This window comes from Dasypus novemcinctus, chromosome 24, assembly GCF_030445035.2.
Source record: "Dasypus novemcinctus isolate mDasNov1 chromosome 24, mDasNov1.1.hap2, whole genome shotgun sequence".
Taxonomy (NCBI): domain Eukaryota; kingdom Metazoa; phylum Chordata; class Mammalia; order Cingulata; family Dasypodidae; genus Dasypus; species Dasypus novemcinctus.
This window is the reverse complement of record NC_080696.1, coordinates 25,395,760-25,539,938: the sequence shown is the minus strand read 5'-3', so window position 1 is coordinate 25,539,938 and position 144,179 is coordinate 25,395,760. Positions and strand designations below refer to the sequence as shown.

General features: G+C 39.6%; 2 long non-coding RNA genes and 1 pseudogene across 2 annotated transcripts; all 3 read left to right on the top strand.

The window, feature by feature from the left end:
- Nucleotides 1-17,214: 17,214 nt before the first annotated feature.
- On the top strand, nt 17,215-17,885 carry LOC101418742 (mitotic spindle assembly checkpoint protein MAD2A pseudogene; annotated as a pseudogene).
- Nucleotides 17,886-22,343: 4,458 nt separating this feature from the next.
- Nucleotides 22,344-27,007, top strand: LOC131275843 (uncharacterized). Its single transcript, XR_009183307.2, has 4 exons — nt 22,344-22,449; nt 22,617-22,807; nt 26,170-26,372; nt 26,881-27,007. It is a non-coding gene; the product is annotated as an uncharacterized lncRNA (long non-coding RNA).
- A 9,400-nt stretch (nt 27,008-36,407) lies between these two features.
- Nucleotides 36,408-109,655, top strand: LOC131275752 (uncharacterized). The gene is made up of 3 exons (XR_009183168.1): nt 36,408-36,720; nt 67,826-67,957; nt 104,606-109,655. It is a non-coding gene; the product is annotated as an uncharacterized lncRNA (long non-coding RNA).
- The last annotated feature ends 34,524 nt before the right edge of the window (nt 109,656-144,179 follow it).

Below are 144,179 nucleotides of genomic sequence, written 5' to 3'. Positions count from 1 at the left end.
TCCTAAGGAAACGGGGATGGTGATGGCTACTCCACCTCTATTTGAGAGGTTTAGATCCTATGGTGCAGATGGATAGGACTATCTTGCTTGCAGTTGCAGGCTCTCTGTTCCTTTGGGTGGTTGTTGCCCATCATCATCTCCTTGTTAGTTGTCCTGGGTGATTCTAATGAACTAGAGAGTAGGTGTTGCAATTCTGTTGAGATTCAGGGCCAAGCTGGCACATGGACAACCCAAAGATTTAAGTCTCTTGGACATATACCCATCAACTCTAGCACTAACTATAGGTTCAAATAGAAGGGGAAAGGAGCCACATGTAGGAAAACCAAAACTGAGTCCAGCTCTGTCACGCTGGGGAGCACAAGTTCCCAAATAGGGTCCACTGGCAGGTCACCAAACTCCTGAGCTGTCTGCCTTACCAGTGGTGTCTGAATGCCTCCACTATCTGAGGAAATATCTAATTTGGCAGTCAGTGAGATCCTGCTGAGACATGCCCAAGCATAACCTCTGGAATGATCCCTGACTCACTTTGAAATCTCTTAGTCATATAAACTCATTTGTCTTTACCCTTTCCCCTTTTGGTCAATGTCTTTTTTCCAGTTGCATTGCTACTTGGTGCCTGGTAGTAATCCCTCCATGCCTGGGAGGGCTCATCTCTGGGAGTCATTTCCCACACTGGGGGAAAAGTGTTTATATGCTGAGTTCAGCTTAGACAGAGGCCACATTTGAGAAGCAAGGAGGCTCTCAGGAGGTAATTTTTAGATACCCTATAATACTAGGCTAAGTTTCAATTTCAAAATTAAAGGTTCATAAGTCCATCCATTAATAAGAAGTGCCCGTCAATATTCCAACCTCCTTCACTAGTCACTGCCCCTGTATTCGGGGGGTTCTTGCTATTGCATTAGAGAATATGGCAGAGCTACCCAGGATGGGAATTTGATATTCTTTCAGTTATTGGGTGAATCTCCACCCACCCTGACAATGCCCCATGAGCACTTGAACACATTTATATGCCTTTTATGAAGGTTTGCCCCAGGGGAACCTCCTCCATACATCTCCTTCACTGACTCCCCACACCAGTGATCCTCCCCTGCCACAGAGCTAACCTTTCTGTGATCCAAAACTTCTTAAAAAATGTAGCTAAGAAAATAAGCAAATACAATTACTAAGAAAATGAAATGATAGTTTTAAAAATAACAAAATATGAAAAGTTACAGAAAATGTGGAATAATAAAAAATAAAATATTAAATTAGAAAAAAAAATTTTGTGAACTTAGTGTGATTTGGGGGGGGGTGTTTTATTCCCCACTGCTTTCTTTTTTTAATATCTATTTTTTATTTATTTTTAAAACATACTTAGATTACATAAAATGTTACATAAAAAATATAAGGGATTCCTCTATGCCCCACTCCCCACACCTCCCATGCTTCCCCACAATAACAACTTCTTGCATTAGTGTGGTACATTCATTGCAATTGATGAACACATTTTGGAACATTGCCACTAAGCATGGATTATAGTTTACATTGTAGTTTGCACTCCATCCCATTAAATTCTGTACTTTATGGCCATATATATATTGGCCCATATCTGTCATTGCAATATCACTCAGGACAATTCCAAGTCCAGAAAATGCCCCCATATTAAACTGCTTTTTTCCTCTCCCTGACTTCATCATCTCCACGTGGCCATTGTCTCCACATCAATGATTTAGTTTCTTCCATTGTAAAATAATATTTTTGACATTGTGTCTTTCATCACTATAAGTTCTGTTATCTTGTATGTACAGTAACATTTTCTTCTGTTTATTACCTAGTGTCTTTTTTTTTTTTTAATTGTCTTCAAAGAAGGTTTAGGTTACAGAAAAGTCACGTACAGAATATAGGGGATTCTGATATATCCAACAGCCTTCACCTTTCCCCCTTTCCCCTATTAATAACATTTTAAAATGTATGGTACGTTTGTTCCAATATACACATAAATATGGAAACATTGCTACTAATCATGGTCAATGATTTACATTGTGGTTTACATTTTGGATAATTTCCTTTGTAAATTTTTATGAAACATGTTTTTATGAAACATGACCTGTATCCATCATTGCAAGATCTTGTAGAACACTTCCATCACCCCCAAAATGCCCAATGCTCCCTCCCCCTCCCCTTGGCAACTGGGCAGCAACCAAGCTTCACTCCTTGAAGAACAAGATTAATATTTACTTGTGACAACTTTGAAGGCTTGACATACAAGCCTGTCCTCCCCTATTAGGCACTATCTATGCTTTCGAGAGACTCTTGACCCTCAATTTGAGAACATAGCAGGACACCCCAGAATGGGAGCCCAACACCTGCCCATTTATTATGTGGACCTCCAACCAATGATAAAACACACTATGACAAGATGAACACACACACTCCTCAGAAGCCTGCCCCAGGTGTGCCCTGTCCTGAATGCCCTGAAACACAATCTAAACCAGTAATGTCCCCCTGTCATACTCCCAGAAAACATTCCCAACATTGTAGTTTCAACCACATACTGCAAATTCTCAGTGTTCACCTGGTCCCATCCCCACATCCATGTACAGTCCAACCCACCCTCACAAACGAGCACTGCCCAACCTGGTCGCATCACTGCACCACTGTCATGCCCATCCACTGCACAACTATACACTTCCACCTTATGATAGATTTTGCCCATATTGGTATTGGCTCACAATCTTCTTTCTCCTGTCTCCTGTAAACCTTCCTTCCAGACTCTAGTTCTGAGTCTTTTCAATTTGCTTAATTCTTATCAGTGAGGTAATGTAATATTTGTCCTATAGTGCCAGGCTTGCTTCACTCAACATAAGGTCTTCAAGATTCATCCATGCTATCCCATGTATTAATACTGCATTCTTTCTTACAACTGAGTAATACTCCATTGTGTGTATATACAATTTGTTTATCCACTCATCTGTTTTTGACCATTTGGGTTCTTTCCAACTTTGGGCAATAATAAATAATACCGCTATGAACATTGGTGTGCATATATCTGTTCTTGTTCCTGCTTTCAATTCTTCTTATATATACCCAGGAGTGGAATTGCTGGATCATACGGGGGTTCTACAGTTAGCTTCCTGAGGAACCAACAAACTGTCCTCCAAAATGGCTGCATCATTCTGCCTTCCCACCAGCAGTGGATAAAAGTTCCCATTCCTCCAAGTGTCCTCTCCAAGATATTTAGTCCTCTGTTTTTTTAATAGCAGCCAGTCTAATGGTTGTAAGATGTTATCTCATTGTGGTTTTGATTTTCATTTCTCTAGTTGCTAGTGATGTTGAGCATCTTTTCATGTGCTTTTTAGACATTTGTGTTTCTTCTTTGGAGAAGTGTCTATTCAAATCTCTTGCCCATTATTTAAATAGGTTGTCTTTTTATTTTCAAGGGGTAGGATTTCTTTATATATGCTGGATATTATGCCCATCGGATATGTGGTTACCAAATATTTTCTCTCATTGAGTAGGCTATCTTTTCACTTTCTTGACAACTCCTTTGGGGTGCAAAAGTTTTTAATTTTGAGAAGTTCCCATTTATCCATTTTTTCTTTCACTGCTCATGCTTTGGGTATAAAGTTCATTAAACCATTTCCTAATACAAGATCCTGTAGATGCTTCTGTACACTATCTTCTAAGATATTTATGGCCTTGGCTCTTATATTTAGATCTTTCATCCTTCTTGAGTTAATTTTTGTATAAGTTGTGAGATGGTGTTCTTCTCTCATCCTTTTGGACATGGATATCCAGTTCTCCAGTCACCATTTTTTGAAGAAGCCATTCTCACCCATTCGAATGGTCTTGTGATATTGTTGAATGTCTGTTGACTGTATGTGTAAGGATCTACATCAGAACTCTAAATTCAGTTCCATTGGTCAGTATACCTATCCTTGAGCCAGTATCATGCAGTTTTGACCACTGTGGCTTTGTAGTATGTTTTAAAGACAGGTAGTGTGATTGCTCCAATTTATTTTCTCTTTTTCAGTATGCCTTTGGCTATTCAGGGCCCCTTGCCCTTCCAAATAAATTTCATGGTTAGCTTTTCCAATTCAGTAAAAAATGCTCTGGTAATTTTTACTGGGATTGCATTAAATCTGTAAATCAGTTTGGGTTGGATAAACATGTTAATAATCTTTAGTCTTCCTATCCATGAACAGGAAATATTCTTTCATTTATTTAGGTTTTCTAATTTCCTTTAACAATGTTGTGCAGTTTTCCCTTCTTCTGTCATTTACATCTTTAGTTAAGTTTATTCCAGTTATTTTATTGTTTTAGTTGTTATTGTAAATGGGATTTTTTCTTGATTTCCTCCTGAGATTGTTCATTATTGGTGTATAGAAATGCTACTGATATTTGCACTTTTTTTTCACATTTATCTTATACCCTGCCACTTTATGAAACTCATTTATATACTCTAGAAGCTTAGATTCTCAGGGCTTTAGAGGTATAGCAACATGTTATCTGCAAATAGTGAAATTTTTACTGTAGGGGTCCCCAAAGTAATGTGCGGGGCTCAAGCCACATTGTTAGGGAGGATCGATGTGCACAGAGAGGTGAGGGTGTGGTCAGCTGTTTCTGTACCTGCAATTAAGCAGAAAGGAGCTGATGCCCTGATAAGAAGAAACTCTAAGAAAACCCTCTTTGAAGAACTTCATGCCTGATAGCCCTTGCTCTGAGAACAATGACCTAGCTAACTGCTTTAAATAAAGCTTGTGGTACCAGCTCAGGGCCTTGGCTTTGCCCTCATCTAGCCCCTGGCCCACCTGGCCCCCTCTAAACTTGTCTTTGTCTCTATGTGTCTTTCTTTGGCTCCAACACCTTCCCTCAGATTCTCAGTTCACAGGCACAGGTTGTGGCAAGTGGTTCCCGACAGGGACCTGAGTATGGAGGAACATCATGAGAAGACAAAAAGGAGTCTCCCTGTGAAGAGTGGTAAGTACAGGGAGGAAGCACTGGGTGTAAAAAATGGGGAATCACAATTCATTGCAGCATAGTTTGTATGTCCAAATGTTGAAAGCTTTGTTAGCTGACAGAAGTTCAAAAGTAACTACCTCACAACTGGAAACATTTTTTAGATTTTTTTTGCAACAGACTTGCCCTTGGTTTCCCAATGAAGGCACCATAAATGAAGAGACATGGCAGAAGGTTAGCCAATGCCTTTGGGACCGTTACACTGCTGAAGGGCCACAGGGTGTACCAGTGTGCACCTTTACTTTGTGGGGCTTAATAAGGGATTCTCTGGATCCTCTGAGAGAGTTGGAATTCAAACCTATGTTTGAAGCTTTAGCATCCACAGTTAATAAAGGGTTAAAGGGGTCTTCTCCGGCGCTGCCAAGGACTCCAAGGAAGAGGGGGAAGAGATTACCGTGCCCTTGGGTTCTGGATTAGGGAAACTACAACACCAGATGTCTCAATTATCTGTGCATGATCAGAACTTGTTAGTTACAGCTCTCCCTTCTGTCCCTGCAGGGCCTGCGCATATAAAGCAGAGGTTCCTTTGGTATCTCCACTGCAGCAAGGGGTGGTGAGTCTTGCTGGGGAAGATGTCACAGGGTTCCAATTGTTCCCAGTGATAGAGGGCCCAGACCCTAAAAATCCCGGTCAGATCTTGCTCTCTAATGACCCCATTCCTTTTAAATTGCTGAAAGATTTAAAAATGACTTGTAGTATTTATGGTCCTACTTCACCTTTCACCCTATCCCTTTTGGAACCCAGCGTACTGACCCCCTTTGCCCAAAGGACTGCACAGTTCTTGCTAAAGCCTGTCTTTCTGGGGGGCATTATTTAATATGGAAAAGTAATTTGTTTGAGGATTCTAGTGCACTGGCTGATCACAATTGAGCACATGGTGTGCCTGTCTCCATGGAAATGCTTACTGGCACAGGTCAATAAGACCCTCTCCAACAGCTATTGCTGTTTGGGCTTCAGGCCTACCAACAAATCAGTCTCTGTACTTTACACACCGAGAGAAAATTGCCCTCACAGGTAGAAAAATCCTTAGAATTATCCAAAATCTTGCAGGGACCAGAAGAGACTTATGCTGACTTTGTGGCCCATCTTTTTAAGGTGGTAGGGTGAGTGATTGATCCTGAAGCTGGGGGCATCGTGGTGAAACAGTTCACATTTGAAAATGTTAATGCAGCTTGCAAAAATGCTATCAGACCTTATCAAAATCTGCCATCATCACAGACTATGTCCAGCTTTGTGCAGATATTGGTCCTTCTGCAGTTTTAACAGCTGCTCTTAAAATCACCACTGAAAATTCTCACCTGGCTTATTTTCAGTGCCAACAACCAGGACATTTTCATTGCAACTGCCCTTCTGTGGTTTTTCATCCTTCTCCCCTTTTGCTGTTGGGTCCATGAGTGCAAGCACCTAGCACTTGCCCTCGCTGACAGTGAGGCAAGCTTTGGGCAAATGAATGCCGGTCTAAGACCACTGCATTGGAACAACCTGTACAGTCCCTGGGAAATGACTTGTGGGGCCGACCCTGGCCCCACCAAATAGTAGGGGCTCTAACTACTCCTCCTATTCTGTCCTGAAGTGGCACAGCCTTGGCTTGGAAATAGCCCTGCCCAGTTCACTGCCTCCAATTCCCGACAGCAATGTATCAACAACATGGAACTCATTCCCACCACCTGATGGGTATAAAACCCTGAAATGGGATCCCAGATTGTTCCCACTGGCACCTGGTGTCCTACACCCCCAACTTCCTATGGGCTAATTCTTGGTATCCCTCATTTGGCTGTGAAGGGAATAATTGTTCTTCATTAATCACCCCTACTTATACTGAAGAAATTCGCTTAGTAGTAACTGTTACTTCTATTGTTGTGTTGGAGCCTCATAATGCTTTTTCTCACCTCACTTTGCTTCCTGCTGCCTCAACTCATCATCCCTCTGATCATTCACCAGCTGCTTATTGGATTCTGTTAATTCAGGCGGAATGGGCATTACTAACACTGCACCTAAATGGCAAGGCTTTTTGAGTAACTCATAGACACAAGGGCTGATATACCTGTCATTGCACAGCAACATTGGCCTGCAATGGAAACAGCATCAGGTACCTTACAAGGGGTGGGTGCCATGCAGCACCATTTCCATAGTGCCCAACTCATTCAATGGGAGGATGAAGGACATAATGGTTTCAGCCTTTTGTCCTGCAAGCATGACCAATTAATTTATGGGGATGAAACAGTCTTTGTAATATTGGCCTTTTCTTGTTAGCCCATCTGCTGTTACACAAATAATGTTAGAACAGGGTTATGATGCCAAAAAGGGCCTGGGAAAACTATAACAAGGTTTTTTGGAACCTATGCAAACTCAGACTCATCCTCCTCAAAAGAGGGTAGGGTACCCACATTTTTAGCTGGGGTTACTGATACTTCTACCCAGACAGCTGCAGCACCCGTAGTTTGGCTATCCAAAGAACCTGTATGGGTGATCAGTGACCCTTACACAGGAGAAGTTAGTTGATGCAAAATGCTAGTGAATGAACAGAGAGCTGCTGGCTATCTCTGAAAATTTTAGTCCATGAAATACTTCCATTTTTATTATTAAAAAGAAATCAGGAAATTGGCAGTTGTTATAAGATCTGCATGCAGTAAATAAAACCATGCAAATTATGAGTCCATTACAACCTGGACTCCCACCTCCAACCACTATCCCTTTACAATATCACCTTTCGGTACTAGACCTAAAGGATGCCTTTGCACTATTCTCTTGCACCCTGCAGACCACCCCCATTTTGCCTTTTCCTTGTCAAGCCCTAATTTTCAACAACCTTTATGCTGGTTCTGTTGGACTGTACTGCCTCAAGGCATGGCCAACAGTCCTGCTCTCTGCCATGCTTATGTAGTAAGGCGATAACCCCCATGTGAGAAAAATACCCTTCTGCCTATATTATTCACTATATGGATGATATCCTATTGGCTTGTGCAACAGAAGAACAGTTGCTTTCACATTTCACAGATACCCAACAGCTTCTTATGCAGTGGGGACTGCAAATTGCTCCAGAAAAAGTTCAAAAAGATTTTCCTTTCACTTACTTAGGCCATCTAGTAGAAAAGAAGTGAGTAGTGCCACAAAGGCCAACTATTCGTGTGTCACATTTAGCTACTTTAAATGATTTCCAAAAATTGTTAGGGGGCATTAATTAGTTGTGACCCTCTTTGGGACTAACCACAAGTGATTTAACTCCTTTAGTTGACATTCTCTGAGGAGACTCTGATTCCACATCCCTACAGCTGAGTCTGCTCTACATCTCATGCAGCAAAAAATAGCAGACACCCATCTAACACGACTTGATACTACCTTGCCTGTTGAATTACTGATTTGTGCCACTACTTTTCCCCTACAGGTGTTTTGTGGCAATCAATAGGCATCCTGGAGTGGATTCACCTGTCTCATAGTCTACAAAAAAGTGTGCTTTCCTATACAAAAGAGATTGCCACCCTTGCTGCTAGGGGCCATGCTTGTGCAATTCAATTACTTGGCATGGAACCCCAATGGATTGTTCTTTCATACTCAAAAACCCAGCTGGATTAATCAGTAATGTTCTTGGCAGTGCACACTTGTGCACCACTGGCCCCCATTGCCACTCTGTACTAAAAGCACTAATTTAAAATTTAAGGACTTTCATCCTTGGGTCTCATGTGCTTATGTCCCAGCCTGTGCTCATAACATCTCAAGAGGCTTGGGTACTTAATATACCTGGACCCACTGTGTGAAACCCTGGCATCCAAATTTTCATTACATGTCTGCAGGAGGTTTTGTTGCTAATGTCATCACTTCTCCAAAGTTTGTTTTGCAGGATAAGCAGTGGCAGTTGGTTACTGCGACCCATCATACCAATTTCACAGGCACTAGGACTGCAGAACATGGTTGCCAGTTTTGACATGGATTGAAGGCCTGTGTACCCAGCCCATATGAAGTTTTAGCAGACCATGTAAATAGTTCCTTCTGGGGTTCTTACTATATGGTAGAATGCCCCCTCTGTAGCCTCACAACTGCATTACCACTGCTAACTGGGTTGATGATCTATTCATCGTCTGACAATCTAGCTTTGTCATGCCCCCCATGACCCTAGATGTGCCCTGGTATGATGACCCTGGGGAAAGAACATTGCAGCTCATGTAGCACACACTAGAGTCATGACATTGTGGAGCCCTTGGCCTGATCATTGCTGGCATTGTTGTGCTTATTACCATTATAGCCTCCTCTGTAGCTGCAGGTGTGGCCTTAGGAAATAGCATTCAGAAAGCTCATTTTGTAAATGATTTGGCTAAAAACACTTCACTAGCATTAGAAAATTAGGAACATATTGACCAAAACTTGGAAGCAAAATGAAATGCATTGGAAGAAACAGCCCTTTCTTTAGGAGATCAATTGAAGACATTGCAGTGCCATGTATGGTACAATGCCATCTGCAGTACACGTTTGTTTGTGTGACCTCTGTCCAATTCAATGAAACTTCCTGAACTGGATAGCAGTGAAACTGCACCTACAAGGGGTATGGAATCATGAATAAATTAGTATGGATCTAAAACACTTGCACGATGAGATCTTAGCTCTCTAAACTGCTCATCTGGCAGTTAGGGACCCCAAACAATTGGCCAAGAACCTCCTACATACTTTATGCAGTTTCAATCCTTGGAACCTGTTGCAGCATAGCTTTTGCTATTTAGTAGGCCTTATTGTCTGTGTTGTGTTGTGGTGCATGTTTTTTCTATTTTGCAGCCAAATGCTCTGAGGGCTTCAATATCTGCAAACTGAAACCACACACCTTAAACTCACACAAAAGGCTCAGCATGGCCTCTGATCACTCCCATGGCGCCTCATGCACAATAGTTTGTAGCTGACTGGTATGGTCAATGACCGATAAGAGTTTCAGAGGAAACCAGCCTAACACAGGCACAGCTGATGTCCAAACAAAAAAGAAAAGGGAATCCTGTAAGGGTCCCTGAAGTAATGTGCAGGGCTTGAGCCATGTTGCTAAGGAGGATCGATGTGCACAAAGAGGTGAGGGTGTGGTCAGCTGCGTCTGTACCTACAAATAAGCAGAAAGGAGCTAATGTCCTGATAAGAAGAAACTCTAAGAAAACTCTCTTCAAAGAACTTCATACCTGATAGCGCCTGCTCTGAGAACAATGACCTAGTTAACTGCTTTAAATAAAGATTGTGGTGCCAGCTCAGGGCCTTGTTTTTGCCATCAGCTAGCTCTGGCCCACCTGGCCCCCCTCTAATCTTGTCTTTGTCTCTATGTATCTTTCTTTAGCTCCCATTGCCTCCTCTCAGTTTCTCTGTTCACCTGTGCAGGTTGTGGCAGAAGTTAGTATGTACTCTAACAGCAACCAATATTTGAGTCATTTTATGATATTTTGATAGTTTATCACCTAGTGAGTTGATTGCCTATCCTAAATAGGAATTAGATATTTCTAACCCTAAAGCTACTTTTTTCTAATAGAATCTTTTTTCAAATTATCTTTTTGAAACTTAATAGATCACATAAAATGTGACATTAAAAACATAGGATGTTCCTGTATACCCCACTTTCCCCACCCCATCATTTTTTAATTATATTTTTTGAAGATACATAGACCACAAAAAATGTTACATTAAAAAATGTGAGGTTCCCATATACCCCACACATTCCCCCACCTCACTCCTCCCACATCAACCACCTCTTTCATCATTGGGACACATTCATTGCATTTGGTAAATACATTTTGGAGCACGGCTGCACCACATAGATAATAGTTTACATTATAGTTTACACTCTCCCCAGTCCATTTGGTGGGTTATGGCAGGATATGTAATGTCCAGCATCTGTCCCTGCAATACCATTTAGGACAACTCCAAGTCCTGAAAATGCCCTCACATCACATCTCTTCTTCCCTTTCCCTGCCCTCAGCAACTACTGTGGCCACTTTCTCCACACCAATGCTACAATTTCTTCTGTTACTAGTCACAATAGTTCTGTAGTAGAATATCAGTAAATCTATTCTAATCCATCTAATAGAATCTTTAATATTTCAATGCACTTTTTTTTACTGCAGTACATAGCTTTCCCAGTGTGGGAACCCAGAATCTTTAATGTCATAATGCATTTTTTTAGTGTAGTACATAGCTTTCCCAGTGTGGCTACCCAGGACCCAGGCTCCCCAGACTATTTAATAAAAAATAATAGATAAAAAAAAAGAAAACAATGGGAGAGCATACTGAAGAAATTTTAAACATACACAGAAGGTAAAAGATGTGATGGTGATGAATAGCACAATTCAAGAAGTCAAAATTCTCTGGAAGCACATAACAGTATATTTGAACAGGCAAAGGAAAGAATCAGTGATGTGGAAGACAGTATGTATATCTGAGATCAAACAGTAGATCAGATAGGTAAAAAGACAGGAAAAAAAACCAAGCAGGGACTTAGAGAAATGAATAGGAACACAAAATGCAGAAACATATGCATTATAGGCATACCAGAAGAAGAAGAGAAGGGAAAGGCAACAGAAGGGGTTTTGTAGGAAATAGTGGCTGAAAACTTCCAAATTGTATTGAGGGAGATTGGTGTATATGTCCAGTAAGTGAATTGAACCCCAAACAATATAAATCCCAGCAGCCTGCTCCAAGACATATATTTGTCAAATTATCCAATACTTACGACAAAGAGAAAATACTGAAAGCAGTAAGAGAAAAGAGAACCATCACATACAAGGGAAGGCTAATAAGTTGAACAGTTGATTTCTCATCTGAAATCACTGAGACAAGAAGGCAGTGTTTTGACATAGTCAAGGTACTATAAGAGAAAATTTCCAGCCAAGAAATCTCTATCCAGCTAATCTGGAATTCAAAAATGATGGAGAGTTCAGATTATTCACAGATAAACAGACATTATGAGAGTATGCCAATAAGAAACCTGCCCATCAAGAAATACTAAAAGGAGTTCTGCAGGTTGAGAGGAAAAATAGAGGGAGTTGGAGGAGAGTGTAAGAACAACTAAAAAGACAAAAAAAGAAAAGAAAAAATAGAACATATGACATATACCCAAAGGCAATATGGCTAGTGCAAGTAATTCCTTGAGAGTAATGCCATTGAATGTTAATGGATTAAACTCACAAGTCAAGAGACATATTGGCAGAATGGATAAGGAAATATGACCCATCTATATACTGCCTATAAGAAACCACATTAAGTTCATGGATTCTAGAAGATTGAAAAAGAATGGTTGGAAAACAGTCATACAAGCAAACAATAATCAAGAAAGGACAGAAGTAGCTATACTAATATTGGAAAAAATAGACATTCAATGCAAAACTATTGTGAGAGACAAAGACAGACACTATATATTAGTGATGATATATGATGGGATATAGGGATAATATCAGGTTGGGTTGTGCAGAACTTGACAGGGGCTAGGGTTGGGAGGATGGTTCACATGGTCCATGGAACTGGGTGGAGGGTTATGGGGAGCAGGTGAACACAGGAGTTTGGCAGGTAGATGATTGAACTATAATGTCAAGAAAACACTTTTGACAATATAAGGAAGGGTTACTAGATTAGGGTGTTGGATGGGGGGAATTTGGCACAGGCATCCCTGGGCAGGCTTCTTGGGAGAGAGTGTGTGCTCATCTTGTCATATAGTATGTTATATCAGTTGGTAGAGACCCATACAATGAGCAGGAAAGAGTTGTACTCCCATTATGGGGAGTACACAGCAGGGAGTGTGTCTCTTGATAGCATGGGTGGCTCCTAAAGGGGGATGACAGACCAGTGTGTCAAGTCCTCAGCTTTACTACAAGTATCTGTGAATCTTGTCCTTCAAGTAGTGAAGCTTGGTTATCATTGTGGGCACCACAGGGAAAGGGAGAGAGGGATAGAATAGATGGAGGAGGTGGTAAATCAATTTTAGATACAGGCCATATTAAATTTCACCAAAAATTTATAAATGTGTATGGTCTAAAATGTAAACCATAATGTGAACTACTGATCATGGTTAGTATCTATGTTTCAATATTTGTACATCAGTTGTAACAAATTAACATCCACAGGTAAAAAGATCATTGCTGGGGAATTGGAAAAGGGGGAGGATATTGGGTATATGATAGTCCCCTATATTCTGTAGGTGACTTTATAGTGACCTAAAACTTTGAAAACATAATGAAAAAAAAAAAGGTAAGACACTGAGGAAGACATGGAAGAGATTGCCACTGTAAATACAGGACAACACCTATTAGAGTGATGACAGGCAAAATGAAAAAAATATATTTATTTATTATTCATAATATTTTACATTTCTAACACCACAAATTTTTTCCTTTGTTTTTTCTAAATTATTATGTATTTTATTTTATTTCTAATGTTTAAACCTATCATTAATATTTCATTATTCTATTAACTGAATTTTGCTATATATTAGGCTTCATTTTTAAAAATTAATTTATTGAAGTATATCACTCATACATAAATATACATAAACAATAAGTGTGTAATAATAGTTGTGAACTTACAAAACAAACATATATAACATCATACAGGACTCTCATAACTCACCTACCACTAATAACTTGCATTGTTGCTAAAACTTTTTAACTAATAATTAAAGAGCATTGTCAAAATATTACTACTAAACAAAGTATTTCCCCCCAACTACCCCTGTTATTATTATCTTTATATCATTTATACGTGAACCTACATAAGCAAGTGTATAATAAAAGTTGTGAACTTACATAGCAAACATGCATAATATCATGCAGGGGTCCCATACTTCAGCCCTCCACCAACACCTTGCATTGTTGTAAGACGTTTCTTACAAATTATGAAAGAATATTGTCAACATCTTACTACGAATCACAGTACTTATCATATATTTGGTTTGTTTTTCTATAACCCACCCTATTATTATCTTTTAAATATATTTTTTTTATGACAGAAGTTGAAAACTTATAAAACAATCATGCACATGTGCAGAATTCCCAAACAACACCCTTCCATCAACACAACTGTGGTGGAACATTTACTACAGAAAAGATAAAATCATCTGATTGTTACCATGTCCAAAGTGTACATTTGGCTCACATTTTCTATACTGCCTCATTGTCAACCCAGTACATCTTTCACATAGAGGAAAGAATATTATATTATTACTACTAACCACAGTCCATAGGTCACTCCAGCTGTATTTTTCCCATGCTTCTCCACATTCCCAACACCCCGCAGTAGTGATGTACATTTGCTCTAGCTAACAAAGGACACACTTGCATCTGTACCATCAACCACAATTCTCATCCACCTCTTGGTTTACTCTGCTATTCTGTTCCTAGATTATTCTCCAACATTCTGTCAATTGGCATTTACATGCCTAGACTATCATTTTCAGTCACATCCCCATTTATAAAATAACTGTTACTCACTGTGTTGCCATCCACTCTATACATTTCCATACTTTTACAGTAAAGCAAATTAAAACTTCTACGTACATTAAACATCAGTAGTCCATCTCAGTTCTCTTATCTCTTTTAAGAATCCACCACCTACCACCAAGTCTTGAAGATATTTTCCTAAAATTTCTTCTAGAAGTTTTATGATGCTATCTTTAGGTTTTTGACACATTTTGAGTTAATTTTTGGATAAGGTGTGAGACAGAGTCCTCTTTCCTTCTTTTGGCTATGGATATCCAATTCTTTCAGCACCAATTGTTGAATAGACTGCTCTACCCAAGTTGTGTGGGTTTGATAGGCTAGTCAAAAATCACTTGACCATATATGTGAGGGTCTGTTTCTGAAGCATAAATTTGATTCCATTGGTCTATGTGTCTGTATTTATGCCAGTACCATTCTGTTTTTACCACTATAGGTATGTAATATGATTTAAAGCCTGGAGATAAGCATTTGCTTTTCCTTTTTATGATGTTTCTAGCTATTCAGGGCCCTTAACTCTTTCAAATAAATTTGATTGTTGTGTTTTCATTTTTTTTAATGTTGGTGGAATTTTTCCTTTTATACTCTCTTACAACCATCTCTCTCCTCTCTTTTCCTTTCAACCTGCAGAATACCCTTTAACATTTTTTGAAAGGTAGGACTCTTCCTGACAAATTACATCAATTTTTGTTTATCTGTCAATATATTGAACATTCCCTCATTTTTGAATGAAATTTTAATTTGGCAGATTTTTCTTTCTTTCAGAACCTCAACTATGTCATATCTCAGCATTCTTGCCTTCATGCTTTCAGATGAGAAATCAGCACTTAATATTATTGAACTTCCATTGTATGTGATCGATCTCTTTTTTCTTTCTGCTTTATGTATTCTCTCTCTGTCTTCAGTATTGGACAATTTGATAAGTATATGATTGGGAGTAGCCCTGTTAGGATTTATACTTAGTGGGGGATGGTGCTCTCCCTTCAGTATGTTCCTCCTGTGTCTTCTTTTCTTTTCATTAAATGTATATTTTTTATTTATCTTAAAGGATACTTTGATTACATAAAATGCTACATAAAAATATACAAGGGATTCCCATATGCCCCACTTCAAACACCTCCCACTTTTCCCAAAATTAACAACTTCTTTCATTAGTGTGGTACAACCATTGCAATAGATTAACACATTTTGGAGCATTGCCACTAAGCATGGGTTATAGTTTACATTGAAGTTTGCACTCTCTCCCACTCAATTCTGTAGGTTATGGCAGGATATATAATGACCTGTATCTGTCATTGCAATGTAATTCAGGTCAATTCCAAGTCCTGAAAATGCCTCCATATTTCACCTCTTTTTCCCTCTTCCTGCCTTCAGCACCTCCAGTGCCAACTGTCACATCAATAACGTTATTTCATCCATTGCTAGAATCACAATAAATCTATAGTAGAATACTGGTAAGTCCACTCTAGTCCATATTTTATTCTCCACTCCTGAGAATTCCTTGATGCTGATGCCCACTCTACCTCTTATTGGGAGGGTGCTTTGATCCCATATGGCTGATGGATGTGATTCTTTTGCTTGCAATTGTAGACTGATTCCTTGGTGTGGTGGTTTTCCATCCTTACACCCTTTTTAGTCGTTTTGGGTGAGACCAATGAACTAGGGAGTATGTGTTGCAACTCTGCTGAGGCTCTGAGACCAGGACATGGATTGCCCAAGGATTCAAGTGTCTTGAATGTGCACCTACCAGCTCCAGCACCAGCTATAGGTTCAAATAAAAGGCACAGAAGGGGCATGTGTAGAGAAGTCACAGATGAGACAACTGTCACACTTATGATCACAAACTCCAAAGTAAGGCCCACTGGCAGACATCAAATTCTGTACCTATTTACTATGACCATAGGACCTGGGTGTCTCTGGAGCCCTCAGGAGCCCCACTATTTGGGGTAGTATCTAATTTAGTTGTCTATGAGATACTGCTGAGATGGCCATAAGCATTATTCATTGATGAACTCCCAACTCACTTTGAAATCTCTTAGCCATATAAACTCATTTCTCTTTACATTTTCTCCCTTTTATTCAAGGTCCTTTCCAGTTGCCTCATCATCCTGTACTTGGTAGTAATCAATTGGTGCCAGGGAGGCTTGTCCCAAGGAGTCATGTCCCACTCTGTAGGGAAGGTAATGCATTTATATGCTGAATTTGGCTTAGATAGAGGCCCCATTTGAGCAACGTGGAGGCTCTCAGAAGCAACTCTTAGGCACCCTTCAACAGCAGAGTAAGTTGCAAATTCAAGAGCAAAACAATAATAAGCACAGTCATCAATATCAAAGCCCATCATTGGACCAACTATCTTCACTGGTCATTGTCCCTACACTTGGGGGATTGCTGCTGCTCCACTGGGAGTGTGGCAGAGCTCCCCAGGGTGGGAGCTCAGCACTCCCTCAGTTGTCATGTGAACCTCTACACACTGTGTCAATACCCAACAAACATATGAACATACCTACATACTATATATGCATGCTCAGACAAACCCCCTCCCATGTTTCCCCCATTACTGGCACCCAACACCAATGATCCTTCCTTGTCCAAGTTGTAACCCTTCTGTGATACAAAACTTCTTCAAAAATGAAGCCAAGAATATTGCTAAAGTTGATTAATAGGAAAATGAAATAATAATGGTAGGTTTAAATAAGAAATAAAATAGGTAATAATTTAGAATAGTTAAAACTAAAATAGGTTACTTTTGAAACGAGTGGCGGGGAACTGCAGAGAAGGCGCTGCTGGTGCTGTTTACAGGGTGAAAGCGCATCTTTGGGCCTGGCCATGGCGCGGCAGCTCTCCCGGGAGCAGGGCATTACCCTGAGTGGGAGCGCCGAAATTGTGGCCGAGTTCTTCTCTTTTGGCATCAATAGCATTTTATATCAGCGTGGCATATATCCATTTGAAACCTTTACACGAGTACAGAAATATGGACTCACCTTGCTTATAACTACTGATCCTGAGCTCATAAAATACCTCAATAATGTGGTGGAACAACTAAAAGATTGGTTATACAAGTGTTCTGTTCAGAAACTGGTGGTAGTCATCTCAAATATTGAAAGTGGTGAAGTCCTGGAAAGATGGCAGTTTGATATTGAGTGTGACAAGACTGCAAAAGATGACAGTGCACACAGAGAAAAGTCACAGAAAGCTATCCAAGATGAAATTCGTTCAGTAATCAGACAGATAACAATGACAGTAACATTTCTGCCACTATTGGAAGTTTCTTGTTCATTTGATCTGCTGATTTATACAGACAAAGATTTGGTTGTACCTGAAAAATGGGAAGAGTCAGGACCACAGTTCATTACCAATTCTGAGGAAGTCCGTCTTCGTTCATTTACTACCACAATTCACAAAGTAAATAGCATGGTGGCCTACAAAATTCCTGTTAATGACTGAGGGATGAGATGAGGAGAATGTACTTATAATTCTAAAATGTGGTTTTCCTAAAATCAACTCTAGTTGATAGGTTTTATTTCTTTGTTTATTTTTAGATAGGGAAAGCCAACATTATACTTTACTGAACCGTGCATAATTGTTCCAGTTTTTAGTACCTGCTTGACTTTCCCTGGGATTGATATCATGAATTAGAGGAGAGTAAGGTATTCGTTGTTACTGTGTTTTGCTAAATAGATTAGCACGAAAGCATATTGCACATTGTTCAAAAGGGAACCTGTGGATTTTATCAGCATTCCTCTGAAGGTGGTAACTATAGATGAGAAAACTTTTGCTATAAAGTCGAATGACTTCCTAAATCATACATTTTGGTCAAGTAGCTTAAGTCAGAATATAGATAAGGAGATATATAAATATAAAATGCAGCAAAAGAAGTCTGAATATTCAGGATCTTTGTTTAGACCCTGAAAGTAACTAGTATAACACCAGTAATGAAACATTGCGTTATTAGGTCCTTTTGCCATTTATTTAGTTGTATAGTTCCCATGTTGAAAAAACTTTGACTAATTTATATATGAAGCCATGGATATTTCTACTGTTTAGTTTTCTATGATATAGAACACTTCTTAAAAATGTCTTTTTGTGTTTTATAAAATCAAGCTTTAAATGATGATGAAATAAAGTTAAATTTGTATGTTTAAAAAAAACTAAAATAAAGTAAAAATAATAAAGTTGGGGTATTAAAAAATAAAAATATATTTTTAAAAAACATATTTGATAGTTTGTCTTCCACCACTGTAATATCTGTTGTCCTGTATGTACAGTGACATTTTCTTCCATTTCTTCCCCAGTGCCTTATCTTTTTCCATTTTACCTTCAGAGTAGTTTTAGGTCACAGTTAATTCACATACAGAATTAGGGAACTCCAGTATACCAACATCCTCCCCCTTTTTATCCTCCCTATTAATAGCCTTTTTACATCTGGGTGGTACATTTGTTACAGCTAATGTACAAATATTGAAATATATCTACTAACCATGGTCAATGGTTTACATTATGGTTTACATTTTAGGACATACATTTTTATAAATTTTTTATGAAATTTAAAATGGCCTGTATCCATCATTGCAAGATCATGGAGAACAGTTCCTTTGTTCCCTCAATACCCTCTCTTCTATCTACTCTATTCCTCTTTCACCCTCCCCACAGGGCCCATGGCGACCACCAGGCTTCACTCATCAAAGGACAAGATTCATAGATACTTGAAACAATGCTGAGGGCTTCATATAATAATCTGTTCTCTCCTATTAGGAACCACCCATGCTCTTAAAACTTCCCCTCTGCTTGAGAATATCTTGTGCCTCCCAAGTATGAGTCCAACTCCTTCCCACTCATTATGTGGGTCTCCCACCACTGATACAACACACAATGCAAAATGATCATTTGCACATTTTCTAGAAGACTGCCCCAGGTATACTTTGTCCCAAATGTCTCCCCTTCCAACACCATAAACTATTAACTCTTCCTTGTCATATTGCCAAAGAGTTTTCTGATAATTTTAGTTTAATCCATGTACCCACCAATCCCTAAGGCTCATGTGCTCCTATATCAAATCTTCCCCTAGTTCTTTGGCCTGTCCAACACATCCTTCCCACCCTATCCCCCTGTCAAGTTTGCCTCACTCAACCCAATAGTATACCTACACGCCTATCATATCCCTTCACTGCACAACAGCTCACTTCCACCTTATAGATTTTGCCCATACGGGCACTTGCTGTGACCTAGTGTCTTTTTAATATCCTATATGCCTCCCTTTAATTCATTAACTTGATTCTAGATATTTGTTTGGACATCCTTGATTAGTTGTTCCATGTTCTACACATCCTGATATTTTTTAGTTTGTTTGTCAGACTGCACCATGTCTTCTTTTTAGTATGCATTGTATATTTTTGTTGGTGTCTAGGTATCTGTTTATCTTGTGGGCTTATTAGATTACTTAGCTTCTCTTTCTTCTCTACGGTTACTTTATGATACTTGGTACCTTTTATAGTATATCCGTGTAATAGTCTTTGTTCCCTTTAAGAAAAATATTTGGATCAATGTAAAGGAATGAGATTGATAAGAGTAGAAGTAGAATAATAGTAATAATAATAATATATAAAAGGAAGAATGAGAACCATACAATTGCTAGGAAACTAAGTAATTTGAGTAAAAATTCACAATAATACAAAGGAATAAGAATAAAAAAGGTTAAATAAAAAAACAAGAAGCAAAAGAGAGAAAATAGAATGAATTAAAAGGAAGAACAAGTGAGTAGAACAAAATAAAATGAGAGAGAAAGGAGAGAAAAAATGAATGAAATAAAAGGTTAGGCAGACAAGAAGAGAATAAAAGGGGAAAAGAGAGAGAGAGATAAAGAAAAAGTGAATACCAATGAGAAGTGATGGAACAAAAGAAAAACAACAGAAGTCAGAAGATTTGAAAATGAAGGAAAGGAGAAATAATGTAGGTTGAAAGAATAATTAAAAGAAATCAAGAAACAAAGAAAGGGAAAAGAACAAACAAGAAACACATCAGAAATAATGGAACAACTCAGGAAAACCATACTTCCTATTTAGGACCCCAGGGACCTTCTCAGGTGGCTTGTGCTCATCAGTTAATCACCCTGCAGCCTGCCCTCTGCAGGTGATGCATCCAGTTCTAGTTAAGGAAATAAATGAAAAACAAAAAAAAAGAAAAGAAAAAATATCCAAAAATCTGTAAAAGAAAACAGAGTGTCAGTCAATAAGTACCCTGCCATAAGGTACTGGCTTGTGTGCCTTATCTCTTTCTGTATTCCTTTTCTTAGGAGATACTGGGATGTGAAACAGTGACCTTCTACATGCAATGCAGGAATTTACCCACTGTGCTAGAGTAGCTCTATGGACTAAATAGTCTTTTGAAAGCTTACCTGGCTCTTCTTCCTCCCTTTTTGTAAGATGACTTGGACTTCTAATATTTTTCAAGGTCTGGGCAAGTTAGGTGCATGGAAACCACTCTTCACCCTTTGCCAGACCCTTTTTCCACCTAAAGAGTGATCCCTTCTACTCAGCTGGCTGGTGCAAACCAGTGTTTCCACACAAGCTATTTGTCTTGAGGGTCTTAATTGCCTGCTGTTTCCAGCCACAGGGGTGAGCAAGTCATGGTTTTCCCTTTGGTTCTTTGCCTCTTTGCCATGCTTTTCCTGGAAAATGCCCTGCAGTCTCCTGCTCTGTAGATTCCAAAACAGCTCACTGGGGTAGGATTTTGACCATTCTGTTTTGTTTTGTTTTGCAAAAAAGCTGTGTACCTAAGCCAATGTTATTTTCCCAGAAAACTGTTATAAAATTGAAAGGGATTTTTCAACCTTCTTTTAATCAAATTTTATGAGGAAAATATTCACATACTTAAAGATTTTTTAAAAATTCCTAGAAACTTAATGTTTTCTGCATAACATTAGAGAAAGGTGTATTGATAATCATGACGTAAAATATTTTGAAGATGTTATATGTCTCAGAAACAACCTGTCTGCTTCGTAATTAAGAAGTGGATGCTTTGGCTCCTATTATTTGATTTATTCCACCTCTGCTGAAGATGTAGTTCTGTGGTTAAATAGAGTGGCCCTTGGATGCTACTAAGAGTGGTACATAACAGTAGATTATCATAAATTACATTAACACTACTGCTGTATGAAACATTCCCAAATAATGTTGCTTTTGATCTAACTAAGGCTTTCCTTAGTCCCTCCTTAAGAAAGACTAGCCTTCCTGCATTCACCTTTAGATGGGAAGTCCAACAATGGGTTATATGCATAGCTCAATCATCTGTCCTGGCCTCATGGTGAAGGATCTGGCTGGTTGGAGAAAACCTGTGGCTTTAACCCTATATCATCATACTAATGATATTATTTTAAGCAGTAATTCTCTTTTAGAGTTAAAGGAAGCATCAGAGACAATGATATCATAAGAGTCTGGGATAGGCAAAAAATTGGGACAAGCTGCAAGGTCCCTGCTGTTCTGTCAATTTCTCAAGTACTATTAAAGTGTAATATTTTCCCACACCACAAACTCCAAAACAATTAATGGTTATTCTGGGGTTGTTCAGCTACTGGAGACCCTTCATCCCTCATTTAGTTCAGATATTAAAACCATTGTATGTGTTAATCAGGAAGGGTCATGCATGGGAATGGTAAGACCCCCAGCAGAAGTAAAGATGGCAATGTCACAGGCTCAGACAGTAAGAGGGTTGGACCCTGACTTATCCTGTAAATTGGATGTGGCCAGTAGCCCTGCCAATTACACCACCTCAGTTCCTGGTTTCTGCTGTGCTTCACCTTGACTCTCCCCTTGTCTCTCTTTTATTGCATCATCATCTTGCTTTGTGACTCACTTGTGCAGGGCACTGGCTCACCACCCAGGTATTCACATGGCCACTCATGTGGGCACTCATGTAGGCACTGGGTCACCATGTGGTGAGCCATGCAGGCATGCTTTCTCTTCTTATTTTTCAACAGGAGCCCCCAGGGATCAAACTCAGGCCCTCCCATACGGTAGGTGGAAGCTCTATCACTTGAGCGACATCTGCTTCCCCATAAAACATTTCTTTTCTTTCTGCCTGACTTTTCTAGTTTTTGAAACTCTTATTAAATATTTTTATTTTTACAGCACTGTAATTATTTGCATAGGTTTAATCAGTATCTGTACTCCTAATTAACAGGACATAATTGAAGACATTGGTTATATTACCAAGGCTTTGACTGGAATGTCATGTTTGAAAATGATGCTCAATTACTCACATATGACCAGAGAATTTTAAAACATTAAATTTGACATTTTGGAGCCAATGCTTTCAAAACTCTTGTGGAAAATCTGGTCTGGTACCTTCCTCTTGGGTACCCAACCTTATAGGTCAGTAAAGAAGGTAATTTCTGGCAAATATTTTTTTATTTTCTCTGACTATAAGAAAGAGAAATTCACCCAAATGTATTGGCAAACTGTGGGTGAACTCTGGTGTTGAATTTTTGTCTTGCCTTCCTAGCCTCAGGAGGCTTTTCAAAGTCCAATAAAAGATTCCTTATGAAAACTTCTAGGAGACCAGACTTAAAAATGCCTATATGGTAAAACACCATTCTTGTTGTACAAATGTATACACTTAGGCCAAATCTAATGAAAACAGCCTTATTTTATGAACAAGAATATCTTTTTATGGTCATCTTTTATCAAAAGGAGGGAGACTATATATAAGAACTTTGGATTTTGATAGAAAACTATAGCACACTCATGCATTATTAGATTCTGCTCCTGTTTATTGTATGAGCTATTTTATATCCCATTTGTAAACTGCAGATAACTGCATGCTTTTGTTACCTACCTGTAAATTGGACTGGGTCCTGTGATCTTACATATCTTGTTCTACCCGAGATTCCTGTCAAAAAGCTCACAGGATCTTCTGTATATCAAGTCTCCAATGGACAAAAGAGGCATAATAGTCCCAATCCTTTGACCTACCTTACTACAGATTCCCACTCTTTCATGTGCACCATCATCTTCCCTAAGAACATATGACTTGGAGTGAACAGCTATAAATATGCCTAAAGTTATGAAACAGCTTTAACAACATTGTCAATGTACTTTGGGCTCCTCAGGCTTAAGGCTACAGCCTAGTACCAGTGGCCTTGCTATGCAGACAGACTCCAGATACCTTGGCTCTGCATGAACAATGTTGCATTTATGTCATTATTTCTGACAACACATGCAAATAACCTAAATATTTTGAAGAACCAAGTTAAGGTATTTTATAATATAAGTCAGGCTCAAACATTTCAATGGCCAGACCTTCCTAAACAAGGTTCTTGTTTTAATGGAATATGAAGACAACTAGTTTGATTTGAACTTATGCTTTTAGTTGTGATTATTATTCTATATCTGTTTATTTCTTGTTGTATAAACTGTTTAATAATTTTGTTCAATTTCCTTGCCATACTCAAGACAGATGACTTATCTGAAGATAGCTAATAAAAATGAAAACAAGATGGAAGTGGGACTCTCTCTAGTGGACCAAGACTAAAAATAAAAAATAAAAATAATGGCTCCCTCTGACTTGGAGGGAGGATCATATCCATAAACTACTCAGCTGTGTAACCACTCATAGGGTATTAAGAGTAATGTAACTGCCAGACAATGAATCTCACTGCAGCTGAGAAAGGAAAGAAATGGGAAACATGAAAAGGAAAAATGGAACAAAACAACTGACTAAACTTATTCAACCACCTGACAAATCATTGGTAGTGATCAGAATGTTTTGATCAAATTTCATTGATATTCTAAATTGCATGATCTTTTTTCTTTTAACAATAATACCACCATTTTCTTTTCCTCATTTTTTTTTTTAAAGATTTATTTATTTATTTAATTTCCCCCCTCCCTTGGTTGTCTGTTCTTGGTGTCTATTTGCTGCCTCTTGTTTCTTTGTCCGCTTCTGTTGTCATCAGCGGCACGGAAAATGTGGGCGGCGCCATTCCTGGACAGGCTGCTCTTTCTTTTCACGCTGGGCGGCTTTCCTCACGGGCGCACACCTTGCGCGTGGGGCTCCCCCACGCGGGGGACACTCTTGCATGGCACGGCACTCCTTGCACGCATCAGCACTGCGCATGGCCAGCTCCACACGGGTCAAGGAGGCCCGGGGTTTGAACCGCAGACTTCCCATATGGTGGACGGATGCCCTAACCACTGGGCCAAAGTCCGTTTCCCTCTTTTCCTCATTTTAACAATAAAATATCCAATGTCCTACAATGACAATCATCCTTACTCTTAGTATCATTTTGGAACTCTTTATGAAATTATTAAACCTACTTTCATCTCCTCAAGGCAATATGTATGTCACAAGTAAATGCTCAAAAAAAGACATTAGCTTCAGGGATCACTCTCAGTAATCCTTCAGAATCTGATTCACTATTTTGTGTATGATGGTCATATCCCAGTGCTTGCTCAGAGATATCATGAAGAAAAATATGTCATGATGGCAGAGATAGAATTTGCCCTCTTCCCTATTTTGATTGCATCTACCAGCACTGCCATCTGTGGTCTCACACGTTCCTTTTTCATAAGCATTATATCCTAAACAACATTGTTTCTGAAATATCTAGTCATTTTTTTCTGGGGGATTTCTTTAATATCTTTCTTCATAATGTATTATTTTATTAACAATACAACATTAACAATAAGCAGTAATATCAATAACATTTTACAATTATTACATATTGTTATTAACTGAGTATTACTAATAAATTTGTATAAGCTGGAATGGAATTAAGGATTTTATATTTATTATCTCCTTTAATTTTCTCACATTTCTTATCTAAGACCACCAAGTGTGGAGTAAATGTGACACTTGAACACAGATATGCTGATATCAGAGTTGTCTTTTAATGACTGCAAAGTAATGCCTTCTTATTAATTTGAAATATTTTTATGTCACTTAGATAAATTCTCATGCTTATGTATTCCAAATTAGTTATGTGTTGAAGACATGTGAACCAATCATTATGATATATTCCTGAAATTAGAATTGTTTGATAAAATCTTGCTTTTCAAAATGTGTTGGTAAGTATAACTACAGAAGGTCAAAGGAAAAATCAAATTAGGACTAAATTATTGATCATATCAACAGTGATTATAATCATTTTAATAGATTTTTATCAAATTTAAATGTTAAATAGTGCTATAAAATTCTGAATTAAAATATTTGATAACAAGAGAAATGTGATTATGTTATTTCATATTGTTAATGATCTTTCATGTATCTTATTCCTGGATTTTATATTTTGCCCTTTTTAAACATTTCTCTTGATGCCAAAACACAGTCTAAATGTAAGGAAAACCTAGCTTTCATTAATTTAATTATATATTTTAATATGCTTATTAATATTAGTTATAGTGTTTTATTAAATCAACACTAGGTATATCTGGACAATATCATTGTGGTCATCATGAAAACATAAACTCAATCCTCAAAATTAAAATTCCCCAGTCTTTTCTATTTTCCTGTGCATATAAAGATTCCTAAATTCTCAAATTTATAAGTATGGAGCTCATTATTTATCTATATTTGTCTGATGTCATTTAAATATATTTATGACACACATTCATGTCAAATTAAGTATATGTGTCATTATATTTCTGTAAAGACGTACCTTTGCAGTTTTTTTAAAAAGTATTCTGCAGCTACTATCATATAGACTTGTTGATTTTTTATTTATTTATTTTTTCAGGACTTTTGGTGCTGATCAGCTCCTTATCTCCTGAAGCCTCTTTGTCCTGCCCCGGGGCTGCCATCCCAGGGGCACAGCCAGCCCACAGACCTGGCTACAGGAGTGAGGCCACCCTGATTAAGTTCCTGTAGCCCCCATTCCAGGCCTGCCCTGAGGGTTATGTCACAAGTGCATGAACTGGGCAGTTGCAGGCCCCCAGCGGGGTAAGGTCCAGGGTGCATGGGGGCAGGGGTGCAGGCCACTTCTTTGAGTGCCAAAAACCTGTTCTCCCCAACTGCAGGTTATGTCACATGGGTGCACTAGGCCCCACTACCTGCCATGGGGGAGGCACCCAAGCCCCTCTTGGTCAGGATTTTGAAGCACATGGGTAAGAGGAATTAAACCACCTCTATCTGTCCCATCCCTGCAAAATAAAATCCCAGAAAATAAGAAAAATGGGGAGTCAATGGGATTAGTTCCAGCAGAGCCCAGAAAAGCTGAGAATCCCCTTTGTGGGATTGGAGGAGAGGCTCAGCCATGGGTGCTGAAGTCACATGGGCCAGGCCAAAGGTGGAATAGGGGTGAAGCCCCAAACCTAGAGCCATGATCCAGCCTCAGCTGCAGCCATGGTGGGATAAGGACAAATGGCAGGGTTCCAGCCCTACTCCTCACTTCAGGAACTTCCCCAGTCTGTGGGGGAGCCTAACCCTTACTCTCTCACTTGTGCCACAGCCTACTTCTCTCTGCACCTCCCACCCTGGAACCCAATGTGGGGCACAAAGGGAAGAAAAATCACTTCAAGTGAAATTAAAGGTGTTGCCACAGTGTAGAGCCCTGAGTGGTTTAGAAGGCCTTCCAAGTCCTCGGTGAGTAAGGACACTTTTGGGTATTCTAGCAGGGTTATGATGGGAAATGGGGACAGTTCAAGAAAATCTCTCCCATATATCTGTCTCCTCAAACAACTCCTCAAGGCAGGAGGAGCTGAGGCCAGCAAGTTTTGTATTTTAGAACATTTACAGATTATAGAAAAATATTGCTCATGGTTCCCAGAAGTAGGAAGTTTATAACTAGAAGACTGGGAAAGAGTAGGAAAAGAGTTAGAAAAATTACATGTATAAGCTGTTCCACTCCCTGTTACTATTTGGTCCAATTGGACAATTATTAAATTTGTTTTGAACCTTTGCAAACAGAAGATGAAGAAGAGAAAAATGAAAATAGAGAAAGTGAGGAAGTTCCTCCAACTGAGTTTTTTTGATGATACTAAATCTAAAGTTATTTTGCCATCAGCTCCTTCATTAACTGACTTTAAAAAGTCACCTTCCCCCCCAAGTGACACCTCCTCCCCCTCCTATGCCCAGAGACATTCAGCCAAAGTTGTCAGCTTTACAACAAGGCATTTTACAGGTTAGAAAGGAGGATGACTTGGAGGAAATTCAAATGGCTTTTCTGGTCACCATATGAGAGAGAGTAGCTCCAGGAGTGCATCCTCAAACTCTGAATGGAGTTTATGAGTTCACTCATGAACCCTTCTCATTTAAAATTTTCAAAGAGTTAAAAGTAGCAGTGCAACAATATGGTCCAAATTCTCCTTTTACCTATGGTACCATGCAGGGACTTGCTGAAGGCTCTAGGCTGATCCCCGCTGACTGGTCTGCATTAGCATGCATCAGCCTAGGGTCTGGAGAGGTTTCATAATTCAAAATCTGGTGGACAGATCATGCAGAGACTCAGGCTGCTCATAAAAGGGTGCATAATATCCCCATTTCCTCAGATCAGTTATTGAGGGTGGGGAATTGGGTGCGAGCAGGTCAGCAGTTAACAATGAGTGATCAAGCCATCACACAGATCTGTTACTGTTGCTTAAGGGCCTGGGAAAAAATTGAGGCTAAAGGCCAGCCTTTGGTGTCATTTAAAAAAATATTACAAGGACCTAAATTACCTTACTCGGACTTTATTACTCAGTTACAAGAGGCTATCAAAAAACAGGTCAATAATTTAGAAGCTGCTGATACCATTGAATTTGACTGTATATATTAAATTGTGCCAGGATGTATGGATGGAGGGCCACTGTGCTACTATGATGACTCAGGCTATGGCAGAAATGAAAATCAATAAGAGGTTCTCTGGAATATTTCTGCTCGGAAACCATTTGAACTGTGCCCCCCCTGTGGTAAAGGAAATCACTGGGTTAGCCAATGTTGGTCTAATTATCTTAAGAATGGTACTCCCTTGTCAGGAAACTTCCAGCAGAGCCCACTCCAAGCCCTCTTCTAAAAGGGAGCTTTCCCAGTTCAGCAGAGCAATCCTGGCACTCCCCAATACTCTGCAGTGCCCTTGACTTATCCTCTGACACAGCAGGAAGCACAGCCATAGATATCCCTATGGCAGAACCTGTTATCTTGCTTCCAGGGGATTCCCCCATCTGTGTAAAAATGGGAATAAGGGGACTTTTACCAATTGGCATGGTCGGACTTTTCCTCAGGAGGAGCAGTCTCAACTCCCGGGGAGTTAGTGTGCATAGAGGAGTAATTGATTGTGACTATCAAGGAGAGATTCAAGTTATCACATCTACCTCAGTTCCATGGAAAGCTCATACTGGAGATCACATAGCACAATTGTTGTTGCCCCCTTATGTTCCTGTAGGAGCTAATAAGAAAGTCTGAGGGAAAAATGGTTTTGGAAATGCAGGAAAAGCAGTATTCTTAACTGAAAAAATTTTAGAATCTTATCTCTTTTGTGAAGTAACCATTCAGAACAAATGATTTAAAGGACTTTTTGATACTGGAACAGATATTTCTATTAGTTCTAACCATTGGCCCTCTGCTTGGCCATTACAAGATGCATCTATTTCTCTTGTGGGACTTGGTACTCCCAGAGGTTTAAAACAGAGTGGGCAAATTTTCATTGTCTGGGACCTGATGGGTAGCATGACACCCTTGAACTGTATGTTGCAGACTTACCTATTAAACTCTGGGGACATGATCTTTTAGAACAATGGCTGGCTGAAATTTCTATTCCCCAGGTTAGCCAATATAGTAAACAAAGTCAACAATTAATGAGGAAACAAGGGCATGTTCTAGGGTTAGGATTGGGTAAGCACCACCAGGGAATTGTTAAACCAATAGCTCCCACAGCTCATGGTAATCATGAAGAATTAGGATATCCACCTTTTCCATAATGGCCACTGCTCAGTCTAGCCTCCTTGAACCACCCAAACCCATTCCTCTTAAATGGACTACAACCTCTCTAGTTTAGGTTGAACAGTGGCCATTAACCCAAGAAAAATTGGAGGCACTCCATAAATTAGTTAATGAACAGTTAGATAAGGGGCATATTGAAGAATCTTTTAGTCCTTGGAACTCTCTTGTGCTTCCTATTAAGAAAAAATCAGGCAAATGGATGCTTTTAACAGACCTCTGAGCAGTAAATGCAGACATTCAACCTATGGGTGCACTGCAGGCAGGTTTGCCCACATGAGTTATGATCCCTCATAGCTGACCACCTGTTATTGGTTTAAAGGATTGTTTCTTTACAATACCTTTGGTCCCCAAGACTGTGAGATATTTGCATTCTCAGTGCCTTCTTTCAATAACAAAGAACCTATGAAACAGTTTCAGTGGAAATATCTTCCTCAAGGAATGCTTAATAGACCGGCCAGATGTCAAAATTTTGCTAAAGACTTAAATCCAGTCAGACTGGCTTTTCCTTCTTGTTATATTATGCATTACATGGATGATATATGGTGTGCTGCTCTCTCTCCCCAGACTCTAGTTTTAGCATATCAGGCCCTAGAAAAGAGCTTAACTGCAGCAGGGTTAAAACTTGCCCCTGAGAAAATTCAAAATGTTACTCCCATTTCTAATCTTGGGACTATTGTTAATAAAATTACAATTAAGCCTCAGAAGGTTCAGATTTGTAGGGATTCTATTAAAACTTCCAGTGACCTGTAGAAATTATTAGGAGATATAAATTGGCTGAGGCCTAAAGTGGGCATTTCCACATATGGACTGTCTAATCTTTTTTCCCTACTATGAGGAAATCTTCAATTAAACTGCCCCTGGATTCTAATGAGAGAAGCAGAACAGGAATTAAAACTAATAGAGGAGGTGGTGGACTTGGCCCAGTGGTTAGGGCATCCATCTACCACATGGGAGGTCCGCGGTTCAAACCCCAGGCCTCCTTGGCCCATGTGGCCCATGCACAGTGCTGATGTGTGCAAGGAGTGCCATGCCACACAGGGGTGTTCCCACACAGGGGAGCCCCACATGCAAGGAGTGTGTCCCATAAAGAGAGCCACCCAGAGCAAAAGAAAGTGCAGCCTACCCAGGAATGGTGCCACCCACATGGAGAGCTGACACAACAAGATGACGCAACAAAAAAAAACACAGATTCCCATGCCACTGACACCAGAAACAGACAAAGAAGATGCAGCAAACAGACACAGAGAACAGACAATCGGGATGGGGGGGGGGGGGGAGGGGAGATAAATAAATAAATAAATCTTAAAAAAAAAGAATAGAGAAAAAAATTCGAAGTGCCCAAGTTGAGCACATTAATTCCGAACAGCCACTGCCAATTGATTATCTTGCCTTCCTTACACTCCCCCATGGGACTCCTTTGCAACAAGATCATATTGTAGGATGGATATTTTTACCTAACAGTATTGCTAAAAATTTATCTCCTTATGTGGACTTTATGGCCCAGATTATACTTAAATGTCATGAATGCACTCATGCCCTTCACGGACAGGACCCTTCTCATGTCATTCTTCCACTTTTGTGCAAGGAAATTGAGGCTTGCCTATAAAATCACTTACAATGGCAAATAGCCTTTCATGATTATATTGGACAGATAGATAACCATTACCCTAAAAATCATATATTACAATTCATTAAAACACTCAATGGATTTTACCTAGCACAACTAAGTTTCAACCAAATGCCCCCATAATCTTTACTGATGGATCTAGAAATGGCACAGTTGGGTATACTGGATATAAAACTAAGAAAATTCCTACTCCTGGATTTTCAGCTCAGCATGCCGAATTAATAGCAGTACTTACTGCTTTGCAAGACATACCAGAGTCCATAAACATCCTTTCAGACTTGGTGTATGTTGTCCAGGTTACTCAATTGATTGAAACAGCCTTATCAAACCTAATGTAAATCAGTTTCTTTACAAGCTTTTTTATAAACTTCAACAGATAATTAGAAATAGAAAAAGTCCATTTTTTATCACTCACATTCGATCCCATTCAAATTTACCTGGACCATTAGTACAAGGCAATAATGCCACTGATAAATTAGTCACTCCTGTTTTATAAGAAGCTATTCATTTTCATATTCATGTTAATTTTCATAATCTAACTCATATAAATGCAGCTGGCCTCAAAGCTCATTTTCCTTTAACATGGACACAAGTTAGGGACATTGTTCAGACTTGTCTATCCTGTCAAATTCTTAAAAACCCAGAACAACTAGAACCTGGAGTAAATCTCTGTGGTTTAACTGCTAACTCACTGTGGCAAATGGATGTAACTCATATTGATGGATGTAGGATGACCAAACACCTGAAAGTAACTTGTTTCTCTCCCTGTTGCTAGGATACAAAGAAAAGAATTTTATGTAAATCAGGAGGTAATGAGATGCAACCCTCTCTTTGGGTCAAGTTGCGCTTTTGGTGGTCAGAATATCCTTTTGAAGCAATGAAGTATGAAAACCAGCTTCGACCATTTGGCTGGACCTGAGCAGAAGCAGCCCCTTGCTGTCCTCACTTCAGCTTGCTTAATTAACCTAGTAAAATTCCCACACAGGGGTGGAGTTATTCACCCCTTTCTTGATCATGCAATGTATTTGCAAGTGTGATTTCCTGAACATACTAATCATACAATTATATAACCAGCTATGTGTGTTCATCCACATGCATAAAAACTAATGTGTAATCAAAGCAAATGGTAAGTAGAAGCTTGGGTATTTAAGCAAGAGTGAAACTGCAGCACAGGAAGTCAGGTCTGAGTCACTTTGGACTGGCCTTGGCTCCTTACCTCTGCAGATGTAATAAAAGTTAGTTTGCCTAACTCTCATGTTAAACTTTTCTTCATGCCATCTCTGGTTATCCATAAAGGCCTTGCTTCAAGGACTAACAATATCTCCTCCTTTGGAAAATTATGTTATGTTCATGTTTCTGTAGATACTTGTTCAGGATTCATTTAGGCTACAGCTCAGATGGGAGAAACTGCTCAACACGTGAGACAGCATTCGTTAGCTTGCTTTGCTGTAATTGGACTTCCCCATTCTCTAAAAAGATAATGCTCCTGCTTTACCAGTGTTTCCCTTAAAAGATTTCTAGATACTTGGAGTATTTCACATATTATAGGACTTCCATACAACCCCCAAGGGCAAGCTATTTTGGAATGAGCAAATCAAACCCTTAAACTCATGTTACAAAAACAAAAAGGGGGAAACAAGGAAACACTTCAAGTGCAGTTACATAAAGCACAATTCACTCTTACTTTTCTTAACTGTGGAACCACCCTGGAAGGGACAGCAGCTGAAAGGCATTTCCAAAATAATTCGAAAACTCAAACCCAAACTCTGAAAAACCTTTAATTTGGTGGAATGATCCACTGACTAATGAATGGTCAACAGGGAAGCTGTTAACCTGGAGATGAGGGTATGATTGTGTTTCCCCAGGAGACAGAGAATGTCCTGTGTGGGTACCAGCTCACTGAATAAAACCATATCATGAATGCCAAAAGACGATGAAAGTTCCTGGGGAACCCAGAACCTTCAGTCATGCAGATGGAGAGATTGATGCTGGAAACTACATGAGTCCCACTCCAAAGACCAGAGCAGCTTCACCCCCACATGGAGGCAAATTAAACATCTGAGTCAAGAAGCCAAACAACAGTTGGAAAAGGAGAAATTGCCAGTTACTGCTCCTAATTTGCTGGTAGCTATGCTCGCCATAGTAAGAGCAACCTCCTTAGATGCACACAATAAACCCTCTGGGGTATGAAGCAGCAAAAAATTGCCAAATGTGTCATCACTGCTTTGCAAAAACAAAAAGCAGGAATTGTTGTGGGAAAATGGGAAGGAACATGGTTTGAATTTGTAATGCTTCCATAACACAGACAAAAAGGGTGGGCTTGGGAGCATCAGAACTTGACTAGATGCAATACCATCTGGTCAGCAAGAAAAAATGTTTGTGTCAGGAGGCATCTGAACTTTGTATGACCTGTCCCTTATTATAGTAAATAACAAACAGCTGCTTGTTAGTTCCTAAATAAATACAATGTGGAAACCAGGGTTGAGGTTCTCAGTTTCAGAAACCGTGAGTCTCCTGGTCCAATCTTTATTTCCTCTCTTGTGTCTTTCTGTCTTTTTATTTCTTCAGGTCTGCGTCACCTTCCCTTCATGTAAACCTATTGCTGAGCTGGTCTCAGCACCACCCACAGCCCTGGCCAGGCACAAGCAGCCTCCGTGCCTGTGAGGTGCATGGAGCTCCCCGGGGGGCAAGACTCGTCATCGTGCACCTTTCCCACTGCCCATAGTACAGGAGAAGGTGTGTGGGAGCCCTCCCCACGCCACAGAACCCCACTGCGCGGCCCTCCCCTCCTGCTGCTCTTGCTTCCAGGCCTGGGAATAAAGCCGGAGGCAGCGCTGCAGCCTGGGGTGGCTTGCAGGAGGGGTGGCATGTGGGTGAGGGCTCACCCCTCTGCCACCCCTGGGAGCAAATGAGGATCTAGATTTGATTTTTAAAAAAACATTTGTAGTTTATTCCATCTTATCAAAACCTCAACTTAAAACGTTTATATTGTCAAAATTGTAAACAATTTTTCTTAATTTTAATTACCTGTCTACCACTGTAGTTTCTCCATGCATATAAAAATGAAATTACATCTTTTTGGAAATAGAATTTATAGATTTTTAAAAATCTACATTACTGAGTTTGAAAAGGTAAAGTTCATGGAATAAAGTATCAATGCTAGTTTATTTCTACATTTACCTTTTCTTTTCCCTACTCCAGGCCTGAATCAACTGATTCTCCAAAGAATCCCATATCATTTTTCTGGGTAAAATTACTTAGAAGCCAAGATTTAGGCTTTAAGAGTATCGTTGAATTAGAATGCTAATCCTTTTAGGCCCTTTCAGGATTTATTTTATATAGGCATATCCAATCAAAACCAGCATCATAGCTTCAAAATGTACAAAGCATAAATTAAGTCAAAACCAAAAGGAGACATAAGAAATACACAATAATAACAAAAAACCTTAAACCTACTTTTATTCATAGCTTTTGGAACACACAAATAAAAACTAAATGAGTACATGGAATATGTGAAAGGGATACATAATATATTTTATCTAATTGACATAAATATAACACTACACCTAATATTATAACTCACTTTTTCAAAATCACACGGAAGATTTATGAAAAGCATACATTTACTGTAGGTTAAACAAATCACTTATAAATTTCAAAATATTGAAAAATCCAAAGTGTATATAAACTACAATGGAATGAAGCTAGATATCTATAGCATGTTTATAGTCATAGAGCCCTAGTTTCCTGAGTATTCCCTATCAATGTTGGACAGAATTCTCTATAGAATAGTAAAATAGGAAGCTAATTCCCTGAATGGAAACTAAGAGAACATTCTTTATCATGGACATGGAACAAAATCCACAACAAAATGTGAATGGAACCCAGAGAAATATTAAATGGATAATATTTCATGAAAAGGAGAACCAATTCATGTATACGATGTCATTTAACTTTTGTAAAAGCATTCAATGTAGTTCACTACATTAACAGAAATAAAACAGAAAAACCTGTTATCTCAATAGATGTGGAAAAGCACTTTACAAAATTCAGCCCAGTTAATGAAAACCATTTTAAAATCTAGAAATAGACCATCCTTAATCTCACAAAAACAAGAATACCTAACTTGTTTCCAACATTATAAGCAATGTTGGGATTTTGAAAACTTTCCATCTGATATTCCATTTGGAATGACAGCTACCATCATTGCTATTTAATTTGTACTGTTGTGACTCAATTTGTACAAGAAATTAACACAAGTAATAAATGGCATATAAAAACGAAGACATAAAATTGTCATTATTTCCAAATAACATAACTATATCTAGAAGTTTCAAAGTAATCTATAATCTTTGGATTTAATAACTCATTACAAATTGTCTGGAAGGTCATTAACAAAGCATTTGTATCTCCATATTCTGGAAACAAATGAAAGATAACACCAATGAAACTATGAAATAACAGTCATAAAATGTGTGGAAAACCCTTACATTGGCAACTACAAAGCATTATTGAAAGAAGTTAAAGAAACCTTAATAAATGGTGGGACATATCATATAGACATAACTGCTAAAATTCCATTAACTCCAAAGTTTTCCATATATTAAATTAAATATAATTCCTCTTAAGATTGTACCATTTATTAATGTGAGTAATTCGCAAACAAATTCTAAGTTCATAAGCAATGGGCCAAGAAGACTGAAAGTCAACTTAAATTAGAAGAACCAAGCGGGAGGACTTAAGTCAGCAAGTATGAAGAACTTTCATGGGATCTATTTATTAGAGAGTATGTTAGTGGCACAAGGGTAAATGAAATAATTAGCATAACAGATTAAGGAGTTTGAAAGCATACCCACATTTAGGCAACCATGACTTACAAAAAAAAGCAGACAGTGTGGTACAGTGGGTCAAATGATGGCTTTTTAAATAAATGGTAATTTGTGAAGTGGTTGCCCATAATGAAAAAAAATTCAGGATTCCATCTCACACAATAAACCAACATCAATTCCAAATAGATTGAAGGTATTAAAGTTATAGGTAAAAATAGAGGAATTATTTTAAAATACAGATTTTAGAAAAAAGATATAAAATGTAATTTGTGATTTAGAATGGTAAGAATTTTGTAAACAAGCCAAATTAAACTGATTTTTAAAAAGTAGTAAATGGGCTTTCCTCTTCTCCATCCCCTCCTCACCTCTCGCCCTCCTTCCACAGTGGACGGGCCTGCGCCTGCTGCGCGAACAGCTCCTGTCCCAGCGCCCTGCCCAGCTCCCTCTCCTCCTTTCGCTCTCCTCCGGGCTTTTTCTCGGGTTCCGACTCTGCGCCCCCGGCCACGGCCTCCCCTGCCCCTTCGCGGTAGTCCTGGGCACTCCCCGCTCGCCCCCGCGCAGCTCCGCTCTGCTCGGCTGCCCACGCCCGCCACGTGCAGCGGAGTTGGGCGGAATCTCTGTGACGTCACGACACACCCTACCCTGAGTAGGAGCTGAGGGGGGAGAGAGAGAAAGGGGGAGGGAGGCAGGGAGGGGGAAACCGAGCTGGAACGCTGGAGAGGAGCAGAAAGACACCGCCGTCAGCGCTGGGTTTCGGGTCCCCCGGGTCCCCGCGCGCTCTCGGCACTCGCCGTCCCCGGAGCCCCGCGCTCCCCTCGGCCCGGCTTTCGTGCACTGGCGGTGCAGCCCGCGCCTCGGCTGGCTGGAAACCTTCCCGGGAAGGCGCGGGACGCGAGACGACCACTCTCGGCAGGCGGTAGGCGAGGCCGTCCCCCCTGCAGGGATGTGGGTTTATGCGGGGCTGGAAATTTGCTCCACTTGGAGAATCTTTGCCGTAGGTCATTTGGGGCTCGCAGGGCTGCGGTTTCCCCGAGGTAACGCCGTTGGTAAACAGACCTTGCAAAGCCTTTTCCCTTGGTCCACACAGACTCTAACAATCTTTGGTGTGTTGAAGTCGAGCGGGAAGTAAAACTACGGATGGCATTTAAAACTAGGCGTCTTCCCTTAAATCTGGTGTCAGCGAGGCAGGGACAAATCTTCAGGCGGAGGATTAGCAGTCTCAAAGTAAAGGGCTGGTACAGTTTCCTAACTGAAAGGTTAGCCCCTTCCCATTGGTGCCCCCTGGAAATAAACAAACACTCCCATTTTAACTGGCAGTTTGTGACCTCAGGCCCAAGCAATTACCTGGGAGCCAGGCCTCCATGCCAAGCATGCACAGTGATTTTGGATTATAAATCCTTTAAATTGATCACTGGTCAACTCCGATCTTGCACTTCAGGAGATACATTTTAAATGAATGCAGGGGAGATAGCTATTTTCCAAACAGCTAAGAAAAAAATCGCGATTCTAAACCTGGGAAATATGCCACTCTTTATTCCAATTTAATCACTTTAGTTTCTGAAAGGATTTTGAAATCAAACTGTCATGGGGTAGTGTAACTTTCACTCTCTTTTGTGTGAGCATTATAGTTTACTAAAAAGCTAACTAAATGGGGAAAATGTCTACAATTGTGGATTGAAATAACAGAATTCATAAATTCTAAAATAGTTTAATGAAAAAATAATCTGCTTTAGGGAGATTTCTCTGCACTATTCCTAGGTCATTAATAAGAATTGAAAGTGTTTTTTATCACAAGAACTTTCCGTTTGGAGGAAATCCATCTAAAATCCAAAACCAATAATATCAAGGAAGGAAAGCACTTACACAAAAATAGACTGAGTTTTGTTGATATAACCTAAAGTAAGCACACAAAATTTCAATAATCAAACTTTCCCTAAAAATTAAATAACTACTTTGTTTTGGACTGTTTTTGGACTTTGTTGTGTAGTTCACAAAACTGCACAAACTATTCAGGTGCTTTATTCCTTAAATTAAGTATATTTGTCTTCAAATGTTCCTATAGCATCAGTATTAATTGGTTTTTAAAAAGGCTTAAACATGGTAATAATCAAAACTGCAGTAAGTACTATTTTACTTTCCTTACATTATTACGCACTGTAAATTTATTTAATGGTTAATCTAACCAGGTCATTTACAGCATGTATTCTTGTGCTGCTTATTTTTAAACTTTCCATTAAATGATGTTGCTCTGAGTAACAAAGTAAATGGAAAAGGGAGAAATATGAAAGGATTTGGAATTCTCAGAACTATGTATTTTTCCTGCAGTGTTATTCTTAAGGCAATTGTCAGAAATTATTTTTAAGCAAGTTGTTTTATTTCTTAGTATTTGCCTACCCACCCTGGCCAGTGTATTTCAGTGTGCTCCATTTGCTGTGCAGTGCTTTTTTAGCATGCTCACAACATAAAACTCAAGTTGGTCAAAACAAGCGTGCCTGGCACCTACATTCCAAACTCAGGACTTGAGCTTTTGAGGTACGGAGCAACTTCCCATCAGGTAAAGTTGTGCATCTCAATTTAAGAGATCAGTTAGCCCTTGAAGGCAGCCCAGAAGTCTGACAACCAAATTTGCCTTGCAAGATTCGTCTTGATAGGGCAAGTTTAAGCATCAGCAGGCAGGATTTGGAGGCCTTCTTTTAAAAATTATCCAACTCATTATTCCAACTCAGTTCATCTGCTAGGCCTGGTCATTATATGAGCATGATATGTAGGTCTCAGGGCTTATTTTGATGGCAAAATAAATTCCCAAATCACAAGGACACGTAGGTGTGAGCTAAGGAAGACTCCTTGTCCTTCTTTTCAATCCTTAGAGCCCAGCCCTCTGAGTTCTTGAAGATTTGCTTTGTATTGCTCTGTTTGGTCTTCAGCACTGAAGCATTGGGGTGTGGGGAGAGTGTGTCATAATTGACTCACTTTACACCCAGCGACCCCATCTTTTTCTTTCGAATATTTCATTCTTTTAAAAAATAAACACAATTTGCAGTTAAAAAATTAGTAAATGTGACTATATCAAAATTAAATATTCCTTTTCTTTATAAGACATCAGTAAGGTAGAAAGTGGTAATCCAGAATATGGAAGAGTGTATAAAATCTCCTACCAAAAAATGAGAACATGATAGGTGACCAAAATAAAAATTATCCAAAAGCTTGAACATATAATTCACAAAAGAGGATGTACTTGAGGCTAATAAACATACAAAAGTATGCTCTACATATCCAAGCACCAGAGAAATGCAAACAAGTCCATTATGAAACACTGTCACCACTTACAAAACTGGCTTGTGTTTACATGACCTATAACATCAATTGTTGGCTAAGATGTAAAGCCACAACAAATAAATACCTTGCGGAGCAAAGTGTTTGGATACATTTTGCAAGCATCTTGGAAATGTGGGGGCAGTTCCAACAAAGACTGAACATATTCTCAGTTTATAACCCAGCAATTCCTCCAAACCAACAGTTTATATTCCACAAATTTAGATATGCATTACCAAAAGATACATACTCATTTATATTTGCACAATTTAAAACAAAAAAAGTACCCAAGCATCATGAAACTTATTATTGACAAATGCATTTTGGAATGTTCACACACGTTATTTCATACAAAAAGCAGCATAAACTCAATATAGTTATGATAAACAAAAGAGATAAATAACACCAATATGATATTCTGTGATAGGAGAGACAAAAAGAAGTAACACAGGTAATTTCTTTATATGAATTACAAAAATGTGAAAATAATATGTTCTGATGGATGTCAGAAAAATGGTTATCATTAGATATAGTATTGACTAGAGTGGGGCATGAGGGAACCTCTGGGGTTCTAGTACAGTTCTTGATCTGGGTGCCAGTACACAAGTGTTCTTGATTTGCAAAATTCATGAAGCCTATCTTAATGAGAACATATTTTAGAATTTTAATAAGCTCAATACAAGTGGCATGAAGAACTTTACTACTATGTCAGTAATTTCCAACAGAGAAGCCCAGTTAAAATGGTGAGAGGATTAACCATGAACTATTTGATCTCTTCCCTGCCAATTTAGCAGGAAAATTGTTGACAGCATCTGGGAAGGCCTTCCAAAACACAGAAATGGGATGGGTGGGTGGAGGTGAGCAAAACAGCACAAACAAGATCTTCACCCTCTTTCCTCCATCCCAGCTTTTCCTTTACTCCTCTCCACTCTCTCACAGGACAGGATGCTGGGAAATGGCTTTTAAAAAACTTACCTTGGAATCAAAGACATTAATTTATACTTGGTCAGTTTGGGGGCACTTATGAAAAGAAACAGCTTATGAGGAGAAGGTGTCATAATAATGGAACTTAAGTCAGTCCCCAAATAGTTTCAGTGTAAAATTTTTCAGGAAGTCTCTCACATTATCATTTCAGTGGAAGCTAGTCTCATCACCTGAGTCAACCAAATGTGCTGAATGTCATCTTTTCCTTGCAGAATGTGCATTAAAATGCAGAACTTTCCTGGTTGGATACCAGATACAGCTTTTTCAGCATCATAGAAAAGAATAAACAAAGTTTCCCAGCTAAAATATGGCAGAGCCAGGACATAAAAATGATTCTTAATTGTGGAGATTTGATAACAAATGAATTATTTCTTAATATAACCATTTCATGATGTAATCATTTGCCAGTTCATCCTCAGCAGAGGTCTCCTGAAGTGAGTGTGTGGATGCAGGCTCTGAATTGGTATTGTCTAAGTTTTGGCAGTATAGCCTGGCCTTATATTAGAAGTCTATGTTAATAGTTTGGATTGTTTTCCTATTCATCAGAAAATATACTTATCTAATTCAATATCCATGCCTTCTCTACAGTTGTGGGGACTGGAGAAGTCTGCACAAAATAAAAAACAAAACAAAACATATGTTTATTAGAGAAGTTGTGAACTTACAAAAAAATCATACACATGTGTGGAATTCCCATATAACACCCCTCCACCAAGGCACTACACTGTTGCAGGACATTTGTTGCAGATTACGAGATAATATCATCAGACTATTGCCACTAACAATGGTCTATAACATGCATTTCGTATTTTTTAAATACACCCCTATTATTATCACAGTACTTCTTTGCATTGATGTGAGAATATTACAGTATTGCTGTTTACTATACTCCATAGGTTACATTCCCATGCTTCTCCATGTTCTTACCACCTTTCAACTGTGATGTATATTGTTCTGCTTCATAGAAGGACATTCTTGCATTTGTACTCTTAACCACAATTCTCATCAAGTTCTGGGTTCACTATGTTATTTATTCCCTAGATTATTCTATTTTTTTTAGATTTATTTTTTATTTCTCTTCCTGCCCCCCCCCCCATTGTCTGCTCTCTGTGTCCATTCACTGTGTGTTCTTCTGTGTCCACTTGTATTCTTGTCAGCAGCACCTGGAATCTGTATCTCTTTTTGTTGCATCATCTTGCTGCATCAGCTCTCTGTGTGTGCGGCCCCATTCCTGGATAGGCTTCACTTTTATCATGCAGGGCGGCTCTCCTTACAGGGCACACTCCTTGTGCATGGGACTCCCCTACATGGGGGACACCCCTGTATGGCATGGCACTCCTTGCGTGCATCAGCACTGGGCATGGGCCAGCTCATCACATGGGTCAAGAGGCTCTGGGTTTGAACCTTGGCCCTCCCATGTGGTAGGCAGACTCCCTATCCATTGAGCCTAATCTGCTTCCCACCTAGATTATTCTAGAGCCTTCTTTAACTTCACATTTACATTCATAGACAACTCTTTTTAGCCACAGTCCCATTTATGAATCAGCTGCATTAGTTCTACTCACTATAATGTGTTACCATCAACTTTACCCATTTCCACATTTTTACAGTCAAGTTAATTAAAACTTCTACTTATGTTAAGCATCAGTATCACTTCTCAGCCCTCCTCTTGCAAAATTTTAATTAAGATTTATATGAAAAATAACACCTATAATGTAAATTATACATTTTATTTAATTTCTCTTATTATTTTGAGTTACTGAATTTTCATCACTGACTAGATATTTGAGTCAAATTGGGGTTCAAGATTCAATAGTGTAACTTTCACAATATTTATTCAACAAAGAAATTAATAGAGAAAAATATATTTTCTTAGACGTTAGAAATCTAATTCTAGCTTGTCATATATCTTCTACTGGCATAACTTATATAAAAAGTGGAATGGACTGTGAGAAAGTGAGTCAACTGCATAAAGGAAAGAGTCCACATGACTACCTCATTTTTTAAAAATAAATTGCAAATGTGAGGGTCCCCAGAACCACTGTCAAGGTTTCTTGACTTGCTAGGAGAATGCCAAGAACTCACTGAGAGCTGTTATAGTCACAGTTATAAGTTATATTCTATTAAGTGGGATAAGATACAGATTAAAGTCAGTCAAGGGAAGAGACACATAGGGCAGATTTCAGGAAAAGAACCAAATATGAAGTTTCCTGTCATCCTCTCCCCAAGCAGTCAAGAGAGTGTTATTTCTATGCATTAATGTGTGACAGCGCATACTGCAAACAAATGGAAGTTTGTGTGAGCCTTGGGGTCCATAGTTTATGGGGTTCAATCGTATAAAAATGACTGATCTCAAACTATATCCACCAAACCCTCCAGAGACTAATACTATACACCCCAATGCCACCAACCTAAATCACATTTTTATCACCGCACAGGTCACCAAGGACACTTCTATCTGCCATGACATTCCTAGGGCCTAGATAATCTCTTGCAGAAACCAAGGCAAAACTTAGGCTTCTCTTTGGGTAAGGTTTAACTGTTTACCAACAGTGGTATAATACACAAAACCCTTTTTTCCTTAATTTCTTTTTTCCTTGATATCTTTTAGATAATATTAAGCACTGTAAACCTTAAAACATTTATATAAAGAATTAAAGGGTAACTATCAGTTCATTATAAATAACATTTTTTCTTATGTTTTGATGATGTGCAGAAATTTTAACAGGGCATAGTTGAAACTTCTTGCCAATACGGTGCTTATACATTTTAGATGTAGCCCAAATCAGGGACACACATGCTAATAAATTTAGATCATATTTTGTTTATGTTCACTAGGATTTAAAATGAGAAACATATTGAATAGGAGATAACATTCAAAAGAAGAGATTTGCCAGAGAAAAGGTGGAAGGAAATAGTGTAGCAAAGATATTTTCAAGCTAAATAGAAAGGAATTCAGGATATGCTCATAAAGTAAAGAGTATAATAAATATTGAATTGTGAGGAATTTTCATTACTTCCTGAGACTCAGAATCTTACTTCATAAATTGGTCTGCATTGTTGAAAGATACAAATGTTCATTTTGATTCCAGTTTTTCATTGATGTATTAAATTTGTACTTGATTGGAGCCCACAATGAAGAGTTAATGATTAAACTAATATCTCTTCCAAACATAATTGCACACAAACAACAGCAGTACATAGAAACACATGCACAAAGTCACAAAACACACCACACAAGCCTGCCCTCACTTTAAGTTGAAGAGCAACAACATAGTGGGTCTATAATTTATTAAGTTTATTTAACCAGTTAAGTCATCTCAAAGACTCACAATGTATTTAAAGTCCAAGTCTAATGTTTAAACCGCTAAAAATTTTGTCATTAGTAAGTGTGAAAAGGTGATGATCTTATTACATTTGGGAAGACTATCCTATCATTACATGAGCAGAAAAGTTTTCCACAATTAATCCTCAGGGAAATTAACTTTCCTCCACTTTGTCTCCCTCTAATTATGTTTCCATGGATATTTACATTCTTGCTATAGTAATAGATTTGTTTGCAGAATTGTTTAAATTACTATTAATATTTCCATGTATTGTCAACAATCAGACACAAATTTATTTTGAGAATTCCAACTAAACAGTTGTAAAACTAAAAGTTAGAATGTTTTAATCTGATGTTTACCTGATTATGTTGCAAATTTTGGTCAGAATCAAGTTAGTTTCCAAATGATTTTTAGCAGAGACAAAACTAAATCAATTTCATAATTATGATTTGGGGAAGCAGCCTTGGCCCAGTGGTTAAGGCATCTGTCTGCCACATGGGAGGTCTGCGGTTCAAACCCCGGGCCTCCTTGACCTGTGTGGAGCTGGCCCACATGCAGTGCTGATGCGCACAATGAGTGCTGTGCCACGCAGGGGTGTCCATGCGTAGGAGAGACCCACGTGCAAGGAGTGCACCCCGTAAGGAGAGCCACCCAGCACGAAAGAAAGTTCAGCCTGAGAAATAGACTTGGCCCAGTGGTTAGGGCATCCATCTACCACATGGGAGGTCCGTGATTCAAACCCCGGGCCTCCTTGACCCGTGTGGAGCTGGCTCATGTGCAGTGCTGATGCGTGCAAGACGTGTTGTGCCACACAGGGGTGTGCCCCGCATGGGGGAGCCCCACGCACAAGGAGTGCGCCCCATAAGGAGAGCCGGTCAGCGTGAAAGAAAGTGTAGCCTGCCCAGGAATGGCACTGCCCACATGGAGAGCTGACACAACAAAAAGAGACACAGATTCCCATGCCGCTGACAACAACAGAAGCGGACAAAGAAGAACACGCAGCAAGTAGACACAGAGAGCAGACAACTAGGGAGGGGGAGGGGGAAAGGGGAGGGAAATAAACAACAACAACAATAATTATGAATTCATCTCTGTTAAGTCCATTACTGCTTTGGGAGAAACATCTCAAATTGGAAGTTGCAAAAGTAATACATTAGTGGCAATATATAAATACGTTATTTAGGAAGAATTCCACACCATTTTTTAATAGAGAAGTTGTGGTTTTACAAACCAATCATACATAAAATACAGGATTCCCATATACCAGCCCACCACCAACACTATACATTGGTGTGGAACATTTGTTAGAATTGATGATAGTACTCTTTAGTAAATATACTCTTTTTTAACAGTACTTACCTCTGTTACAATTGATGAAACCTTATTAAAATAGCACTATTAGTTATGGTCCATAGTTTATATTCAATTAATTTTTCCATATTCTACCCATTAGTAATGTGGCATTAGCATAATATCTTTGTTATAATTCATGAAAGAATCTTCTTATACCTGTGCTATTAACTATAATCCATCTCTACAAAAGGGTTCACTATGTTACAAAGTCTTATGGTTTATCTTTAAATTTTTTTCTGGTAATATATATGACCTAAAGTTTTCCCTTTTAACCATGTTCACCTATATAATTCAGTGCTGTTAATTACACTCAAGATAATGGGCTACCATTACCACCATCCATTTCCAAACACTTATAATAAACCTAAATAGAAATTTTTTACAGATTAAGCATCAACTCCCATTCTCTAACTACAATCTATCCCCTTATAACCTATATACTATATTCTAACTCTATGAGTTTGCTTATTATAATTCATTCATAACAAGAGAGATAATACAATACCTGTCCTTCTCTTTCTGGCATATTTCAGTCAGCGTAATGTCTTCAAGGTTCATCCAAGTTTAGCATGCATTAGGACTTCATTTCTTGATTTGGCTGAATAATAATCCCTTGTGTAAACATATACCATATTTTGCTTATCCATTCGTCTGTTGATGGACACTGAGTTTGCTTCCAACTTCTGGCAATTCTATAATTGTGAATAATGGCTCTATGAACATTAGTATGCAAATATCTGTTTGAGTTCCTAATTTCAATTCTTCTGATTATATTCCTAGAAGTGGGATTGTCAGGTCATATGGTAATTCTCTATTTACCATCCTGAGAAATTATAAAACCCAGTTCCACAGCAGCCACACCATGTTACATTACTGCCAATCTATCCCTCCTCAACTTCTCCAAAACTTATAGTTTCCCTTTTTATTTTAGTAACAGCCATTCTAGAAGGTGTGAAATGATATCTCATTGGGGCTTTTAATTTCATTTCTTAATAGCTAGTGTTGTTGAGCATTTTTCATGTGCTTTTTAGCAAAATATATATCCCCTTTGGAGAAATGTATATTCAAGTCTTTGTGCATTTTTAAATTTTTGTCTTTTTATTGATGAGTTATAGGATCTCTTTATATATTATGGATATTAAAATCCTAATGGATAAGTGGTTTCCAAATATTCTCTACCACTGAATTTGTTTTTTCAGTTTCATGACAGAGTCTTTTGATGCACAAAAGTTTATAATTTTCAGGAGGTCCCATTATTATTTTTCTTTTCTTGCATGAGCTTTTGCTTTTTTGTTTTTTTAAAGATTTATTTTTATTTATTTAATTCCCCTCCCCTCCCCCGGTTGTCTGTTTTCTGTGTCTTTTTGCTGCGTCTTGTTTCTTTGTCCGCTTCTGTTGTCGTCAGCGGCACGGGAAGTGTGGGCGGCGCCATTCCTTGGCAGGCTGCTCCCTCCTTCGCGCTGGGCGGCTCTCCTTATGGGTGCACTCCTTGCACGTGGGGCTCCCCTACGCGGGGGGACACCCCTGTGTAGCAGGGCACTCCTTGCGCGCATCAGCACTGCGCATGGGCCAGCTCCACATGGGTCAAGGAGGCCCGGGGCTTGAACCGCGGACCTCCCATGTGGTAGACGGACGCCCTAACCACTGGGCCAAAGTCCGTTTCCCGAGCTTTTGCTTTGAAGTCCAAGAAACCATTGCTCAATGCAAGATCCTGAAGATGCTCAGCTATATTGTCTTATAGGAGTTTTATAGTCCTGATTTTACATTTAGTTATTTATATATTACTTTTTTATGTGGTATAAGATAAGTCCTCTTTCATTTCATGTGAAAAGAATGAAAGAGTTCTCCTAGTTATATATGTTGAAGAATCTATTTTTTCCCCAAATGAATGGACTTGACAGTCTTTTACAGAATCAATTGTCATACTACTACCTTCTTGCCTCCATGGTTTCAGATGAGAAATCAACATTTAATCTTATGGAACTATCCTTATATGTGGTGGATCTCACGTGCTTTCAGGGTTCTGTTTGAGCTTTTGACAATCTGATAAGTATGTGTCTCAGAGTAAGTCTGCTATGATTTATTGGGCTTGGAGTATATTGTGCTTTCTGGACATGTTTATCCATGTCCCTAATAATTTTAAGTGATTATTAGGATATAATTACTGATTAATTTCCAATGATTATTTCCTCAAACACTCCTACTGGACCATTTTCTCTTCTTCCTCTGGATTGTCCATAATACAAGTTTGTGGTTTCATTTTGTCATTCATCCCCCTGAGTTCACGCTGAATTTTTCCCATTTTTTGTCTCTATTTACTATCTACACAATCCCAGATATCTTATCTTCCATGTCCCTAATTCTTTCCTCTGCCTGTTCAAATCTGCTTTTATGGGCTTCTAGTGTATTTTTCATTTCTTGCATTGTGTCTTTCTTCACTGTAAAATCTGCTATCTTTTTACTTATGTTTATAATTCCTTTTGTATATTCCCCAATCCTCTTATTATCCTTTACCTCTTCCTTCATTTTACTGAGTTGATTAAGAATATTTCTTTGGACATCCTTGATTAGTTCTACATTTTGTATTCCTTCTTGCTTTTTTTGAGAGAATTTGTCAAAGAGTCATACCTTTCAAGAAATACCAAAGAGGGGGATCAGATGTGGCTCAAGCAGTTGAGCTCCTGTCTCCCACATGAGAGGTCCTGGGTTCAGTTCCCAGTGCCTCTGAAAGAAAAAACAGACAATGAGCAAGAACAACAAGCACAAACAATGAGCAAACAGACAAGAGAGTTCTCTCAAGGGGAGAAGAGAAGAAATTAAAGGCACTTCTGCAGGTCAAAAGGAAGAAACAAGAGATAAAGAGTTGGATTCATCTGTAGAAAGGAAAATTATTGATTAGAGTAACTAAAAGGATAAAAAAGAAATAAAAATAAAATTGACACATATAAGGCTAAAGAAAAAATGGCTAAAGTAAGTACTGCCCTTACAGTAATAACATTGAATGTTAATGGATTAAACTCTCCAATCAAAAGACACAGGTTTCCAAAATGGATAAGAAAATATGATCCATATATATTCTGTTGAGAAGAAACTAAACTTAGACCCAGGGACACAAACAGTTTGCAGGTATATGGTTGGGAAACTATTTTACATGCAAACAGTAACCAAAACAGGCAGGCTTAACTATATAAATATCAGACAAAATAAACTTTAAATGCAAAACTGTTGGAAAAGACAAAGATATAAATAAAAGGGGTAATAGAACAATCATAACAAGAAGAATAACAATCATAAATATTTATACACCTAATCAGAGTGCCCCAAAATACCTGAGGCAATACTGAGCAATCTGAGAAGGAAATTAAGAAAAAAATCCCATTTACAGTAGCAAATTAATGAATCAATTATTTAGGAATAAACCTAAGAATGTAAAGGACTTGCACACAGAAAACTGCAGTCCATTGCAAAACAATGTTCCATGTTCATGGAAATCTCTATGACTGTGACATTCATCCCCATAATTTGTATCTTTTTATATTTTCATTTTCTTCCTTATGCTCACACATTGCTTTTTTAATATCATTTTTCTCTCTTTTTTGTTGTTAGAGAATTTATGAGGTTATAGATCCGTCATGCATAAAATACTGGTTTACTCTACACCACCCCACAACCAACAGTTTGCATTGGTATAGAACATTTTTATAATTGATGACTTTTTTAGAATTGTAATTTTTTAAACATTAATTACATTTGTTGCCAATTATGAAAAGTTATTAAAATTGTACTATTAACTATCATCTGTAATTTACATAAGTTGACTTTTTTCATATACCATTCTATTTTTCCATATACCGCCCTGTACGCTGGGAAGACTGTAGTACATTTTTAAAAAAATTTCTCTCCCCTTCCCCCCTCCCAGTTGTCTGTTCTCTGTGTCTATTTGCTGTGTGTTCTTCTTTGTCCACTTCTGTTGTTGTCAGTGGCACAGGAATCTGTGTTTCTTTTTGTTGCGTCATCTTGTTGTGTCAGCTCTCCATGTATGCAGCACCATGCCTGGGCAGGCTGCACTTTCTTTCGCACTGGGCGGCTCTCCTTACTGGGTGCACTCCTTACGCGTGGAGCTCCCCTATGCAGGGACACCCCTGCGTGCCAGGGCACTCCTTGTGCGCATCAGCACTGCACATGGGCCAGCTGCACACGGGTCAAGGAGGCCCGGGGTTTGAACCGGGGACCTCCCATGTGGTAGACAGATGCCCTAACGACTTGGCCAAATCTGCTTCCCTGTAGTACATTTATATGCTGAGTGTGGTTTAGAGTGGTCCCATTTGAGCAACAAGGAAGCTTTCAGGAGGTAACACTTAGGCAATATATAAAACTAGGCTAAGTGTCAAGAACAAGGTTGATAAGAGCAAATATTAATATCAAGGGTCTGGTGCATTGTTCTCTCCTCTTTCCCTAGGCATTGCCTATGTGCTCTAGAATTCTTGTACTTTATTACAGAATGTAGCACAACTCCCCAGGTTGGGAAGTCAACATTCTTTCTGTTATTGTACCATTGTATGTATTTTAATAATTACAATTTATTAACTGAAATTTGGTAAAAAAAAAAAAAGCTGTATTAAGCTATGGCTTTCAAAGTTCATCACACTTCACACCATTACAAAATATCATTTTTATTCTGATAATATAAAGGCAAGTAGTTTCAAATGTGTGTGTATTGGACAAATATTGTATTATATGTCTGATATGAAATATTTAGAATAAAGAAATAGAGTCATAAAGTACAATATAAATTACTAGGGTTTGGATAAGGGTAGGAAATGAGTTAATCATTACACTGTAGAATTTATGTTTGGATTGATGGAAAAGTTTTGGTAATGAGTGGTGGAAATGGAAACACAATATTGTGAATGTAATTAATAACACTGAATTACATATTTGAATGTGGTTGAAAGGAGAAATTTGGGTTTATATATATTGCTAAAGTAAACAATTTTTAAAAAATAGCCCTGTACAACACCAATGGTGAACCTTAATATAAACTATGGACTACAATTAATAATACAACTATAAAAAAAGTAAGTTCTTAAATCAGTTGGAAAAGATGTACCACAGTAAAGCAATGTGTTAATAATAGGATGATATATGGGAAGTCTGTATTTTATGCATAATTTCTCTATAAATCTACTCTATTTTCTTTAAAAATAATAGACATATAGACAATCAGTGTAGGTGACTAATAAAAATGTGTGGATGTGTCTCTGTATGTGTATGAATTATGACTGTGATAGGGGATGGAATGAGCATGACCTGCTGGCTTTCCCTATGACCCCAAATAAAGCCTGAACTCAGTACCAGATTTGTTACTCTTATTCCTGGTATACATTGATAAATGTGGGGTGCCTGTAGAAATCTCTCTTTGTTGGCTGCAAATCAAGACCTGCTGATCATGGGTGACCTCTGTTCACTATTGAAGCTATTCTTGCTCAAGCATTTCCTTTGAGAGTGTTGGTCCATCCAGTGTCTGTGTAAACTGTGTCTTTCTTGGCACCCCAGATGCTTGTATTGACATCTCATTGCAATCTTCCATGTGGTAGGACTCCACTCCAGGAGATGGTAGCAGGTGTCTTGCTCTCTTGAATTACTGTTTTCTGAAAGGAAATTCATTAAGTGAAGAATATCAGTTTGTTGTGTTCACATATTTACATGTTGGAAGTTACTAGAGTATTGGTCTGCATTCTGAAATATGATATTTATGGATTTTTCAATCAAAAGTATAGACCATGCTCTTAGTTGTTTTGGAATTACTACAGTGGAAGTAGTGGGTGAGCTTTCTACGATTTATGTCATTATGCACTACTAAATGTAGGTTATTCCTTTGGCATCAGATATATGTAATACTTGAAATGTTAGTTCTTTGTAAAGCAGGGCCCTCCAAACTTAAGGTTATTGGATAGAAAACATTGTTTATTTCTGAAAATGTGTACACATGACAGGAAGTAATATATCTGAGAGACTACAATAATGGCTTTTAGGGAACTTGGAGAATTTTTAAGCAATAAGTTTGAGTCTGGGCCTCTATTAACAATTGTTTTAATTAATTTGAGTGGCCTCTTAGAAGAACTGATTTAGTCATTTAAAAGTTAAAGTAAATAAATACATGAGAGTGTGTTTTAATCCATTACTTTTCAGCACAGGATTTCAAGAAACTGAAGTGCTATATTTTAGGTATAGGGACTATGGATAAAGTAATTATAACAGTTTGCAAAGTAGTCATGAATCTTACACTTTCAGTCAAAATAAATCTCATAAATGTATTATCATCATTATAATACCATGAAATGATAAGTTCTACAAAATAAAATAAAGCAGAATAAAATAAAGAATAACCAAAAATACCAATATTGAGAAAATAGTCAAGGAAAGTTTCTCTGAGATAGAAATATTTGAGTGGAGACTTAGAGAAAATGAGAATGCAGGTAATTCGGAGAGAATCTTTTTCAAGCAGAAAGGCAGTACATGTAATAAGCCTAAGTAATAAATGAGTTTGTTATTCACAAATAAATGAAAGTAAAGTGGAAAGAAAGAAAGAAGAAAGAGACCAGGTTGCGGAGGCTGCAGGGCAGATGAAACACATATGCTCCGTTGATTTCAGATGTTGTTTCGTTTCATGAGAAATAATTTGAAGGACTTTAAGAAGAGAATGAATTACATTTCAAAATGATTCTACCTTCTAATTAAATGGATATTGTGAGAGGCTCCAGGTCGCACTGCACTTGTGCTCAGCCTGTGGTAGGCTGTGACTTCTCCGTCAACATGCAGGACTTCTAAGTGAAGGTGGTGAAGACCTCTTTTGTGTTCCACAAACTGGGAAGAACCATGTCCGTGGCGGTGGAACAAGGACCCAAATTCCAGGGGCCCATGGTTGACAGATGCTGCCCTCAATGTGGTTGTGGAGGAATGGTAAACCACGTCAGACAGATGGCTCTGAGGCTGAAGGGCAGACTGTCTTCTACACCTGTACTGACTGCAGATTCCAGGAGAAGGAAGACTCCTGATCTTACTGCTGAGCTACTCTGCACTACCTTCCTCTCCTCTCCCTTGGAAGGTGAAGGATACTGAGTCTTCAAATCCCCTGTCCATCCCCTCTCGTCACAATGTCTTGCTCCCAGAAGGAGTATCAGAACCTTGAGTGGAGACTGCCATTATCCTCAGGTCTCTTCTAAAGTTACATTTGTAAAAAAAAATATTGTGAGAAATGTTGGGAAATCAAGATAGGAATTCAAGGTACCAGTTGGAATCATATTAGATATAATCTTAAAATCAATGTGCTAAAGCATAACACATTGGCTTAGTGCATTGTTGAAGATAATGAGATGTCAGAAGGCACTGAAAAATAGAGCAGGAAATAGGAAGGATAAGAAGGGCTAGTTAAGAGACTTCCGAAATTTGCAGCCAATGTACTAGAATAAAAACGATGCTGGGGAAATGTTTCTACAATAATGGTTATTTAGATGATGGAGACAAATGTTCCATCTCAAACAAAGAAAGAAATTGGACAAAATACAAAATAAAAATGCTCTTGAAGGCCCCATAGTGAAGAAATGCCATTGGAAACAAATGGGATAAAGATTTGGGGTCAAAAGAATACTGAGGAAATTATATCTATATCAGGAAATGAAAGCTTTTCCTCAAGCATCTGTCTATTCTGAAAGTGGGAATGGAGGTGCAGAGAATCTAGTTAAGCATTTGAGGAGACACAAAGACTTTGTGGGGGAGACATTACCTTAAGATTGAGCCCAAAATGACCTTACCCTAGAATAAGCCAAAACCAAACATATACCTGTGCTTCCAGGGAATAGTCATGTTTGAAAGTTCTTGATCCAATTAGGCTACATGAAATAGATAATGTTCCTAAGTGACTTAAAGGAGTAAAAGTGCATCACCCAAAGAAGAAAACAGTATTTTAGTTATCAATTTGTCTCTTAAATATTTCAGGCTTAGCATTCAACACATATACAAACAAAACCAAACATACAGGAAAATGATATTATTTTATAAAAGTCAAAGAGAAATGAGATCTATTGGGGGCCAAAGATAGTGAAGTTTTCAGAGACAGATTTAATACAACATATTTCAAATGTTCAAGGAAATAAAAGTAATGATTGAGAATGTGGACACAGAACAGAAAATTCCAGAAAATCAACAAATGAACATTCAATAATGGGAAAATAAAATAACAAATTAAGGACTCATTTGTTGCTTATAACAACATTTAATAGACAGCTTAGGAGAGAGATAAATCAGAAGAATAACAGCAGAATTAACACAGTAAACAATGGAAAAAATAGAAAATGTCATAAGTATAAAAGGGAAATAGTAAAATACTGCAGAGAGAGAGGATAGTGAGAATGAGTTAAGGAAATAACAGCTGGTGATTTTTCAGTATTTTCAATTTCTTTTACAATTTTCATATCTAATTTCGAAAAAATAATAATATGCAGTACATGAAAAGACACAGTGGGCCAAAAAGTTGAGATACAGAAAATGGGCTTATTCACTTAACGAAAGGTCTTTCATTTCCTATTGCTCTGTATTTTCACATTTATCATGAAATAGGTATCCATATATGTTTTAGTCTCCATGTGCACTCTCAATTTCTTATATGTTTGCTAGAAGAAACTGAATTAATTACATAGAGAATTGCTGTGGAAGGAATGACTTCTTTCCCTCTATTTCTTCATGAATTCCCTTGATAATCCTTTCCCCTTTGAATTTCCATATGTATTTTAGACTCAGTGTCATTGATTGAATATTGATTATTCCAATTCAGGAACCACATATAATTGGGTACTGATCTGACTTGAGTAGGTTTTTGACCAATCAGGCTCAAATGGACATATCTGTTCATGTGTACCTGTTGTATTTCAAGATATAATTCTGCGGCGGCTTGCTTGGTCGGTAGAGGTGGGGTCTGGCTGCGGACGAGGGGTCGGTCCAGCTCTGGACGAGGGGTCGGTCCCGCTTGGGATGAGGGGTCAGTCCCACCTGGGATGAGGGGTCGGTCCGGCAGCAGACGAGGGATCGGTCTCACAAGGGGTTGCGCGGTTCGGCTGACGGGGTCGCCCGGAGAAGCAGGCGACGAACTGGGGACAAGGGAGGCCAGGCCCTTGTCGGGGGCTCTCAGGACTGGAGGGCGCATGGCAGAACAACTACCGCGGAGACAAGGTAAACACGCAAGTCCACTTTATTGAGGGAGAGGCAACAGTTTTATAGGGGCTGGGGAAGGCTGATTGGTCGAAGCCACGCCCTGTTCTGATTGGTTGCCGGCGAAAGGTCAGCGGGCGGTACTGGACGGGGGAGGGGTGGTGGTTAGGGATTGGCTGTCACTGTTGCTGGGGGAAGGGGCAGGGTTTAGGGATTGGTGGCTGCTGTTGCTGGGGTGGAGGGCAGACTGGATTTTTCCGCCCACGCCTGGCTGTTGCTGCTGTCGGGGGAGGGGAAAAGGGAAGACTGGAATTTTCCGCCCTGCGCCTGCGCAGGGAGAAAGAAGAAGAAGGGTGCCGCCCCACAGGCATCGTGTGGAGCCATCCGGGAGGAGGGGCGGCCGCGGAAGCATGGCTGCCGAGAAGGGGAGACCCGAGGGCACTCTGCGCCCATGCCGAGCTCCCTTCAGGGGTGGCGGTGAGTCCGACCAGCCACCCTATTATGGGGGCAGCGGCTTGGCCTGCCGCGGCCGCTCCCCTGCCAGGCCAGCAAACCACACTTCAGCCTGAGGGGTGACCGCATTTCCCCCTTCTTTTCAAATAAGGGCCAGGATGGCAGCAGCAACAAGTAGCTGAGGCCCAAGAGGCAGTAAGCAATGAGGGAAGCGGGGCTGAAGAGGGAGGTGAGTATGACGGGGATACAAATGTACAATTTGGGGGGCGGTATCTTGCCGTTGCAAGCAAGGGTGGCCAATGTCCAATTCTTGTTGATCTCGGCGGCTATAAGGTCTATCTGCTGTTAAAAGTTCAGAGTGACAGCGCGCTACAGGTAGTTGATCTCTCCTTGGCGGCAAAGAGCGGCAGAGGCAGACTGTGTGATGGTCTGGAGGATCACAGTTGTGAGGACAAGTCGCGTCAGGGCACCAGCGGCGGTGGTGGCGGCAGCATTGGGAGTGGTGGAGACGTAGGCGAGGACAACAGGAAGGCCAAAGTCTCCACAGGCGCGAGAGAGGCCGATGTTAACAGGGCAGGCCGACATGGGGCGGCCCAATCTGCAACGCAGTGGGGGTTCAGGCAAAAAAAGGAGGGGGGTGGGGGATGAGAAGGGACGCTTTGGATGGCTGAGAAGAGGAGTGAGGTCGAGACAGGAGGAAGCTCTGCAGAAGTATGGGGAGGCAAGAGTAGAAACGTTATTGGGTGCTAGAAAGCAGGTTGCGGACCGTTTAGCGGGGCTGGAGCTTCTTGAGAGCGATGGCGGCATGGGGGGCCGCGATTACAGAAGACTTGGGGCTGTTTCAAAGAGATCTTACACTGGTGAGTGTCTAGGAGACCGGCGAGGGCCCGAACTTGTGGGGCTTGCTTAGCAGATAGGATGTTACCCATTGCTAATGGCCTTTTGGAGCCGATAAGAAAAGGGGCCCTTACCTTGAGAGCGCGGCGATGGGAGCCGAGGTGCGCAGTGAGATGAGGGGTCGGAGCCGATGGGACTCCGACGGTGGTCGCGGGCCAAGAGAAGGCCCCGACGAGGGGAGGGCGGAACGACGAGCAGTGGAGCAAGGCAAATGGGAGCAAGCACGGAGGGGAGGAGGCAGAGGTGAAGGCAGGGGTGGAGGTGCTCAGGCATGCGCTCCTGAGAGTTTTATTGGCGCCTCTTAATCATAGCGGGTCGGTATAAGCCCCGACATGGAAGGAGAAAGCCATCCAGCGATTCTCCCAGACCGCCGTGGATCATATGAGGTCACCAAGGTTCAGGAGCAGCAATGCAGAGTGAAAAGATAAGGGTGAGAAGAGAGGAGAGCGTAGGGCTATGGTAGGGTTACTTCAGACGTGCAAGCGCATGCTCCCAAGAAATCCAAGGCTCCTCTTAATCATAGCGGGTCGGTATAAGCCCCCGACATGGAAGGAGAAAGCCATCCAGCGATTCTCCCAGACCGCCGTGGATCGTATGAGGTAGCCAAGGCTCAGGTAGCAGCAATGTTGCACGAGAGAAGTCCCAAGGTGAGAAGAGAGGAGGGCGTAGGGCTGTGGTAGGATTACTTCAGACGTGCAAGTGCGCGCTCCCGAGAAATCCAAGGCTCCTCTTAATCATAGCGGGTCGGTATAAGCCCCCGACATGGAAGGAGAAAGCCATCCAGCGATTCTCCCAGACCACCGTGGATCATATGAGGTAGCCAAGGCTCAGGTAGCAGCAATGTTGCACGAGAGAAGCCCCACGGTGAGAAGAAAGGAGGGGGGGGGCCGCCAGGTTATGGAGTGAGGCTGTGGTGGAGTTGCCTTGCCCCACATTGGGCGCCAGCTGCGGCGGCTTGCTCGGTCGGTAGAGGTGGGGTCTGGCTGCGGACGAGGGGTCGGTCCAGCTCTGGACGAGGGGTCGGTCCCGCTTGGGACGAGGGGTCGGACCCACTTGGGACAAGGGATCGGTCCAGCAGCAGACGAGGGATCAGTCTCACAAGGGGTTGCGCGGTTCGGCTGACGGGGTCGCCCGGAGAAGCAGGCAACGAAGGGGTCGCCCAGAGAAGCAGGCGACGAACTGGGGACAAGGGAGGCCAGGCCCTTGTCGGGGGCTCTCAGGACTGGAGGGGGCACAGCAGAACAACTACCGCGGAGACAAGGTAAACACGCAAGTCCACTTTATTGAGGGAGAGGCAACAGTTTTATAGGGGCTGGGGAAGGCTGATTGGTCGAAGCCACGCCCTGTTCTGATTGGTTGCCGGCGAAAGGTCAGTGGGCGGTACTGGACGGGGGAGGGGTGGTGGTTAGGGATTGGCTGTCGCTGTTGCTGGGGGAAGGGGCAGGGTTTAGGGATTGGTGGCTGCTGTTGCTGGGGTGGAGGGCAGACTGGATTTTTCCGCCCACGCCTGGCTGTTGCTGCTGTCGGGGGAAGGGAAAAGGGCAGACTGGATTTTTCCGCCCACGCCTGGCTGTTGCTGCTGTCGGGGGAGGGGAAAAGGGAAGATTGGAATTTTCCGCCCTGCGCCTGCGCAGGGAGAAAGAAGAAGAAGGGTGCCGCCCCACAAGCATCGTGTGGAGCCATCCGGGAGGAGGGGCGGCCGCGGAAGCATGGCTGCCGAGAAGGGGAGACCCGAGGGCACTCTGCGCCCATGCCGAGCTCCCTTCAGGGGTGGCGGTGAGTCCGACCAGCCACCCTATTATGGGGGCAGCGGCTTGGCCTGCCGCGGCCGCTCCCCTGCCAGGCCAGCAAACCACACTTCAGCCCGAGGGGTGACCGCATAATTCAGTACTTCAGAGGTGTGTAAATGCACATATTGTACCTTATCTTCCTGTGAATCAGAACTGCACCTGAATGTTTACACACCATTGAAGAGTAGTTCCTGCTTACTGGCAAAGGAAACCTCTTCTTCCACGTGCAGTTTGGGAAAACCCACTATGTTGGACATCAATCTTCACAATGAAATGAAGCAACATTGAATTATTGTTTGATGAATTCTCACTGTTACATGCTACCTTGTAGAGAGAGCTCTAGAGTATCATTTGTCAGCTTGTCATGTGGATAAAATGTATGGATTTTGCCTTCAAAATTCTATCACTTTTTCTTCTCAGCATGCAATGTGCATACATTCTTTGAACTATCCCTATCCTTACCCCAAACCCTAACCTCATTTTATGTAAATTGAATTTTTCTTCTTTCAATTTCCATAAAGAATAAAATGAAATAGTAAAAATGTCTTTTCAAATTTTTGGATATTTGTCCTAGGTTGCTGTAGTTTAATAGTATGTTGTCAAGGCTACCCAGATGCAATGAAAGCCTAAAATTTAAACCTGTAACTGTGAGGTGATAGCATACTAGACAGATATACTCCTGGAGCCTTAAGAATACCTTAGCCACCATCAATGTATTTCATATGATGAAAAAAGAGTAAAAACCTAAATATATCTTTTACAGTCTGAATTCTAAATAAGATTATGACCTCTTAGTAGATAATTCTCTTCTGCCCTCCTTATTTTCCTTTCCCTCTGGGGTCACTTCAGTTTCTACCATATTATGGTATAACCAATTTTCATTGTTATAGGTTCCAAATCATTGTTTTGTTTTTGTTGTTTTTTCATTCTTCATATCAGAGTTCTTCATTAATTAAAAAAAATACACTAAGTGGTTGGTGTTATACAGTAAATCTCCTGGTTTAACAATTAATCACCATTGCCTTCATTGTATGGTACCAACCCAATTTCCCTTTGGCAATCAGCATCAATCCCCCTGGCCAATAAACTTTCATGTTTCTATAAGTGAATGAGTAAGAAAAATATTGGCTATGGCTGCCTGACACAAATCTCTTCTCCTTTTTTTTTTTTTCAGTTCTTTTTTTTCAAATTCTACTAAATTTATTCATTTTTTAAAAAGATATTACATTAAAAAAATATGAGGTCCCCATTTGCCCCCACTGCCCCCACCCCACAACTCCCCCCCAAATAACACTCTCCCCCATCATCATGTCACATCTATTGCATCTGGTGAGTACATCTCCGGGCATCGCTGCACCCCATGTCCCATGTTCCACACCATAGCCCACACTTTCCCACGTTCCATCCAGTGGGCCATGGGAGGACATACAACATCTGGCAATTGTCCCTGGGGCACCACCCAGGACAACTCCAAGTCCTGAGAATGCCTCCACATCTCTTCTCTTCCTCCCCTTCCCTGCACCCAGCAGCCACCATGGCCACTTTTTCCACATCAATGCCACATTTTCTCAATTATTAACCACAATAGTTCATGAATAGAATATTATTAAATCCACTCTGATCCTTACTGTACTCTTCCTTCCTGTGGAACTTGGCTTGGTTTTGTCCATTCCACATCTATGTCAAGAGGGGCTTTAGATTCCACATGGATATTGGATGCAATCCTCCTGCTTTCAGTTGTAGGAACTCTAGGCTCCATGGTGTGGTGGTTGACATTCTTCGACTCCATGTTAGCTGAGTGGAGTAAGTCCAATAAATCAGAGTGTAGGACCTGAACTCTGTTGAGGTCAGGGCCTGGCTATCATATTGTCAGTCCAGAGATTCAAATCCCCTAGATATATCTTAAGCCCCAGCCCAACTACAATTCCAGTAAAGTAGCATGAAAGGCTTGTGAAAAGAGATCCCATCTGAGTCCAGCTCCATCACGCAGAAACACCAGCTCCAAAGAAGGGCCAACTGACATGGCAGTGAACTCCATCTGCCATGACCATAGAACCTGTGGGTCTCTTTAGCCCTCAAAAGAACCAATACCTGGGGTTGTATCTACTTTATCTGTCTCTGAGACTCTGCTCAGGTGTGCATAAGGGCAATCCTTCTGACAAACTCCAGACTCATTTTTAGAGACTCATAGCCATATAAACCCTTTTGTCCTTTCCATTTCCCCCTTAATTTAGGTCAAACAGCATTTTTAACTCCTGTTTTTATATGTAGACAGGGATATTCTGCTGGTCCACGCTGAACCTTTAATTCAAGGTCATTTTCTAGTTGCATCATCAGCTGTAATGATCAGTCGGTGCCAGGGAGGCTCATCTCCGGGTGTCATGTCCCATGCTGGGGAGAAGGCATTGCATTTACATGCTGAGTTTGGCTTCAAGACTGGCCACATTTGTGTAACACGGAGGCTGTCAGGAGGGAACTCCTAGGCACAGTGTTCCTCTAGGCCTTGTTCTTACTTCAGGTGTATAGGGTCATAAGCATAGTCATTAGTATCAGGGGCTCACTGTTGGACCCTCATTCCTTCCTGATCCTTACTGTTGCACCTGGGGGACTGTCGCTGCTCCCCTAGGGACCATGACAGAGCCCCCCAACCCCAGGCAGGAACCCAGTACCCCCCCCCAGCTGTTGTTTTTAATTTTTTCCACTATGAGTATATCCAAACATTTCCATGCCCCCTGGACATATGCCCTGTATAACTCCCTGTCAACCATATATCGCCTGTCCATAACATCCCATACCAGTATTCCTCTGCTGCCATTGTTGAAGCACTCTGTGATCCAAAACTTCCTCACAAGTGAAGCCCAATATAATTTCAGGTTCCCTTACTAGTAAAATGGAATATAGCGATGAGTTTAAAGGTTAGATATAGAATACATATTGATTAGGAAAAATTCTACATCCTATCTTTTTCTTTTCTTTTTTCCTAATTATTGAGCTTCTCTTCACAGGAGCCCTAGATCACAGTAATTCATATATACAATATACAGTACTCCCACACATCCACCACAAAACCTTTTCCCTTCCACAGCGATAATCTTTTAACTTATTCATATCATATTTACTGAAACTGATGTACAGACTCTGAGACAATAGCTTTCAAACAAGGTGACATCTGTGCTTACATTGTGGTCCATACTTTAGGATATACAGTTTTCTAAATTTTTTAGTTATCCTATGTTTTACATTATGGTTTACATTATTAGTCTGTCATCCCCTATATGTTTTTGGTGTAATACTACATGTTTTATATTCATCCTTGTGTACTCTCGCGAAACTCCTCTCTTGCCTCCACATTTACCTTGGTTCCATCCATTCAACATCCATTTCCCCTCTCCTTTGGGGCCCATCTCCATTTCCCGAGGAGCCATGTCCAGAGATACTTGCCACAGTGTTCAAGGCCTGACATACTCAACTGCCCTAATGCCCTGGGAGCCACCCTTTCTATCGAGAGATACAGTTCCCTCTATTTGATGGCATTAATCCATCCCCACTCTCCATGTGATGGGTCCATGATGTGGGTCCATCCCCACTCTCACTACTTGGGTCTCTACCCGATGGTACAACCCACCCTGGCAAAATGAGCATTCAGACATTCCCCGGAAGTCTGTCCCACGTCAGACCATCCCCTCTGAGCATCCTAAACAGGTAATGCTCCTAATTATATTTTGATACAGTTTTCTCAGCATTTTATTCTCAACCAACACCTGGCACTCTCCTATGTTTGTATTTTGCCCCTTCCTCCCCCCAATTTTTTGGGCAATATTACCCCTCCGCCCATCCCCAGTCCCCCTCAAACCCGCAAAGCCCCACCCAAAGCAACCCCTTGCCCTCATTTTATCTCTTCTTTGTGCTCATACTTACCGCCAGCTCATCATAGATTCCACCCCTGCAGACGTCAGCTCACATCCTTCCTCCACCCCCCGATTTCCTGTAAGCATATCTTCCAATCTCTAGCTCTCTGAGGCAGCTTGCTTATTTCACATCATTGAGGTCATGTAGTATTTGTCCTTCAATGCCTGGGTTGCTTCACTCAACATAAGGTTCTCAAGATTCATCCATGTTATCACGTGTGTTTGTAGTGTATTTGTTCTTAAAGCCAAGTAGTATTCCATTGTATGTATATACCACATTTTCTTGATCTACTCATCTGTTGGGTTGATTCCAACTTTTGGCAATAGTGAACAATGCTGCTATGAGCATTGGTGTACATGTATCGGTTTGTGTCCTTGTTTTCAGTTCTGCTGGGTGTATACCCAGCAGAGGTATTGCTGGGTCATATGGCAAATCTAGGGTTAGTTTTTTGAGAAACCGCCAAACTGTCCTTCAGAATGGTTGTATCCTACTGCATTTTCACCAGCAGCGGATGAGTGTTCCCATTTCTTCACATCCTCTCCAGCATTTGTATTCTTCTGTTTTTGTCATAGCTGCCAATCTTATGGGAGTAAGATGGTATCTCATTGTAGTTTTGATGTGCATTTCCCTGATAGCTAGAGATTTGGAGCATTTTTTCATGTGCTTTTTAACCATTTGTATTTCTTCTTTGGAGAAGTGTCTGTTTAAATCTTTTTCCCATTTTTTAAATGGGTTGCTTATCTTTTTATTTTCAAGATATAGGAGTTCTTTATATATGCAAGTTATAAGTCTCTTATCAGATATATGGTTGCCAAATATTTTCTCCCATTCTGTGGGTTCCCTTTTTACTTTCTTGACAAACTCCTTTGAGGTGCAGAAGGCTTTAATTGTGAGGAAGTCCCATTTATCTATTTGTTCTGTTGCTGCTCGTGCTTTTGATGTGATATTCATGAAGCCATTTCCTATTACAAGGTCCTGTAGATGTTTCCCTACACTGCTTTCCAAGGTCTTTATGGTCTTGGCTCTTATATTTAGGTCTTTGATCCATCTTGAGTTGATCTTTGTATAAGGTGTGAGATGGTAATCCTCTTTCATTCTTCTACATATGGATATCCAGTTCTCCAGGCACCATTTGTTGAATAGGCCATTCTCTCCCAGTTGAGAGGGTTTGGTGGCTTTATCGAATATTATATGGCTATATATATGAGGTTCTATATCAGAACTTTCAATTGATTCCATTGGTCTTTGTGTCTCTCCTTATGCCAATACCATGCTGTTTTCACTACTGTAGCTTTGTAGTATGTTTTGAAGTCAGGAAGTGTGATTCCTCCAATTTTGTTTTTCTTTTTCAATATGTCTTTGGCTATTCGGGGCCTCTTTCCTTTCCAAATAAATTTCATAGTTAGTTTTTCTAGTTCCTTAAAGAAGGCTGTGTTGATTTTTATTGGGATTGCATTAAATGTGTAGATCAGTTTTGGTAGGATAGACATCTTAATAATATTTAGTCTTCCTATCCATGAACAGGGAATATTCTTCCATTTATTTAGGTCTTCTTTGATTTCCTTGTACAGTCTTGTGTAGTTCTCAGTGTATAAGTTTTTTACATCTTTAGTTAAATTTATTCCTAAATATTTGATTTTTTAATTTACTATTGTAAATGGTATTTGTTTCTTGATTTCCTCCTGATCTTGCTATTGGTGTACAAAAATGCTACTGATTTTTGTGCATTGATCTTATAACCTGCGACTTTACTAAACTCATTTATGAGTTCTAGAAGCTTTGTCATAGATCTCTCAGGGTTTTCTATGTATAGGATCATGTCATCTGCAAATAATGAAATTTTGACTTCTTCCTTTCCAATTTGAATGCTTTTTATATCTGGTTCTGACTCAGTGCTCAAGCAAGAACTTCTAAGACAATGTTAAATAGAAGGGGAGACAGTGGGCATCCTTGTCTTGTTCCTGATTTTAGAGGGAAGGATTTTAGGATTTTTCCATTTTAAACAATGTTGGCTGTAGGTTTTTCATATATACTCTTTATCATGTTTAAAACATTTCCTTGTATTCCGATCTTTTGGAGTGTTTTTATCAAGAAAGGGTGCTGTGTTTTGTCAAATGCTTTTTCTGCATCTATAGATATAATCATGTGATTTTTTTCCCTTCAATCTGTTTAAATGGTGTATTACATTGATTTTCTTATATTGAACCATCCTTGCATACCTGGAATGAATCCCACTTGGTCGTGATGTATAATTTGTTTAATGTGTTGTTGAATACGATTAGCGAGTATTTTGTTAAGTATTTTTGCATCTAGGTTCATTTGAGAAATTGGTCTGTAATTTTCCTTTCTTGTGGTGTCTTTGTTTGGCTTTGGTACTAGAGTAATGTTGGCATCAATGAAGGAGTTAGGCAATGTTCCTTCTGTTTTGATTTTTTGGAAGAGTTTTAGCAGGATTGGTGTTAGTTCTTTCCAGAATGCTTTGTCGAATTCACCTGTGAAGCCATCTGACCTTGGGCTCTTCTTAGTTGGGAGGTTTTTAATGACTGATTGTATCTCTGTACTTGTGATTGGTTTGTTGAGATCATCAATTTCTTTCATCAATATAGGCTGCTTATGTGTTTCTAAGAATTTGTACATTTCCTCTGAATTGTCATTTTTGTTGGAATATAGTTTTTCCAAGTATCCCCTTATGATAGTCTTTATTTCTGTGGGGTCAGTGGTGATATCTCTTTTCTTATTTCTTATATTGTGTATTTGCATGTTCTCTCTTTTTTTCTCTGTTAGTCTCAATAAAGGTTTGTCAATTTTATTGATCTTCTCAAAAAACCAGCTCTTGGTCTTGTTTATCTTTTCAAGTGCTTTCTTATTTTCTATTTCATTTAGTTCTGCTCTTATCTTTGTTATTTTCTTCCTTCTTCTTCCTGTTGGATTACTTTGTTGTTGTTTTTTTCCTAATTCCTCCAAATGTGCAGTTAGTTCTTCAATTTTTGCTCTTTCTTCTTTTTTGATATATGAATTTATGTCTATAAATTTCCCTCTCAGTACTGCTTTTGCTGCATCCCATAAATTTTGGTATGTTTTATTATCATTATCATTTGTTTCAAGGTACTCATTGATTTCTTTTGAGATTTCCTCTTTGACCCACTGTTTTTCTAAGAGTGTGCTGTTTAATTTCCAAATCATGGTGTGAAATCTGGGCCTCTGTCCCTTGCAAATTTCCAGCTTGACTCCACTGTGGTCAGAGATATTGTTTTGTATGATTTCGATCTTTCTGAATTCATTAAGCCTTTCTTTCTGGCCTATCATATGTTCTGTCTTGGAGAGTGATCCATGTGCACTTGAGAAAAATGTATATCCTGCTGTTTTTCAGTGTAATTATCTATATATGTCTATTAGATCCAGCTCCTCTAATATACTGTTCAAATATTTTGTTTCTTTAGTGATTCTCTTTTGAGATGTTCTGTCCAGAGTTGATAGTGAAGTATTAAAATCCCCCACTATAATTGTAGATGCATCTATTCTTTCACTTAGTTTTACCAGCGTTTGTCTCACATATTTAGAGGCACCCTTGTTAGGAGCATAAATATTTAAGATTGTTCGATATTCTTGACAGATTGTCCCTTTCACTAATATGTAGTATCCTTCTTTGTCTCTCACAATTGTTTAGCATTTAAAGTCTATTTTGTCTGATATTAATATAGCTACTTCTGTCTTTTTTTTGGTTATTGTTTGCTTGTATGATTGTTTTCCAACCATTCATTTTCAGCCTGCATGAGTCTCTGGGTCTAAAATGTGTCTCTTGTAGACAGCATATAGCTGGGTCATATTTCCTTATCCAATGCCCCAGTGTGAATCTTTTGATAGGTGAGTTTAACCCGTTGACATTCAGTGTTATTACTTTCAAGGAATTATTTGTTTTAGCCATATTTTGATTGGGCTTGTGTTTGTCATATTTTGTTTGTTTGTGTTTTTTTTCCCTTCCTCTCCTCCAATTCTGCCTGTCCTGTTTTTTCCTTTCTTCCTGCAGAACTCCCTTTAGAATTTCTTGAAGGGGAGTTTTCTTGTTGGCATACTCTTTTAGTTTCTGTTTATCTGTGAATATTTTGAACTCTCCATCATTTTTTAATGCTAGTTTAGCTGGATAGAGTATTCTTGGTTGGAAATTTTTTTCCTTTAGTTCCTTGACTATATCATACCTCTCCCTTTTTACCTCCATGGTTTCAGATGAGAAATCAGCACTTAATCTTATGGAGCTTCCCTTGTATGTGATGGTTTTCTTTTCTCTTCCTGCTTTTAGAATTTTCTCTTTGTCTTGAGTGTTGGATAATTTGACAAGTATATGTCTTGGGGTGGGCCTGTTGGGGTTTATGACGATTGGGGTGTGCTGTGCTTCTTGGATATGTACATCTGTCTCATTCAGTAATTTGGGAAGTTTTCAGCCATTATTTCCTGCAACACTCCTTCTGACCCCTTTCCCTTCTCTTCTCCTTCTGGGATGCCTATAATACGAATGTTTGAGCGTTTTGCATTGTCCTTCAGGTCCCTAATTCCTAGCTGGATTTTTTCTATCTTTTTATCGATGAATTCTACTATCTGTTTGATTTCTGATGTACTGTCTTCCACATCACTAACTCTCTGCTCTGCCTCTTCTAATCTGCTGATATTTGCTGCGAGTGTATTTTTGATTTCTTGAACTGTGTTGTTCATTCCCATCATATCTGTTATCTTTTTGCATATGTCTGCAATTTCTCCTCCAAGTGTTGTCTTCATGTTGTTAACCTCTTCCTTTACTTCATTAAATTTGTCGGTGATAAATGTTCTGAAATCTTTAATTACTTAAAGATGTGGGAAGTTCTGCTCCCCTTCCTGGTTTTGAGTTTGTTCATTGGATTCAGCCATGTTTTCCTGATTACTGGTTTGGTTTGTAGTTTTTTGTTGCTGTCTGGTCATCATTTTATCTTGACGGGTTTAATCAGTTCCTTAGCTTCTTTGTCTAGTCTTGGAGATTAATTAGCTGTTGTTTTTGCGTAAGTGTTATATCTTCTCTTTGTCACTTTGTTCTTCTTATTCTTATTTCTCCTTGCTGGTTGAGTTCACTTTAAAGGAAAGTATTAGGGCCAGAGAAAGGCAATTGTGTAAGCAAGGAAAACGTGTAAAGTAGTATTGGTGATAAATGTTAACAGAGCAACAATATGAGATCTGGGAGGATGGATATTAGATTCATGTAAGTTGTGTAGAGTTATAGCAGTAGGTAGATTACCTATAATGAGGTAGTCAACTGAATATGGGAGGAATATGGTATGAATTAAAAAGCTATTTTTTTTGTGAGAAAGGGAAAAAGAAAAGAAAGGCAATAGTTTCAAGAGTGCATAAAAGACAGAAAACAAAACAAAGGTATTAGAAATTAAGAGTTAGACACTTTGGGGATCAAAGAAAGTGAGGTGGGATATAGGAGAGACAGTAGATTATGGGGGATATCAAGATGTAGGGGAAAGGGTATAGTGTAGGTAGCCAAGATCAATTCACACAGAAATGAGGCAGCAGAGGATGAGGAAACCCAGCAAATGTGAAGTGTTCCCTGCAGCACCTATTGTATAATTAAGGTAAAATAAAATAAGAAGAAAATGAGGGACAAGAAAGAGAAGAAGAAAAAAGAGGGAAGAAAGGAAGAAAGAAAAAGGGGGTGGGTAAAGGGAGGGGAACAAGTAGGGAAAAGAAAAAAAAGGTATAGAATAACTATAACAGCAACAACAACCACAAAACCCCTAAATAACTGAAAGAAAAAAATAGACTTTGGGGGATACGCTGGGAGAAAAGACTAGGAGATAATGCAATGTTAGCAATCAGGACATTAAAAAAATAAAATAAATAAAATAAATAAAATAAAATAAAAAATGCTAACGTTGAGGGCCAGGACATTCAAGGACCTCAGATGGACCTCAGGGAGGGATGGATTCAGGGATGGAAAGTCTGAGATATTGAAGACTCAAGAGGTGTGAGTCTCTGGGGTGTGGGCCACCAGGGTTTAAGGGACTCAGACCTGGCAACCTCAAATCTGGTTAACAGGGAGCCTGGGAGCACCACAGTGCAACACAGCCTTCAGGGATCCCTGCAGCTGGGTGCCAGCCCTATGGATATGGTCACATCCGCAAACTCTAATGTGTCTGAACCCCACAATTCACTCACTTACTGGGGTCTGTTCTGTTGATGTATCACCAATTCGGCTTCAGGACACCTCCCACCCTGTAAGCCCCTGGAACAGCCACCTGGGGGCGCCTCTACACTGCAGCCAATTTAATGATGCAGATCAGTAGCCAGGCCCAGGGGTGGGGCTACAGCTGGAAATGCCCATAACAGAGTCCAAAACCGAAATTCCCACACTTCACAAAATATTCCCCTAATCGGCTTCCATATGTCTCCCACCCTGCCAGACCCTGTAACAGCCTCCTGGTGCCGTCTCTTTATTGCTAGCAATTTAAGTCCGCTGCATATCGGCAGCCAGGCTTTGGGGGGCTGGGCTCTAGGCGGAAGTACTATTATTTGTGTCCACAATCAAAAATTTCCCGCTTCACAATAAAACTCCCGTTTGTCTCCCCAAATCGGTCTGCAAAGGCCTCCTGTCCTGTTAACCCCCCAATAGTGCGCTCAGGACTTATGAATTCCCCAGAACCGCGGAGCCTCCAGAAATCGCCACTGCAGCACAGGTGCCACGGCTCTACCCACCCCAGGAGGGAGCGTCCTGCCTGCAGCTCCCACCTCCGTTTAATAGAGTCTCAATTATATCTTATAGATGAATTTTCTTTGTTACCTTCCCACCAAATCGATGTCCAGACACTTCCTGCCCTGCAAAAATCCCGAAACAGCCTGGTCCCGAAGAACCTCCAATGCTGCCCAGCCGCTTCTTTGCAGGAGAGATTATCAGGTAAGCTCACTCAGCCACCATCTTGCCCCGCCCCCTCTTCTCCTTTTGGATACTGGTTCTTCTCAATAACACCCAGGTGCTTTTCATGACATGAAAATACTGGTTCCATAAGATCGGTCATAGGAAATGTACATTGTTAAAAGAATAATCAAATTGTGTCCCTGGGGTATTTAAAACTTGGACTGACACAATCTCTCTTCATTGATAGATGTGAATATAAAATTTAGGAACTGACTTTGTATTATCAACATGTGATCAAGTCAGGTCTAGTGAGTATCTGAAAAACTTATGCAAAGAGAAAAGAGAGATACAAGATGACAAAAAATGCCAGGTACCTGTTATTTCACTTTTGTATTCTTATCTAGTAATAAAGCTGGGACCTTTTATAAGAAGGCAACACTTACCTTGATATATAAATCTTATTTTGAGGGAATAATAAGGCAAAAAAATAATTTTAAAGTAAAATAATATTTCATAATTGCAATGATATAAGGGTTGATAAGGGCTAATTGATTTGTTTTTTTCTTATAACTCTGAAGTGGTGAAATTTATACTAAAGTTGGCCATAAATATGAGGGATGATTTCTGAGCTCTCAATTCTATTACATTGGTTTATATGCCTGTCCTTGTGCCAGTACCAGGGTGTTTTGATTACTGTGGCTTTGCAATACATTTTAAGATCAGGAAATGGGAGTCCTCCACCTTCATTCTTTTTCAAGATGGTGTTACTTATTTATGACACTTATTCTTCCTTATAAATTTGATGATTGGCTTGTCCCTTTCTGCAAATAAAGTTATAGGAAGTTTATTGAGATTTCATGGAATTCATAAATTGCTAAGGGTAGCCTTGGCAACATAACTTATTCAGTCTTCAAATCCATGAACAGTAAATATACTTCCATTTATTTAGGTTTTCTTTATTTCTTTCAGCCTTTATGGTTTTCTGTGTATAAGTCCCTTATATCCTTGTTAAGATTAATCCCTAGATATTTAATTATATTAGTTGCTATTAGGAATGTATTTTTTCTTGATTTCTTCTGATTTTTCATTGCTAGTGTATATAGAAACACTACTGATTTTGAGTGTTGATCTTGTACCCCACCACTTTATTGAATGCATTTATTAGCATAAGGAGCTTTCCTGAGGTTTTTTTTCCAGGAACTTCTGTATATAGGAGCACAGCATCTGCATACAGGGAAAGATTTACTCCTTCCTTTCCAGTTTGGATGACTTTTGTTGCTTTTTCTTACCTATTTGCTCTGGCAAGAACTTCCAATACAATGTTAAATAACAACAGTAACAGTGGTCATCCTTGTTTTGTTCCTCATCTTAGAGGGAAGGCTATCAGTCTTTCACCATTAAGCAGGATGTTAGTTGTAGGCTTTTCATATATGCCCTGTATCAGGCTGGGAAAATTTCCTTCTATTCTTGTCATTCTAAATGTTTTTATCAACAAAGCATGGTGGATTTTGGTCAAATGCCTTTTCTGCATTGAATGAGATAATCATGTGTTTTTCTCTTCATTCTGCTAATGTGATGTATTACATTATTTGATTTTCTTATGTTGAACCAACCTTGCATATCAGGCATAAATCCTACTTGATCATGGTGTATAATTCTTTTTAATATGCTCTTGGATTCAGTTTGCTAGTATATTCTTGACGAGTTTTGCATCTATATTCATAAGACATATTCTTCTTTAGTTTTCTTTTCTTATGGTATCTTTATCTGGCTTCAATATGAAAGTGAGATTTGCCTCATAGAATGAGTTAAGGAGTGTTCTCTCTTCAATTTTTTGAAAGAATTTGTGCAGAATTGGAATTAAGTCTTCTTAGAATATTTGGTAGAATTCCCTGTGAATCCATCTGGTTCTGGGCTTCTCTTTGTTGGGAGGTTTACTGTTTCAGTCACTTTAGTAATAACGGATTTGTTGAGATCTTCTATTTCTTCTTAAGTCAATGCAGGTAGTTTGCATTTCATCTATTTTATCTAATTTATTGGCATACAGATATTTATAGTATTCACTTATAGTCCTTTTTTTATTCCAATGGGGTTGGTAGTACTGTTCCCATTTTCAATTCTGATTTTCATCATTTGTATCCTCTCCCGTTTTTCTTTGCCAGATACCTGAATGTTTATTGATTTTGTTGATATTTTCAAAGAACCAAATTTTTTTTGTTACTAAGAAGAGTTTATTGAGAAATGGTGAAAAGAACAGAGCTTGCTGAGAAATGCATGAGAAGGAAAATACACATCAAAATTTGATGTGAATCTTCTAGGCAGAGAAAATGGGTTTTAGCTTGTGTGGTTATTATTTAAGCTATTAATTATTCCTCCTCTTGCTAATGCTAAGGGGAGGGGGCCCATATGTTATTGAATATCCCACCAATGGTGGGGGCCAATAGTGTCACCTGTTTGGAATATCCAGGACCCCCCTCAATTCTGGGACCTTAAAGTCAAAGTCAAGGTCTTGGCAGCTTCTGACTGCCATGTTGTCTGCTGGCCATGTTGTCTGTCAACCAAGTTGTCTGCCAGGCCTGCTGCTTTCCTCCTTTCATTATAATAACCTGCCTCAACTCCCCCCTCAAACAGTTCATGCCCTTATTTTTCAGGGGATATTGAGGGGCATTGGTCATTCTTCTGTAGGTACTTCCTGTTGAAGAACCAAATTTTGATTTTGTTGATTCTTTTGTTGTTTTCTGTTTCATTTATCTCTACTCTCATATTTAGTTCCTTTCTTCTGCTTACTTTTGGTTCAGTTTATTCTTTTTCCCCTAGTTCTTCTAATTTTGAGGTTAGGTCACTGATTTGAGGTATTTTTTCTTTTTCAATGTAAGCATTTAGATTTAGAGTGTGAGGTTAATTTCACCGTTAAATTTCTTGAGCCTGATAACTACACCTAAGGTGATTAAATAAGTGACTGTCCTTCCTCAGAAACATACAAGGAAGCGTTGTGTTTGAGGATTACATGTACAACCTGCTTTCAAATGTTCAGAAGACAGACAGACAGATAGATAGATAGATAGATAGATAGATAGATAGATAGATAGATAGATAGATAAATATAATGATATAGCCAAAATGGAAAAATGTTAAAATTTGTAGGTCTGCAGATCTGGGTACCTTGGGTGTGGGATTATGTTGGAGTTCTCTGTTTGGGGTTTGTATTATTTCTGCAACTGTCCTGTAGATTTGAAATTATTTCAATATAAAATGTTAAAAAAAAATATGTTGCTAAAGAGTCAGATGCAAGCTAGCAATCCTTGTGGCCAATGCAGCCCTTGTATGAACAGCTAAAAGAGAAAGATGAGAGTGAATCCAAAGATCACACAGACAGAATGTACATGCTTGAAATCTAAAGACTTGAAAATACTAATATTTCTCCCTTAGTTTTAAAAATGAAATTAGTAAAGTGAGTTGAATCTCTATGCGGGGACTGTCATAACCCCTGTTACACTCTAACACACTTTCAAGACCAGGCAGACACAATTCAAGGAGGGCACTGACAGTTGGAGTCTTATCTGATCACCATTACCTGGCTTAGGTGTCCCAGGCCACAGAATGAAAAGTTTATGTGGCCAACTTTGGGGGTCTGCAAGTCCTCTACTGTGAAACCTCCAAACAAGTAATCCAGATGGTTCAGTACAGGAAGACATTTATCTCTTTCTTTCCTAAGGCAGTCAGGAAAAATCTAGGGTGGCTATCCCTGCTGGTCTTCAGAGCTAAGTCCTTATCTCCTGGGTCATGAGATGTGATCACATCCACTGAGGTCTGCCTTGGTTGCCAGGCAGTGGGAGGTTCCTGGCAGGATGCTCACCATTGGGTTCTATCTTGTGTTGTGGCAACAGGTTCCTGGCAACCTGAGGTGACTCAGCAGAGGTCTTGGGAGCCTTGTATGGTCTGCTGATAGTCATGGTGGCCTGTGCAATCCTGATCTTGGTGGCCTTGTGCCAGGTGTTGGCAACTCTGCCAGAGGACTTTATACAAAGCCCAGATCTCCAAGGAATGCTGTGGGAAATGGTGGCTTGAATAGTTATAGTGGGGTTTTTTTTTTATTATTAAATCTTATAATGATGGAAGGAGAGACAAAAAACTGGCCACTGACATTTCTGCTCCTCTAGAGGGAACACAACAAATTGTTGATAAATTTCACCACATAGAAAAAGAATTTGGAGGCTTTAAATCAACTATAACAGAAGCCAAACTCAAGAATGAAGTATCAGAAATTGTACATGTGAAGCCCATGAATGAAGAACTGGGAAGCCACAACTCTTTACTTGGACTTAAAGTAGATGAGTCTAGAAAATCATGTAAAGGAGACATATCTAAATGTTTACAAGAAGTTCACCTGATGGCTGACACTACAAGCAAAACTCTGACCTTAGAAGACTCAACAAGGCAAATCAACATCAACTAGTTCCAACCAAATCATCCTTCAAAATCTCTCAGGTGAGTGTAGAGCAGTTTCCCACATCAGTGACAGGGGCTTTGGAGGAAAATTCCAGGCTTGAAAGAAGCATAAAACTCTCTTCACAGGAATCTCAGAAATGGAAGGGAAAGTTGGGCACATTTACTAAAGAGAGAAAAATCTCAGAAAACTCTAAACTACCTATGGAGCCAGTTCTTAGTAATAAAGTGGCTCAGATCAAACCTCCAGGTGAGCATTTGCCTAAGATTTGTGATTCAGATGCTGTTCTTAAAGATAATATAGATCTTGGGAACATGGAATTGGGTGTACTGAAGACATCAGAAAATGGAGACCTCATAGTGGGAGAATCCAAAGGAGTGTTGATTGCTGGTGTATGGTAACAGAAGAAAAAATTATTTTAAAAATCTAAGGAACTACACTACACAGAGAACCTTAAGTAAAACCATGGTCTTTAATTAATAGTACAATTGTAAAAGTGTGCTATGATGAACTGTAACTGATGTTCCATTTCAAGGTGGTAGTGGGGTGGTATATGAGAATCCTGAATTTTATGCGTGCTTATTCTGTGTACCATAGCTTCTCTAATAAAGAAAAAAATGGTCATTATACAAATAAAATGACAGGAAAAAGAAAAACAAACAAAAGGTAGGAAAAATAGAACAAACACCAAAATAAAAGATTTAAACCCAACCATATAAATAATTGTATTAAAGATAAATTTTCTAAATTCAAGTAAAAGGAAGAGGTTGATTTTATTTTAAGGAGCAGAGCCAATTATATTATTTCCACAAGAAACCCACTTTAAATTTATAAACATAGTTTATCATGTAAAGATCAATATACAGAAATTTGGAATGGCTGTGTTAACATTAGAAAAACTACACTTTGGAACAAAGAAAATTATGAGGGATAAGGAGCAACATTTCAATATAATAAAGAGTTCAATTCACCAAGACTAAATATTGTTTAATTCAAACTACATGAAATAATGTTGCTACTACTGAATGGAAAAACAGAAAAATCAATAATTTTATTTGGATATTTCAAAACCCTCCCTGAAAAAAAATAGAAAGCAAGCAGAAATTCATTAAAAATATAGAGAAGACTTAACCTATATAATCACTACCATAACCAAAATATACTTATAGAACACATAGCCAAAGAACTGCCGAATAAAATGTCTTTGCATGTGCATGCATTCCACAAAATAGAGTATACTCTGAGTCATGAGACAAATTTCAAAAATTACAAGTGATTGAAATCATGCAAAATATATTATTTTAACCAACGGAATTAAACAAGAAAACTATATGGATCTACTTCAGAGTGGCAGGAAGCTCAAATCATAGACAGTGGTTTCATTTCATTCTTGTACTTCTTCATTTCTTGTATACCAGTAGTATGTAGCAGCAGGGTCACTTTAGAAAAATAATTATAATGTACAGCAAGGCAAGGATGATCATAATAATTGCTTCATCATCATGATATTTTGTATCAAATGCTTAATCAAAATTTTCCTTGGGACTGAAATAAACTGACAACCTATTAAAATTTGGTTAATCTGTATACTGAAAAAATATTGGTATTATAAGAAACAGCTGCCTTGATATTCTATATCAGAGAGTGATACCTCCCCACAATTGTCAAACTCAGCATGTTTACAAACTAGGAATTCTGAATAAAGTGATGGCTTCATCCCTTTGTGGACACTGGTACAGGTATGTGCTGTAAGTCTTTCTTATAGCTTCTACCAGATTAGTGGTCATTACCAGTTTGCCTTTAAATTGGGAAAGTAACATACCAAGACTTTGAACTATTTTACTAATTAGTGGTCCAACAAAAATCACTTAATTAGAATCAGGGCTTAAAAATTATGGTGATCAGTTCATAAGTGAACTTTTGACCAGAAGTTCCTCATGAAGATTCACCTGGATAACAAGTGGCCAGCTGAGAGCAGAGATCATTTCTGAACCTTCCAGCCCATTGCTCATAGAACCAAACAATCATTTGTGGTGGGCTGATTACATAGAGGCACTATTGATTTGTTCTCAAATAGATCCTTACTGTGGATGTGAATTTTCATTCCTTATCTGTAATTTTTTAAAAAATCCGTATCACTATGGAGTTACTGAATGACTTCTTTGCCATTATGGGATCTCACACAATATTGTTACTGAAGAACTCGTTTTACAGCAAAATATGGTGAACAAAAGGCTGACACACATGACAATCAGGTGACTTGATGAAATTAACCTAATGATGACTCAGTCATGACCCTACCTGGAAAACAACTCTCTGGAAAGGATATTTCTATCTTTCCATTTAGATTCTGAGTTCATCTCCAGTGTTTAAGCAGCATTTTCATTACCGTACATGTCTACTAAATGTTAGATGAATTTATATCTGAATTTATACCTGAATAATTTAAAAGAGTATTTATTGAAGTATCTTTAAATTTTCTTCTTAGGAAAAAATAACACTGTTGACCAAATAAAGATACATGTTTCATAAACCCAACTAATTTGAGATATGTAGAAGACAAAGTATTAATAAGCAAGTAGTGAACCTATACATCATAGAGCAGATAGCACAGAAAGTGCATGCAATAAAAAAAATATAAGATAAAGTTTCTGTTCATGAGTAGTTCACATTCTAGTTAGAGAACTAACAAATAACTGCAATATAGATGAATGATGTATGTCTTCTGAAAGTACAATATGAATAAGCATTCATTATTTTTAATTCCTAGGAGACTCGAGAACAACTTCACAAAGCAGTTGCTATTTCAGCTGGATCTTGATAGATGCATAAGCAAGCAACATAAAGAGAATAATAAGTGGCCTTGTGAACAAATTATATAAAGATCATTTATATAACAAGAAAGAACTGCAAAAAACATGGTGTAGTTAGAGACAAGTGAGTTTAGTTAAGTATGTTTGGATAGAGAGAAACACGTGCTAAGACTGGAAAGGTTGATTGCTGCCAGATAGTGGAAGCTTCTGTAAGCCATGCTGAGTAATTTGGGATTTTCCCTGAAGGAAAAACTGGAGGATTTCCAACTGGAAAATCACTTTCCTGCCTGTGCAAAGCATATGCTACAGCAGGGAGAAACTGGATAAAGAGAGGTAAACAAGATGGAGAAAAGGAGACAAATCGAGCAGCATTTAGGGGATAAAATTGCACATCACCTCTCTAAGATATGCACAGAAAGAATAAGGCAAAAAGAACTATAATTTTTTTTAATTTTATTTTTTTAATTCATTTTTTAAAAATATTACATTAAAAAAATATGAGGTCCCCATTCACCCCCACCGCCCCTACCCCACCACTCCCCCCCACAGCAACACTCTCCCCCATCATCATGACACATCCATTGCATTTGGTGAGTACATCTCTGGGCACCTCATGATCAATGGTTCACATCATAGCCCATACTCTCCCACATTCCATCCAGTGGGCCATGGGAGGATCTACAATGTCCGGTAATTGTCCCTGCAGCATAACCCAGGACAACTCCAAGTCCCAAAAATGCCTCCATATCTCATCTCTTCCTCCCATTCCCCACACTCAGCAGCCACCATGGAAACTTTTTCCACACCCATGCCACATTTTCTTAATTACTAACCACAATAGTTCATGAAAGAATATCAGTAAGTCCACTCTAATCCTTACTGTATTCCTCCATCCTGTGGACCTTGGATTGGTTGTGTCCATTCCACATCTATGTCAAGAGGGGTCTTAGATTCCACATGGATACTGGATACAATCCTCCTGCGTTCAGTTGTAGGCACTCTTGGCTCCATGGTGTGGTGGTTGACATTCTTTAACTCCATGTTAGCTGAGTGGAGTAAGTCCAATAAACCAGAGTGTAGGAGCTGAAGTCTATTGAGGCTCAGGGCATGGCTATCATATGGTCAGTCCAGAGATTCAGATCCCCTAGATATATCTTAAACCCCAGCACCAACTACAATTCCAGTAAAGTAACAGGAAAGACTTATGAAGAGATCACATCTGAGTACAGCTCCATCATGCAGAAACACCAACTCCAAAGAAGGGCCAACTGACATGGCAGTGAACTCCATCTGTCATGACCATAAAACCTGTGGGTCTCTTTAGCCCTCAGAAGAACCAACACCTGGGTTTGTATCTACTTTGTCTGTCTCTGAGACTCTGCTCAGGTGTGCATAAGGGCAATCCTTCTGATAACCTCCAGACTCTTTTTTAGAGACTCATAGCCATATAAACTCATTTGTCCTTTCCATTTCCCCCTTAATTTAGGTCAAAAAGCATTTTTAACTCCTGTTATATGTAGACAGGGATATTCTGCTGGTCCGCATTGAACCTTTTATTCAAGGTCATTTTCTAGTTACGTCATCAGCTGGTACTTGGTAGTGGTCCCTCGGCGCCACGCAGGCTCATCCCTGGGTGTCATGTCCCACGCTGGGGGAAAGGCAGTGCGTTTACATGCTGAGTTTGGCTTCGAGACTCGTCACATTTAAGTAACACAGAGGCTGTCAGGAGGGAACTCTTAGGCACAGTGCTGCTCTAGGCCTTGTTCTTATTTCAGGTGTATAGGCTCACAAGCATAGTCATTAGTATCAGGGGCTCACTGTTGGACCCTCATTCCTTCCTGGTCCTTGCCATTGCACCCGGGGGACTGCTGCTGCTCCCCTAGGGACCACGACAGAGCCCCCCCCGGCCAGAAACCCAGCACCCCCCCAGCTGTTGTTTTTAATTGTTTCCACTATGAATATATCCAAACATTTCCATGCACCCTGGACACATGCCCTATATAACTCCCTGTCAACCATATGTCCCGTCAATAACATCCCATACCAGTATTCCTCCGCTGCCATTTTTGAACCACTCTGTGATCCAAAACTTCCTGAAAAGTGAAGCCCAATATAATGCCAGGTTTCCTTAATAGTAAAATGGAATATAGCGATGAGTTTAAAGGTTAGATATAGAATACATATTGATTTGGAAAAATTCTAAATCCTATCTTTTTCTTTTCTTTTTTCCTAATTATTAAGCTTCTCTTCACAAGAGCCCTAGTTCACAGTAATTCATATATACAATATACAGTACTCCCACATATCCAATATAAAACCTTTTCCCTTCCACAGCAATAATCTTTTAACATATTCATACTGAATATATTGAATAACATATTCATATTTACTGAAACTGATGTACAGATATTGAGACAATAGCTTTCAAACAAGGTAACATTTGTGTTTACATTTTGGTTTATACTTAAGGCTATACAATTTTATAAATTTTTAATTATCTTATGTTTTACGTTATGATTTACATTAATAGTCTGTCATCCCCTATATGTTTTTGTGTAATATTACATGTTTTTATCCATCCTTGCGTACTCTTGTGAAACACTTCTATTGCCCTCACAGTTACGTTGGTTCCATCTATTCAATATCTATTTCCTCCTCCCCTTGGGGCCCACAGGGACAGTCAATCGTCATTTCTTGAGGAGCCATATTCAGAGATACTTGCAACAGTTTTGAGGGTTTGACATGTTCAACTGCCCTAATGCCCTGGGAGCCACCATATCTCTTCAGAGATACAGTTCCCTCTATTTGATGGCATTAGTCCTCCCCAGGATGTGGGTCTACCTTCACTCTCATTATATGGGTCTCTACCCAATGATATAACCCACTCTGGCAAAATGAACATTCACATATTCCCTAGGAGTCTGTCCTGTGTCAGATTATCCCCTTTAAGTATCTTAAACAGGTAACTTTACTAATTATATTTTGAAAAGGTTTTCTCAACATTATACTCTCAACCAACACCTGATAATCTCCTATGTTCGTATGTTGCCCCGCCCTCCACCCAATTTCTTGGGCAATATTACCCATCCACTCATCCCTAGTCCCCCTCAAGCCTGCAAAGCCCGACCCAAAGGTAACCCTATGCCTCCATTTTATCCCTTTCTTGTACACATACTTACCTCCAGCTTATCATAGATTTCACCCATGTAGATGTCAGCTTACATCCTTCCTCTATCCCCTGATTTCCTGTAAGCCTATCCAGTCTCTAGCTCTCTGAGGTAGATTGGTTTACTTATTTCATATCATTGAGGTCATGTCGTATTTGTCCTTCAATGCCTGGGTTGCTTCACTCAACATAAGGTTCTCAAGATTCATCCATGTTATCACGTGTGTTTGTAGTGTATTTGTTCTTAAAGCTGAGTAGTATTCCATTGTATGTATATACTGCATTTTATTGATCCATTCATCTGTTGATGGGCATTTGGGTTGATTCCAACTTTTGGCAATAGTGAACAATGCTGCTATGAACATTGGTGTGCATATATCAGTCAGTGTCCCTGTTTTCATTTCTGCTGGGTATATACCCAGCAGTGGAATTGCTGGGTCATATGGCAAATCTATGGCTAGTTTTTTGAGAAACCACCAAACTGTCCTCCAGAATGGTTGTATCCTTCTGCATTCTCACCAGCAGTGGATGAGTGTTCCCATTTCTTCACATCCTCCCCAGCATTTGTATTCTTCTGTATTTTTTCATAGCTACCAATCTTATGGGAGTAAGATGGTATCTCATTGTAGTTTTGATTTGCATTTCCCTGATAGCTAGAGATTTGGAGCATTTTTTCATGTGCTTTTTAGCCATGTGTATTTCTTCTTTAGAGAAGTGTCTGTTTAAATCTTTTTCCCATTTTTTTAAATGGGTTGCTTATCTTTTTATTTTCAAGATATAGGAGTTCTTTATATATGCAAGTTATAAGTCTCCTATCCGATATATAGTTGCCAAATATTTTCTCCCATTGTGTAGGCTCCCTTTTTACTTTCTTGAGAAACTCCTTTGAGGTGCAGAAGGCTTTAATTTTGAGGAAGTCCCATTTATCTATTTGTTCTTTTGCTGCTCATGCTTTTGGTGTGATATTCATGAAGCCATTTCCTATTACAAAGTCTTGTAGATGTATCCCTACACTGCTTTCCAAGGTCTTTATGGTCTTGGCTCTTATATGTAGGTCTTTGATCCATCTTGAGTTGATCTTTGTATAAGGTGTGAGATGGTAATCCTCTTTCATTCTTCTACATATGGATATCCAGTTCTCCAGGCACCATTTGTTGAGTAGGCCATTCTTTCCCAGTTGAGAGGGTTTGGTAGCTTTGTCGACTATTATATGGCTATATATATGAGGTTCTTTATCGGAACTTTCAATTAGATTCAATTGGTCTGTGTGTCTCTCCTTATGCCAATACCATGCTGTTTTCACTACTGTAGCTTTGTAGTATGTTTTGAAGTCAGGTAATGTGATTCCTCCAAATTCATTTTTCTTTTTCAATATGTCTTTGGCTATTCGGGGCCTCTTTCCTTTCCAAATAAATTTCATAGTTAGTTTTTCTAATTCCTTAAAGAATGCTGTGTTGATTTTTATTGGGATTGAATTGAATGTGTAGATCAGTTTTGGTAGGATAGACATCTTAATAATATTTAGTCTTCCTATCCATGAACAGGGAATATTCTTCCATTTATTTAGGTCTTCTTCGATTTCCTTGTACAGTCTTGTGTAGTTCTCAGTGAATAAGTTTTTTACATCTTTAGTTAAATTTATTCCTAAATATTTGATTTTTTTGACTATTGTAAATGGTATTTGTTTCTTGATTTCCTCCTGATCTTGCTCATTATTGGTGTACAGAAATGCCAGTGATTTTTGCGCACTGATCTTATAACCTGCGACTTTACTAAACTCATTTATGAGTTCTAGAAGCTTTGTTGTAGACCTCTCAGGGTTTTCTATGTATAGGATCATGTCATCCACAAATAATGAAATTTTGACTTCTTCCTTTCCAATTTGAATGCCTTTTATATTTGGTTCTGCCTCAGTGCTTGAGCAAGTACTTCTAAGACAATGTTAAATAGAAGGGGAAAGAGTGGGCATCCTTGTTTTGTTCCTGATATTAGAGGAAAGGATTTTAGGATTTCTCCATTGTAAACGATGTTGGCTGTGGGTTTTTCATATATACTCTTTATCATGTTTAAAATATTTCCTTGTATTCCAATGTTTTGGAGAGGTTTTATCAAGAATGGGTGCTGTATTTTTCTGCATCTATAGATATAATCATGTGATTTTTTTTCCTTCAATCTGTTTATATGGTGTATTACATTGATGATTTTCTTATGTTGAACCATCCTTGCATACCTGGAATGAATCCCACTTGGTGGTGGTGGCTAATTAGTTTAATGTATTGTTGAATATGATTAGCAAGTATTTTGTTAAGTATTTTTGCATCCAGATTCATTAGAGAAATTGGTCTGTAATTTTCCTTTCTTGTGGTGTCTTTGTTTGGCTTTGGTACTAGAGTAATGTTGGCATCATTGAATGAGTTAGGCAATGTTCCTTCTGTTTCAGTTTTTTGGAAGAGTTTCAGCAGGGTGGTGTTTGTTCTTTCTGGAATGTTTTGTAGAATTCACCTGTGAAGCCACCTGACCCTGGGCTCTTCTTAGTTGGGAGGTTTTTAATGACTGATTCTATCTCTTTACTTGTGATTGGTTTGTTGAGATCATCAATTTCTTCTTTCATCAATATAGGCTGCTTATGTGTTTCTAAGAATTTGTCCATTTCCTCTGAATTGTCATTTTTGTTGGAATATAGTTTTTCAAATTACTCTCTTATGATAGTCTTTATTTCTGTGGGGTCAGTGTTGATATCTCCTTTCTCCTTTCTTATTTTGTGTATTTGCATCTTCTCTCTTTTTTTCTTAGTTAGTCTTGCTAAGGGTTTGTCAATTTTGTTGATCTTCACAAAAAACCAGCTCTTGGTCTTGTTTATCTTTTCAAGTGCTTTCTTATTTTCTATTTCATTTAGTTCTGCTCTTATCTTTGTTCTTTCTTCCTTTCTTCTTCCTGTGGAATTACTTTGTTGTTTTTTTACAATTCCTCCAAATGTGCAGTTAGTTCTTCAATTTTTGCTCTTTCTTCTTTTTTAATGTATGAATTTATGGCTATAAATTTTCCTCTCAGTACTGCTTTTGCTGCATCCCATAAGTTTTGGTATGTTGTGGTATCATCATTTGTTTCAAGGTAGTTATTGATTTCTTTTGAGATTTCCTCTTTGACCCACTGTTTTTCTAAGAGTGTGCTGTTTAATTTCCATATCTTGGTGTGAAATCTGTACCTCTGGCCCTTGCCGAGTTCCAGCTTCACTTGACTATGGTCAGAGATATTATTTTGTATGATTTTGATCTTTCTGAATTCATTAAGTCTTTCTTTGTGGCCTAGCATATTGTCTATCTTGGAGAATGATCCATGTGCACTTGAGAAAAATGTATATCCTGCTGTATTTGGGTGTAATGATCTGTATGTGTCTATTAGATCCAGCTCCTCTAATATACTGTTCAAATGTTTTCTTTCTTTAGTGATTCTCTTTTGAGATGTTCCGTCCAGAGTTGATAGTTGTGTATAAAATCTCCCACTATAATTGTAGATGCATCTATTCTTTCATTTAGTTTTTCTAGTGTTTGTCTCATGTATTTAGAGTCACCCTTGTTAGGAGCATAAGTATTTATGATTGCTCATTCTTCTTGCGAGAGTGTCCCTTTCACTAATATGTAGTATCCTTCTTTGTCTCTCACAATTGTTTCGCATTTAAAGTTTATTTTGTCTGATATTAATATAGCTCCTGCCTCTTTTTGGTTATTGTTTGCTTGTAAGATTGTTTTCCATCCATTCACTTTTAGCCTCCATGAATATCTGGGTCTAAGATGTGTCTCTTGTAGACAGCATATAGATGGGTCATATTTCCTTATCCAATGTCCCAGTCTGAATCTTTTGATAGGTGAGTTTAATCCGTTGACATTCAGTGTTATTACTTTCAAGGAATTATTTATGTTAGCCATATTTTGATTGGACTCGTGTTTGTCATATTTTGTTTTTTTTCTTCACATTTTGTCTTTTTTGTTGCTCTTACAGTCTCCTCCAACTCTGCCTGTCCTGTTTTTCCCTTTCTTCCTGCAGAACTCCCTTTAGTGTTTCTTGAAGGGGAGGTTTCTTGTTGGCATACTCTTTCAATTTCTGTTTATCTGTGAATATTTTGAACTCTCCATCATTTTTGAATGCTCGTTTAGCTGGGTAGAGTACTCTTGGTTGGAAATTATTTTCTTTTAGTACCTTGACTATATCATACCACTGCCTTCTTACCTCCATGGTTTCAGATGAGAAATCAGCACTTAATCTTATGGAGCCTCCCTTGTATGTGATGGCTTTCTTTTCTCTTGCTGCTTTTAGAATTTTTTCTTTGTCTTGAGCATTGGATAATTTGACAAGTATATGTCTTGGGGTGGGCCTGTTGGGGCTTATGATGTTTGAGGTGCATTGTGCTTCTTGGTTATGTACATCTGTCTCATTCAGTAATTTGGGAAGTTTTCAGCCATTATTTCCTGAAACATCCCTTCTGACCCCTTTCCCTTCTCTTCCCCTTCTGGGATGCCTATAATATGTACATTTGTGCATTTTGCATTGTCATTCAGGTCCCTAAATCCTAGCTGGATTTTTTTCTATCTTTTTATCGATGAATTCTACTATCTGTTTGATTTCTGATGTACTGTCTTCCACATCACTAACTCTCTGCTCTGCCTCTTCTAATCTGCTGATATTTGCTGCGAGTGTATTTTTGATTTCTTGAACTGTGTTGTTCATTCCCATCATATCTGTTATCTTTTTGCATATGTCTGCAATTTCCTCTCCAAGTGTTTTCTTCATATTGTTAACCTCTTCCTTTACTTCATTAAGTTTGTCTCTGATATATGTTCTTAGATCTTTAATTACTTGTCTGAAGTTCTGCTCCCCTTCCTGGTTTTGAGTTTGTTCATTGGATTCAGCCATGTTTTCCTGATTACTGGTTTTGTTTGTAGTTTTTTGTTGCTGTCTGGTCATCATTTTATCTTGACGGGTTTAATCATTTCCTTAGCTTCTTCATCTTGTCTTGGGGATTAATTAGCTGTTGTTCTTGTGTAAGTGTTATATCTTCTCTTTGTCAGTTTGTTGTTCTTATTCTAATTTCTTGTTGCTGGCTGAGTTCACTTTGAAGGAAAATATTAGGGCCAGGGAAAGGCAATTGTGTAAAAAAGGAAAATGTGTAAAGTATTATTGGTAATAAATGTTAACAGAGCAACAATATGAGATCTGGGAGGATGGATGTTAGATTCATGTAAGTTGTGTAGAGTTATAGCAGTAAGTAGAGTGCCTATAATGATGTAGTTGACTGAATATGGGAGGAATATAGTATGAATTAAAAAGCCAGTGTTTTCATAAGAGAAGGAAAGAGAAAAGAAAGACAATAGTATCAAGAGTGGATAAAAGATGGAAAACAAAACAAAGGTTTTAGAAATTAAAAGTTAGACATTGGGGACAAAAGAAAGGAAGGTGGAATATAGGAGATAGTAGATGATGGAGGATATCAAGATGTGGCAGAAAGGGGATAGCTTAGGGGTGGCCCAAATCAATTCACACAGAAACAAGGAAATGGAGGATGAGGAAACCCAGCAAATGTAAGGTGTTCCCTGCAGCACCTATTGTATAATTAAGATTAAATAAAATAAGAAGAAAAAGAGGGAAAAGGAAAATAAAGAAGGAAAAAAGAGGGGGGTGGGTAAAGAAAAGTGAGGGAAACAAGAAGAAAAAGAAAAGAAGGAAGAGAAAAAAAAAATGACCCCTAAATAAATGAAAAAAGAAATTGGGGGATACAATGGGAGAAAAGACTAGGAAATAATGCAATATTAGCAACCAAGACAATAAAAAAAAAAAGAGAGAGAGAAAGGAAAGAGAATAAAAATAGGAAAAAAACCCCGCAAATGCCCAGGGTAGGACAATCAGGGACCTCAGATGGACCCCAAGGTGTGGTGGATTCAGGGATGGGAAGTCTGTGATATTGCAGACTCAAGAGGTGTGAGTCTCTGGGGTGTGGGCCACCAGGATTTAGGGGACACAGACCTGACACAAATCCGGTTTACAGGGAGCCTGGGAGCACCGCAGTGTAACACAGCATTCAGGGATCCCCGTAGCTGGGTGCCAGCCCTATGGGGGGGGGTTCACATCCGCAAACTCTGACCTCTGTGTCAGAAACCCCAAATTCCCCCTCTCACAAGTGTCCCTTCTGTCGCTGTCTCACCAAGTCGACTTCAGGACGCCTCCTGCCCTGCAAGCCCCCAAATAGCCGGCTCAGGGCTTATGAATTCCCAAGCACAGCAGAGCCTCCAGGAATTGCCGCTGCTGTGCTGCCCGCCCCAGGGGGGAGCATCTTGCACGCAGCCCCTATCTCCGTGAAAGAGAGCCTCAATTCTACATTTTACACCAATCTTCTCTGTCACCGTCCCACCAAATCAATGTCCAGACACCTCCTGCCTTGCAAAACCCTGAAACAGCCTGGTCCTGAAGAATATCCAATGCTGCCCAGCCGCTTCTTTGCAGGAGAGACTATAAGGTGCACTCACTCAGACACCATCTTGCCCTGCCCTATATTATTTCTTGATTAAATCCTTGCATCATGTTCTAAATGAAAGTTTCAATTTTTGTAGTTATTCATCTCAGGTTTATTCATCATGAGGGAGTTATGATCAGTTTGTGTTTGTATATATCATTCATCAACTACTAATTTTGAAACATTGTACAAGTCCTTGAAATCACTAATGTGGAGGTTAAATTCTTTTGTGCTAGTACAGATACTATGAGGAAAGAAAAAAATTTTAAATCCAATGTTTTTAGGTAATAAAAGAAAATGGTAGTTGTTTCTTCAGAGTAGATTTCCTTAGTGGATTTCCATGATCCCCACTCCTAGTGTTCAGGACCATGTAATACCTTATCCTTGAGTGTAGGTGGGATCTGTGACTTGCTTGTAGCCAATAGAACATGTCAATGGTGATGGGATTACATTCTTGTGATTACATTACATGACTGTCCTGATAGATATCTTGCTCTAGAGACCCTTTTTCCTGGCTTACATAGTGGCCATGTTTGAAAACACCACACAGCCAGGAACTGTGGGCAGACTCTAGGAACAGAGGCAAGCAACCGCTTGCATTGCATTACATTACATTGCACTGCATTACATTGCATTGCATTGCATTGCCCAGTGATAGCAAGGAGCTGGGGCCCCCAGTCCTACAACTGCAAGGGAATGAATTCTGCCCAAGACTAATTGAGCCTGGAAGCAGTTTCTTCACCAGCAGAGCCCTCAAGTGAGGGGGAACTTTGATCGACATCTTGATTGTGAGCTCATAAGCAGAGGACTCAATTAACTGGTTCCTGAACTACTGATTCATAAAAACTATGAGGTAATATTGTGTGCTATATAAAGCCATTAAGTTTTTGATTTTTAAATGCAGCAATAGAAAACTAATACATCCCTAAATTTAATAACTTGAAATACTTTGCAGATCACTTAAGTCTGAGATGCTTCTTTCTTTATCCTATTTAACTGATTCAAATTGAATGTATTAAACAATTACTTGGATGAAGAAGAAATGAGAGAAGAGAAGGGAGAAGTGCTCAGCAGAGAAAAGATGACGAGATAGGAGGAAGGCAGGAGCACAGGGTTAAAAAGCACAGAGAAGGGTGATTTAAGTAGGTAAAGTTTTGGCAACTAATCACATTTCAAAACTATAGCCTAATTAACTTGGCACCATTTAAACTTCTTTTAAAATCCCTCCTTCTTCTCAGTACTGTGATCTTAAAGCTGTACCTGTCAAATGAGGACCTGACTAGCTTGGGGGCTTCTTTGTTTCCTGGATACACCAGACCTAGGTTGGTTCATGGGGACACACTAACAATAAAAATCCCTCCCCATCCAGAAATCCTGGGAGGGGAAAGAGGAACAGGAGTTGGTGAGGTCAAAGAGAGAGGGCCTCCCCTGGGCCGAAAGCTGCACTTACAGCTTATTCAAATTCTGTCAGGCACTTTGTGACAACTAGAATATTCAACATGTATCATTTCCCCTTAATATGGACTAGAGTGGACTCATGGTATTCTACTATAGACTTGTGATTCTAGCAATGGAAGAAATTATATCATTGATGTGAAGACAGTGGCCACTTGAGATGTTGAAGGCAGGAAGGGAGACAAAGAGGTATAATATGGGGCCATTTTCAGTACTTGGAATTGTCCTGAGTGACATTGCAATGACAGATATGGGTCATTATATATACGATTATAACCTGCAGAATGAAGCGGGAAAGAGTGTAAACTACAATGTAAGCTATAATCCATGCTTAGTGGCAGTGTTCCAAAATGTGTTCATCAATTGCAATGAATGTCTCATCCTAATGAAAGAAGTTGTTAATGTGGGGAAGGGTGGGAGGTGAGGGGAGTAGGGTATATGGGAATCCCTTATATTTTTCTAAGGTAACATCACATGTAATCTAAATATCTTTTAAAATATTTAAAAAGTATATTAAAAAAGATAAAAGAAATATCTAAGAGTAAATATTCAGTGCCTATATTTTTCTCACTGCCTTATAGAATTCCTTAAGTAACTACTGGCCAACCTAAATGATCTTTAGTTGGAGCAATTTTTTGATACTCAAATTCTTGATACTCAAAAGTATTTCTGGGTTCTCAGGACAATATTTTTTTTTAATTGTTGGACAAAGATGAGGAAAAACAGGAGAAACAAATTGTACATTAAAAGTCCTATTTTTCTCTACATGTGGGCAGTACTTAGAACACAAATGTTCCAAGAGTTTTATAATTTCATTTTTATTATGAAAAAGGTTGTCAATCTTTTTGAATGCAGATTTTTAGGAGAAAAATGATACACTGAAAATTATAGAGTATACACTGTAGAGTGTAAGGTTCAGTTTTGAGCAAATACTTATAAGTATTTTGTCTGAAGAGAAGGAATAAGAGAGTGAAACTCTAAAGTACAGGTACTTGGATGTGAATCTTCATATTAGATGTCTTCTCCATTATGAAGCCATCTTTTTTAAAGTGCAGAGAGCTGTACAGCTTAGAAGAAAACAAGGTATGTATGCTCTGAAATTATTTGGATTCAGAGATAAAGTATACACTTTAGTGACCACAGGATGCACACATGTAGTTCCAGGAATTATCAACATTCTGAGATAATAAGCACATTTATTTTAAAAATTTAAAAAGACTTGTCAAAGCAGACATGGTTATAGAAGTTTTTCTGCCAGGACTTTAACTCCTTTCTGCCAAACCTTAAATTCATTCCTCAAGGTTGAAGGGAAAACATATTGAGAAAGTAGTTTCTGATAATGCAGAAAAGCATCTCTCTTATTTCCTACTTTCTGCTTCCTTTGCATAAGTTTCTTGCTCTTCTAATTCCTCCAGGTGTGTTATAATGTCTTTGATTTTAGCTCTTTCTTCTTTTTTAATGTAGGCATTTATGGCTGTGAATTTCCCTCTCAACACTGCTTTTGCCAGTTCCCATAAGTTTTGTTACATTGTGTTGTCATTTTCATTTTTTCAAGATAGTTACTGATTTCTTCTGCAATTTTCTCATTGACCCACTGATTGTCTAAGCCTGTGTTGTTTAACAGCCATATCTTTGTACCTAATCTGCTTTTCTCCCCCATACTGATTTCTAGCTTCATTCATTTCTGTTCAGAAACAGGAGTAGAAAAGCAATACAGCAAAAAACAAAAGAGAAAAAAATAGAATGAATTAAAGGCCAGAGATGAGAAAAGAATCAAAGAAGAAAAAAAGTGAGAGAGAAAATGAAAAAAAATGAAAATATGAAGATCAAAAAAGAATGGATGGAATGGAAGGAAAACATCAGAAGTCAGAAGACAGAAAAAATGAAGGAAAGAAGACAAAGTAGGTTCAAAAAATAAGTAAATAAAAAAGAAATAAAGAAAGGAAAAAGAACAAACAAGAAACAAAACAAAAATAAAGAAACAATTCAGGAAAAAGAGCCTTCCCTCTTAGACCCCTAGGGACCTAACTCGGGCTGCTGGTGCTTATCAGTTAATCACCCTGCAGCCTGCCCTCCTCAGATGTATCCAGTTTTAGTCAATACAATAAAGGAAAAAGGGGTAAAAAAATCCAGAAAAGCACAATAAACAAAAACCAGCCAGTAAAGCACCATAGTAGAAACTCAGCCTAGAGGTTCCCTATCATAAAGGGACAGCTATATGCCTTATGTCTCCCTAGATCACTTCTCTTAGGAGGTACAGGGACTCAAACCAGGGACATTCTGCACACAAATCAGGAATTCCCCCCTTTTCCCCCCAGGCCACAGCAGTTTTATAGACTAGACTTTTGAATGTTTATCTGGCTTTCCCACCCTTGTTTCCCCTAGGCGAGTTGGACTTCTAGCAGTTTTTATAGTTGTTAGGGGCCTGTCTCCCTGACGGAGTTCCTTTCTTCGAGGAAGGCTGGGTGTGACAGCCTGCCTAAGCAGAGTCCCTCCTCTCCTCTCCCCAGGGCAACCTCAGTGCTGGCTTTTATCATCTGCAGTTTCAAAGGGTGATTAGGTGGGCAAACCCATGGAAACGAAAACACTCTCCACCCCTCACCAGACTCCTCTTCCTCCCAGGAAATGCTCCCTCTCATTAAGCCGGCTGGTGAGAGCCAAGTGATCTACAGAGGGTGGAGTTTACCTCTCCTCAGTTTCTAGCCACACAGGGTGAGCAACTCATGGTTTTCCCTTGGGCTCTTTGACTCTTTATCCAGCTCCCTCCTGAGCCATGCCCTGCTGGCTCCAGCTCTGTGGATGCCCTAAGGACCTCACTCAGGTAGGATTTTACCCCATCTCTGCTGTTTTTTGCAAAAGAGCTAAGCAGTGCCTACCTATATTGATGCCATTTTACTGGAACCACAGGAAACCCCAAATAAATTTGATAATTGGTTTTTCCACTTCTGCAAAAAAGGCCGTTGGGATTTTTATTGGGATTGCATTGAATCTGTAAATCACTTTGGGTAGAATTGGCATCTTAACGATATTTAGACTTCCAATGCATGAATGTCCTTCCATGTATTTAAGTCTTCTTCAGTTTCTTTTAGCAATGCTTTGTAGTTTTCTCAATACAGGTTCTTTATGCCCTTGTTAAGTTTATTCCTAAATATTTGATTATTTTGTTGGTATTATAAATGGATATTTTTTCTAATTTTCTCAGATTGCACATCAGTAATGTATAGAAACATTATTGATTTTTGTGTATTAATCTTGTATCCCACCAGTTTTGCTGAACTTGTCTATTCTAGTAGCTTTGCTGTGGAATTTTCAGGAGATTCTAGACATTGGTTCTTATCATCAGGGAATACTGAAAGTTTTACTTCTTCCTTTCCTATTTGGGTGCCTTTATTTCTTTATCTAGCCTAATTACTCTAGCTAGACCCTCTAGCCCAATATCGAATAACAATGGTGACAGCAGACCTCCTTGTCTTGTTCCTGACCTCAGTGGGAAAGTTTCAGACTTTCATCATTGAGTACAATGCTAGCTGTAAGTTTCCCATATATGCACTTTACCTTTTTGAGAAAGCTTCCTTCTTGCCCTAGATTTTTAGTATTTATCAAGAAAGGGTGCTGTATTTTTGTATTTTGTTAAATGCCTATTTTTCATCAATTGAGAGGGTCATGTGATTTATCTTCTTCAATTTATCAATGTCATTTATTACACAAATTCATATTCTTATATACCTAGGATAAAACCCACTTGATCGTGGCGTATAAAATTCTTTTAATGTGCTTTTCGTTTCTGTTTACAGAAATTTTATTGAGCATTTTTACGTATATATTCATTAGAGATATTGCTCATTATTATTATTATTATTTGGTAGTTTCTTTACCTGCTTTTGGTTTTAGGATGATACTGGCTTCATAGAATCAGTTTGGTAATGTTCTTTCCTGGTCATTTTTTTGGAAGAGCTTGAGCAAGATTGGTATTACATCATCTTTGAAGGATTGGTAGAATTCACCTGTGAAGCCATTTGGTCCTAGGCCTTTCATCTTTTAGAGGTTTTTGATAACTGTTTCCACCTCATCACTTATGATTGGTTTCTTAAGATCTTCTAGTTCTTCTAGGGTCAGAATCGGTGATTTGTGTTTTTCTAAGAATTTTCCATATCCTCCACATTGTCTGTTTTTTTTGGTATACAGGTGTTCATCATATCCTTTGATGATCTGTCTCATTTGTGCAGGGCCAATGGTAATGTCTGCCCTCTCATTTCAATTTTTATTTACATCCTCTTTTTTTCTTTGTCAGTCTAGCTAAGGGTTCATCAATTTTGGTGATCTTCTTGAATAATCAGGTTTTGGTGTTGTTGATACTCTCAGTTGTTTTTTTGTGTGTGTGTGCGTGCACACAATTTAAATTATTTCTGCACATCTTTATTTCCTTCAGCTTGGTTTGGAATTAGTTGGCTATTCTTTTTTCTAGTTCCTCCAGATGTGCAATTAGATCAATTTTAGTTCTTTCTTCTTGTTTCATGTAAGCATTGAGGGCTATAATTTTCCCTCCCAGCACTGCCTTTACCATGTCCCATAGGTGTTGATATATTGTGTTCTCATTTTCAATCATGTCAAGATATTTGCTGAATTCTCTTGAAATTTCTTCTTTGGACCTACTGATTGTTTATAGTGTGTTGTTTAACCTCTAAATATTTATGAATTTTCCCTTTTTCAATCCATTATTGTTTATGAGTTTCATTCCATTATGATCAGAGAAAGTGTTATAATTTCAATGTTTTAAAATTTATTGAGACTTGTCTTGTGACCCAACATAGTCCGTCTTGGGGAAGGCTCCATTGGCACTTAAAATGAATGTATATTCTGCTGTTTGGAGGTACAATATTCTGTGTATGTTTACTACATTTAGTCTATTTATCATATTATTCAATTTCTCTGTTTCTTTATCCTCTGTTTAGATGTTCTATGTAATCCCGAGAGTGCTGTATTGAAGATTCCAATTATTATTGTCAAGGTATCTGTTTCTCCCTTCAGTTTTGCCACTGTGTGCTTTATGTATCTTGGGGTAATATTTGTATGGAATATCTTCTCTCAACCTTACACTTAAAACCTGGTTGTTTCGTGATGTCTGAGGTGAGTGTCTTGTAGACAACATATAGATGGCTCATGATTTTTTATCCATTCAATCAGTCTATATTTTTTAATTGGGAGTTCAATCCAGTAACATTCTATATTATTACTATAAAGGTGTTACTTCATCCATTTTGTTCTATGGCTTTCTGTTGTTATATTATTCTATTGTCTGTTTTATCCTTTAGTTTACTTTTCCTACTACTCTTCATTTCTGAACTCTTCTCCAAATTTCTCACCTTTGTTTTTTTTCCTTTCAGGCTGCAGCACTCCCTGTAGCATCTCTTGTAATTCTCGTCTTTTTACATGTTCTTTTTACATGTTCAGATTGTGAGGACTTAGAACTCAACCTCATTTTGAAGGACAGTTTTGCCAGGCACAGTAAATTAAAAAGATCATACCAGTTTCTTCTCTTCTCTATACTTTCTGATGAGAAGACAGCACTTAATCCTATGATTTTCCCTTTTATGTGATGCTTTGCTTTCCTCTTGCTGGTTTCAGAATCCTCTTTTATCTCTGATATTTTTCATTCTGAATAATATATGTCTCAGGTATGTCTACTGAGAAATATTTTCTTTGGTGTGCATTGACCTTCTTGGATATTGATATTTATGTCTTTCATAAGAGTTCAGAAATTTTCATTCATTGTTTACTCAAATATTCTTTCTGCCCCTTTTCCACGCTATTCTCATTCTGGGATATCAATAGCACAAATGTTTGGGTGTTTCACAGTGTCATTGAATTAAAATCAATTCAATTCAATTCAATTCAATTCCCTGAGACTCTTCTCTTCCTTTTCTCCTGTCATATCTAGGTCAGATGTCTCTCATTGAAATCATTAGTTCTGTCTTGAATCAATTCAAGTCAGCTCTTATGTAGCTCTAAAGTATTTTTAATCTCATCCATCATGTCTTTTATTCACATAAGGTCTCTTACTTTTCTTTGTAGGCTTTCCGGTTGTTTTTTATGCTCCCCAAGTATCTTGCTTTTTTATTGCTTTTTCAGATAGTATTGATATATTGGCTTATAATTGTGTGATTAATTATTCTGGAAATTATTTACTCTTACTTTTGTTTCCTTATTTTTCAGAAGCTTTCTTATTGATTTTCCTCTATTGTCTTTGGTCTGAGGTCTCTTTTGATGTTTTCCTGCCTATTAAAATCACATTCTATTGTGAAAACTTTCATTTAAAATTACAAATCTATTATTGTTGCCTTCAAATTTGAAATTTTCTCTGTATACTCTACCAGATTATTTTAATTATGTTAAGTGAGAACAATGGTTGCATTAACTTGTATGTAGAGAAGTATCATCACAGACTTTTCTGGCTAAGGCTACAGTTAATGCCTGATGCACCTACACACATTTATGGATACCTTCCAAAACATCAATAAAATGCTAGTAGGTTGTTCTAGAATTTGTTCCAGAAAGTCTCTAATTTTAGTTTAATACACTTCATATCTGTTCCCTTTAGCTATTTAGCAATTTCTTATTTACAAGTTCTACCATAATAGATTAACCTCCATTGACTAAGTAAAAATTAAAGAAAATGTTAGTGAAGTTTCAATTCTATATAGGAGTCCACTTATCGTATCTAAATGATGAAAAGTGAATTAATTTTTGCAGTGTACTGTTCACTTTAAATAGTTAAGCATGGAGGTACAACTGTAGCACATAATCTGTGCCTTGTGGATTTAATTGATGCCTTGTTTTAAGAATATCTAAAATATTTAATGCAAGTCAGTTCATTTGAAAGTATTATCAACTACAAAATTAAATAATAATTAATAAAAATATATTTATTGCTTTCATTCCAACTTAACCAAACATCTTGCATATGTATGTGTGTTTATCTGTATATCTGCATATGTGTGTATGAAAATAAGTATATTGTACTTACTGACTTTTTACATTTGGGATAAAAATAAGGATCTGGAGGTTTAAAATAACTCTTAGGTAAATTGATGTTTACATATCATTATTGAAAACATTGATTTTCATATATTCTTATCTGGAAGTTATAAGAAAATTAAACATAACCATATTTTTTAATCATGTAATTTGTTGTTCAAAATAGAAGGAATAAAATTGCCCAACTCCCTTTATCTTAGAAATTTCTGTTTTAATCAATGATGTATCATGCCTCTTTCTCTTTCTTGGCTCAGTTAAGAGAAAAGATTCCTACCAGCATGGAGAGAGGGAATTGACCATGGTGACAGAAGTTGTTCTTATTGGGATATCTACCTCTAAGGGTCATCTTATTCTTGATTTTTTATTGGCTTATTTGGTGACTGTCCTTGGAAGCACCCTTATCATTACACTGATCTTTATGAATTACGTCCTCACTCACCCATGTATTTCTTCCTCAGCAACCTCTCTTTCAGTGAAATATTAACCACAATCTGTGGGGTGGCCAAGATGCTGGCAGGATTCCAGTCATAAAGGAACAGAATCTCATTTTGTGACTGCTTCACCCAGTCCTGTTTCTACTTCCTTTCTGGATGCACTGTTTATCCTTTTTTCCATCATGTCCATGACCACTATGTGGCCATCTGCAGTCCCCTTCAGTATCCTACAATTATGACCAGCTCACTCTGCATCCATCTTGTCATACTCTCCTGGGTTTGTGATTTTTCCTCATCTTCCCATCCACTATCCTTAAAACAACACTGTCATATTATGGCCCCAATGTGATTGATCACTTTTTCTGTGTCAGTGCTCTACTCTTTCATTTGACCTGTGCTGATGTATGTGCCATTGAGCTAATGGATTTCCTCAGTTCCCTTGTCCTGCTCATCAGTTCCCTCTTACTTACAGTGGTCTCCTATGTTTATATCATCTCCACCATTCTGAAGATACCCTCAGGACAAGATTAACGCAAAGCCTCTGCCACTTGTGCTTCTCACTTCACCGTGGTCTCCATGGGTTATGGGATCTCCATCTTTGTTTATGTCTGTCCCTCACAGAAGAGCAGTCTGCACCTCAGCAAGATCCTCTTTATCCCCTCCCAGTGTCATCACACCTCTCCCAAATCCCTTCATCTTCTGTCTATGGAATGAATCCATGAAAGATGCACTGAAGGACACCTTGTCCAAGTGCAGGAATTCCTTAAGAGGATGAAGTCCAAGTAATGGAACACTCGAGAATCATTCCAGCCATGGGAAATCTCAGTCCTACTAAGGCTTATAGTCCACAACTTGATACTGTAAATTGGAGATTACTATTTCCAATTATGTATTTACATCATTTCCGATCAGAAATAATATTTTGAATGGATTGCCGTATATATAATATTTTAAGAGCTAAATAAATATTAAAAAATTATAATGTCCTGGTGGTAATAAAATACTTGTGGTAGTAGATGTAGTAGTTAATATATGTGTTGGTGTTAACCAGTAGGTTAAGAATGATCAAAGAACAGTGGAGTAGTTTATGAGTTTAGCACTTATTTGCATTTATATATATGGATATTGGAAAGAAGAAACAATTCAGCTCTGGGTCTGGTAAGAAGGGCATGCACATACGCACACATATGAGAGAACATAGATAAAAGAATAAATTCTGTGGTACATAAACTTCAATTGTAACTTAGCATTGATTATTATTGAGGTTATTGACTTTTTCATTATTCATTTTAACTATATTTATTTCTCATATTTTTTCCATGGATTTTGCCTTTAACATTTCATTTTCTCTTTTATGTCAGTTTATGCATCTTTTTCATGAAGTCTTCATTTTATTCCATTTGCAAAGAAAGTTTCTTCTCCAATGAACTTGACATTTGTTTGTACTATTAATTTCACCACTTTAGAGATGTAAGAAAAATCAAATCAATTATCCCTCATCAATCCTTACACCATTGCCTTTATGAAATTTTATTGTTTGGTACAATTAAATTTTTTTTTTTTTGCTTTCATCATTCCCTAAAAATAAGATTTTAAATATCAAGGTAAGTTGACTTTCTTATAAAAAGGTCCCAGCCTTATTACTAGATAAGAATACAAGAGTGAAACAACTAGTACCTGGCATTTTTTGTCCTCTTGTACCTCCCTTTTCTCTTTGCATAAGTTCTTTAGATACCCACTAGACCAGACTTGCTCACATGTTGATAACACTAAGTCAGTCCCTAAACTTTATATTCACATATATCAATGAGTAGAGATGGTATCAGTCCAAGTTTGAGATATCCCAGGGGACAATTTGATTATTCTTTTAACAATGTACTTTTCCTATGACCTCTCATATGTAGCCAGTATTTTCATGTCATGACAAGTACCTGAGTGCTTTTGAGAAGAACCAGTGTTCAAGAGGGCAAAAGATTTGTGTGGGATGACCATAGTCAAAATTATTCTTATTCATTCACTTCTAGAAACAGGAAAGTTTACTGGCCAGGGGGATTGATGCTGATTGCCAAGGGGAAATTGAGTTGGTGCCATACAATGATGGCAATGTAGATTAATTCTTGAATCAGGAGATTTACTGTATAACCACTTAGTTCATTTTTTTAAATTAATGAAGAACTCTGATATGAAGAATGAACAAACAACAAAAACAAAATGATTTGGAACCTATAACAATTAAAATTTGTTGTACCATAATATGGTAGGAACTGAAGTGCTCCCAGTGTGAAAGGAAAATAAGGAAGGCAGAAGAGAATTGTTTACTAAGAGGTCATAAGCTTACTTAGAATTTGGACTGTAAAAGATATACTTAGGTTTTTACTCTTTTCCTATCACATGAAATATATTGATGTTGGCTAAGGTACTCTTCAGGCTCCAGGAGTACATCTGTCTAAAACGCTATCACCTCATAGTTACAGGGTTGAATTTTAGGTTTGCATTGCATCTGGGTAGGCTTGAAATATACTACTAAATGACAGCAACTTAGGACACATATCCAAAAATTCATAAAGATATTTTTAGTATTTCATTTTATTCTTTATGGAAATTGAAAGAAGAAAAATTTCAACCTACAGAAAATGAGGTTAGGGTTAGGGATAGGGACAGAGATAAGCATAGGGATAAGGACACATGCATATTGCATGTTGAGAAGAAAAAGTGATAGACTTTTGGAGACAAAATTTATACATTTTATCCACCTGACAAGCCAACAAATGATACTGTAGAGCTCTCCCTACAAGATAGCATGTAATAGTGAAAGGTCATCAAATAATAATTCAATGTTGCTTCATTTCATTGTGAAGATTAATGCCTAACATAGTGGGTTTATCCAAACTACCTGAAAAGGAGGAGGTTTCCTTTGACAGTTAACAGGAATGACTTTCCCATGGTGTGTAAAGATTCAGGTGACGTTCTGCTTCACAGGAAGATAAGGTAAAATGTGTGCATTTATACACACCTCTGAAGTATTGAATTACATCTTGAAGTGCAACAGGTACACATGAACAGATATGTCCACTTGAGTCTGGTTTGTCAAAAACCTACTCAAGCCAGATCTATACCCAATTATATGTGGTTCCTGAATTGGAACACTCAATATTCAATCAATGACATTGATTCTAAAATAAGTATGGAAATTCCAAAGGAAAAGAATATCAAGGGAATTTGTGAAGAAATAGTAGGAAAGAAGCCATTCCTTCCACAGCAATTCTCTATGTAATTAAGCCAGTGTCTTTTTGTGAACAGTATAAGAACTTGATAGTACAGATGGACACCAAAGCATATATGACACCTAATTCGTGATAATTGTGAAAATACAGAGCAATGGGAAATGAAAGACCTTTCCTTAAGTGAATTTCATTTTGAACAACTCCATATTCTGTATCTGACAGTTTTTTGCCTCATCCTGTATTTTCATGTACTGCATATTATTATTATTTTTGGACATTATATATGAAAATTGTAGAAGAAATTGAATCTACTAAACAATTATTAGCCATTATCTCCTAATTATTGGTTCTGTCACATTCTCTCTTTCCTCTCTATGGTATTTTACTGTTTCCCTTTTGCACTTATGGACTTTTATGTATTTTCCATCGTTTAGTTTGTTTTAATTCTGCATATATTCTTCTGATTTATCTCTCTTCTCTGCTGCTATTACATGGTATTATAAGCAACAAATGAGTGCTTTAAATTCAGTTATTTTATTTTCCCATTGTAGAAAGTTCATTTGCTAATTTTTGTGAATTTTCTGCTCTGTGCCAACATTCTCAATCATTATTTTAATTTCCTTGAACATTTAAACATGGTTATATTAAACCTGTCTCCAAAAACCTCACTATCTTCCATCCCCAATAGGTCTCTTTTTTTCTTGATTTTTGTTGCATGGTATCATTTTCCTGTACAGTTAGTTTTGTGTGCACATGTACTGGATACTGAGCAGGAAATATTTAAGAGACAAAGTGATAACTAGAATACTGTTTTCTTATTGTTTGGATGATGCACTTTTACTCCTTTAAATCAGCTTGGGACATTATTTCATGTAGCCTAACTGGATTGAGAACTTTGAAACATATGACGCAGGCCCTAGAAGCACAGGTGTACCTTTGGTTTTGGCTTATTCTTAGGGTAAAGTCATTTTGGGCTCAAACTTAAGATCTAAACCTTAAAAGTCAGTGTTTTTTCCACAAGCTCTCTGTATCTTTTCAAATGCTTACCTAGATTCTCTACACCTCCAATCCCATTTTCTGAATAGTCTGATGCTTGGCAAAAATCTTCCATTTCCTGATATACTTTCCTCAGTGTACTTGTAACACCAAATCTTTATCCCTTTTGTTTCCAATGGAATTATTTGTTCTGAGGTCCTCAAGAGTGTTTTTATTTTGTATTTTGTTCAATTTCTCTGTTAGAAATGGAACACTTGTTTCCACCATCTAAATAACCATTGTTGGAAGGACATTTACCCAGCATCATTTTTTTTTCTAGTACATTGGCTGCAACTTTCCTAAGTTTCTTGACTAGCCATTCTTATCCTTCCTATTCCCTGCTCTATATTTCAGTGCCTTCTGGCATCTAATTGTCTGTATCAATATTCTCAGCCAATGTGTTCTGCTTTATCACACTGATTTTAACATTATATCTAATATGATTCCAACTGGTACCTCTGTTGTAGATGTCAAGAGAGGTTCAATAATTGCATATGTAATAATTTTGGGAAGGAAAAAAGAATTTATTTATGACTGGCCAGGCTCGGGAGCTTTCTGTTCAAAACCTGAGCCCCAAATAAGATTTTCGAGTTCTTTTTATACAGAGGAAGATATGGTCCTTTGTTTCAGTGCTCAATAAGCTTGAATTAACACATATCCCCCACATTCTAGGTAATCTTTTAGCATGGACTTCATACATTCTAGGTAAACTTTTTAGCATGAACTTCACACATTCCATGTAAGCTTTTAAAACATTTGGTTTGCATTTTTCCTGAATATTTAAAGTTTATAAAGTTTACATGGCTTAATTGTTTTTCCAGGACTGGAGTTGTTGCCATGGTGACTAAGGGCCAGGCTGCAGCTCTTATTGTCTGACACACACAGCTCAGGTTATCTACGAAGAGACAAACACCCTGATCCATAGCCTATATCATTCCCTCATTTATGCCAACTTGCTAAACTTCTGCATAATTATCATTGGAATTATGAGATGGGTGGCTGTTTGTTGTTTTGATTGATTATCCCACTTACTAATTTCTCAGGGAGGGCCTAAAGACACAGTTCCTGGGTAACATATTGGGTTTATCCTGTTTCTAGAAGAAGTTCTCATCCTGGACAGTAGAATCCTGAGGTGGGGCTACCCTAGCAGTTATCCTGGAGGTTACTGGTGCTTACATGGATTTCTTGCCAGGTTCCAGATCCATCTGTTAATTTTATTTACCCTTAGAGAGTTTATACTTTTAATCTTAAAGGAGTGCTGAAGAGAAATGATCTTTTTTCTGTACCTACTTCATTGTGGTCCTTACCTAACAAGGTGTAAGACCTTTGTTATTTATTTTGACTGGAAGAAGATGGATCTGGCATTCTATATGAAGTTGGAGGAAGTTTTCATATGGCTAATAAGATGTCCATTCTGAAAGAAACAAATTTAATTAGAATTTTGGAATACCTGTTTGTTAAAAGAGGACACTGGATTACAAAGATAGATGCCTGCAAAGATGGCACTTTTTTAAAAGTTGGTGGAGAACACTATATCTATATATCCATATATCTATATATCTATATAAAGTTATTTTATGTTCAGAGAGATATTGTAATAGATAACAGTATTAGGTACTTAGCTTTGTTTTGAAGATGCATTTCAGGCCGTTTAATGATTGGCACTTATGTGCTTTTTCGGGTGTTCCTGGTGAACTGGCACCTTCTTGGGCAGTTGGTTTCATTCAGGGTTAGTGCACCAAGTTGGAAATTTTTTTAGCTGTGGGAGTGATCAGAACAGCAGAATAAAGTTTTTACATATTGGTTTTACCTGAATAATTTCTGGTAATTTTGACTGTTTAATAGGTGACCCACTGCTAGCAGGCAAACCTTGTTTTCCTACACAGTAGAGTATTGTAGAGTAGTAGAGTAGTAGGGTGGCTGAGCCTGGTATTAATTAACCAGTTATCTGTAAGCCACCAGTGGCCCCATTGTTTTTAGCTAAGAAAGCTATTTTTTTTATAGACATGTTTATTAACTATTTAGAAAATGAAGTTTACCAGGAATTTAACATGTTTAATGTACTTTTGCACATGATTTAGACTAGAAAAGATAATATTATAATTATTAGGCATATATTTAGAACAGAATAAAGGTACAGCACTTAATATTAATAAATGTATTAATGCATAAGGATTCTGAGTTGCAATTAATAGTTTTAAGTTTCAGGTTTGTAATAATTTACATGTTATCTCTCTAAGGGAGTAGGTCATAATGCCAATTTGTATTTAAGTTTTACTTACAGTACTCTGGTGATTATGACTCCACTTGGTATGTTCTTTATACAATGAACAAGCTGCAGCATCATTGATCCTAGAGAGAAGTTAAAAAGATAGTTTCCAATATATCACTGGTCTGGTGCATAGTGCTTTTTGGCACTATGGAGCAGTGCCAGTCCGGAGGCAACATCCATTGTACATCTGGCTGTACCAAGCCATCATTGGCTGCTGCAGGAGTTTGAAACTGCAACATAGTTTTCATCAACTTCAGGAGCACAACCAGAGGCATGATGTAGTAGATATTTTTATTGTTTGAGGGGTCAGTGATGAGCCTAGCCAATAACAAATATAGAGAGGCAACCTGTAATGTATTTAAGGCCTGGTTTGAATGCACAAGAGAATTTGACAATGCCGAGGTTTATCTCTTGATTTTTACATAAATTTTAAATATTTCCAGTGCAATGTGTTACATATCAAATGACTTTGCTTACTTCTACAATTCTACCATGAGGACATTAGCAGATATTTTACTTTAGCAGTAGAGGCAAAACTATTTTTTTTCATTTTTAAAATGAAAACTGAAGATTCCCAATGGAATCAAGATAACTTTTCATTACCACCACTTGAATATGTACATTGAGGTGACTTTCAGACAGGTTTCATTGCTATGAAGTTACTTTTTGCCATTAATATCAATCTAGGTTTCTAGTTGGAAGATACTTTCATAAACTCTTTATATAATTGACCACAACCACAAATAGGCAAATTTACCTTAGATTACCATTAGTGACCAATGGAATTTACTTTGTGAATTTAAGAAAGAACAGTTCTATATTTAATTTAATTTCATTAAACACGAGCTTACAGTTTTTATTATTTTAAAGATTTACCACATATAATGTGAACTTATTAACCTGGTATTTTATAAACCCAAGAGATAATACTTAAGCTAAACAAGTTGAAATTGCTATTGATTAAACAAAGAGTGCCATTTTCCTTTTTTACAGGGGTTTAAAACCTTTGTTTTTGGTCATTTTAAAACTGAATAATTTTTAAAGCATACTAACTTTTAGGCTCTGGAATATAAGGCAATTATTTAACCTGTTTTAATTATAATTTAATGAGGGTTCCATAGCTTTTCAACAGTTTTTATATTTAGATTTTACATGACTTTTTATACCATTTAGTTTAATTTGGGTTTTAGAAATATATATTACTTATATAACTGCATTTTTAACTTTAAAAATTTGAGCAAATAGGCAGACATGAATAGTTTGATACAGAAACACAATTTAGTTATTTAAAACTTCTTTCTTTGCTGATTAATTTAAAGTATAGTTCCCTTACTGGTTTTCCTGGTTATACTGCTGTTTGGAGGGAACCTGGAAAGCATTTGGGCTTCTGTTTAGACTGGAAAGAAACTGGGTAGCTTTTACTCATATTTTTCTTTGAGACAGCCTAAACAATGGGGGTTGCTTAGTAAGGCCTGGTATACTGGGAAGAGTATTGCTTACTCTTGGAAAACCTGACAACAGCTATTTTTTATTCCTGGTGGAAATGGCTAATTAGAATTAATTTATATTATTTTAAAGATCATGGAAAAGACAGCTTTTCCTTTAAAAGGGTAAAGAGGAAATAAGAAGACCAAAAATATTTAGAATGGCACAAAAGTGATATGTATAAATCCCTTTCTTTTTAATTTAACTATAGGTTTTTAAAGTTTAATTATTAAGTTAAATTGTTAAGGGGTGGAATCATAAGCTAAGGCAAGTGCAAATGCAGTTTATAATTCCCATCACAATAATTGAAGACCAGGGGTGAAATTAGTTATAAAATAACTATAAGATAAGTTTAAGTAATAACTACCACCATCACAGTAAGCATTAAATAAACCCAAAGTAGCCATAAATAGAGGCAAATTAATTTATCATCATTACAGTAACCAAAATCCAGGCCACATTTACTCTGTTGTAATAGTTTTAGTTATAAATTTATATTTAATATATATATATAGGTACTTATATAATGATTTTCCTTCTTAGTTACAGTTCTTAGCATGTTTTTACTTTCAGATGAATTGGATACCCTTATTAATTAAGTTACAATAACCTTATTAGTATCAATCCTGTGAGGCTTCTGTGTATTTTTAGTAACTGAACAAATTTATTTGCGAGCTATGCGTTCAATTCACCAGCAAGACAGCATTGGCATTTAAAGATTCGTTTTTAGGTTACCTTTACTGTGCTTTTTTAGGCACAAGTAAACTGGCAAAAGCCAAATACAGATTTTAAAATTGAACACAAAGTTAAGCACAGATGAAAACAGAACAATTCCATATCTTTAACATTTCCAGAGCATTGGGAGATAGGCTGATTAAATTTAGCATGATGTTGTGAAGCCCAATTGGGGTTTGGTTTTGGTTTTGGTTTTGGTTTTCCATAGTTTTATGACCTTTACTGCTGATAATTCTCAGTCAAACCATTAAAAGGGCTTTCAAGTGATTAGGTAGGAATTTGGCTTACAAATAGAGGGCATGGACTCCCTGGAAAAGGGTAAGCCACTTCCCCCTTTCCCACTACTCTGCTTCTGCTATGCATCCTCCTAAAGGGAGGAGGGGAGAGAAGGTGATGGTCACAAGTTCCAGGCTACTAAAATGGCCTGAAAAGAACTTTTCAGGCTTGCTCTCTTCCCAGGGGACCCCCCCACCCTGGCGGGGCCATGATTTAAGTTACTGCTTTCACCAGCTACCCTGACTGGGGCCAGTTTCAATAACGGGTGTGCAGCACAGACACCAACAATCCCCAAGCCCCAGCAGGTGGGACAGACCCAGAGACAGTAGAGCATGCACAAACATTCAGACTCCGTGGTTTTGCCATATAAATTATAATCATTTCACTCCTTTGCTAATGGCAAGGAAGGGTTCCAGCTTAACCAAGTTCACCACTTTACATAATTACAAAATTTAACACTAGCACTGAACAGACACAGACAGATGCACAAAGTCTATTAATCTGGCTCACAGATTAATTATATGGCTCTGGACATGGCTTCCCTTGCAATCATTACAAACCTTAGAAAGAGAGAACTTTCAATACTAAAATTTGACCAGGATCTTCTGTTTACCTTGGCTATTTATAAATTAAGCTCATTTGCAATTCAGCATCAAAACAGACTCTGGCTAAAACATTTTCACTGTCTAAACTTACACTCAGATCAAGCTTTACTACAAAAGCTAATCCATTTTCCCATAACCAAGTTTCTCAAAATTCAGACCAATCTCTAGTGTGCCAGGACCCAACCTATCAACATCCCTTCCCACCACAATCAAGCCTTTACTATCTCAGTGGAGGCAAGAGCAGACCAGATGCTAACATGCAGTTAGCCAAATCCAAACAAGAGGCTTTTTCCCTTCTCTTTTCTTTCCTTTCAGACCTTGAGAGAGTGGATTCTCCCCAAATTTACGGAGGTACTGGGGTTCTCTTGGAAGTTGATCAGACTTCCCTTTCTAACATTTAAAGTTAGGTTTTCCTGACAGTATGCTGCCCAGGGGAGTCTTACCTTTTTCTGTGTTTGGAGATTTTTCACTCCCAGAATTTTTCCAGAGCTTCCATTGCCCCCAGTTTTCATTGGGAGGATTCTGGCAGAACCCACATCTTTTTCTGGACTAAACATAGTCCAGGGGTGCCCAGATTTGGGGTTCACCTGAATCCTCCTGGCTTTCTTGGGGATCTGGAAGGGGTAGTGACATGCTACCTTCTCTGGCCTTCATTTGCAAATCCCAGACAAGCCCCCAAATGTTGTAGACATCAAGAGAGCTTCAATAATTGTTTATGGGAAGGCCAGGACTCAGTAATAATTTTGGGAAGGAAAAAAGAATTTATTTATGACTGGTCAGGCTCAGGAGCTTTCTGTTCAAAACCTGAGCCCCGAATAAGATTTTTGAGTTCTTTTTATACAGAGGAAGAGTTAAATGGTACTTTATTTCAGTGTTCAATACGCTTGAATTAACATATCCCCCACATTCTAGGTAAACTTTTGGCATGAACTTCATACATTCCATATAAGCTTTTAACACATTTGGTTTGCATTTTCCCTGAATATTTAAAGTTTATAGAATTTACATTTCTTAATTGTTTTTCCAGGACTGGAGTTGTTGCCATGGTTACCAAGGGCAGGTCTGCTGCTCTCACCATCTGACATACAGCTCAGGTTATCTACAAAGAGATAAACAGCTCCACCCATAGCCTGTATCACCTCAAATTCCTGTCTTGATTTCCCAACATTTCTCACAATATACTTTTTTTTTTTTTTGCAGAGAAATATAATTTTAGGAGAGATCTGAGAACAATGGCAGTCTCCACTTGAGGTTCTGATACTCCTTCTAGAAGCAAGACATCATGACCAGAGGGGATGGACGGAGGATTTGAAGACCCAGTAGCCTTCACCTTCCAAGGGAGAGGAGAGGAAGGCATTGCCGAGTACCTCAGAAGAAAGATTAAGAGTCTTTCTTCTGGAACCTGCATTCGGTACAGGTATAGAGGACAGTCTGCCCTTCATGCGCTGAGCCATCTGTCTCCTGTGTTATGCCATTCCTTCAGGACCACATCGCAGGCAGCGCCTGTCAATCACAGCCCCTGTAACTAGGGTTCTTGCTTCACCACCATAGGCATGGCTGTTCTCAGTTTGTGGAACACGAAGGAGGTCTCCACCATATTCCTTTCAAAGTTCCGCACATTGACAGAGAAGGCGCAGCGAGTACAGATGACTGAATCCCGAGCCCCGGGCAGAGGCAGGACCTGCCGCAATCTGGGCAGGAGTCTAGGTCCGACTGGAGGCTGAGTAGGTCTCAGCGACGTCCTTGGTGGACAGGTGGTCAAGGGTGGGCAAGGGCCAAAAAAGTATCAACAGAAGAGAGGGGTTTCTTAAAACCAGCCTCACCACTAGGTGCCCTTCCTAGCCTGTCCTGGTCCGAGGCAAAAGGGACTTGCACCTGCTCTGCACCTGCACCCTCGCTGCAGTGCCAAGGACCTACAGGGAAGACGAGCCTTCTCCCGGGCTAGAGCACCACCTTCCCGCAAGCGCAGTGTGGCCTGGAGCCTCACACTATCCCTTTAATTGGAAGGAATTTTTTGGAAATGTAATTCATTCTCAAAGTCCTTCAAATTATTTCTCATGAAATGAAATGAAATCGGAGTTAATAGAGACTTTATGAGCATGTGTGTTTCATCTGCTTTTCAGCAACCACAACCTGGCCCCTTTCTTCTTTCCTTCTTTCCACCTTGCTTTCATTTACTTGTGAAATAACAAATTCATTTATTACTTAGGCTTAATACGTGTGCTCCCTTTCTGCTTGAAAAATTCTCCCTTAAATACCAGCATTCCCATTTTCTCTAAGTTTCCACTCAACTATTTTTATCTCAGAGAAACTTTCCTTGACTATTTTATCAATATTGGTATTTTTGGTTATTCTTTATTTTATTCTGCCTTATTTTATTTTGTAAGACTTACCATATTATGGTATTATAATGATGATAATGCATTTATGAAATTTATTTGTGGCTGAGAGTGTAAGACTCATGAGTACTTTGCTGATTGTTATAATTACTTTACCCATAGTCCCTAAACCTAAAATACAGCACTTTAGATTCTCAAAATCCTGTGCTGAATTTGTTTATACTAAATATTTCATATCAGAGATATAGTAGAATGTCTGTCCAATATATACACATTTGACACCACTTGCCTGTATATTATCGGAATAAAAATGATATTTTCTAATGGTGTGAAGTGCAATGACACAACTTTGAAAACCATAGCTTAATTCACTTTTTTCCCTCAAATTTCAGTTAATAAATGTGTAATTATTAAAATATATATAATGGTACAACAAAAAAAGAATATTCACAATAGTTCTATAATAGAATACTGGTAAGTACACTCTAACCCATATTTTATTCCTTCACCCTGTGCACCCTCAGATGGTGATATTCATTCTACCTCTAAATCAAGAGGGAGCTTAGATTCCACAGGGCTGATGGATGGAATTCCCTTGCTCGCAGTAGTAGTCTCTCAGTTCCCTGGTATGGTGGTTGACCATCACCACCTCCCTGTTAGCTGACATGTGCATGTCTAACAAACCAGAGTAGGTGCTGCAACTCCACTGAGGCCCAGCTGGCACATAGTCCAGAGATTCAAGTCTCCCAAGCATACACCAATCCCAGTGCCAAACACATGTTCAGTAAAAAGTGACAGAAGAGGCATGTGGAGAGAGGTCACATCTGAGTGCCACTCCATCACACTAAGGAGCACAGATTCTGAAGTAGGGCCCACTGGCACGGCACTGTACTCCAGAGCCTTCTTTCGTGACCATGCGGCCTCAGTGTCTCTGTAGCCCTCAGGAGCACCACTACCTGGGATTTTATCTACTTTGGTTGTCTCACATTAGCAAAATTATTTCTTTGTCTAGATTAGAGGAGAGGAGATGAGAGGAGGGCAGAGGAGAGGACAGGGGAGAAGATGGAAAAGAAAGGGAAAGGAGAGAGGAGAGAGAAGAGATTTATTAAATCTTTTGGCATATTTCAGTTATAATGTCATCAATGAGTGTTGTTGCAGGATGGATGAATATAATTATCTACCTATTGCTATTTTAAAATCTGTATCTCTAAGTCCTCCCAATGAAAGTCTTATTTCACTGTCATTTTACTCTTGAATTTTAATCACCTTCATTTTTTTCCTTTTATGATTGATGACTTTATAATTTGTATTGAGTTTAATAAACTTCTAAAATATGTTCTCATTAAAAAGGATAGCTACATGAATTTTCGCAATTCAAGAACACTGTGTACCTGGCATCCAGATTAAGAAATGTGCTAGAACCTCAGAGGTGCCCTCATGTCCCATTCTAGTCTATACCACATTAAAAGGTAACCATTTTCCTGACTTCCATCAGAACATAGTATTTTCACACTTTTGTAATTCATATAAATGAAGTTATCTGTGTTGCTTCTTTTTGTCTCTTCTTCTGTTGCAGAACGTTATGTTTGTGCTATTTATCTATTTTGTTGACCATAATTTTATTTAATTTATGCTAATTCCTATACTTTATTTCATCCTGTGAACATTATGTATCTTTTGGTAATGCATACCTAAATTTGAGGAATATAAACTGTTGGTGTGGGGGGATTGCTGGGTTATAAACTGAGAATATGTTCAATCTTTTTTGGAACTGTCCCCACATTTCCAAGGTGCTTGCAAAATGTATCCAAACACTTTGCTCCGCAAGGTATTTATTTGTTGTGGCTTTACATCTTAGCCAACAATTGATGTTATAGGTCATGTAAACACAAGCCAGTTTTGTAAGTGGTGATAGTGTCTCATAATGGACTTGTTGGCATTTCTCAGATGTTTGGATATGTAGAGCACACTTTTGTATGTTTATTAGCCTCATATACATCCTCTTTTGTGAATTATGTCTTCAAGCTTTTGGATAATTTTTATTTTGGTCACCTATCATGTTCTCATTTTTTTGGTAGGAGATTTTATACATTCTTCCACATTCTGGATTACCACTTTCCACCTTACTGATGTCTTATGAAGAAAAGGAATTCTTAATTTTGATATAGTTCCATTTATTAATTTTCAGTAATAAAGTTTAATCTGATTTGTGTACAAAATTCTTACCATTCTAAACCACAACATAGTTTTATAACTTTTTTCTAAAATATACATTCTTAATTAATTCATCTATTTTTTACCTACAAATTTTATGCCTTCAATCTATTTGGAATTGATTTTGGTTAATTGTGTGAGATTGGAACCTGATGTTTTTCATTACAGGCAACCACTTCACAAATACCATTTATTAAAAAGGCTGTCATTTGACCCACTGCACCAGACTGTCTGCTTTTTAAATAAATCAGATGGGTCCATCATTGTGGGTATGCTTTCAAACTCCTTAACCTGTTATGCTAATCAATTCATTTACTCTTGTGCCACTAACATACTCTCTAATAAATAGATCCCACAAGAGTTCTTCATACTTGGTGTGACTTAAGTCCTACCACTTGGTTTTTCTAATTTTAGCTGATTTTCACCCTTCTTGGCCCATTGCTTACAAACTTAGCATTTGTTTATGAATTACTCACATTAATAAATGGTACAATCTTAAGAGGAATTATATTTAATTTAATATACGGAAAACTTTGGAGTTAATGTAATTTTAACAATTGCCTTCTTTATGATATATGTCACCATTTTTAAGGTCTCTTTAACTTCTTTAACTAATACTTTATAGTTGCCAATAAGGGTTTTAAAAACATTTTATGACTGTTTGATAGCTTCATTGATGTTGTAAATGGTACCTTCTTCAAACTGTATCTTTTGTTTCCAGAATATGGAGATAAAAATGATGTTACTGACCTTTCAGCCAATTTGTAATAAGTTATTAAATCTAATAGATTATAGATTATTTTGAAATTTCTAGATATACAGTTATGTTATTTGGAAATAATGACAATATTTTATGTCCTTTTTATTTGTAATTTATTGCTTGTTTTAATTTCTTGTACACTTGAGTGACAACAGTACAAATTAAATAGTAATGATGGTAGTAATTCCTATATAGAATATCAGGTGGAAAGTTTTCAAAATTCCAACATTGCTTATAACGTTGGAAACAAATTTTATTATAGGTATTCTTTGCGAGATTAAGAATGGTCTATTTCTAGGTTTTTAAACTGGTTTTTTATTGATTGGGCTGGATTTTGTCAAGTGCTTTTCCACATCTAGTGAGATAACAGGTTTTTCTCTTATTTCTGTTAATGTAGTGAATTATATTGAATGCTTTTTCAAAAGTTAAACAACATCATACACATGATTGATTATCCTTTTTATGAAGTATTATCCATTTAATATTTCTCTAGGCTGCATTTATATTTTGTTGTGGATTTTGCTTCCATGTCCATTACAAAGAATGTTCTCTTAGTTTCCATTCAGGGAGTTAGCTTCCTATTTTACTATTCTATAGAGAATTCTGTCCAACATTGATAGTGAATACTCAGGAAGCTAGAGCTCTATGACTAGAAACATGTTATAGATATCTAGCTTCATTCCATTGTAGTTTATATATACTTTGGATTTTTCAATATTTTGAAATTTGTAGGTGATTTCTTTAACCTCCGGCAAATGTATACTTTTTATAAATCTTCCACGTGATTTTGAAAAAGTGACAATTATAACATTATTAGGTGCAGTGTTATATTTATGCCAATTAGATAAAGTATATTATGGATAACTTTCATATCTTCCATATACTTATATTTTTTTGTGTGTTCCAAAAGCTATGAATAAAAATAGGTTTAAGGATTCTTGTTAGTATTGTGTATTTCTTATGTCTCCTTTTAGTTTTGATTTACCTTATGCTTTGTATATACTTTATTCCATGAACATTTTCAAACTCCATAAGGTAGATTTAAAACATTTATAAATTTTATTTTATTTTTTAAAGATTTATTTATTTATTTCTCTCCCCTTCCCCCCCACCCTGGTTGTCTGTTCTCTGTGTCTATTTGCTGTCTTCTTTGTCCGCTTCTGTTGTTGTAAGCGGCACTGGAATCTGTGTCATCTTGTGTCATTTTTCCGTGTGGGTACGCCATTCTTAGGCAGGCTGCACTTCCTTTGGCGCAGGGCAGCTCTCCTTACCCAGCACACTCCTTGTGCGCACCAGCACTCCTTGTGCGCACCAGCACTCCTTGTGCGCACCAGCACTCCGCATGGGCCAGCTCCACATGGTCAAGGAGGCCCCAGGTTTTAACCCCCGACCTCCCATGTGATAGGCGGATGTCCCAACCACTGGGCCAAGTCCGCTTCCCTATAAATTTTATTTCAAAAAAGCATTAATTTTATTTTTATATATAAACTATAGTGGAGGACAGGTAATTAAAATTAAGAAAATACTGTTTACAATTTTGAAAATATAAACTTTTCGAAGTTGAGAATTTGGTAAGATGGAATAAATTATAAATGGATTTTTAAAAATCAACAAATCTAGATCCGCATTTGCTCCAAGCACTGCGGAGGGGTGAGCCTGCACCTGCGCTGGCATGCAGTCCCTTCTGCAAGCCGCCAAGGGGCTGCAGTGCCGCCTCGGCTTAATTCCCAACCGCACAGCCCGGGCGGTTGGAGTGGGAGGGCTGCACAGTGGGGCTGGCGGCACAGGGAGGGCGCCCAAACACCTTCCCCAGCCGTCGGCGCCTCGCGGGAGGGCAGAATCCGGAAAGGCGCAGGTGGGGAAGATGCGCAGCTGCGGCGAGCGGCGAGCGCGAGCCTCGTCCCCGCAGAGCTCCTGCTAGTCGCGCGAGGCCGCTCGCGCCCCGGGCCGCTCGCGCCCGGGCTGGGGGTGGGAGGCGGGGAGAGCGGCAGCTGCGGCGCAGGCGAGGGAGCAGAGGTTGGGCAACCCCCTCAGCCTGAGGGAGCCCCAGAAGTGAGGGGATAGGCTGGAACCCGCCATCTGTCCAGATCCCACCACGGCTGCAGCTGAGGCCGGATCCCGGCTCTAGTTTCGGGGCTCCCTCCGCTACACCTCCGGCCCGGCCCGCGCCTCTTCAGCCCCCAGGGTGGGGCCTGCTATCTATCGCCCCCACAAAGGGCTGCTCAACTCTGCTGGGCTCTGTTGGATCTAGTCCCATTGACTCCCCGTTTTTATTATTTTCTGGGGTTTTATTTTGCTGGGAGGGCGCCGAGGGAGGTGTCTCTCTTCCTCTTACCCGCACGCGCCCCGTTTCCTGCCCCAAGATGGGCTTGGGTGCCCCCTCTGGCAGGATGTGGTGCCGGGGGCACCCGTGTGGTATTGCAACCGGTCGGGATGCTATCGGTTTCCCGCGCGCGCAGGAGCGGCCTGCGCCCCTGGCCCTGCGCACACTGTCCCTTAGCCCCGCTGGGGGCCTGCAGCTGCCCAGTGCACGCTCTTGCAGCGTCACCCTCGGCCGGGCCTGGGGTCGGGGCTACAGGGACTTAACCAGGGTGGCCTCACTCCTGTAGCCAGGTCTGTGGGCTGTGGCAAACTGGGGCAGGACAAAGAGCCTTCAGAACAGGAGATAAGGAGCCGATTAGCGCCAATGGTCCTGAAAAAAATAAAAAATAAAAAATTAATAAATCTATATGACAATAGCTGCAGAATACTTTTTTTAAAAAACTACAAAGGTACAGCTTTACAGAAAAATAATGCCACATACACTTAATTTGATATAAATGTGTGATAAATATATTTAAACGCCATCAGACAAATGTCATAGATACATAAATCAATGAATTCCATACTTATAAATTTGATTATTAATGAATATTTATATGCATAGGAAAATAGAAAAGACTGGGAAATTTTAATTTTGAGGATTGGGTTTATAGTTTCATGATAACCAAAATGATATTGTCCAGATATACCCACAGTGGATTTGATAAAACACTATAACCAATATTAATAAGCATATTAAAATATATAATTAAATTAATGACAGCTAGATTTTCCTCACTTTAAGCTGTGCTTTGGCATCACAGGAAATATTTTAAAAGGGCAAAGTATAAAATCCAGGAATAAGATACAGGAATGATAACAATATGAAATTAAAAAATCGCATTTCTCTTGTTATAAAATATTTTTAATTCAAAATTTTATAGCAATATTTAACATTTAAACTCAATAAAAATCTATTAAAATCATTATAATCATTGTTGATATGATTAATAATTTAGTCTAATTTGATTTTTCCTCTGTTTGACCTTCTGTAGTTACACTTACCAACATGTTTTGAAAAGCAAGATTTTATTAAACAAATCAAGTTTCAGGAATATATCATAATTATTCACATATCTTCAATGCATAACTAATTTGGAATACATGAGCACCACAATTTATCTATATGACATAAAAATATTTCAAATTAAGTAGGTAGCATTTTGCAGTCATTAAAAGACAACTCTCAATCAGCACATCTGTGTTCAAATGTCCCATTTACTCCACATTTGGTGATCTGAGAAAAGAGTTGTGAGAAAATTAAAGGAGATAATAAATTATAAAATCCTTAAATTAGTCCCTGCTTATACAAATTTATTGGTAATACTCAGTTAGTAACAATATGGATAATTGTAAAATGTTATTGATATTATTGCTTATTGTTAATGTTGTATGGTTTTAAAATTATACATTATGTGGAAAGATATATAAGAAGTTCCCTAGAAAAAAATGAGTTCATATTTCAGAAACAGTGTTCTTTAGGATGTAATGCTTATGAAAAAGGAATGTGAGAGACCACAGATGGTAGTGCTGGTAGATGCATTCAAAATAGGGAAGAGGGCAAATTCTATCTCTGCCATCACGATCTATTTTTCCTTCAGAATACCTCTGAGCAAGCACTGGGATATAACCATACACAAAATAGTGAATCAGATTCTGAAGGATTACTGAGAGTGATCCCTGAAGCTAATGTCTTTTGTTGAGCATTTACATGTGACATATATATTGTCTTGAGGAAGTGGAAGTAGGTTCAATAATTTCATAAAGAGTTCTAAAATGATACTAAGAGTAAGGATGATTGTTATTGTAGGACACTGAGTATTTTATTATTAAAATCAGGAAAAGAAAATTGTGGGTATTATTGTTATAAGTTGAAAGAACAAATCCATTGTGCTTTTCCAGGGGCCCTCTTGAAATTCCCAAAAACATTTTGAGATCAAGAAATTATCATCCAGGGTATAATATTGGAAAGGCAAAATTTCAAAATGGTCAGGTTTGAACGATTTGTTAAAGAGCATCATTGGTCACTCTGAAATGATATTTGGTAACTGTAGGGGTTTGATATTTATGAATTTAAAAAGAGATACTGATCATATTTTTAAGCTGGTCTGTTTCTCTGGGAATGATACCCTTTGATTGATTTAAATTCAAAGGCTTTACATTTGCTTGATTAAATGAAGATTAGGGCTTTGATTCAAACACATCATTAGGGTGTGCAGGTTTGAATCCTGGCCCCTTGGTGGGCCCATAGAACAGACTCTCACACAGAAGTAGATACACAGGAGAAGACACACAGCGGAAGAGCGAAACCTCCGTAGACACTGCAGAGACCCCGGGAAGACAGACAAACTATTCACCTGATAGTTTACAGCTGACCCTGTGAAGAGACTTGAGCCCTGGGAAGAGAAATGAGCCCTTTGCCAGCCTACAGCTGAGATCAGAAGAAACTGGACCCAGGGAACCTTAAGAGGGAAGAGAAAGGCTAACCCCTCACAAAATGGCAAGCCTGCCATCATCCTTCAAATTGTGGCAACAGAGTTTGGTAAGGAAATAACCTTCAGTTCGACTCTTTAGGGCCTTGGGACTGTAAGCTTTTACCCAAAATAAATACCTTTTATAAATGCCAACTGATTTCTGGTACTTTGCATCAGCACCCCTTTGGTTGAATAATACAGTTCTCTAAACAAAGTGACTAAGATTTCAGAATTAAATAGTGAAGGTGACATTATTTTAAGAAAACTATTCCATTCTTAAAATATTTTTCATAAACTTTTTAAAAAATTATAGTAAATTTATTTTTAGAGAAGTACTAGATTACAAAAAATACATTAAATTATAAGATTCTCATATAAAACACATCACCCATATACATATTTTATCCTATTATTTTTACCAGATTTTATCTAGGTTCTTGGCTGTGCTGCAGAAATCAATTTCAAGAGCACACTGGGTGGGTTAGGTCAGTAATTTATTCAGGGAGGGAGGGAAGAGAAATGGGAGGAAAATAACAGAGCCAGGGGTCCCAGGTAGAGAGGAAGGGGGTGAAAGAGATAAAAAGAGCTGATTTACAAGTTACAATTCCTCATTATAGATTATAAATCCCCAGGTTTACTTGCATGGCCACATGGCAGAGGAAAAATGGTGAAAGTGGCACACAGAGGACAGGATGGGTTCAGAGGAAGGAGAGCAGGGCGAGAGCCCATGCTCTCTCCTGTGCCTAGCTTTTAAACTGTTAATTATTTCACCCCTTTGCTAATGGCAGGAGAGGGGGTTCCATCTGTTTGCTATTTTGATTGCTTACCCCACCCATCAACCCCTTAGTGAGGACTCAATGATAAAGTTCCTAGGGAGCATCTGGGGCTTTTCCTTTCTCCCAGGAAGAAGTCTTTGTTCTGGATAGCAGAATCTTGGGGGTGGAGGTTTTCCAGCAGCCATCTTGGGGGTTGCTGATGTCCATGTGGACCCTTTGCCAGGTTCCAGATCCATCTATTAATTCCCCATCTTACTAGGCTGCTTCATTATTAGCAGCTTATATTAGTGTGAGATAGTTGGTACAACTGATGAACCAATATTGAAGCATTGCTACTAACCAAGGTCTATAGATTACATTATGGTTTACATTTTATATTGTACAGTTTTTTAGGCTTTGACAAATGTATTGTGTCATGTATTTGTCATTGAAGCATCATACAGAAAAGTTCCAATGTCTTACAAATGTCCTGTGTTCCAACTATTCATCCATTCCTCTCCCCTCAGAACATCTGATAATCACTGTTTATATCAAGTTAAAATTTCTTTCATTACTACATGATAGTAAAGCAATAATAATAAATCTTTGTTCTGTGGTTACACTCCCCCCTTATGTTTTTTCATTCCTTAATCTTGAAGAATTTGGGATTCTGATTGCTTCTGATTGAAAGGGGTTTATTTATTATGGGGCAGAAGGAAGGAATTGTTTTGCTTGCAGTTGTAGGTATTCTTTGTTTTTTGGAATGGACTTGTCCATCATCATTTTCTTAGTTACTCTGGGCAAGTCCAGGGAACTGGAGAGTAGGTTTTGGCCACAACTCTGCTTAAACAACACATGAATATACTGAAGATTTAAGTCCCTGAGACAGATCTTTAATGGGGATAGTGATAAATATAGGTTCAGATAAAAGGGGTAGAGGAATCATGAGTAAGGAAATTATAAATGATTCTAGGTTTGTTATATTGTGGAAATAGATGACCATATATCCAAAAATAGGGCCTGTCAAGGGTTGTTGATTTCATGAGGCTGTATGCCTTGCTTATAGCGCCTGGACTCACTCCCACTCCCACAATGAGAGACTTGTGATGAGCCTTCCTGGTGCCAAGGGATTACCAGGTGCCATCAGGGAGGTATTTGGAAAAAGACCTTGACTGAAATGGAAACATTAAATACAAAAGAGCTTTATAAATAAGAGATTTCAAAGTACATTTCAAAGGTCATTGCAGAGGTTATGCTTATGCAGGTCTCAGGCAAATCTCACTAACTGCCACAGTAAACAAAGGTTCAAAGACCAAGTTCTTTTAAAAGAGAGAAGGTACTGTTTTGTAAAACAATGAACTATTATATGGTCAATAAAAAGTACAGAACATTATCTGTTTAGATTCATAATGTTTGCCTTCTAGACAGATTACTCAGAAGGTTAAGATAACCATTTTAAACATCTTAGCAGGCTAACAAACCAAGAAAACTGTTATGTTAACAAAAATGAAACAAATTCTAATTTTGTATTAGGATACTGTCTGGTAAGAACACTTAAAAGTCTCATAAACCTATCAAATCTTAGTCAACCTTGACCATGACAAAATTCCTTTTCCACAAACCTTCTACAAGTTTCTATATCTATACAGATTTTGTCCTACACATTGCTCTTTCTCACTCTGCAACAACCAGTCATTTTACTTTAGGATAAAACTTCTCTTTGCCCTTAACAAAACATATCCTGCATATCTTACATATTTAAATTACCAAAAATATCTTGAAAACTGTCTTCAGACCAACAGCTTACAAAACACAATTGCTCAAAAAGAAGTTTGTCAGACTAATAACTCAATTTGTGTAAACAGATTTACATTTTTTTATCATCTTAAAGAGCTCATCAATATAATGTTAGCTTCTTTGATCAGTAAGCCTACATAAGTTTAAGAACATGCCCAAGTAGAAAGAAAATTTATGCTTGTATAGTACATACCATTACAGAAGATACAGCTAATTTTATTTACTGAGCTAATTAATCCTATTTGTGTAAGTTTTTCTGAATTATGTTGATTTGATTTGTTTTTAAGTTTTGGTATAGTTTTGCACATATTCTTTTTTTTCTTTGGAAATATTAGAAATTTGGTTTCCTTAATTTCTAAGACTATATGATTAATTTATATGTTAGCATTTATTTGTCTTCTAGCAAATTAGAATAAAGCTTTTAAGGGGGTTTTATAAGTTAATTTGGTATTGCCATCCAGAGGAATGAAAATCTCATATCTCAAACATACATACAATTGCAAATAGAAGGTTTAGAGCTTAAGTTTAAAATTTTCCAGCCATGAGCCAGAAATAAGAACACAGAAACAGAAAATTTAGAAATCTCATGAGCTTTTAATTTCTCTTTTACTGTTTGTTAGGAATCCTTTTATTTTTGTGTGCCAAGTCTGCCAATACAAAAACACCAAAAGTCTGTTTGCATTTATAATGAGATATACTAAGGTAAAAGCTTACAGTCCCAAATCTGCTAAAATATCCAAATCAAGGCATCATCAGAGATGTGTTCTCATCAATGGTCATCTGCTCATCAGATCCTGAGCTCCCACCACATGGCAAGGCAAGATGGTAGCTTCTCTTCACTTTAGCCCTGCTCCACTGATTCCAGCCTCTGGCATTTCTGTCAGTCTCCGGGGAATCCTCTTGGCCTCTCTTTCAGCTTTGCTAGTCCTGGAGTCCTCTTTCACATGACAGTGCAAAAATGGCATCATATTTTTCTGTGTTTCTGTTTCCAGTTCTATTTGTATAAGACCCCAGCAAGAGGGTGGAGACCCAACTTGGGTCACAACTCACTGAGGTAGTTGAAGCAAAGGCACCAAAGTGATCTAATTAAGTGAACTAATCAAAGTTTCCCATAATGCAATCAAAGTCTCCCCACTCTCTAAACTGTCAGCACCGTGGAGAAAGTACTCTCTCAGATTTTGCTCCCCATCTCCAGGCTGTAACATGGTAGGCCCCTGAAAGGAATAAAGAAATGAAGGAATGATGAATGAGTTGTTTAGGCATAACTTCACTAAACAATATCAATCATTGTCAACCAACCAATAGACAGGGGGTCAGGACCACTGGGTTCTCATCTGATCCCTGCCACTAACTTAAATCTCAGTTTCCCTAAACAAGAGCTGGACTACTACTGCCACCAAACCTCCTCAATTACACTCAGTGAGGGATGGTGGAGCTCCTGCTCCAGGCAGGCTGCTCTGCACCAATTTGGAATGGCTGTCAAGGCATTGAGTTGCCCCTGCTTGTGTCAGAGTCCTCATTCAGAGCTCTTTCTGCAATAATCCATCAGCATCTCTCCCAAAATGTCTTCTAAGCTCTGCAAGACAGGATCCAATCCCATTTACCTCTGAATCCCAGAGCCCAGCTGGTGCCTGGTGCACAGAAGTGCTAGAAGGGGTCTGAATGGATAAAATATGAGTACCCCCTTGGAAATCAAAAGAAAGGAGAACAATAGGAATACAACTATCTGTGACTCAAGTTCATGAGTATAGTAAATGGGCCTGAGAAGTTCTATGGGAATGTGGAGGAGGAAACTATTTATTTTGCCTGGGGAACACCAGGGTAGACTTTCTAGAAGAGGTGGTATGTGAGCTGTGCTCAGTAGGATGTTCTGGGGGACATGGACAGGGCAATATTCCTGTGCTGACAGTTTAAGGATCATATTAGGACAGAGGACAAGGTAATCCTTCCAACACTAGCATTCAATGATTCTGGTTATTTGAGGATCATATTAGGTCACTCTTACCTAGGAGTAAACTCATCTCAGTGCCAACAGCTTCACTGTTTTCCAGGGATCCAGACAAGGGTAGACATGTAGTGGATGAGGACAAGCATATGGCATTTCAAAGAACTGTCTAAATCTCAGAAAGTGGAGAGCCAGGAGTACCTGTTCTTCTGTGCCCCAAGCTCAGGCCTCTTGCATCCAGGTTCAGACATGACACTAGGACTGTTGTAGAGAACCTGGGTTCCTCCAGGATGCAGGCATCCCTTGGATCACTACTCCTGAACATCAGAAGCCACAATGGTCTTATTGTCAGCAATGGCTTTCTGGACACTCACATAGAAGATCACCTGGAAAGCCCATGCATCTGTGAGTTTGGGTTCTAACAGTCCCTGGGCACCTTTTCTTGGCCAAGTTTGTGTTGTTCAGTAATTGGGTTGCAAGAAGTAGTGGCCCCTGCAGGATAATTCCCTTAGCCATGGGGTATGTATTGAGCAGATGACAGTGGGACAAGGGGACTGATGTCTGGCTGCTCTCTCTTTCTCTGTCTCCCCTGGATCCCAGCTCACCTCCTCTTTCCCCATGTCCAGTCCCAACCTTCTCCCTATCTCTCTCTCTCTGCCTTTTCTCTCTGGGCCTCAGCTCAGCTCTGTCTGTGTTGTCTGACTTTCTTAGCTTACTCCTAGGTCTGCTCCCTCATCACTTCAGCTAGCAGGCTGTCTTCATTTGGCATGTCCTTCCTTTACATAATTAAACATGCTACATTTAAACATTTTTACAGTGGAAGTGGTCATTTTTTCTTTCCACACCCCTTGAAAATCTCAGGGCAACTGTCACTGATCCATCCCATAGACCCCTGAATCCATCTCCAACACACATACACTTGCTTTTTCTTCCACCTGCTCATGGAAAGCTCCTTTCCTAATCTACCTTGCCTCCCTTTCTTGGCCACATGGGGCCCTTCTCCTGGAGCCGTTCAACAAAACCCATCAACCTCAGGAGGCCTTGGTGGCTCCTAGACAGTGAGCAGGAAATGGCTGATCAGCTTTGGCTGAAGAGGGAGCTTAGGGCCATGTGGTCATGCTTTTTCCCAGGCAGCCAAGGAGCTGTGATAAGGCCTCCTGGAGTTCTGAAAGGCTGGAGGAGAGGAAGAGGCAGAGAAGGAAGTGCCTGGTGAGGGGCCTTTCATCCCCAGAGCAACCTAAATGCTTGAGTGAGGGGACCTGGATGGGGAAGATTGGGGGTGAATGTGAGATTTAGAAATGTTAGGGTCTGAGACTGTCTTCTTTCCTTTGTTTTCTTGCATTCTGGGTGGCTTTTCTCTGCAGTACCACAGCTACAAGATTAATTTTGAGGTAGTCAGGATGGGGGAGGGAGGAGAAGGGGCACCTGAGGAGCTAGACAGGCAGTTTGGTCAAGATAAAGAAAACCAGTTTTGGTTCAGGGACCTGAGGCCCCCTGCCATGAAACATGAACCCTTTAGGTGCCAGATCATGGGGAGGTTCTAGGGCCCCAAAGAAAGGGCAGGAACACTAGAGTAACACTCGGGGGACTCAAGGCCTTGACAGTTTACCAACCAGCACAGCAGTGCTTGAGCAGTGTCAGCACCTGCTGATTTCCAAGTTCACACAAAGGCTTTTTCTTACCTGTGACAGATTCATGGCATCAAATAGCTTGCATTGAAGCTCAGGGTAATGAGAAGACTCTAAGCTCCCAAAAATACATGAGGGGAGATGCCATTCCCAGGGGGTCAGCCAGGGTGAGGTGGGGGATATGGACAGATTTGGTCAAGGGGAAAGGCCAGAACCTGGGATGCAGTAACTCACATACCCCTCCCCCCTGCCCCAATTCCCCTAATCTCTGAGAGTCCCTGAGCTTTTTTAAGGCCATCAGTGAATATGCAGGTGTTTGTCTATTTCACAAGCTGCCCAGGCCCCACAAAAGGCAAACAATAGTATGGACTTCCAGTATTGACTTAACATTTTTTTTAATTGAACTGTAATTAACATACCATAAATTCAGCCTGTGAAAGTGCCATACTCAGTGCTTTTTATTATATTCATAAGGCTGTAAAACCATAAGCACTATCTAATCCCAGAATATTTTCATCACTTTGAAATGAAATCCTGGACCCAGTAGCCATCAATTTCCCCCAATCACTCTCAACCCATCCCTAGCAACCACTAATCTATCTTCTGTCTGTCTGAATTTGCAGATCCTTCATATGAATGGAATCCTATAAGTGGCCTCTAGTTTCCAGCTTCTTTCACTTAGCATAATGTTCTTCAGGTCCCTTACCTTCTAGCACATATCTGTACTTCATTATGTTTTATGGCTGGTAATATCTCCTTGTATGGATAGACCATATTTTCTTTGTCCCTTCATCATTTGATGGGCATTTGAGTTGCTTGTACTTTCTGGCTATTATGATACCAAACTTGTCCCAGATTTGGCCAGAAGGGCTTCTAGTTGGCTCCTGTCATGTTTTGACTCCACCCCTGAGGGCTTTGGTGCCTTCCATGGTCTCCAGTACACCATGATTGTTAGGTTTGTCCCACACATTTCCTGGCCAAGACCTGGATTCACACATACCTCTTAGGTGCCCTCTTTTCTTTTCATGGAAAATAGTATTTTGGGACCACAATCTGGGCATCAGTGGTTGGATGTTGCTACCAGATTTTCCTTATTTATAGGCCTGCTCAATAAAGAGAGCTGGAAACTCTATGTTATTTACAGAGAAAATGGATTAGTTCAGACATATATTTGCTAATTAAAATGTAAGATTATAGTGTTTTACTTCCCTGATAAACCTTCTGAAGTGGTGCCACAGACCACAGCTAGGGCAGGCAGGAGGCTGGGCCAGGGTCCTGGGGCTCTGTGTTGTGCCAGGGGTTAAACCTTTAGCTCCTGAACATGGGGAAGCCAGAATAGGGCACAGGGGTAGCTCAAGACAGGGCCTGTCACCAACCAGACAGGAAGCCACTCAGTAATCTAATTTGTGGGGAGGTGTGTCTGTTCAGGAGTGTGATCTTCAGTCTTGGTGACATTCCCTACCCACTCAGGAATCTTTTATCCCCTCCCCACAGGAATTGCCTGCACCCCAATGGCAAAAGCAAAGCACAAATATTGGACAATGGACACAATCATTCCAGGGCATTGCAATCTCTAAGGGCACAGAGCCAAACACCTTTTGAGGACAATCAGTAGCAACACAACTGAGAGGTAAACTGGAGATCCCTGAGATGGTGGACCTCAAATCACACGTTCCAAGACTTCACCTTGACCCACAGAAAAGACTATGTGGTTTCTCTAGCTTACAAGGAATAAATATTCTTCTCTTGGCATTCAGAGCCCATGGGTGATGCCTCAGGCCCCAGCCATGCAGGAGATGCCACCAAGTACCCTTCACAAAGGCCAGTCCTACCAAGGATTTTCTGGGTTAAGAAATTGCACAATGAATGGCAGGGCAGTGGGAAGCACTAGTTCATAGGGAGCAGTAGTGTTTATGAAATGAGGCCCAGCTGGAGCCTGAAAAGCTGCATCCTAATCCCCCCAGTCCCCTCATAAGGAAAAGGAATTCTGGTTTCAGGGATAAGGATCCCAAAGCATGAAATCTAAGGTAAAGATCTGACCATGAGCCCTAGAGGGGAGCTGAGGGTGCAAAGTTCTGCCTGCCCTGGGCCATGTACTAATAATCTTCCTCTGTCCTTTTCCTTTCCATATTGTCAGAATTGTTCTAATTTTTTCTGTACCTAGTGCTCATGTAAATCTAAACTTTGTCCTTGAAAACTACAAGTTTCTATTTGGTGTTCAAACAAAGCCTCAGCCAAGAAGCAGAAAATGTCCTTCCTCCAAAGTGGTAGAAAGGCAGCCACTGCCCTGCCCAGGATCAGAAAATGGTCCTAGCAAATGGAAGTACCCTCAATGTCTAAATCCCAGTGTTCCTTGTAGGTGGTCTCTGCTCCTTCTAGCTGTTTTGATAATGAAATGCACATTTGTTCTGTGAAAGGGGATTGCCTTTTTGCTTCAGTAAGCCAGGGAAGGGTGGCTGGCTCTTTCCACTTCTCCCTTCTAAAATAAACTGATGACTCTGCATGATTTCTTATTTGAGTGAGCAATGCAAGAGGGTTTACCTCATTTCAATTAACACCATAAATGAAGAACCAAAACTCAATTCCCAGGCTGTAGTTGAAACAGGACTTTAATAATAAAATATTCACATCTAACATTAACTATTTACAATAGATAAATAATGGCCCTTGCACCAAGTGCTCCAGGTGAGAACCTCTGTGGTCCCCTAACTGAGTGACTGGTCACAGGACCCCAGGACAACCTTTCAAAGGGCTGAGTTATAAGGGGCAGGAGGATAGGTTCAGGGGTTTAAGTGGAGTCTGGGGTGGCCAAGACTGGCTGGTGGGGAGGGAAGTGCCTGCCTGGCCTGGCCCACTGTGGTGGGGGTCAGGGAAACTACTTGGCCAGGCAGACCTGGGAAGGGGGGACCCTGAGGCTCATGGACACCAGGTGCCAGTTAGAATTTCCCCTTTCAGAACTTGGGTCCCTTCAGCTTCTTCCCCAGAAAGGCTGAGATAGCTCTATTCTTGACCTTGGTGTCCATGAGCGTGGTCTGTTTCATATGCATTAAGTGATAGTTGGGTGAGGGATGCATCACATAGTACACATTCACAGTATCTGGGATCTGCAGCACTGGGGAGTGGGGCAGAGGAGGGGTCAGCTGTGCTCTGAGGGATCACAGGGAACCCCACCCCTTTGTGTCCCCATGATAGCAGGCCTCTGCCAAGGACCTGAATCCCCTAATCCTAATCCAGAACCAAAAAGGAGCCTCTGAATGATACCTGCCTGCAGGAAAGACTCTGCAGAGACACAGCTGAAAATGAGGAACGCTTGTTTTAAAAGTGACTCTGACTCATCCCTGCCCACCTCAGAATGGAGCTGATAAGAGGTCATCTATTTCCCCCCTCACGACACCCCTGATGCCTTCACAACTCAGGATCTTGGAGCTGAAATTGGATTTCTGGAACCCTGTGCATGCCCCCAAATCCAACACTACCCAGGACAATACACTGGGACCCAGCAAAGGGCAGCCCTGGCCCAGGCCTACTGAGCAGAGTTCCTGAAGGCCTACATGACCACACAGTACCTGACACCCAGCAAGGATTTACACTGATCCTATTTTCCTCCTGTCTTCCTGGTCTAGGGTCAGCAAAACATAAACACTGGGCTGAACTCCTGCGCCAGCTTCAGTGGTGTGGCTACTCATCTCCTTTCTCAACCTCTCTGGTCCTCAGTCTTCCTGTTCTGTAGGATGGGTCCTTCTGCCCTATTTCACACCTCAGAGCTCTCATTTCCCATCGAAAAGACAAGAGAAGATTTAGAGCCAACTTCTAGGAATGGTGGGAGTTGTTTCAATTTGGCTGGGCTAATGGCTGGGAGAGGGTGATCAGCTCACTGACAAGAACCCAGTTAACTTTATTGTGCACAGACATACCATGTGTGCATATGTTGGTTAATTTTCTCTCCTCTTTGGGTATGAGAAGCCAGCCCAGGTGCTTGAGAATCCTACCTAAGGGTTCAGAGCCCAGGACACCTGGTTCTGTGTCTGTGCTGTTCTTCTGGATTATTTCCTTTCCCACTTTCTAAAATAATGAATCAGCTCCCTAGAGCCTCCAAAGGGGATCAAGGAGATTTGATCTAGTTGTCACAATCATGAAGGTATGGCCTGTAGCCTGTTTGGTGCTTGTGTGCACCAGTCATGGTGCAGTCATGCCCTCTTGCCCAGAGGATGCCTTTCAAGTTGAGCTCCTCTTCTTGGGCATCTTTCTCATGATCCAATGCAAAAAGCCTATTCTCTGGGTACTCAATGTTGTTAGATTTGAACTTGGTTTCCCAAAACCTGGTTCATGTTCAGGGAAGGGTACACAAGGGAGAAGGAGAAGGGAGAAGAGGCTGAGGGTACAGAGGCCTGCTCTGGGCAGTCCGGTTTGTGGACAGGGTGCCCACCCCATCTGCTGTCAGGTACACTGGTGCCAGATGGCCTCTAACCTTCAGGCTGGGGACCTGGTGTTCAGGTCCACCTCTTCCACCACTGCCCTCTCCAACTCACTCCCTGACTTACTTTGATCCTGTGAAATGATTTGCACCAGCTTGTAGTCCTCTGGCTTGTCTCCATCCAGGTTGTGTTATTCCATGGCCTTTCGGATCACAGCTGGAGCCATTTCCTGGTTGGTCACCTGTGGTGGATCAAGGGACAGACCCTTAGAGCATGGGTTGTAACCACCTCTGGTCAGGGCTGGGTGTAAAGCTATTTCACTGTCTTCTCTTCTTCCCCTGGGGACTCCTCCATGGAATGAGATGGGTCTTTCCACACATTCCTCAGACCACCTCCTACAAGAACCTACACTTCTGTCTTCTAGTTGTTTCCCACTGTGGGTCCAAACCCCTGCCCTGTAGACTGAAACATGTCCCCTGGGTCCTCAGCCTGCACATCTGCTATGGACTCCCAGGGCCCTGGGAACAAAGGGTGACCATGCGTCAGAGAGTGGGGACTAAGGACTGAACTCTGGGCCTCACTCAGTTGCTTCCTGCCTCTCAATCACAGGATGTGGCTTGCCCTCAGGAAGTGCCCCTGCCCTGACCTACCTCTCCAGGACACTTCCCATTCAGAGCACACAACATCTAGTCCAAGCCCAGATGTCAGAGAGGAGGAGGGGCTGGATGACAACCCACAGCACACCAGGACTACCCCAGGCTACAGGATGCAGCTGTGGTCAGCAAGGTCCAGGTGCAGTTGCCTTGACCATGAGGGCCCAGCTACAGGAAGGGAAGGTCAAGGGTCCAACAAATGACAGCTTAGTAAAACCACACCTGCCCCTTTCTACAAGAGAAGTGCAGCCTGGGGAGGGTGTGTAACATGGCAGCTCAGCCAGCCTCTGTGCAGCGGGTGCTGGGGTGGCTCCATCTATACATCCCCTCCAGGATCTGACTCCTGTTCACACCTTTTTGGCCACCGTCCTGGGAAAGACCCCATAATCCCTTCTGCATCATGGCATCAGCCCCTCACTGGCCTGTGTCTCCATATACAGGTCCAACCTCCTTTTTGAAGCCAAACATCATCTGCTGTCCCTGTTCTGCTCTGACCCACCAGTGACTTCCATCTCCCCCTATGAGAAAAGTCAAGCTCCATCCATCAGCTCACATCCAACTGATGTGACCCAGCTCCCAAAACCTCTCTGACTTCAACTCTTCCCCTTGACCTCTGCTCCATCACCCTGGCCTCCAGGTTATTCCTCAGGCAGGTCAAACACATGTGCCCTTTGGGGCTGGCAGGCTGTCCCCTCCATTCTCCTCTTTAGGGCTGCCTCAGAGATCCTTTGCCAGGTCTTCCTCAGCATGCCAGGCTCAGCCCCTATGTCCACCATCTGAGCCCTGACTGTCATCAAGCTCACACTCTTCCTGTCTCTTGAGGTGGCTGTCTGTCCATCCCCAACAACTTGGAAGTCTGCTCCAGGATAGCAAAGAGGGAGCATGTCATTTCTTATTTGTCTACTGGCTGAACCAGTGATGGGCCCCAGGGGATGATGCTCACCATGATGCTCTTGTACTGCTGGCCATTGTCCTCCAGGCTAACACAGACAATGCAATGGTCAATCACATGCCACTTATAGGGTGGCCATGGGTTGTGACACCTAAGGATGAACCATCTGGCCCAGAGTTTGATGGTGGAGGAGGAGGAGGACATTCCTCTAGATGTTGATGTGATAATAGAGGAGTTCTGTGCTGATGCAGAGGTTGGCTGCCCCAACTGTGGGTGACAGCAAGATCAGCAGAAGATCTAGAGCCTTGGGGCACCCTAGGGTGGCTCTAGAATCTCTAGGAGTGTCTAGAAATTCTGTAGAAGTCAACAATTCTTGACCTCTTTGTGGACCCAGAGAAGGCCAAGCAGGCACAGGAGAGGAAGGGTGAGGGCAAGGGCTGACATGGGAAGAGATGGGCACTTACCATGATTTCATGGCCATCTTAGGGACTCTGGGACATGGTCCAGGTGGATTTTCACCTTAGAGCTTGACAAGCTGGCCTCATATGTGTCAGGTGAGTCAGCTGCATCCCTGCTGCAGAAGTCAGGGCCACACTGGAGCTGGACACTGAAGTAAGGGGTGCTGCTACCACTGGACTCAGTGTCAGGGGCCTGGCAGCTGGATGGATAGTTTGGCTTACCTTGGGGTCCTCCCCTGGAATGCAAGCAAACTTCTCCCCTACTACCACCCTGCTAAGTGGTCATTCCATTCATAGTAGGCAGGGTCTCTGACTCCCTTAGAGATCATGCAACATCACCCCATTTCACAGAAGAGGAAACAGGCATAGGGATGGGACAACTCACCCAACTCACAGGCTTGGTTCAGAGTGGAGCTGGGATACCTGGGCTAAATTGTCAGGCCCCCCAAGACCACACTTAGCCTAAGCTTCCATGAGCCCTGAACCAGCCCACCCTTGCCCATCCTTGATGGGGAACTCACTCTTCATTCCAAGGCTTGATGCCTTCCAGGTGGTGTTTTTCCTTAAAGTTCTTACTGGCCAAGTGGGATGGGGGCTCCAGCTTACAAGACAGTGGTAGCTGCAGGGCAGAGTGGCAGCTGTAGAGTCTCAGGAGCCACACCTCAGGTCTCCTTCCCAGTGTCTGCACAGCAACTGACATTTGGGTACCCCAGCTGTCCTCAGGCAACAGGTCCTATGATGACCCAGGAAACTCAATGGTGATCCCACAGCTACCATGACCTGATGCTGTGTTGGCCTCACCTATCTTTCTTGCTGAGCTGCTTCATGTCTCCAAACCAGGCCCCAAATTGCTCATTGGGCTTAAGAGAGTCATAGCAACAGCCTGCCTGGAACTGCTGGGGCTCAGTGATCCTCTGGTATTCCTGGAGCCAGAGGAAAGGAATAGTCACTGCTGAGGCCTGGGTGGGCTTGCAAGGTGGAATGGGGGCAGTGGCTGTTTTGCTCCTGTGGGTCCCCAAAACCTCCACTCCCTTCCAGTCTCTACCTGCCCTCAGAGCTGAGTTCATACAGCTGATCCCCCATGAAGTTGTCCTTCATCCAAGTATATCCCCCACCGTCCAGAAGAAGGCTTCAACCCTGTCTTTTCTCCTTAAAATCTCCCCATCAAACTAAGAGGAAGCTGCATGTAGACTATGGGTGTCCTTCCCGGGAAGGTCTCTGTTTTCCATCCCACACCACACCCCAACCCCACCTCAGCAGTGATGGCCACAGCTGCTTACCTTCCTCCTTTTGTCAAAATTGACCATCGTCCACTGGAAGGGAGAATTTGCATCCATCATGAAGGGGCCCCCATCCATTGCCATGCCCATAGACCTTGAGCCCCTGTCACACTGTACTAATGCAGGGTTCAACATGAACAGGGAAGCCCAGACCAGGGATGGACCCAGGCAGGCAATGGGCACCAGGTGTGGAAACCAAGAATGGAGGCAGAGAGAACTTCTAGCCCCAGCCTCTGATGACAATGGAGAGATGGTCCCTTGAACAAGCCTCCTTTACTCATTTTCAAGACGTTCATGGCACTCCAGCTTCCAGGAGGCTGTGAGGTTTCCGGAGACCCTGTATGCCCACTGGTGAGAGCTCAGGGCTCAGGGAGTGGCCTCTCCTCCCAAGGCTCTGGGTCTCTTTCCCACCCTGTCCCTGCCCCCAGACTCACTTACTTCTAAATACTCCTGCATTGCGTGGTCCACCACCAAAAATTGAGTGAGAAATGTCCTCAGGCATGGGACAATGTCCCGGATAACACCCTGTGGCACTGGGTAGGAATGAGCACAGACTCTGAGTAGGCTGGGTGGGGATGAGTACAGACTCTGAGGTGTGCCTCAGACCATGCCCCGAAAACTCCTCAATCTCAGACTCCTAGGACCACATAACCTTCCCTGGTCAGTGTCAGACACTTAACTCTCACCCCCTATGTTCCCCTTCCAGACTCCAAGGACCACAAACTCCTTTGCAGTCACTTTCCAGCACTGGCTTTTCTAAACTCACCAAGTTTAATTCCTCCCCCACCCAATCCACTCTGTGTCAGCTCTTCCAGATTCTTACCCTGACTGGCTGCAACTAGTCCTCCAGGATTCCCACAGCTCATGGGCCTAAAGTCTCCAGGGACATTGAAGGGAGACTTTTCCAGGTGTAGGGGCCAAGAGGGATGGGCTAGAGGAAGGACCCATGCTGACTTTGAGGCCACTCCCCACTGACCCTCCTGGCCTTAGGCGCACTCACCTTCTTCAGTTGCTGCTCCTTCTTCTGGGCTCTTGTGGGTTTCAACTCCAAGGTTGAGAACTTGCAGATCTCCTCCTGCCAGGGTTGAGGACTAGGTCAGCGGGGCCCTCCATCCCTCAAATGTTGTCCCTGTGGTCTTGGACACTTGGATCACGTGGGAAGGTGGAAATCTGCTGCCATCATATGCCTGATGTCCCCTGCATGATCTTGTACAAGCAGACTGGCCTCCCTGTGCCTGTTTATCTCTGTTGAAAGGACAGAGACCTAAACCCCCCTGTTGGGAGTCCAGAGGCCTTAGTGTTGCATGCTAGCACCAACGATGCTCTGGCCATTATGCTTTACCCCTCAGAGTCACACGAATGCTCAACCAAGTTCCTTTTCACCCTTGAACCTTGCCACCTCAATGTGAGGGTGGCAACACTAGATGGTCATGCCTCTTTTCTACATAAGGACACAGAGCCCCAAGAGGATATCAACTTGGACTGATTCACTCAGGGCATCAGAGGACATCATCTGTTCCCTTCAGACAGTGGCCATATCTGAGCTGACCTCACCCCACCACAGACCACCACTAACTGGTGTCTGGTTTTCTTGGCCTCTGAGTGTGGTTTGGGGCCTTGTATCATCCCAACTATGGAGCTTGAGGATGGGGTTTCTCTGGGTGCTCAGGTAAGCAGCTCCTGCCAGCCCCAGCCAAGAGGAGTGGAGACCCCAAATTCTGCCTGAAGCCATACCAAAGGCATCCCGTCTCCAGGGGTCCACTTAGAATATTCTGTGTGCAGACAAGTCCCAACATGCACTCAGGAATGTGTCTCCATGGTGCCAGGTCTGATTACCCAGGTAAGGTGGTGGCTGCCAGGAGCACTGGGCATTGAAATTTTGCTTCCTCTTTAATGTGGAAGCTTCTAGTTATGGTCAGGAAGGACAACCATGGTTTCCTGTCTTCCATATATTTCTCATAGCTCTCTGGCACACATGTCATTAGTAACAAGGCAGTTATGAGACCCTCCCACTCAGATGGAGACTTCTCATCCTGCCAGATCATTGTCTCCTCTTGGAATATCCCAGCCACCTCCACCACACCCAAGAACTACAAGCCTACTGCCCTACATGACCCTTCATCTGCCCATGAACCAAGCATATCCCTCTACATCTTCAACCAGAAAGGCCAGACTGGATGTTTTCAAAGAAACTTTCAGTGAAAAACTAACCACCTGAGCCCTCACCCTCCAGCCTCCTCTTTACCTTGATGATCAACTCACAACTCTGTGAGAAAATGGCAGACAACATCTGAAAGAGGTGACAACTGAGAGTTCAGGGCTAAGACTGGTACACATGGGTGCCACCCCAAGATGAGAGGTTGATGGGACATGGAGCTTCCCAAGCAAAAGCAGAGTAAGTGGCATGTGCTGAATTAGCAGTCCCTGAGTCACCCTACATTACCTTTGGGTACCTCCTGGATGATGGCCAAGGGATTTGTGACTGAGACCTGAGCCAATGTCAAAAACAATGGAAAAGGGACTCATTCCTGGTTTGGTTGAGGCTGCAGCCTCGTGAACTGGGAATACAGCCAGAGAACATGGTTCCTTCTTGAGTGTCTCCTGCCAAGAGAGCTGGGAAGGGGCTGCCTTTGGAATCTGGGTGCCTTGTTACCAGAGTTCCAAGTTCTGTTGGGGCCTCTCACCAAGGTAGTGAGGTCACCTTCTTTGGTCCCTTTACCTGGGTCCCTCAACTATAAGAACTCCACAAAAGTCCCTCTGCATGTCTGTCTGTGTATCCTCCTCACCTAGATCACCTTGTTAACTGGACACAGTTCTGCCAACATGTCCCTCCCCACAGCTACCCTGGAAGGCCTGTGTGCAGATCAGTCCCCAGCTATGAGGACACCCAGCCTGGTTCAGACCCAGCTACTCCTTCTTTTCAGTTTTGTGACCCCAGACTAGTCACCAAGTCCTCCCCAGGCTCCTCACTGACACAGTTGGAATCATTTTAGCATATGGCTCCCAGTGGCAAAATCAAGCCTAAGTTGGGAGAACACTGCAAATCCCACAGTCTTATTTCCCATGCATGTAGATAATACACAGGCAGACATGGAATAAACAGATGGATGTAGCATCCAATAAAATTCACAACAGGGTTGGGGAGGGCTGTGTGAGTTTAGGAAACTCACTTTCACTCCTGGATTGCTGTCTCAGTCTATACCATGATGAGGTTAAAATGAGATGAAATCCATCCATTTTTTGTGTGTGTGCCAGAATCCTTCCAGAGCCTTCCAATTGTATTTAGAGTCAGATACAAGTGCCTCCTCTCAACCTCTGTGGTGGGCTGCCCTGAGTCGCTGCCATCTCTGCTTCCAGGTACAAGCAGCCTCAGATAATCCCCCTTGGACTGAGTCCTGGCCTAGTGAGTTGCTGCTAAACAAAATAAAACGGCTAAATATCAGGTCACCCCTACTAAGACTTAAAGTAAACGATTTTCTGTGTTCACTATTCTCCCCTGTGAGTGAACTCTCCCTCCTTTGGTCTATCTCCCATTTAATATGAATCCTGCAGATCAACACAATAGGACTGGGAGGCAGTTCCTCCCCCAGTTAATCCTCATTTGAGGCTCTGCCCCCAGCAGCTGCCTTCCTAGTCTCTTCTCTGGCCAAACTCCATCTGCCTCCCACTCTTCCCCTGCTGAGCTTCTCCCAGGCTCCATCTTCCCACACTGTGGCAAGGGTTGTCTCCCTCTTGTCATTCTGGTCACGTGTCACATCCATGTGTAATTCCAGGCTCTTCTACCTGGTGGTCTCATAGCCCTCCTTGCAGCACCTGGCTTAGCTTTCTTTATAGCTTTCTTGGGATATTGGGGCAACGTGAATTTGCTTTGCTTTTGGGAACATGTCATTTTGGAAACCAGAGGCAGACAGTTGGGATTGAATCATGTCTCACATGAAGACATATTCAAGTCTTCATCTGTTTTCCTGGAGTAGTGAACCCATTTGGAAATAGGGCTTTTGAAGGTATTGTCCCTATTTAAGGTGTGAACTCATTTATGAATAGGATCTTTGAAGATTACATTTAGAATATGCAAATTAGTCATAGTGAGATTTAATCCATATTGCTGGATCCTTAAAAGAAGAAAAAAGCCAGTCAAAGTCAATAGAAGACAGAATTCAGTGGAAAGTTAAAGAGCATTCACAGGGAGGGAGATGTAACTATGTGATAGCAGAGATACAAGCCAAGGGCCCCCAAGGTTTGTAGCTATTCAAACCTTGAACTCTACAGATATCAGAGAGAAAACATGGCCATTAAAGACCTTGATTTTGGTTTTCTAACTTTCAAAAGTTGAGGTGGTAAATTCTGGTTGTAAGACAGCAGGTGGAGTTTGTCATAACAGCCCTGGAAAATGGGGATGTTTATCATTTAAAGCAATTTGGGTACTTAAAATTAAAAATGAAATCTAAATAAATGGTAATCCAGGCCAGTGATGGAATAAAACTAATATTGTAATTCTTGAAAAGTGAGAAAAATAAATAAATACTTCACAAAAAATAGGAACTAAGGAAAAAATTGTGAAAGCCTTCTTACTTGTACAGTGAAAGAATTTTCTATTCATTAAGATGAATCCTCTCATAACTCTGTTGACTGAGTGTCATTATTTTTAAAACTACAGGTTGAATGATCCACTTTCCGAAATTGAAGTCTTGCTGCTAGGTACAGCTATCTCATTATTTCCTTCTTACATATGTTATTTCTCAAACATTTTTAAGAAATTAAGGGTTATGTATGACATTATGAAAATCTGGTCCTTCAATTATTGGCCTAAATATCAATCCATGCCAATATTTAATTTTATTTTAATTTATGTTACACCTGTATGTGTAACCTAAAGTCTTGTATAAATATTTCCTTGCATTGGATTGTAGAGTTTGCTCACCCTAAAATTTTGTTTTTCACCTTGAATACATTTTTACCTAATTAATTCATGACAACTTTGATAGAGATATATACTCATGGTCCAGTTAAATATGAAATTTTCATATCACAAATTAAATGAGAAAGAAACCAACTTATATAAAGTAATAAGTGCATAAGAAATGCTAGTTTAAAGAAAGAAATTTTGTCACTCAATGCAAAAAATATCTAAAAATGAGGAAAATCACTAAATGTATTATTTAGGAATAATGAAAAGATAGCTTCAATAAAGGAAAAATAAATAAATGTATTTTGAGACTTCTCAGGCAAGGAAACTCTTGCCAGTGGAGAAATTTACTGAGTGATGGCTAATGTGAGAAAATTTCTGTGATAATTGAGTCAAGAAATTGAGTTATACATGGAGTTCATTCTTATTAACCAGCTTCCTTGATAAAATGTATTGATTCCAGAGGTTCATTCACTGTGGGTTAAAACAAATCCTACTGTTTTCATTCAGCAAAGGAGCCTTCAGTTAGGTCTTTTAATGGCTTTGGATCCTGGGATCACACAAATTGCATAATTCTGTTTCCTTCTGTTGGTTAGAAATTTTGATGAAAAGTGATGGTCAGATTTTATATCTTTTAGGAAAGTGTTTAAATATATGGATTTCTTTTCTTTATAACTTTCTCTTGATTTTCCCTTAAGAGGATTTGACAGGATGACCTCACAGTGGAAACATAAATTTTAGATATTCAGGTGTACACTATCATCTTGGTTTCAAGTGGCATTTTCAAGGGATCCCATTATGCTTTTTTCAAGACCTTTCAGTCTGCTTCTGACACGTGAACTGCCATGCCAGTGATCATTCAGAAGCTTTCAAGGCTCTATGAGCAGTAAATCTGACAACAGCAATGATTACAACCAAGCAACATAACTCATGTTTGTGGGTGATCCCTTGCTCCATCAAGCTCAAATTATTTGGAAGATTCTTTTTTTTTAAAGATTTATTTTTTATTTAGTCCTCTCTCCTTCCCCCCCACCCCAAGCTGTCTGCTCTCTGTGTCTATTCACTGTGTGTTCTTCTGTGACCACTTCTATCCTTATCAGTGGCACTGGAAATCTGTATTTCTTTTTGTTGTGTCATCTTGTTGTGTCAGCTCTCCGTGTGTGCAGCACCATTCCTGGGCAGGCTACACTTTCTTTCATGCTGGGTGGCTCTCCTTATGGGGTGCACTCCTTGCATGTGGGGCTCTGCAACACGGGGGACACCCCTGTGTGGCACGGCACTCCTTGCATGCATCAGTGCTGCACATGGGCCAGCTCCACACTGGTCAAGGAGGCCCAGGGTTTGAACTGCAGACCTCCCATGTGGTAGGCAGATGCCCTATCCATTGGGCCAAGTCTGCTTCCCTATTTGGAAGATTCTATGTGCTATTTTCACAAAACGGGCAAAAAATTAGCATTCTCTTTAGACAATTATATAGGGAACATAACTAAAAAGAGATGTTACCTAGCATACTTGCTATGCCTCATTTTGTTCATGAATGAATTAAACTATATGTAGAGAAGATGTTCAAAGTAGAGACTTGTTTTTGATTGGGCAATATTGACAGCATAATTTGCTAATATTGGAGGACAAAGGAGTCAAATATCTTGAGATCAGCCCTTAAAATTCATACCAAGAGAATGGAAAGTCTTAATAAGCAAACACTTTGCTTCATAAAAATGTCTGTTTGCTCAGATGAACCTAATGTATGTACAGATATACTGAGTCAAGAGAATTTCCTGAAGGAAACAATGAAGTTATTTATTTGTTTGCAGTCTTAACTTCCTGACTAAGATTTGCAGGAGCACATAGTTATGTTTATGCAGAAGATTCAGTTTTCAGTGTAGCCAGACTGAACTGAAATATAGATATTCTAAACCAATATAGAAGAAACCAAAGAAATTCTGCAGTGATGTAAATAGATTTTCCCTCTAAGATTGCACATGTCCCACCATCAGAGACCAAGTTATATCTGGAGTTTTGATATTTCAAACCAGGACAGTCTAATTTCATGTACTTATCGAGGGAGAGTTTATGGTGTTAGTGGCATTATCTAGAACACCTGTCAAATTCTAAACTAAAATATGTAGGACTTTTCCCACTTATGACTTTGGTAATGTTTGAACTGAAGGTGATTTAAGATAAAAAAGTTCAAAGAGGGAAGTGGACTTGGCCCAATGGATAAAGCGTCCGCCTACCACATGGGAGGTCCACGGTTCAAACCCCGGGCCTCCTTGACCCGTGTGGAGCTGGCCCATGCACAGTGCTAATGCACACAAGGAGTGCCGTGCCATGCAGGGGTGTCCCTGCATAGGGAAGCCCCATGCACAAGGAGTGCGCCCCATAAGGAGAGCTGCCCAGTGTGAAAGAAAGTTCAGCCTGCCCAGGAATGGTGCCACACATACAGAGAGCTGACACACAAGATGATGCAACAAGAACAAAAAAGAAAACACAGATTCCTGTGCCACTGACAACAATAGAAGTGGACAAAGAAGAACATGCAGCAAATGGACACAAAGATCAGACCACGGCGGGGTGGGCGGGGGGAGGGGGGTTGGAGAGGAAAGGGAAGAGAAATAAATTTTAAAAATAAAAATTTAAAAAATTAAATTAAAAAAAATTCCAAGATTTCCTTGGCTAAACTATTGATCAGTAAATTGACACACAGTTTTTCTCCTTCTTGAATAATATATCTAAAAATTTCTTTTGCTGATTGGGCAAATGGATGATCCACATAGAGCTTGGATTTTCTCAGGGATAATATGCAACCAGGCATCAATTTACTAAGAAACAATTTCAGAAGTCCTGTTTGTAAATAATGGCATATAGGCTTTTTATGCAGTACTCTGCCCATTGGGGGAAGCCTAGTATGTTTATAGACAAAATAGCTGTGATGGTTAGCCTAATATGTCAACTTGGCCAGGTAATGGTGCCCACTTGTTTAGTCAAGCAAGCACTGGGCTAATTGAAATACAAGAACATTATGGACTTTAATCACCAGTGACTTTACTGCATAGACAGCTGATTACATTTACATCAATCTGGGAGATTGCCATCAGCAATGACTGATGCTTAATCCAATCAGTTGAATGCGTTAAAATGGGAAGTGATTCCAGGATTCAGGGAGCATTTTCCGTCCCATCTTTGGACAGCCAACATCTCCCAGAAACTCATCAAGAATGTTCACTGGACATCCACTGGATCCCCTGGTTGCAACTTGCCCATGGAACCTAGACTTGTGTATCCCCATGGTCACTTGAGAAACTATGATAAAAGTTCTTACTATTGACAGATATCTCATGTTGATTCTGTTTCCCTAGAAAATCCTGACTAATACACTGAGATATGAAGTTTGACTTCATAAACATTATTACGACTCATAAACACTCAAAAATTAAAGCCTATCTCGCTGCCCCTTTAGTTATCTTCACTGAGCATGATCCAGAGACTCCTTCCTCAAAAAGAACTATTTTTATTCTAAACCTTATAAAGAAATGTGCATTGACTTTTTCTATTATGCTTGGTAATCTCTATCTGGAGGACATTGGGATACTTATACCTCTCACAATTCTCAGCAGATCCAGGAATGGCAGACTCTAAAGAAGCTGAAGATCCTTCAATGCCTTGTTTTCCAAAGATATTTTAAATAATCTCTTATGATTAATTAGATTAACATCATTTTGCTTTGACACATAACACAGACTAGGGGTTTTGTAAATTTTGAGAAAGCACAAACTCACAAAAAATGGTTTTAGCATTAGTGTTTGCTCAATGGTGTGTTACAGTCCTTGTACCATGATAATAGGAGCAATAACCTTTAGAGAACAAAATAAAGTGTCATTGAGGTACATAAATTATGAAATGAAATTAATATATCTATAATGTATGTACAACTGTGAAATTAAATAGAAACAATATTCTCATCTCACATGAATTGAAATAAAATGTCTGATAGCCACAAAACCATCCAAGTTAATGGCAGAGGTTATGCAATATAATTGAAAAGTGACAACATGGAATATAAAGCAAAAAGAATGCACTGGCATAATGTGAGCTCTGAATCTAAAGCTTAAAATAATTGTTGATGCTTTGTTTCCTCTGACAGAGTACTGAGGAATGAAGATAAACTTTTTTAAAAAATCCTGAGACCATCTTGAAAATAGTCACCAAGAAATGATTGAAAGGCTTGTGGATAATTGCAGGAGAAAAATAAACAAAATCCTACATCCCAGGGTTAATATTTCAAAGGCAGATGAGCACAATGAGACAAGGAGGCATGAAAAGGCAAATGTTCTACCTCAAAAACAGTATTGGGAGAAGCAGCAAGATGGCAGCAGAGTAAGGTGCTCCTGGAATCAGTTCCTGCCACAGGGAAGTTAGCAAACACCCAGAGCTCTCTGGAGCTAGCTGAAGCACCTGTTTGGGGCTCCAGGAGGCCAGAAGAGTAGCCTGCAACACCTTTGAAGGAATAGAAGGAGGAGACTGTCCATCTGCAGAAAAGACTTGTAAGTAGAGTACTCCACGCCCCCGAGGCTGGTGCCCATCCTCCACTGGAGGCACAAGCCACCTCGGGAGCTGTTCTACAGCTGAAATCGAAAGTTCCACTTCCCCAAAATGGGGGAGGGAGAAATGGATGGGCACCAATTTCAGCTACTGATGTGTAAATTCAGCAGGCTACAGTATAATCCTGAGAACAGCTTTGGTTTGAGCTTGTCCAAGTCAGAAAGAGGCCAGGAGCTGCCATCTTAACTCCACACTTGGCACGAGGGGAAGTGGGTTGGACTGAGAATCCCAGTGCTGGTGGGGACTGGCTTATTTCCATCCAGGTCAAATTGCAGCTCTAGCCTAGGCACCAATGTCACCTCCGACAGGGAGGAAGCTGCAGGGACCTGCGCCAGCCTCTCTGGGAAATTACCAGCCAAGCTGCAGAGGCCAGTGATTATCCTATTCTGGTGGCATGAGCCAGCTCAGGAGCTATTCTGTGGCTGGAATTGGAAGCTCCATTTCCCAAAAACAGGGGAGGAGGAGATGGTTGGCTGCCAATTTCAGCTACTGATTGGTAGACTTGACTGGCTAAGAGATAACCCTGGGATGTGAACCAGCCCAAGTCAGAAAGTGGCCAGTAACCACCATTTTGACTCTGCCTGAGCCTGAGGGGAAGCCAGGCTGACTGACACTCTCAGTGTCGGCAGCAACCAGTTTCTTTCATGAAGATCAGCCTGCAGCCTGCCTAGGCTTCAGCCTATCCTCTGGCAGGAAGGAGGCTGAGGAGCCCTGCACCAGCCTATACAGGGAACTTTGGTTGGCATAGACTGAAAATCAGAAGTCTACCAGGGCAACTGCGGTCATCTTGGACCTGCACTGCATAGACTGCTACCCACACCTGCAGCTCCAGCCTGGCCCCAGGCAGGGGAGAAAGGGATGTGAAGCTTCATCTCTCTCTCCAGGCAACTACAGTCTACATCTGCATGACTTGGATTATTCCACACAGCTGGACTCTGTCCCTACCCCTTACAAAGGAGAAAGTTGGAAGAAGCTTCATTCGTCCCTAGTGCAATGAGGGCAGCTTGAGCCTCCACAGCTTATGGCACCAACCACATGCTTGGCTCCTACTACACAATCAGCAAGGGAGAAAAGATAGGAAGCCCTAAACTAAAGGAAAAAAAAAACGCACCCAGAAAAAATACTCTAGTAAGTCAGATGTGAAGACACCAACAAAAAGTTGCAGTCCACGCTGTCAAAGAGGAAGCTATGGCCCAGTTAAAGGAACAAGTTATCTCCAGATGACATAAAGGAGTTGAGACAACTAATTATAGATGTTCAAACAAATCTCCTTAATAAATTCAATGAGATGGCAAAAGAGATTAAGGATATTAAGAAGACATTGGATAAGCAGAAAGAAGAATTTGAAAGCATACCTAGAAAAATAACAGATCTTATGATAATGAAAGATGCAATCAATGAAATTTAAAAAAACTGGAATCATATAATAGCAGATTTAAGGAGGCAGAAGAAAATATTGGTGAGCTTGAAGAAATGGCCTCTGAAAGTGAACATACAAAAGAACAGATAAAAGAAAAGAATGGAAAAACTTGAACAAGGTCTCAGGGAACTAAATCACAGTAAAAGATGTACAAACATACATGACATGGGTGTCCCAAAAGGAGAAGAGAAGGGAAAAGGGGCAGAAGGAATATTTGAAGAAATAATGGTAGAAAATTTCCCAATACTGTTGAAGACATAGATATCTATGTCCAAGAAGCACAACATACTCCCATCCAAAAAAATCCAAATAGACCAACTCCAAGACACAGACTCATCAGAATGTCAAAGGCCAATACAAAGAGGGAATTCTGAGAACAGCAAGAGAAAAACAATGCATAACATAGAAGGGATATCCAATAAGATTAAGTGCTGATTTCTCACCAGAAACCAAGGAGGCAAGAAGACAGTGGTCTGATATATTTAAGATACTACAAGAGAAAAACTTCCAGCAAAGAATCTTATATCCAGCAAGACTGTCTTTCAAAAATGAGGTTGAAAAGGCAATGGAGGAATACTGGTATGGGATACCATTGACAGGGGATATATGGCTGACAGGGAGCTGTACAGTACATATGTCCAGGGTGCATGGCAATGTTTGGATATACTCATAGTGGCAACAATTAAAAACCACAGCAGGGGGTGTACTGGGTTCCTGGCCAGTGGTGCTCTGTCGTGGTCCCTAGGGGAGCAGCGACAGTCTCCCAGGTGCAGTGGCGGGGACTGGGAGGGAGTGAGGGTTCAACAGTGAGCCCCTGATGCTAATGACTATGCTTGTGAGCTGATAAGCCTAAAATAAGAACAAGGCCTAGAGCAGCATTGTGCCTGGGAATTTCCTCCTGTCAGCCTTCATGTTACTCAAATGTGGCCAGTCTCGAAGCCAAACTCAGCATTTAAATGCAATGCCTTCCCCCCAGCGTGGGACATGACACCCGGGGATGAGCCTCCCTGGCACCGAGGGACCACTATCAAATACCAACTGATGATGCAACTGGAAAATGACCTCATACAGAAGGTTCAACACGGATCAGCGGAATATCCCTGTCTACATAAAATAACATGACTTTAAAATGCTGTTTGACCTAATGTAAGGGGGAAATGGAAAGGAGAAATGAGTTTATATGGCTACGAGTTTCTAAAAAAGAGTCTGGAGGCTGTCAGAAGGATTGCCCTTATGCACAACTGAGCAGAGTCTGAGAGACAGATAAAGCAGATACAACCCCCAGATATCGGTTCCTTCAAGGGCTAAAGAGACCCATGGGAGTTATGGTCATGGCCGATGGGGTTAACTACCAGGTCAGATGGCCCCTCTTTGGAACTGGTGTTTATGTGTGATGAATCTGGACTCAGATGGGATCTCTCTTCATAAGACTTTCATGCTAATGTGCTGGAGGTGCAGTTAGTGTCGGGGTTTAAGATATATTTAGGGGATTTGAATCTCTGGACTGACAATGTGATAGCCAGGTCCTGAGCCTCAACAGACTCCAGCACCTACAATCTGACTTATTGGGCTCACCACACTCAGCTAAGATGGAGTTGAAGAAGGACAACCACCACACCATGGAGCCTAGAGTGATTACAACTGAAAGTGGGAGGATTGCATCCAGCATCCATGTGGAATCTGAGCCTCCTCTTGACATAGAGGTGCAATGGACACAACCAATCCAATGTCCACATAGAAAAGGTGGCATTGGATTGAGAAAAGTGGACATGATGGCTGATGGGTATGGGGAAAGGCAGGAAGAGATGAGAGGTGGAGGCGTCTTTGGGACATGGAGCTGCCCTGGATGGTGCTTCAGGGGCAATCACCGGACATTGTAAATCCTCACAGGGCCCACTGGATGGAATGGGGGAGAGTATGGGCCATGATGTGGACCATTGACCATGAGGTGCAGAGGTGTCCAAAGATGTACCTGCCAAATGCAATGGATATGTCATGATGATGGGAAGGAGTGTTGCTGGGGGGGGGGGGGGGAGAGGTGGGGTGGGGGTGGTAGGGTTCAAAGGGACCTCATATATATATATATATTTAATGTAATATTATTACAAAATCAATAAAAAAGTAAAATAAAATAAAATAAAATAAAAATGAGGTTGAAATTAGAATATTCACAGATAAACAGAAACTGAGAGAATTTCTAAGCAAGAGACCAGATTTTCAGAAATACTAAAGGGTGTGCTAGAGCCTGAAAAGAAAGGACCGCAGAGAGAGACCTGGAAGAGAGTCTAGAAATCAAGATTATATCAATAAAAGTAACTAAAAGTGTCAAAAGAGTGGTGAAAATTAAATATGACAGATAAAACTCAAATAGTCAGGAGTAAACTTAACCGATGATGTAAAGCTCTTGTATTCAGAAAACTGCAACTCACTGTTAAAACAAATCGAAAAAGCCCTAAATAACTGGAAGAACATTCCATGCTCATGGATTGGAAGACTAAATATCATTAAGATGTCAATTCTATTCAAATTGATATACAGATTTAATGCAATCCTGATAAAAAAAATAACACCAGCATTAAAGAAAAAATTTAAAAAAACATGATCATTAAATTTATTTGGAAGGATAAAGAGTCCTGAATAGCCAGAAACATCATAAAAAGGAAAAGTGAAACCTCATCTCCAGACCTTAAATCATAATACCTATCTATGGTGGTAAAAACAACATGGTACTGGTCTAAAGACAGACACAATAGAAAAAAAAATTATGGTTCAGAAACAGAACCTCACAGGTCTGGTCAAGTGATTTTTTCACTAGCCTGTCAAACTCACACAGCTCTGGCAGAACAATCCATTCACAAATAGTGCTGAAAGACTTGGACATCCATAGTTGAAAGAAGAAAAGAGGACCTCTATCTCACACCTCATCCAAAAACTAACTCAAAATGGATCAAAAAACTAAAAATAAAAGCGAGAAGCATAAAACATCTAGAAGAAATTATTGGAAAATATCTTCAAGACCTGGTGGTAAGTGGTGGATCTTAAAAGAGTTAAGAGAAGGACTGAGAGGACTACTGATATTTAATGTATGTAGAAGTTTTAATTAGCTTTACTGTAAAATTGTGGAAATGTATAGAGTGGATGGTAACATAGAGTAAGAGCTAGTTTATAAATGGGGATGTGACTGAAAATTGTAGTCTATTTATGTAAATGCCAATTGACAGAATGCTTGAGAATAGTCTAGGAACTGGATAGCACAGTAAACTAAGAGGTGGGTGAGAATTGTGGTTGATGGTACAGATGAAAGAGAGTCCTTTGTTAGCTAGAACAAATGTATATCACTACTGCAGGGTGTTGGGAATGTGGAGAAGCATGGGAAAAATACAGCTGGAGTGACCTATGGACTGTGGTTAGTAGAATAATATAATAGTCTTTCCTCTATGCAAAAGATGCACTGTGTTGATACTGAGACAGTATGGAAAATGTGAGCCAAATGTACACTATGGACATGGCAATAATCATAAGATATTATTTTGTCCGTAGCAAATGACACACCACATTGTGGTGTGTTGATGGAGGGGTGTTGTTTGGGAATTTTGCACATGTGCATGATTGTTTTGTAAGTTTACAACTTGTGTCATGAAAAATATATATTTAAAAATTAATAATAGGGTGGGTTGGGAGAAGAACACACCAAATGTAAGATAAAAGCTATGCTTAGTAGTAAGATTTTGACAGTGTTCTTTCATAGTTTGTAACAAACTTCTCATGACAATGCAAGGTGTTGGTGGAGGGTTGAAGTATGGGACCCCTGAATGATGTTAGGCATGCTTGCTTTGTAAGTTCACAACTTTTACTATACACTTAATTGTTTATGTATGTTCATATCTAAATTATATAAGGATAATAGTAATCGGATTGGTTAGGGAAAAAATACTTTGTTTAGTAGTAATATTTTGACAATGCCCTTTAATCATTAGTTAGAAAGGTTTAAAAACAATGCAAGTTTTTGATGGTAGGGTGAGATGTTATATATGTTTATTTGATGTTATATATGTTTGTTTTGTAAGTTCACAACTATTATACATTTATTGTTTATGTATGTATCTATATGAGTGATATATTTCAATAAATTAAAAAATAAAAAACAAAAACACACATTAAAAGCATACAACAGACTTAAAATGATGGAAGAAAGAATACAGATCAACTGAAATTGAAAGAAAATAGATAGAGAATAGAATGGAAAAAACTGAGCAAGGGTTCAGGGAGTAGAATCATAACATAAGCAAAAACAAATAATTTTCAAGGAAGTTCCAGAAGGAGAAGAAAAGGGACAAGAGCAGTTGGAGTATTTGAGGAAATAATGGCTGAAAATTTCCCAACTCTCATTAAAGAAATGTTCAAGAAGCACAGTGTATCCCAAAAGAATAGACCTACTCCAAGACATGCAGTACTTAAACTTCAAAGATAAAGAGAAAAATCTAAGAGTAACAAGGCAGAAGAGAAACATCACACATAATTGATGTCCAGTAAATGCTTAGTGCATATTTCTCATCAGGAGTCATGGAGAAGAGAAGGCAGTGGAATGATATTATGAGGATACTCAAAGAGAAACATTGACAATCAGGAATTCATTTTATGGAAAAATTGTACTTTAAATATGAAGGTGATTTTAAAATATTCACAAACAAACAGAAACTAAGAGAGTTCATAAAAAAGAATCTGCCTTTGCAGGAATTATTGAAGTGAGTTTTAGAGAATGAAAGAAAAGACAGGGAAAGAGTATTGCAGAAGAGTGTAGAAGGCTGAAAAAGATAACCACAAGAGGAAAAACTTGGACTCAGAGAAGATATGACATAATAAAATCAAAGAATAAAATCATGGAAGTAAATAATGGAAATGCTGTAATGTCATTCAATGTGAATGGATTAATTTTCCCAATCAAAATATAAAGCATCCTTAACATGATAAAGCTTATATATGAAAAGCCCACAGGTAACATAATACTCAATGTGAAAGGCTAAAAATTTCCCTCTAAGATGTGAAATAAGACACAGAGCCCACTGTCATTTCTCTTACATTACACTGTATTAGAATTACTTTTTTGAGCACTTACACAAGAAAAAGAAATAAAAGTCATCCAAATTGGTAAAGAAGAGGAAAATTTTCACCATTTGCAGATAACATGGTCCTCTACAAAGAAAGCCCTGAAAACTTAACAATAAATCTTCTAGAGATGATAAATGGGTTCAGAAAATTGTCAGGATATAAGATCAACAGACAAAAATGTGAAGCTTTTCTGTACACTCAAAATAAGCAATCTGAGGAGTAAATCAAGAAAAACATTAAATGTAACAATAGTAACAGAAGAATCAAATTGTCAGGGATTAATTTTACTAATGACATAAAGGAGTTGTACAAAAAGAACCTCACAAAAATTTTAAAAGAAATCAAAGATCTAAATAAATGGAAGACTGCTTCATGTTCATGCATTGGAAGATGAAACACCATTAAGATATCTGTCCCACACAAATTGTTTTTACAGATATAATGCAATCCCATGAAAATTGCAACAGAACTTTTCATGGAATTCTTAAAGCTAATTATGAAATTTGGATGGGCAAGGGAATCTGAAGGGCCAAATATATATTGAAATAAAAAGCCAAACAAAATTGGAGGAATCACACTCCCTAAATTTAAACCATACTACAAAGCTACAGTGGTCAAATCTGCAGGGTTAGATCTCTGACAAAGGAAACCAAATAGAAAGTTCTGGTATAGATTCTCACTTAGAAAATGAACTGATACTTGACCAGCCTACCAAGCTCACTGAACTGGGACAGAATGGCCTCATCAACAAATGGCGTGGGGAAAA